At 42.4% G+C, this 110,326-nt stretch overlaps 3 protein-coding genes and 1 long non-coding RNA gene across 6 annotated transcripts; all 4 read right to left on the bottom strand.

Moving 5' to 3' along the window:
* Positions 1-7,212: 7,212 nt before the first annotated feature.
* On the bottom strand, positions 7,213-32,370 carry kiaa0513 (KIAA0513 ortholog). The gene is made up of 12 exons (XM_085358799.1): positions 32,311-32,370; positions 23,286-23,856; positions 18,734-18,833; positions 15,181-15,254; positions 14,383-14,453; positions 13,456-13,663; positions 13,328-13,368; positions 13,130-13,202; positions 12,235-12,312; positions 9,383-9,463; positions 8,018-8,112; positions 7,213-7,699 (listed from the first exon to the last, which is right to left on the bottom strand). Exons 2-12 carry the CDS (start codon positions 23,663-23,665, stop codon positions 7,650-7,652), a joined length of 1,251 nt encoding a protein of 416 aa, XP_085214925.1. The 5' UTR covers positions 23,666-23,856; positions 32,311-32,370; the 3' UTR covers positions 7,213-7,649.
* A 5,551-nt stretch (positions 32,371-37,921) lies between these two features.
* LOC146629683 (solute carrier family 13 member 1-like) lies at positions 37,922-51,538 on the bottom strand. Of its 2 annotated transcripts, none has more exons than XM_085358796.1 (15): positions 51,419-51,538; positions 49,190-49,318; positions 47,463-47,599; positions 47,190-47,356; positions 47,018-47,057; positions 46,813-46,911; positions 46,544-46,708; positions 46,257-46,376; positions 45,149-45,247; positions 43,760-43,861; positions 43,494-43,585; positions 42,907-43,001; positions 40,657-40,818; positions 38,198-38,335; positions 37,922-38,056 (listed from the first exon to the last, which is right to left on the bottom strand). In XM_085358796.1, exons 1-15 carry the CDS (start codon positions 51,536-51,538, stop codon positions 37,922-37,924), a joined length of 1,800 nt encoding a protein of 599 aa, XP_085214922.1. The 2 variants fall into 2 exon arrangements, with proteins under 2 accessions (XP_085214922.1, XP_085214923.1); XM_085358797.1 differs by having other exon boundaries at positions 46,544-46,701; positions 46,830-46,911.
* A 16,089-nt stretch (positions 51,539-67,627) lies between these two features.
* On the bottom strand, positions 67,628-92,412 carry LOC146629681 (solute carrier family 13 member 1-like). 2 transcript variants are annotated; one of them, XM_085360194.1, is made up of 15 exons: positions 92,293-92,412; positions 83,873-84,001; positions 83,306-83,442; positions 83,033-83,199; positions 82,861-82,900; positions 82,656-82,754; positions 82,393-82,566; positions 81,636-81,755; positions 76,296-76,394; positions 74,790-74,891; positions 73,809-73,900; positions 73,332-73,426; positions 72,362-72,523; positions 67,868-68,005; positions 67,628-67,762 (listed from the first exon to the last, which is right to left on the bottom strand). In XM_085360194.1, exons 1-15 carry the CDS (start codon positions 92,410-92,412, stop codon positions 67,628-67,630), a joined length of 1,809 nt encoding a protein of 602 aa, XP_085216320.1. The 2 variants fall into 2 exon arrangements, with proteins under 2 accessions (XP_085216320.1, XP_085216321.1); XM_085360195.1 differs by having other exon boundaries at positions 82,393-82,559; positions 82,673-82,754.
* LOC146629682 (uncharacterized) lies at positions 89,246-89,956 on the bottom strand. The gene is made up of 3 exons (XR_014906427.1): positions 89,915-89,956; positions 89,650-89,821; positions 89,246-89,265 (listed from the first exon to the last, which is right to left on the bottom strand). It is a non-coding gene; the product is annotated as an uncharacterized LOC146629682 (long non-coding RNA).
* Positions 92,413-110,326: the final 17,914 nt, after the last annotated feature.

Raw genomic sequence — 110,326 nt, 5'->3', positions numbered from 1 at the left:
GGCCTGAGCACCTCTGCCTACACTCCAGCTCCCGGATCTGCAGCACAGAGTGGATGCATGGATGAATTTTTATATGAATTTTTGGAGTCAGTCAGTAGTTTTTTTTTTTTTACTTCTAACATCGTTCATCCTTTTCATTAATATTTCAAAATGCTCAGTTTCATAAAATATTAATAGCACACACATACTTTCAACCTGCAAACAAAACATTCACATTTAAAGATATTATCATTGCGGTCAGCAGCACTCACAACAACAACACGTTACAGCCCAGTCTCATAGCAACACAGGAATCAGTCAGGAAAAAGCACCTTCATGGTCACATGCTGACACATTTTTTCATGTCAGCACAAATTAGTAACTAATGTAAGCCATAATAGGATTTACATATGGTGTCTACAGCATGAACATGTTGTCCAGAGCGATTATTGTAGAAGCTGTGAAAGGAAACAGTCATTGGTCCAGATATAGAACATGTCAGACATGACAACCAAGAGACAACGTTTTAAATGACATCAAGTAACAGTTTAAAAATTAAGAACATTTACATCCAGAGTCAATAAACTACAAGCTGTGACTCTTTGATGTCCTGCTGTGAGTCCTGCTCTGATTTTATCATAAAGTTTTTCAGGTCAGCAGAGCTTTCGGACCCTGAATGCGTTCATTTTATTTGCCCTTCTTTGCTGTTCAGACTATAGCTGCCTTTTTCCCCTCTGCCTGCTGGATGTTCAACCCAAACAATGAGATTATCTCTGCATATTTATTTAGTATTCGTGTAACACACAGAAACAAATATTTATTTTATGTTTAACATCAGTGTGTTGCTGTCAGATCCCTAAAAGCTGAAATACCGAAGACAAAACATTCCCCATACTGCACATCATGGCGTCACTCTCGGCTGTATGAACGAGACATAAAAACTTTTCAGCTTCTCTGCAGCTTTGCTTGCACCAACTGTAAATAAATACTCGCAGTCCCCTGAGTAGTGTGTGTGTGTGTGTGTGTGTGTGTAAAAGAGAGTGTATACGAACACTGGCAGGAAGACTTGTACACAGCAGCAGGATTACCACCCCCAGACTGGGACCACCCTGACTTTAACACTTAATCCAGGAGGAAGTGGAGCTGCATCACAGGGCTCATGGGGCCACCACCCCCTCTGCACACACACACACATGCAAAGTAGGACTTGTGTTGCAATGGAGTTTGTATCCTTCCATATTCAAACATACACACACTTCATTTGAGCAGTTCAACCAAAACAAACCAGTTAAGATTTATACTGCACAGCTGGTCTTGTACAAATCCAGCATGTTTGCAAAACGTGGTATTTCCAGAATGTCTGTGAATGCATCACGGTTGTGTTTGTAAGTGCACTGCTTTCAGTGTCAAAATTCATTAACAGATGTTACAAATAAGAAAAAAAAAAGTTCTGGAAAGTATCCTGATGTTGGACCACTGAGCGAAACGTAGGAATGATTATTGGTTATTGATTTATTGGATTAGAGGTGATTTATAATAGAAACACATTTTTGTCTCCATTAAGTCGAGCAAGATAAACAAGAGACGGAGAGGAAAACAAAGGATTACACAAAGCGACTTTAAAACAAAGCTAAATACACTCACTGAGCACTTCATTAGGAACACCGTGACCCTTTTAAGCAGTAACAGTTTGCAGATGGACAGAGATGCACATGCAGGAAACCTGACGACATATTTCCATTTTACATCTACAGCCTGTGTGAATTCAATACGCGGATCAACATTCAAAGCTATGCAGGGAGGATGCACTCAATAAACCGGGAATAGTTTTATTTATCACTGCTGCAAATAAACAATGTGCGGCACATAAACAAACAAAAGGCTCTAATCAGTATTCGTGTGACCTTTAAAACAGAACCAGCTCTCCTGGGTGCAGTTTACAGTAGACTCAGTGGGCATGGAGCGACTGTGACCGTGAAAAGTTCCACAGAAGTCATGTAGCACCTCTAAGTCTTTTGTGTTTCATCTCGTTGCAGTTGTGCCTTCACAGTTACAGTGCGTCTCTTTGTAAACGTTTACGTTTCTTTGTGAACGATTGCTTGTTTCACTGTCTTTACAGACTTTGTGTTTCTTCATACTTGTTGCATATCTTTGTAGTTGTTCTTTTACCCTGTAAAACCTGAGCCATGAAATAATTGCCAGAAGATGTAATTTCTTTGAAACTGGAATATTTATTTAACCTCAGTTTGCAGTTTATAGAAGTTTTAATTTGTATCATTTCTTGACACATCCAACATGTTTTGTGTAATTTATTGCTCACAGCAGAAGTGCGTGAGTCGGATTTCATGCGTCAGATTTTTCATGGGAAAAAGAATCACGCCGGCACACTGTTTTTTCCCATTTGTGGTGATTTATTTGTTGTTGAACTGGAGGTGTTTAGTGTCTCTTTGTAGTGATTTCGTCGCTCTTGTAGTTGTTTTATATAACGATGCATTTTCTTTTTCTTTTCCAATTCAGGGTCACAGGCAGTTCTTGGAGAGTCTGTCCCAGCCGCCATGGGGCGACGGGTACACCCTGCGGTAAGGCTAACACAGAGGGACAGACAGACAGCCATTCACACTCGTGGGCAGTTTTGAATAGTCAATTAACCTCGCCCCACTAACTGCACAGACTGTGGGAGGAAACTGGAGAGAACCCCCACAGACACATGGACAACACAGGAAGGCCTCGGCCAGATGGTGGATTCTAACCCAAGACCTTTTTGTTGTGAGGCAACGGCACTAACCACTTTTCTACCATGCTGTTTTATTTATCTTTGAGGCAATTTTGCAGTTGACTGACTTGCCAACAAGAAGTGCTTACACAAGCTCTGAATAGCCATATTGAGGCCCCGAGGCCTTTGGCTCGTAGAACCGCAATTCTTCCGTAAGGCTGTCTCTGTTTTCTGTCTCGTCATTTAATTCCAGATTGAGTCAGAGATTCAATCCACTTGCTGCGTGACTCCTCGTTCTTCTCGCAACTGAAGAAATGTCTTCACCAGCGCACGTTTGGGCTCGTTTTGCTGCTGCAGACTGAACCTGGGGCGATGGCTCGCCTGGTATTCTGACCTGAGCTAAATGTAAAGCCTTTCACTCAGTATGTGGCATGGCCATGTCACATGTGACTAGGCCTGGTATTAATTAGACAGCACAGAGTGCTCAGGGTGTGATGCTGCTGACTGGCCTTTCACAGCTCATTACATGGTATCCAATCAGAGCGCAGTCAGCATGACTGTTGTTTATTTATACGAAGAGCTGAAAATGGCCGAGTGCGGGCAGCTCGGAGCGAAGCTCAAACACTGGAACACTCAGGCACATTGTACTGTTGCAGAGGGTCGCGATCAACACCCGGCTCTCATTGACACAGACGTATAAAAGCTCAAAGAAACAGGCACCGGTCTGCGTACCTTTACTGTCATGTCAACTTTTCCAAAAGAAAAAGGTTTTTTCTTTTTTGGAAGAAAACAACAACACTTTCTGTAAAATTAGTATACAAAAATATCACTTTATGGATCCAGTATACCAACACTGCACTGACTTTAGCCTCATCACTGACCTCAACTCTATACAGTGGTTACACATACAGGAAGAAGCTAACAGCACAAACTCTGGTTTTTGATTACGCAGTTTACAATTTCTGCCACTAGGGGTCTCTCTCTCTCTTAACAGCAGGTAAAGTTTGAACCTTACATATGAATGGTCTAAAATGAGTTCTCTAAACCTTTAGCGTAATATTCTGTATTCAAAAGAAAAAGAAAGACAAAGTATTTGTGTACAGTGCTTCACTGATTTGGGGGATGGCTAGTGCAAAATGCAAAACAACATTTGTTGTTAAGTGCAACCAAATACTACTTTACAGCCTGAAATGGGTATGAACCCTTCTTCTTCTAATTTGAGCTTCTATATTGTTTAGATGTTTTTTGTCAGCTCTATAGCTCTTCTTGATTTCTTCTCATTTCATGCATCATCTGCTATTCATTCCCATTTCCAAGTCTTGTCAATCACCTTTAAAACGCTCTAAATAGAAGTGAAAGGTGAAAGTTTGGCAGCTAAAGGCTGCAGGTGAATCAAAGAGCACCAAAAACTGATCCCCAACTCCACCGACACATGGATGTTTTCCACATTCACGCCACAACAATGTAAGAATACTTTAATGATTTCACACGGTTTACACTACACAAAGTTCATCTTCAACATTTCACAGCAGACACGCAGGATGTAGAGAGGACGAGGGCACCAGCCATGCAGAGCAAATATAGGTTTATTCAGAGGGAGCTGAGAGTACAGATGAGCCTGGCAGCTAAAATGGGTGTTGAACTACAAGCATCCATTACTGCGCGGGTGGGGGTGGAGGGTATTTACAGTGAGGATGAAAGCAAAGATGTTTGGGTTAATGATGGTCAGCTGTGCCTCTGACAGATGAAGGTCGTCTGTGACTTTGGAGGTTGTTCAGTGGAAAAGCACTCCTCAGAAACCTTGTAACATATTAACAAATGTAGCTTTGATGAACATTACGTGGAATAACTTTCAACTGAGACACTGATTCCAGCTAAAATGACCCAGGCTCACTGATTTACTGCGTTGCAATCACACAAACAAACTAAAAGCGGAAGCGTCTGATTGTGTAACAGCTGAATCGGTACAGTAAAAGTTTGAGTTGCGGGAATAAAAGCGGGAAGATTGCTTTGCTTTTTCCTGATGATGGACGCTATTTGGAACATGTAGAAATTTTTAAAAATTACTTGTGTAACTTTTTATGTACATTAAACCAATTAAACTGTTCTGACTCAGTAACTTAGTTTTTTTTTTAAAATTATTTCGCTGGTTGGTTTTATTTCAAGCGAGATATTATTTTTATAATTAAAAATTTCATTTGTGTTTTATTTATTTGGCGTGATATATAGAAGCTTTAAACTCACTAGAGAAATTTGCTGTCAATTAAAAGAATTTGGGCTACTGTCTCAAAATTGTGACTTCACACAAGTTACATGTGATAGAATTTCAAATAATGTCAAAAATTCAAGTTGGGCATTTTGAAATTCTCAGTATTTCAGAATAATCAAAAATTTTCACATAAACTGAAATTTTAAGAAAACGACTGAAAGTTTTGACAAATTTTCTGGCAAATTTTTTTCAACTTACATTTTTTCCGTTGGCAGAAAGTTTCCATAGTAACCGTTCTAATTTCAATATAATACATTTCATATCAGTTTACAATTCCACTCTTTAATTTCTAATTATATTTTTATGGTGTTTAAACACAAATCTAACAACATAGCCAAAAAATAATATTATGAAATAAAGTCACCTTCATTTTTTTAAATTACATAAACATTTATTGGTTCATTTATATCACTTACACAGTTTATTCACTTTATAAGTTGTTTTAAATTCACTTACCACTGAACAGTTTGGGGCTCTGTACCTTCACTTACACCTGAATTTGTCTCTAGAGGGATATGTTAGAATAAGTGTAGTGCAAATTGCTCATGCTTGGCTAAGAAGCACAACCAAAGGGTAATATTAAAAATCAGAGCATTTAAAGCTGGAACATGGGGACAAGCACAATGGTTAAGTCAGTGTGCACACAGTCTAAGAACGTGGGGAAAAATGGGTTTGGAGGATTTGCAAAGACGTCAGTTATGCACGTTGATCAAGATTGCTATGAACGAATGATTCACATTTAACAACAACATCAGTATCTGCACACATGAACACAGCTGGGATGTCCAGGGGGGCACTTCAGGGTCACATTACAATCAGACTAAGGTCAAGGTTCACAATTACATCTATGATTTATACCTTTACAATTAAACAACAACAGTATACAGAGAAATATGCAATATATACATAATAACTTCACTATTGGACAAAAATGGAATTCATCCCGCATGAATGTGTCAGCCTGACTTTAAAACCTTCATACATTCCTGTTTAAATTCTTCCACTGAGAAGTGCAGACAATGCTGCCCCACAGTGGCAGACTAAAGTAATACAAATGTCATATGGACGCACATGCACCAGAAACAGGCAACATGCTTAAATGATATTAATGTTACATTACAGCCACATGGAAACAGACCACAACACATGTCCATCACTGAAGACACAAACAGCCACAGCAGAGGAGCGGGTACGAATGTTTGGTCAGCTGAGTGAGGGTAGAATAACAGGATAAGGAAAAGGATGCTGATATGGACAGAAGGCACTTTGGAAAGATAAGGAGTCCCACAGTTACAGTAATAATAACAGTAAAACAAAATATATAGATAAACAAAATCAGCATCTCTGAATTGCAAATGTGTGAATCTTGAAGTGAAAAACAAAAGGATTAAATAATCATTTCACATAAATTAGAGGCAAAAGATGGTTAGCTTAGCATAAAGCCACAAATCATTGTTATATCGACCTTTTCGCATCGATAAATAACTTGATATGATCTTCAGTGAGCTGAGGAGAGGAGCTGGAAGGCGGTTTGCCATGTTTGGTCAACAGCAGGCTTCTGTTTCTCGTTTCTGTAGCTAAGTTAACCCAATCATAACCCAATCACTGCTGTTGTTGCGACTTCATATTTAATTTACAGCTTTGAGAATGGATTCATTGAGTAAGGTTGTAACTGTGGTTGTTACCACCGTCTGTAACTGCTGCTCGAGCTAGCGTGACATAAAGGAAGCGGATGCCTGTGCAGCTTCTTTAGGAAGTTATATCATTTATGCTTATTTCATTGCAAAAATTGAAAACATTGTCGTTTTAAAGAAAAATATAGTTGTTGATTGATGATGTCACCTATAATCTAAGCCAGGTTAGCTCTTTAGCTCTTTAGTGTTACAATGAGAAGAACAAAAGATGTGCTAGCAGATCCAAAAGTTAGCTTTTTGGCCAAATGCTAAGTGAAGCGACCCCGTTTACTAAAACAGAGTTATTGGTTTGCAGTGTTAATTGTTGCGTGTAGCATCTTTGTGCGCACTGCCCTAAAGAGAATGCATGGGAAAATATTGCAATAAAGTTTTGCTTAAATGTAAATTTTATGAAACAGTTTTTGTGTATTTACAGAAAAAAAATGCACAATAAAGTTTCGAGGAATAAAAACTGACCTAAAGCCACCTGAACAGCAGATTAAAGCACAATGAATTCTTATTGCCATTAATGCTGATAGACAGGTTGCTTGACTTCTTCCTATAATAAATATGGTCACTGAGAAACACAGAATAAACAGCATATAGGATACGTAACATACACGTCACTGGTGTAATACATAAATCCAGTGTATCTGAGGCTGTTCGAGGCTTATACTGGATGGTTTATTCCTTTAGTTAACGTCACGGACAGATCTACCAGGTCACAGACACACGACTATTATAAATATTAAAGTAACGATGGCCTTATTATTGCTGATCCAGCACACGGTGCAGATGGAAGGGTTTTGCTACAGGTATGGCACAGCTCAGTACAGCAGGTCGTGTTGTTTTTCAGCAGCGCACCACACAAAAGCAGCAGGAAATTTAAAAAAAGAAAAAAGAGCCAGAGAGTCGGATAGAGCGACGTGGAGCTGGAAGGAAACGGCTGATGTGTTGCTGTGTGCTGTCAGATTGTCACGTGGAGGCTTTGAGATGCAGCCAGTCACTCTCAAACTCACTCTGCTGCCATTCGCTCTATGTGCTCAGTCAGCAGCTTGTACTGTTCTGCAGAGGGACAAAATACATGCGTTGTTCTTCCACACGTAAAGGAGCCACTTTTTAATTATTTACACACAGTTTATGATCACCGACAGACCAGCTGTGCATACAATGAAAACAAAAATATGAGATGGCATTTGGGTATTTTCTGATTACTGAATCACAAGTTTCTACCAGAAGACAACAGAAAAAAAATCCTTATCTTGAATTTTTAAATGATAATTTCAACTTTTAAATAACTGCCTTTTATTATCCCTATATATGAAAACACTGATCCATGAATACAAGAAAACTGGACCAATCCAAGGCTACTTCGTGCTTTACCTTCATTCAGGTTCCCAATAACTGCCTGCTTCTTCAGGAAGTCATTGCAGAGCTTCCTACTCAGACCAAACGCCAGCATGTTGTGAGTGAATGTCCTGAAAATACACACAACACCAACATCGTCTCAGTACAAGAGGAAAATATCACAAACACACAACAAATATTGTGCAGTCGTTGGCACATCCTCAGGGTTGTCACAATAACCGTGTTTTACAGTAACTATACGACTCAGTAACAGCATTACAGATATTATAGATTACACATGTAATATTATGGTATACATGATAATGGCGAAACAAAAATCTGCTATTGGGACACACCAATACGCCCAGCTGCAGAGGTTTTGTAGCCACCTCTCACCTTTTATTAATCATTTTCATGACTGTGGACTTATGCAGGACTAAAGTAATGGGCCCACCTTTTAATCTGTATTTAATCAGTATTGCATTTAATCTGCAATACTGTCTGCATTAACAGACATTGCAACACGTGCGTGGCTCTGTAACACCACTGTTACCACTGATGCAACAAGTCAGTTTGTGAAATTTCTGCCATGCACACGTTTCACGATCAGCTGTAAATGATGTTACTGCAAAGCGGAAGCATTTAGGAACCACAGCCGCTCGGCCACCAGTCGTCACGTCATGTAAAGTTACTGAGGGGGGGATCTGAGTGCCGAAGAACATAATCTGCATTAACATCAGCGCTTAAAATGTGTGACGGGGGCTTCATGGCTGAGATGTGAGCCTCACATGAGTGTTGTAAACGTGGAAAACACTTCTCAGTCTGACGGATGAGTCACAGTTTGACCAATGCCAGGAGAACGTTACAAAAAAAAGGCAAAAAAAAGGCGGCATAGCTACATTTAATGTAATTTTTTTTACATACACTACAAAAGTGTGATTTAAGCTTATTGTAGAGGTTCAGAAGTCATGACCACTTGTGTGCTGGTTCAGCATTAGTCATGTATCTACACGTGAGATGCTACTGTGCGCCCACACGAGCAACAGAAAGGTGACTGAAACCATCTTTGTAATAAAGTATTTGTTGTTTGAGACACTAAAAAGATGTTCAGATTATTTTATTAATTACCACTTATTATCTCATCACCTGTGTTTTGTTACCATTTTATTACCTCCACCTAGGAGCTCATGTTTTGGTTTGTCATTTGGTCTGCACCATCTGATTTTACTGCACTGCAAACTTCTTAAAGTATGTTTAAAAAAATGAATATACAGAAAATAAAATACTATTCCCTTCAAAGTAAATATTGCCCAGAGAGCGAGCTGCCCTGGCGGGCGTTCGCGCTCCTTGTTAGGATTTCTTTCTATTACTACGTGGAAATCACGGAGGTGTTTTGGTTACCCCAGCTGGCCAAAGGCAATGTTCTCATCGATTTTGTAGCTGTCCTTCTTCTCCTCATCAGTCATGTGACACCACTTCTCCCTGCAGCAAAAACACAGTCGCAGTCAGACTTCAGTTCCACTCGACCTTCAGCTCGTCCACAGGAACAGGTCAGGGGTGGGTGTCACACAAATATCGCATCCAGCAAGGTTTCTTTACACAGAACATTGTGATTTTTTTTAAACTACATTGTGAAAAGCCAAGAAAAAACAAACAAGCATGACATCCAACCCTGTGACTGTCACTTTCATTTCATTACACATATAAGACACGAAAGAGCACATTAACCAGCCATCAGCGAAAAGACAACAACAAATGATTCATTCACAAAGAATCATCATTGTCAACACATGAAAAGCACTGATTTGGACTTTAGTGCTGCAAAACAAATATTTATGAATCTGGAAATGTTTCCAGATTATTATTGTCTGAGGTCTAATTTACATTTGACAGTTTTGACTCATTTGTCCTGAATTTGAATTAAATCTTTTATAACGCTTGAAAAAGAAGAAAACATGCCGTCATCTGTCTTTGAAGCAACACGCCACAAACTCCCCGAATAATGAAATCTTATCTGAGTCTGTCCTGGAAAAACAAAATCAAAACTATAAGTTGAAAATGAATTCATGACTTCTGTCACACACAGACGGCTATGTGTGAATATTTTTTATGCACTTATTATTATATCCATTGCTAACATCATATATTTGTCAAGGCAGAAATGAAAGAAGATCAAACATGTTACATTTTTTACATTTTTAAATTCTTATTTTTGCACGTCTATATTTAGATGTAACCAGTCTGCAGTGTAAGTACAAAAGCAAGCACACACACTGATTTTTAAAAAAGGCAGGAGAGGGGAACATGCAGATGGAGTCAGAGGAAAAAAAATGCAAGCAGATTAATGGTTTGAACATGCAGTGAGCTGTGAAGAGGCAGAGAGCATCTCCAGACTGCAGTGGATCTGCTGCCATCTATAAATACCATCCCAGACATTATACAAGCCCTCTTTGCACATTCCGGATATTAACTGTGGGTGTGATGCTTGTCAGAGGTAGGCACAAAAATCACTTCAACTGCAGCGTGACAGAGCTGCGCCCGACAGCCCCGACATGCCAACAGACGTCGAAGAAAGAAAGAAGAAAAAAATGATCTTCACATCTCACCGTGCTCTGATTATGCAGATGTCCACATAGCACAGCCTCACATTACTCTCTGGTCATCACTAACAGAGGATCTCCTCTCACGGTTCACCGGAGCACATGTGACAAATCAGACCCGGGGCGACTGCCAGACCTCGAGACTCAAGTTCTGACATCCATCGGACATTTTTGGGGTTTTTAGCACAGATTCCTACAGATTTCCATCTTTATTCACCCATCAGAACATCTGGCGAGCACGGCTGTCGTGCAGTGAAATTGGAGGTCGTCTGTTTTGGTGACTATGGAGTCAGAGTGTCACCATAGTAATCGGTCTGGCACAAATCAGTGACGCATTTTAAAAAGCTGTAACGTTCACAATGCCGGGTGTCCACACCGCCCACTGCCCGGTGGTGTGACAACAATACTCCAGCAGCCTTTTACGGCTGGGGGTAAAGACTGTTAATGGTTGTAACACTCGTGACACAGAAGTCATTTTTGTTGCTGTGGATGTTTGAGCTGTCAGCGTTCATACTCATCCATCCAAGTCATGCATGGATTTGTGGAGTCACCGCTTCCTATGAGAAATGAAGCTACTCAGTGAGTTCACAGTTCCTTTGCATTATTAACCAGATGAGGTGGTTCTCGCAAGCTGCCCCTCAGCAGGCTTCCTGACCTTGGCCAATCAGAAGAACGTGGATTTTAAGGTCCCCATTTCAACTTAAGGGGATAGCTTAGCTTCGCTGACAGTGAATCAACCACAAATAACGTAAAGAGAGACAACACCCAAGCAGAAGGAAGCATTAATATAGAGAAAATGGGCACTGCTGTGTTTTCTGCTCTAAACTTTAAGCTACAAAAACGGGGGGGGGGGGGGTAACTTTTAATACCAAGCACAGCAAACAACAGGGGAAAAGTACTTGACTTTTAGCTAGCAAGGAAGCTATAAAGCAGGCAGACCTCAGTCCAGCAGAGCGCCTTCGGGACAGGAGATTCACATCACTGCAGCAACTCTGTGATGCTAACGTGTCAACATGCACAAAATCTCTTCCATGAAGAATTACGGCAGCTCAACAGAGGCCCGACCTGCTACTAACAAGGTATCCCTAATAAAGTGGCCCTCTGAGTGTAGTTTGGCGTCTGTCTTGTATATTAGCAGGAAGTGGTATGTACCATGCAAAGTGCAGTATGGCAGCAGCAGAGACCTATGTAAAGACCTATGTCATTCACATTGACATTCTCAAAGCTCTCTGTCCCCTTCAGGTTTAGTCCTCATGAAGATCTGCCCTTTGCCTTCTCCTCCACCTAAACTTTGATCTTTGCTTGTTTTGGTTTTTTTGGACAAACAGAGGGACAGACCTCACATGTTTCTCTTCATCCTGCGTTCCCCTGCCCGGCAGCAAGGCACAAGGAGACAAAGGGTTAAAGTCAGCATGCAGAAAAGGAGAGAACAATAGCAGCTTTTAGAGAAGGAGAGGAGAGCAGACAGGTGGAGAAAACAGAGGAAGGAAAGGAGGAGAAAGAAGAGAGGAGAGAAAAGGAGAAAACAGGTGAAGAGGGGGCTAGAGGCAACAGTAGCAAATATTTCATTTAGACAGGAAGTGACAAAGCAATAGGTGCTCCTTTAAACTCTAGAGATTCATATTTCCATCATTTAGTATTAAACAGACTCACCTCGTGGTCGGAGATCTTTTCTTCCTCTCACAATGGACAGCATCAAAAAAGGCGGCGTTCCAAAATCTCAGCGTGTGCCTGACAGACAGAACATGGACACGTTTCAGGCTTCACGCCTCCACCGCTTCACCAAACAGCCAGAAATAACCGTCACTTCTCCAGGCACAAAGAGGCTCTGGTATGATTCATACTGCAATGCCAACCATTTCTAACATGTGCAGTTCCCAACGCGCCGGTAATGACTCAGTGAAATTGGGGTGGGGGGGCAACAATGTGTAGAAGCTGCTTTTTGAAATTAAGCAGTAAACCGAACAGAGCTCCTTTTTGCGTCGTGCCACTGATTTGAAATGTTACCTTTTTGTTTCTCATCACTTTCAGTTCAATATTGTTACTTTTTAATTTGTAACAATTTATGTTATATGGTCACATTATGACATTTTGAACAATGACTGTGAATTAAGGTTGTTTTTCATCTCCTAATGTCATACAGTTTATGCCATAATACACTTAGGTTTTGTGCGTGGGATCATTGTCCTGTTTCATGACCCAGTTTGGGTCGAGCTTTAGCTGTAGCACAGACGGCCTCACATCTGACTCCAGAGGACGGCCGGTACTGTCAAGAACTTAAACATTAAACATGCTAACTATGGAGCTTTAGGCTTTTTGCATTTTCTCTGAGCGACACACGGTCATTCTTTGGGGTGAATTTCCTGACGTTCCCGACCAGCAAACCACCCAAACCTCTGCTTTTATAGAGGTGCTCACACGTGCTGATGATCAGTTCATCAGGTGCATTTGATTAGCATCACCTGGCTGCTACAGAACTCAGTGTATTCTAGTTTTCTCTTAATTGAGTCCCGTGAAAAGTTTCTTCCTCACATGATGTGATTCTTACCAGATAGGTTGCTGCTTCAGGTGAGTGTACAGGTACACCTTTTCCCCTTTCTTTTCCTCTGGAGCGCCTGACACTGAAGAGGAGGATGAAATATAACAGGCAGGGATGGACTCAGGTTTGTTTCTAGAACATTCTTTAAAAAAGTAAGAGCACTGGAGCAGCAAAGTGAAATAAAAAATGATTTCTGAGCTACGATACCTGGTGATTTAGGCTTCGTCTCCCCCGGATTTTCCCCATCACTGCAAAACAGATTGTAAGAGTGAGGAATACAGTGACAAGCGAAAGTGTTAATGAACAGACTCAAAGGAGGAGGTGCAGATGCTCACTCAGACTTGGGAGCCACTGAGCTTCTCAGCTTGCTCTCCAGGCCCCCAAAGAAGCCTTTGACGTCAGTCTTGGACGTGTGTTTAAGGAGGCGCTCGGCAGCGTCCTTCTTCCCTGACAGCCAGGTGTTAGCCTTGTTGAGATAAGAGTCCAGACCAGCTGGAGCACCACCGCGATCCAACAGCTCCGAGGGAGATGGCTGAGACTTTCCTGAGAAGAAAAGCTCAAAATGCTGAGTGCTAACGTTGCCTAACAGCATCTCCCAGCAGCTACCTGCTTTGCACCGTCTGAGGTGGGGGGTTATTTTCACAGGTGTTCACTGAAGTACTTAAAAAAAATAGGCCCGTGTGAGATTTAATGAAGTGAACGCTTCACTTTAGCCCAGCAGCAACTCAGTGAGCTGGAAACGAAAACAGTCATTAGTCTGTAAGATTGTGTTCACAACACAAAAGTGGAAACATGCTGTTACTCTGTGTAATCAGGGCTCTCTGCAGTCTGCAGCAGACCTTTGTGTGTCGCTTTGCGCCACAGTGCAAGTTGTTATAGACAGAAAAAAATATTTAACTTAGCAGACGTGCCTGCAGACTCGCTGATGCAATGCACTGTGTCACAGTGGTGTACTAATCACTCAGTGCTTCCTGCTTGCATAAGCACAAACACTACCTTTATTTGTGATGCTGCTGCAAGAGAAACCACAGAGCCAAACCCTGCTGGTAACATTCCCTGAATCAGCACTGAGGTGTCTTGTTTTTATAAAACAGACACAAACACAGATGTCTGTCTTTTGCACTTTTGCAGCTAAAAGTTGGAAAAGAAAAGCCTTTAATTTGGGCTGCAGAGGCTCAGCAGCGTTTCTCTTAAAAAGCAACACCTTACAGTCGCTCTGAGGTGGCGTACAGACTGTTTTCAAGAACTTCAGCTGATCTTACCAACGTAATAATAAGTGAAGCACATGGTCATGAGGTTTTTTGCCGGGCTGTAGTCGTCCATCTGGTAACACCTGCAACAGAAAAACAAAACAAGAAAACACAGCATTTCTTCAGATGTGATCCTATGAAATGATGACTTTGGTGGAAAATATATGAACTAAATATTATGTAAAGTATGCAGAAGTATATTTTTAGCACCCTTTGTCTGTTTCTGTGGAATTTAAGCAAAAACCACTCAATGCTGAATTTTCTGAAACTTGTTGGAGAGGTAAACAAATGAAGATGCATTTACTGCCTTGGGTGTGTGTTTGAGGTCATGTTCATGCAGAAAATCTTCAGAGATCCTGGAGAATTATTGCTCAACAACACTTTAATGATCCCAATAAGGTCGGACTCGTTGGAAGTTAACAGTAAAGAAAAGAGGAGCAGCTCTTTCTGCACATTACTGCAAAGGTTTTACTTCTTTTTGTTTTGTGGCACAGTTCAATTTTCTAATATTACCGTATTTACTTAAAGTTCCTTTTAATGTCAGAATGTAATGTTCTTGACAGATTTATCTGATCTTTCATGTAATCTGTGACTGATTATTAACAACTGAATAATCTTCAAATTACCTTGAATGCACATAGAAGAATAAAAACCTCAAGCTAACGCGAGCGCCACGTTCGGTTCAGCAGCATTTGCAAGACGCAGCTTTGATTCCAGCTCTGCTAAAAACTTATGTCACATGACCACTTATTCAAAATGATGGCTCAAGTTCACAGTAAAAAAAGTTACAGTTGGACCGTATTTACTTACTCAAATAGCACAACTGCAAAAGACTGCACGAGTCTGTAGAAGGTGGCCTCGCTCACACATTTGGAGTGGCAGCGCTGTGAACACAGTACAAGTACATGTCACTGCAAGGAAACAACATTTCAGGAGAATATAACACCTGCGCTTCTTTCTTCACATGCATCAGAGTGATGGTTTTCCCGTCACACGACAAACAAGAAAACAATCGAAAACACATCTTTTTCAGCTAATGCCGTATTCACCAGATTCCCTCCTTCCTTGATTAAACCACAGCGTGTGGCTTTGCAGGAAATGACTGAGCCTTGAGCTATGAGCCCGTGAGATGCTTTTAAAGACTGTTCTCTCTGTAACAGCCAGTGGGCTCAATGTTGCAAACAGTAAACGAGTCAGAAGGACGATGGTGGTGTTGGTCAGGGTTTGCTGGTGGAATTTGTGGAAAGAGGAAAACAAATACAAAACAACAGACTTATCTCTGCGGCCACAGCTCAGCCGTTTCCTGTTGATGTGAGAACATCGAGAAGGCCAGAAGGAGCTGAGGATGCACAGTGTAAAATCTACACATGAGTTTATCATTTGTTTGAACACTCGTTTGTTTTTGACTCGAAACAAACCCGACGGATCAGCAGCATCTGTAATTTAGGAGTCAGGCACCTGTCTGCATGTAAAGACAGGTAAGAAAGAAGAAGAAGAAGAAGTGCAAATGACTCCTTCAGTGAACTCTGATGGAAATTTGCTACAACTGGCAAACAAAGCCTTCACTGTGTCTCAGCTCTAAAGTGTTTGATGACTACCACGTCGGGCTGGAACCAATTATTTCATTTAATCTGCTGATTATTGTTTGGATTAACCATTTAGTCCATGAACCGTTTCCAATGCTTTGTTCTCGTTTGTATAATTTTGTTTGTTTAAGAAAGCAAACCCAGAGATACGCCGGCCTCTGGAACATTTATCAGGAGGGGATCAGGGGCCTTTCCAGAGACGCCGAGGCCGTTCAGCTGGATATCCAGGAGTCTTCTCAGCTGAGAAGACAGAACAAGTGGCACGTGTCTTAATATTGAGGACGTGAAGGATGAGATGCAGAAAGCTCAAGGACTTGAAGAACCACCATAACTAAAGCTCAGGAACTTTGCCAAGAACTCAAAGAGGTGAATGAGAAGCAGAGCTCAAAGTGACAAAACGGGAGGTGAGAATCTCGACAGAGAACTCCCGAGAGACAAAAAAGAAAGTGAAAATGATCAACTGAAGGCTGTGGGAGTCGCAGAGTGTCTTCAAGGAAATAAAAGAAAAACATGCAGAAGGTCTCAGAGTCAGAAGCGTGTTCAGCTGAGCTCAGTTTGGAAACAACAAATTTCATCTTGAGATCCTGGAGCTGCAGCAAAAGCTCAAGTAAGAAAAAGACTCGGAACCGGACAGAAGCCGCAAACCTCAAGACCTTCAATGTGACACACTGCGACTGACGCTCCGGGAGGGCTGAAGCGACAGGACCGAGGAGGCCCAAGGGGTCGGAGAAAAGCTACCAGCTGACAGCAGGGCAAGCTGAGGGAGACAGAAAAAAAGCAGGAAGTAGTAGTTCGAGACATCGTGGAGCTCACACAGATGCTCAGAAACACGTTTGACAGTCCAGGCAGAGAAGCATGAAGCCGAGGCTGCGGAGAAACTGCACCGCATGGCTAAAAACAAAATCAGCTGCCAGAGTGAAGACGGCTTTTACAAACTTCTCATTTGACAAATAAGTAATCAAATCTCATATGTTGATTATACCTGTGTCTCTACACCAAATGACTCCATCACAGTGCAGAAATGAAACCTTCAGGGTGTTTTGTTTGAGTTCCTTAAAGCTCATTTTTGCACAATAGAAAGCAGAAAGGTCGCTTTTTGTACAACACAGCAGCAAAAGGAAAAAACCAAAAGAATTTAAAAAGGACACAGAGGCTACTAAACTAGCTCGTAACAATGTGCAACAACATGTGACTGTGTGTACTTTCAGTCATTAAAAGGAGAATAATGTAACAAAAACCATCTAAAAACACAAGTTTGAAGTCAGCGCCACTTTAGAATAATATCACAAACCGAATGCTGTTTTTAAATCCTCTGCAGCAGCACAGTTTCCACCTCTGAGGAAAGTTGTTTTCCAAAAAGTCCGAATGACAGCAGCAGTCAAAGAGCTCCAACACTTTGGAGCCGACTACACTGCAGCTCCATAGCAGTAATTTTCTCAGTATATTCTGCCATGGTTTACTCTTAATGTCACTTAATACCACCACTAACATGGTGGGTAATTATCTTCATGCCTCTAAGATGCGTAGTTTGTGACGTCTCTAATAGTTTCCAAAATTGCTTTAGATATGAATGAGCAGCGGGCTCGACTGAGAAGAGAGGAAGACTGACTCACTGACACAGGTCGGCTTTTAAAGAAAGTCTGAAACTACTTTTTAATATCACCTTATCATAAATGCTTCCACATAAACTGGAGTTAGAAATTAAGACGTTGCCAAAGCGAATATCTGTAAAGGCAGTGCTGTCTGCTCTTCATCAATGTGACGTTAGCTTGCTCGTTGTTGGTCAGCACTGTTTTTGCTGCTGTGCTTGGTTCTTGAAATGTTCGCATAAATCACATCAGAAGAATCTTACATTTCCAAAGGTATGTTGCACAAGTACACACGTTTACTCAGCAGTTAAGTGCGCTGCACAGCTGTCTGGTTAACAGTCTTGATGGGCGAGTGTATGTTTACGTATAAGATGTTTTGAATTTCGATGCTTTGAGGAGAACAAAGCAGGAAAGAGCTGATCGTGGACTTCTCTACAAAGCAGGCGAGGAATTACAAGCCCCTCATCATCAGTGGCACGCCAGTGGAGAGAGTGGACAGTTTCCGATACCTGGGTGTCCACATCACTCAGGACCTGTCATGGTCCTGTCACATCAACACCCCGGTTAAGAAAGCCGTCAGCGTCTCTTCTTCCTCAGAAGACTTAGAGACTTCCATCTGCCACTGAAGGTGCTCAAGAACTTCTACTCCTGCACCATCGAGAGCGTCCTGACGGCAAACATCTGCACCTGGTTTGGGAACAGCACCAAGCAGGCCAGACGAGATCTGCAAAGAGTGGTGCGCTCGGCTCTTCTCACTGTTGAGGTCTGGGAAGCGCTTCCGCTCCCTTAAGGCCAAAACAGAGAGAATGAGGAGGAGCTTCTTCCCCCAGGCTATTCGGGCCCTGAACCAGGTGTAGGACTGGACTCTCCCACACATATCACATCACCACACGCACTCTGGTTTTTCTTCATGCACACTTCCTATAATTTATAATCTCTTTCTGCTATTTGCACATTTTTACTGTAAATTTCTAAGTTAAATCTGTAAATTTTGTATAACCTGTAAATTGTAAATACTGTAAAACCACTGACATTTAATGGTCGGGCATTGCATTGCACAGCACTTCACCTCATGTCATACTGTGTATGGTTGTGTGTGAGACAAATAAAATTTGAATTTGAATTTGAAATGACCTGCCATTGTATAATGGGTATAACGAGGGAGCGTTTGAGTTTCTCCGGACTTACCTGAGCGCTGACATACTTGGCAAACCACTCCCTGCCTTTTCCATTCTCTCCACTGCACAACTCTCCAAAACGAGCCTTCTCCTCTTGGTCAAAGTCCTCTCTGTGAAAACATGGGGCTGCTGTGAAAACACACTTTAAAGTCTGCTTTGATGAAAATGAAACAGAGAAATCTGAAAAATACAAAGAAGATGGTTCTGAAGTTTGGACTGACCGACAGAGAAAGGCCGAAGATGTAAAAAACAAAAAAGACTGGCAATCACTGATTTTACATCACTGAGCTAACAGCCAGCTCTTACAGGTGATTTCAGAAGATTGCTCATGTTTATTAATGTGAAAGATGTCACTGCTGTCCCAGTGAAACAGCACGGCTTTAACAACGTAGTGAAATTACCTAAAAAGTAGCAGCATTGCAGGGCAGCAAATATCCAACTGCATACTGCACAACATTCAAACTCATCTTGTGTATTTACTGTCTGCCTTCATGATGCACAGCTCGCTTAGTCATGCATTACTGCATTAGCATCTACAGGATGCGGCTCATCATATCTCGAATCCTTTCACTATTACATTAACCCTTTAAGACCTACCATAGAACCAAGTCCGCCAGAGCTTATATTATATTTTTACATGCTGTAGAGCCATTTTTGGGAGCATTTCAATTTGCTATACATCAATACAACTGTTATAGCCCATATTTTAATAATATGTATGCATTAAGTCCATAGTAATTACATTAATTGCAAAAAAGTGCAATAAACTACAAAAAAATTAAACATCGTTTTTGTTTTGTTTTTTTTACATAAATTTCTACTTGGAGAAATTTAAGAGGTTTATCCCTCAAAACTTTAAATACAAAAAATAGTTTACAACAACAGGAAATTTATTTTGAGTGTCTTCATAGTTTTATTTTTGAGACACACCAATTTTTATATACTGCAGGAAAAACGAAAAACAATCCTATGATGCAAATTTGCAAAGGAAACAGCATGTGCATCAAAATAAACTGTTTAAAGCAGTGCAATTTGAGTTCTAAGCATCCCAGAAACTATTCAGAAAAGCATAAAGTCAAACATGACTTATAAAAACACCAGTATAGGCTTTTAAGGCCTACACTGTTGATCATGCAGTCCTAAAAAACAGACTGCTCAGCCTTGGATTGTCAGAACATGCATTAGCGTGGTTCTCAAATTATCTGAAAAATAGAACCCAGTGCATTAAACTTGAAGGTCTTTGTTCTAAATTTGTTGCTGTCCACAAGGGGGTGCCACAGGGCTCAGTTTTGGGTCCCCTTCTGTTCCTTTTATATATCAATGACTTGGGTCAAAATGTCTCAGACACAAATTTGCATTTTTATGCTGACGACACAGTTATTTACTGTTATGGATCATCTCTTGCTCAGGCCATTGAAACTTTACAGAAAGCCTTTGTTGCTTTCCAGCATTCACTTATTCAGCTAAAATTAGTTCTCAATGCTGACAAGACTAAGCTAATGTTGTTTTCCAAGTCAAAGAAGGTCCCGGAGCCTATTCCAGTGGTGTCCACCCTTGAAGGAAATGTCATAGAGATAGTTCATGAATATAAATACCTTGGTGTCTGGATTGATGACTCCTTCACCTTTAAACCACATATAGAGAGACTAGTAAAGAAACTGAGACTTAAACTTCGTTTTTTCTTCCGTAATAAACAGTGCTTTTCTTTTGCAGTAAAAAAACGTCTTGTCACTGCAACCTTTTTATCTGTGTTAGATTATGGTGACATTCTGTATATGAACGCTTCTTCTTCATGTCTTCTAATGTTGGACACGATGTATCATGCTTCCTTGAGGTTTATTACCAATTGTAAATACCTGACCCATCACTGTGATTTGTACTTAAGAGTAAAATGGCCTTCTTTGGCCATTAGAAGACAGGGGCATTGGTACACTTTTATTTACAAAGCTATGCTTGGATTGCTGCCTCCTTATATTTGTACTTTGGTCACAAGGACAAATAGTGGTTCTTACTCCTTGCGCTCAAATGATCAGCTGCTGTTGTCTGTTCCCCTTGTCCGCACAGAGCTGGGTAAGAAAGCCTTTGTCCACTCTGCACCTTTTTCATGGAACATGTTACAGAAAGACTGGAAACTAACTGAATTGTTGTCTTTAAATGTTTTTAAAACTAAACTCAAAGGCCTACAGGCTGCCTCAATAATGTGTAATTGTTTTGTGTAATTTTAACTTTGTTTGTTCGTATGTATTTGTCTTGAAATGTGCTGCCTCTTGGCCAGGACTCCCTTGAAAAAGAGGTCTTTGATCTCAACGGGACATTCCTGGTTAAATAAAGGTTAAATAAAAATAAAAAAAAACAAGTAAAAAACTACATTTTCTGTGAAAATGACGTCACTTTCGGTTTCGGGCAGGTAATGGCGGACATGCGACAGTTCGCGTTGACGTCTGTTTCAATGTGGGAAGTGTTTTGAACAGCTGATCGGATCGGCAAAGCGTGTTTCTGGAATATTATGTTTTTGTTGCTGCAAGTGCTTTTTATGCAATTGTTGCAAAGCTTTATGTGGAAGGAAACCGTGACCTAGGACAAGCTGATGGCATAAGATGTAAGTACAACTCCTCTGGTTTCATATGCAAAAAATTATTGCGCTAGCTTACGCGGTTCCAGTTCTACAGGGATTTAAAAATAGTTACGCAAAACGGAGCGTGCTGCTCCGACCGGCTTTAAAGGGTTAAGGGACAATCAGAAATCCACTAAGAGGGTGATGAAGATAATGAGAGATGACTGGACCGTCCCAGACAAAGGTAAAGAGGGCAAACTGCTGAATCAGAGTTCTAATGGCAAGAAGATTTTACTTTAGGATGAGATGCGTTATGGCATTGACCCACAGAGAGGTCACCATGTGACCTCTCTGTGGTCAATGTGCAAAGAGCTCAGTGGTCAATGCTTGAGGGGTCAAAATAAACACACCTAACAAAGTTCAATGAAATACAAAGCTGTCCTGATATTTAGAAGTGTCTTTGACCAACCTCACATTTCACTCCATTAGATTTCTTACGTCAGCAGACCAGTGACCCCCGTGACCCTGCCGCAGTGTCACGAGAGGCTCAGCGTGTAAACCATGAAGCACGAGCACCAAGGCCACGTGCTAAGCACAGAGGCCACTGTTCAATTTCTTCACTTCTTAAAATATGCTCGAGTGATAACAGCAGAACCACCCATGTGTGTGATCATACAGTGCAAACACTGCTGCTTTAACATAAACGTGCCCATGGCTACATTGAGACACCCTGGTTGGAGTTTGTAACCTCCTCTGTGTTCAAATACCAACGATATCTTTTCCTTATCTGGCTTCCTGGACAGAATTGAGCACTCTGGTAAATGTCGACGCCACCTTCACCCTACAGCTCTTTCCCTGCGTTGATAATTTGGTGGCTTCCATCCAGACCCACACAATGCTCGCCAACATTGGAGAGGCGCTGTCGGACCGTCAGCTCCTCTATGACACGCTTTGAAGTTTCTGTACTGTAATTAACTTCCTGCATGTATTTTCACAACATTTCTAGTTTCATAAAGACAGGCTGTTAGAAACATCCACTAAATCTGTTGTTAAAACACAAACACGTACAGACGACATCAGATAAAACCCGTCACGCCTACGGTAGACTCGTCTCCGCGATCGACATGGAGGGCTTACAGACTTCTCCACATTCTTTCTTTCATCATCACAAAACAAGTTTCAAAAATCTAAAGGCGAAAGGCAACACCTTTTCATCATACCAACTTACATTTTAACAATGCAAGTTAATCCAACGCCCTTTTCAGTAAACACTGTCCGCAGCAACCTCACATGACTCACGCTGCTTTCAAAGCCCACACTTTTGTGTGGAGATCAAAGCATTTCAGCCCAGATCGTCTCACCCTGCCTTCCTGATTTCATGTGGTTCAGATCTGACAGTTCACTTTCAGCAAAAGACAAAAACCCCCAGAAAGTTTCAATAGTCTCAAAGAACGACTGAAACAAACAGCGGATATCAGGATGATCGTTTCTCTCATCTTTGTCCGTTTTTTCCAGGGATCCCTGTTTGTAATTTCCCACATGTATGGCACAACTCTGATCTGTTTCAAGTCAATGACATTTCAGTAAGTCAGACCTCTTCTATTTGCAAAACACGATGCAACAAGTATGCCACTGATTCATCCTAAAAAACCCACAATTTTCAAGTTGCATGTTTTCTTACGAATGCCGACGCTGTACAGACGGTGTATACTTGTGCAATTTCAAAACTTTGCATCATTTTTCTGTCATTCTGCAAAAACTTATGGGATTACTCCATCATTTACCAACACAGAGAAGCAGACAGTTATTCACAGCTATCACTATTATCCATATCACTAATTAGCCTTTAGAATGTGTGAGGAAGCCGAAGCACCTGCAGAGAACACACAACATTTTTCTGTGGCTCTAATGCTTCACAATCTCATTTATCAAACAAATGTGAGCTGTCTTTTTTTAAGACTCACTCAAACACAAAAGACCAAAAACAGTTCAAAATGTTGCTCCTTACTTTCCATGAAACACCTTCTCCACATACGTCTTCATGAACTGCCTCCTCTCCACCGTCTCGGCGTCGGCTTCCTCCCCGCTGTGAGCCGACGAAGACGACGACCTTCTTAGTTCCCATTCATGAGAGGGCGGGTCCATGTCATTTTCACTGTCTGCCGACTCTGTAGCATCACTGTCGTTGTTTCCCTCCTCTGACTGGTGGTGGGAGTTGGGCTTGGTTGGAGCCATGGGCTCTGGCAGCTGGTGGACTCCTGTGGAAGAAGCTGGCTCTGGGGAGAAAATGTCTGTGTGTCCTTGGTGTTGCCCTCCATCTATGTTGAGAGTCTTGGTCTCTGACGGTAGGTCGAAGTCTATTAGGTTGTCCACTGCCACACCCTCCATGGTGGAAAGCCTCTTCGTTGTGACTGTGCAACAGTGGTGTTAAACAGAGCTATTTACTGCTGTGCAGGAACATGAGAGTGCTGGTCCCAGTTTAGGTTTCCACTGAAGCTGCCGGCCTTGCTAGGTTAGGATTCTGCAGATCATTCCACCCCTGAGGGTGCTGACCCTCACAGAGTGAACTCACAAAGCATCTGTGGACCAATGAAAGAGAGAAATCAGCAATATTACACCATGTTAAAATTGACAGTGTGAACATAATAATTTTAAAAACACACTTGACCTGCAATTCAAACAAAGATCATGTGGTTTGATAATGTTAAATACCATTAACAAAGGAATATATTTGGCCAAAAGCTGCAGTTCCTGTTACGTCCACTTGAGGCTATCTATGAAAGTGAGCCAGTCCCCACAGATTCCCATTTTAAAGCGCTCACATGAATAATTTTGCTTGCAGTGAATGTGTCCAGTATGTGCATCTGTGTGTTACATTCAATATACGGATGCAGTATGTTCGCCAAGCTAAGTAGCATTAGCTGTTAGCTTAGCAATCCACACTCATGCCCAAATATGGTCACTTCTAGCTCCAAGAAATGACACATAGTAGCTAAAACATTGAAGGCTCAGCAGGCAGACTGCAAAACCAACAGCCACGTCCATCTTTTACATACAGTCTATGCACAAATGTCCTCCTAATACATGGGTTTTATGCTTTATAAAAAATCATGCCATGTGTTACAAAAAAAACACATGTTGCTGATGTGGTGAAGTTTTTTGTTTTTTTTACAAATGTTCTCAGTAATATAATTTCAGACCAGATACAAATTCAGAGCATTTACGTGAAATTGATCCATATACAGACATCAGCATTACTCATTCTGAAGCTTTACTAATAACCTTTCAGTTACTGATTTAGGAATTTCCAGCCACTCCTGTTGCAGATCACTTCAAGTTCAGTTCATTTAATGTGATTATCGAGTCCACTACATTGTCTCCTAATGGAGATTTGTCTCTGGCCAGAAAGTCTTTTCCTTGTTGATGAATCTAAAAGATTCAGTTCAATATTTATTAAAAAGCAACATCATGATGATTTGAAACATTTAGAAAAAGTGAACAAGCAAATCAGAGTCCTGAATTCATTTAGATCACCTTAAATATATTTAAACCTGGTTTAGCTATAAAGCCTTGAACTAACATTTCCCCTCCGAGTTTGTCCTTAAAGCAGCATTTCTGCAGGACTTGGTGCAGTTTTGCAAGAGTGGTTGGGTGGAGGTGCTGCCTTAAAGGCCAAAGTCAGAGAGTAAACAAACACCTCAAATTACAAGAACGACTGCAACCCTTACTTTGCTCCAAACTGAGACAGTGCTTTGCGACGGTCAGTCTAAGAATCCTTTTCTGCTATGAAAAAGTGAAAACATTCGTAATGAAAAGAAAAGAGGGTATTACAGGCTGTGTAGCTGTAAGTGTAAATTTAACCGCCAATAACAAAATGTTACGTGAATAAATCTATACAAGTTTACTTCTTTCTAAATTTGAGATGATAAAACAAAACCAGTGTGACATCTGACTCAACACCAGGCCTACCAAACGTGCCTACGGTGACACGGCACTTCTTATTTAAATGCTTAAGGTGTGAAAGTGAATATAATTTCCTGTTGTTTCTGATCGCACACATTCTGCAGGCAGAGTTAGCTGAGCAGAGCAAAGTATGCTTTGTGGTCTGACATAAAAAACCCCACAAACCTCCTGATAGGACACGCTTGTCCTCCCTGACTCTGATGCTTAAAGAAGGAGAAGAAGATCTTTGTATCTCAGAAAGCTGATCCTTACCTGGATGCATCAAAACAGATCTACTGATCACTTCTCAGAGGGAAAAAAAGAGCACGAAAGAAAACGAGCAGCATGTTGTAGCTCCACACTGTCATTTAGATCCTGTTCAGTTGTCCTTGCTTTGAAATCTCACACCCCGTTCATCTCTAAAGTAAACCTCAGTGTTGTATTTTTAGAATCTATTCTTTCATCATGTTACAGTGCAAATAATAGGAAGTTGGAATGATTGATTAAAAACCACAAAGAAAAAGGCAAACAAATCTTAAACTGCACTGCTATACATCTCCTGTCACACACACCTTTCATCTGGTTTGAAATAAATGCCCAGTCATGGGACAGCATCACACTGCTGACTCCTCAAACGGCCTTCCCAGGAACACACACACACACACAGCCCCTGGGCCAATGCTTGTCATGCAGCTCTGAAGATGAGGTTATATAATGCAGCGTTTAGTGAGTAAGACCGAGGGTGAAACACTCGAGATGCACAAACACACTCATGTGTACCTAAACACCCACATCACCAAAGACAAAGCAAACATTTGGCCTGCAGACGCTGCTTAACGTGTGCCATTTACTTACATTGTTTCCTCCGAGCAGGACACTGGCTGGACCTGCCGTCCCCGGTGACACGGCTTCCTCGCCTAATAAAACTAAACACCGGGGGGCGCTCTTTGATGTGTCCGCAGTCTGGCTGTCACTCTAACAGCCATGGTTTGGTGTGAAAGTCTGAGTTTAGGTCAGGGTTCAGCATCATTTTTGACAGAGTTAAAATCCCATCGAGTAACTTAACTGGATAAGTGGTAAAGAAAATGGATGGATGGGTCGTCATTTACCTTTGCAAACAAATCTCAGTATTATTGTTTCTGGGTGGGAAGAATTTTACCCAAGAATCTGTGACCAACCGTTATATTTTCACTCGGGATTGTAAACTGAGTTTTGTTCATTTGATTTAATTTTCATCAGGCTTGATTAGGTTTAAGAGTGGTTGCTAAGTGATGGAGTCTGTAATAAGACCCGCCCACCTAAGGAGTAAGAGCAGGAAAGAAATAAATCAAAGATATGTTGATGACAAATGTACTTGCGTTACAGCAAAACAAATCAAATCTAAGTCTCCATTCGAGTCGTACTTTTATTTACTCAAACCCTCTGAAGGTTAAACGTGGAAAATACTGGAAAAAGTGAGCATCTTATGTGAAGTTTAAACCTTGTTTTGTTCCTTCCTGTGATTAATCTGACACACTGGACTTCTGGTTATAACTCAGTGTAAGACTTGACCTTTCATTGTCATTGTGTTACCTTTATTCGAGTTACGGCTTACAAAGATCTCTTAGACCTAAAGGCCAATTATAGGCTTGACAGTAAGCCATTGTGTTTCATACTATTTCAAAGCCTTGTGCCAACAAAAGGCTTATCAGTGGTTGGTTTTGTCGTTTAAAAAAAAAGGTGTTGCGTTTCCTTTCCCATTGATTTCCATATGAGCCCTTCAGATATATTTTGCAAGGCTTGGCATGGGGCCACATCCTTGGTTGGCAAAGACTTCCTGTGGACAGGGCGCTCTTATGAATCACTACGCATTTCCTGTTAAGGTGAAGTCACAAGATCTTTGACACTCTATCCTTTATTTCTGCAGTGGAAGTGTAGATGTAGAGGTTTCCACAGACACGTCACTGGATCAAAGGTGATCTCTGCTTGGCTTTTTGAGCCTTCAACAGTCTGCACTGATGTTGGGTCAGGCGATTGTGGAGAATGGTCACTCCTTGGGTTTTCTTTGGTTCTCAAGCAGTAGTAGATGGAGCAGATGAAGAACGGCCTGCTGGTTGAACTGGTGCCAGTGTTCAACTACAGACTTCAGCTATTTCTGCCTCCATGTCTTGTTATAGCTTTGAATAGAGAGAGTGGTGTAATTCTCTCTCGTGCTGGTCTTCCTCCACATAGCACCAAACTCCAACTTGGATCGCTTATTGGACTTTTTCCATTACCCACAGTGAAATCATTTCTTAGCTAAACCTCAAGAGTTTGGCTTCATTTTGGATCTTTAGCAGTGGTTTAGAAAGGCTGCTCATCAGAACCTTTGCTAAGTGGAGTCTTTTGTTCTTCACTTAACAAATTCTCCATCTTTAAACATGTTGCCAGTGAACCAAACTCGATGTATTAATCTTCTGACAGTGAGCTCACTTTTCGCTGCCCTGATTATTTCAGTATTTCAAATATTTCAGGAGGTTGTGCACGACCGCTTTAGAATCTGTCAACATGGGGTGGCTGATAGCTTTGTAATTAGAGCCCACACTATATGGGCATTAACACCCAGAGCAGCAAGTCTCCGGCTTACATCCCAACAGGTCAGAACATTAGGTGCATTTTTATGCCCATGCAGTTTCTATCTTTCTTTCTACACTATCCTCGTCACTACAGGCATAAAAAACTTTCTTTTTCTGAAACAGAAACCTTCAGTTGAACCGTGACTTGTCTCGGAGAAAGCAACTTAAACCACAATAAATAGATTTACAGGTCATCCAGGCCTTTATGTTTTTGGCTGTAATTTAATCATCTGATCATGTTTAAGTGGTAAACATCTTGCATGGGTTACTGAGCATATGTCCTACAGCTAAACAGTCGTGCCTGTGATGCTCAGAGTGTGAAATGTTGCTTGTCACATCTCTCCCCTGCAGCACTTCTTTTAGATGCCCGAAAAAACAGCAAAGCCCCTCAGTCAGCAGTCGTGATTCCCTGTTGAGGATGGATGGCAGCGGTACAATCACCTGCTGGCCAGTGACGCCATTTGGCCTGATTAATGTGCCCCGTCCTGCCACAACAAATGCACACACACACACACACAGTCAGGGACTCTATAAATCACACTCCTCTCTGACTGCAAAGGATGCAGGATTTTTGCTTCCCTGAACCAGAAAGGGCGCTCCCAGCCCCCCCTCCTTCTCCCTGAAAATACACAAACACACAGTGACATGCAATCCCTGAACCCAAGTGCACACAAACACACACACAGCCCCTCCAGGTAGCATGCACAGAGGAGGGTGGTTCAATCGTGATGAAAGATACTATGAAGCTCGGGGGCTCCACACCAGCATCACAAGACCTTCTCCCATCTCATTTTCAGTGTGTGCTACACGACTCACACAGGGAAGCCAGAGCCGTTACGCAACCTTCCCCCCGAACCACTCCACCCGAGGAAATATTATTCAACACACAAAATCTGCTGAGCAAAAACGAACAAGGCACCCCCGACACAGTTCATCCATCTCTGTCGCCCCGGCTTTCTGAGCCTAAAACACCAAACGCAATCCAATAACTCAGCTTTCTCCACTATGTCAAGCACGGCATTACAGAGCATCAGCTCAGCGCATAAGCAAGGTGACTTTAAGGTCTCCGGCTCAGGCCACTCATCCATTTCTGTTCTCAGAGGCATTCCTGAACAATGCTCGTCTTTAATTCAGGTGAGAACCAATACCCGACTTGGGACTTCCCTGACCCGCAATCCTTTGCGATTTGAGAGGGTACATATTCAGTGTCCCCATTAATGTGCCTACTGGGATATCTCAGTTACCAAAACAAAAGCAGTGAATGCATTTTCTGGATCTTCCTTTAGAACACACACAAAGTCTGAAAAGACTTGGGAAGGAGGCTACTTCTCCTTCCTCCTTTTCTTTACATGATGACATCCACCCTGTTACAGTAACACCCTTCCTTGTATCTCAGGTATTGTGAAATAATTTAATTTTACAACTTTCACAATGTTCCAAAGCAGTGAAAACCGTGTTTTGTACTGTAACTGTATTCCAAGCAGTCTGCAGTGGAAACTGGAATATCCACAACCTGCACCGGGTCTACTGGCAGCAGCCTGCTAGTGACCAAAGCAATCACAAGAAGGATTGTGGTGCAGCACTGTACACCTCTTTGTGACTGATTTCAGCATGCAACAGCCAGCAAAAACCTGCAACCGGTCAGAGATCAAGATGATAAAAAAGATGGATGTAGCTTTGTGGAGGGAAAACTATAGCTCATCAGATGCCACCAGATGGCGATGGTTGTGATTGGAAAAGTGCCTTAATGTCTGTTTACAGAGGTCAAGGCCTTTCCTGACCTCTGTAAACACTTTGCTGCAGAGTGGACTGTCACTCATGTTGGGTCATATGAGTGCCTGTATAACACCCTGGTATTTGGCTGCAGTATAGATCACATGCTACTCATTACAGTTAAATAGTTACCATGCTGTATATGGAATGTATCCAAACCTGTCAAACAGGTCAGCCAGCATGATGACAGAGCAGACAGCTAGTACAAGTATTTAAAACTATGTTATTAACATCTCCAGAGCTAAGAGAGTACACGGGAAAGCTCACAGTTTTAGAGACCAGAAAGACTAAAGTCTCTTCCCGATGCCCATCTTATGAGGAAGTAATAAAGTTGTTTCTAACAGAGGTGTTTTAGCTGTTGGCTGGGCAATGAACCTTCATAAAATCAGATAATGCTATTGTGGATGGTGAACTTCCTAGTGCAGATCCATGCTGTGATAGCATTTTACGCATTGCACCTTTAAGAGGCAGCAGGGAGTGGGTGCTGTGGGAGCAGTGGGATCAGAAACTCGAATCTTCAGAGGTGCAAATAAGATTAGACGATCTCAGAAAGAGCTGTTTGTCTAATTACAGGGTGTTAAAACAAGGGGGAAGTGAAGCTGTGTGGGACAGTTTGGAATAACTGACAACACTAATAAATGCATCTTTATAAAATCCTGCTACCCAGCCAATATATCAGAGTTTAACATCAGTATAAAACTGAGTTTTATGGTGCAATATAAACATGATCTAACAGCAGAACTACAGCGGCAGAGAGCGACGGCTGAAGCTCACAGGCTTCTGTCACGTGTTCAGTGGATGTATGACAAGCAGAAGTGTGTGATGGCAGATTGGTGAAGGTGTAGAATCTCAGCTGAGGGGCCTGCACTCCAGATAGGATCTCCTCACCACACATTAACGCTAAATAATGTTCTCAAACCTCATCCACAACATCCACCATGGATTTTTTATAGTGGTAAGAAAAATCCAATGCAGAGGTCACAGAGAACAGGACTGTGTACAACACTAATACCAGCACGTCAGATCTCTTCCTTCATTTCATTTCAGTCATCCAAACATGACTCCCTTGTGTAACATTCCCGTTTCCTCGTAATGAATTGTAAATTAGAAAGAACATCAGTCGCAATCTCTGAGAAATAGCATAAACCCTTTCCTCGTGCTTCACGACAGAAGGCAGAGGCTGGAGGGCAGCACGGCGATGCAAGCTTCATTTACAAAGGCAGCTAAACACTTCTGCCCCACGGATGAGGAGAACTGAGCAGCAAATGCTGTAAAAACTGACAGGAAGTTCATCTCCGTGCAGACTTCCAGATACCACCAAGCACAGTCCCCATCTTTGTCACACACACACACTGTGGTGGTTCCACACAGAAGATGGAAATAGGCACATGTGAGAAGTCTCAGTGTGAAGGAGACCGTTTTTGCTGACTGCATGATAAAACTAACATCATGTTGTATTGAACATGGGCTCCCCCCCCTCGTGGACTTCAGAAGAGACCCCCTAGTGGTTATTAAAAAGAATGCAGGTGTGAACACAGTCATCGCGGTGTGGAGCAAAACAACCGCACAGAGAGCCTCGGAGAAGGTGATCTCGGTGTGGCTCCAAACGAACTGCAGAGGAGTTTGTTTCCAATCCAACTAGTATGTATGCTGATAATATGCTTTTTTTTTCCTTTTGTGTTTGTTATTTATTAAATTTTTCTTCCACAACACATTCATAATAAATTTTAAAAAAATACAGGTAAGTATATTTTGCATGTGTGGTCATCATTTTTTCTATAAAATCGCAAAGGACATCTTTCACAGTTTACTGCACACGCTCGTCTTTTCAGCCCACATTTACTTGACACTATTACATGTCAATAACTTCTGTCTGATCTCTTTGCCTTTGCTTATATAAAAGGAGTTCTTCCTCCCTGCTCTTGCCAAGTGAATGCTCATAAGGGAACTGCCATATTGTTTGGGGCTCTTCATCTAATCTTGAAGGGTCTTTGTAATATAGATTTTCTTCTTGGCAAAGAAAAGCAAAGTATCTGAACTGAAAAAGCAAAAATCAGTAAAATGATATTAAAAGCTGGTAAACCTGACAGTAAAGTAAAGGTGAGCTACTCTCCCATATTCATTATTACAGTAAAAAATGACAAATTCCTATATTTGGATGACACATCTGACGAATATAAATGTGTCTCTACATCCTTAAAAACGATGCTCCCTGTTTTGGTTTAAATCCACCGCCTTCACTCAAAGCGTAACAGCTCTCAGCGAGGTTTGGCTTACGAATACTCTCCAATCACAATCTGTCACGAGTTCATTAACATATGAAAAGTTAAAGGCACGAAGGAAGCAGGAGCTCGCACCGCCAGCTCCTCATCATCGGTGACCCGGGCGGACTGACAGCTCCGAGGAAGCGGCGCTGAACAAACAGACACGTTTCCTGGAAGGCTGGGAGCTCCGTGGAAGACTAGAAGCTGACCGTCAAGCCATTTTAAGGCAAACAGGGAAACCCCACGTCAGTCACAGAGAGGTTCGTCTGCAAGTGCAGCCGAACACATCCAAACGAGAGCGGCTGCGGCGTCCAGCAGCCCTATACGCTTTGACCCCAGAGCCATTCAAGCGACCACAAACCCCGCTGCACAATAACGTTTAAGACCCGTAAATTACGCAGTCCGGAACATGTAAAGTGACATCTGATGAGCTGACAAGGTAAATAAAAGCTGTACGTACATGAAACATCCGGTGCTGGACGGAGAAGAAGCAACTCACTGCTGCTCGTACGCGTCGCTCATCTCTTGCTCCTGCGTCTTCTTCTTTTTCTGTAGTGGCGTTTTCGAAAAGACCTTTAGTTGCATTACCGCCACCCTCTGGATCAGAGAGTAGCTCAAACCAGCTAAACCACGGATTTCTCCTCAGGTCTGTATTCTCTAACAGTCTCATCGCCAAAAAACACAAACAGATTAAAAAAACAACAAAAAACTGTGCGCATATTTGGTGTGGGGTATTTTTTTTTTTTATCACCCCGTGATCGTCGGCCAAAAAATGATTGCCCGTATTTAAAGTGTTGTAAACGGCTTGTTGGCGTATTATTTGTCAGACAAATGTCAAACCTGCCTCTCATGAATGATGTAAAGTCATTTTGAGCCACAAACAACATACCTGATACAAAGAAGAAGCAGCATTCAGTTTTGGGCAGTTTTGCATATTCTTTATTTATTTAGCTAAAAAGTCTTAGCGACATCAAAATGTCTTTCCTGACAGAGATGTGGCCAACAAGGCAGCAGAATTTATAAGAAATATGACATCACTGCTTTGTGAAGGTATAATAAGTGTCCAGCAGAGACTGGATTGATTCTAATGGAGGTACAATAAAGAAGAATCATATACTTGCAAAACAAGTTCACGTTATCTCCACGGACGCAATGACCGTGCAGAAGAGCAGCGGTGTTTTAGTTGTAGGGGCGCAGTTTTCGTTTTGCTGTTAAAAGCCGCAAAAATGCGCGCACGGAAGTGTAAATGTCTGTAGGTGGGCTGCAAACAACCTGTTCATCTATTGTTTTGTTTATAAAAACACGCAGGCAGAACTGACTGGCAGCACAAACGAGTTTAAATTTGAGCAGCAGCAGTGAGGGAGTGTGGTCGTTTAAGAACACATTGTTCGTGCAGGTTTCCCGCGTGTTTGTTTCAGAGAACATGGAGTTAACTTAGATAAATGAAGGAGAAGCCAAGGTTTATGTCACGGAGGAGCAGGGAGGACTCGGCGCAGACTGAAATCTCAGAAAAACAGGTTTATTTACACACTCCAGGTGCACTATATACAGGTGAAGGAGAAGGGGGCCAGGGGTGCAGAGCGGGGTCGGGAAAAGCGTCCAGAGTCTCCAAACCAAACACGAGAAATCTGCATACAGAGAACAAGGGTTAGCACGGAACTTTCACGGACAGAGCTCAAAACTGGCTGAGGCTAAAGTAGCACTGACGAGCGTTATTCAATAGTCCAGCGGCGAGGTGCTCTCAGTCACTGCCTTAAGTAGCGGGAGCAAACAAGGTGAGGAGCCACAGGTGATTGCCTACAGGTGGTGGAGGCCGGGAGCTCACAATGAGCTCCGCCCAGGCAGCGAGCAGAGAGAGAGGAGAGAGAGAAAAGACAAAACATAACATGTAGCCACACAGGGCCAGCCGAGCAGGCACGGGGACCATGACAGTTTAAGATGAGGGCGGACTGTATGAGGTCCTTTCCATAAACGCGAAATCTTTGCGTATCATTTTTGGCGCGTGCCACAGACGAACACGTCGCATCAGATGTTAATGAATTTACTTTGCCATGTGCGTAATTACGCGCATCCTTCTTGTTTTTGGGTTGCAGACTCATGCTCCTTGAACAAAGACAGCTGTCTGTTTTTAACAACTTCAGATGTCACAGAAGATAAAAAAACAAACAGATTTTTTTTTGTTTCCATCTTCAGTCAGGAATCGTCTGCCAGTCTCACCCTCCACTCTGAGCTCACTTGTGAACAAGACCCTAAGATACTTCAAATCCACCTCCTGGGGTAATAAGTTGTCGCTGTGCCAAAAAGTGATTTCTGATGTTTATATGTGTTTTCTTTTATGTGGAATTGGTAAATAGACTGTAGTCAACAGGATTTACAAAGGGGTTAAATAAAGACATGTCTCTCTAATATTTTTAATATTTTACCTAAATTATAACCAATCCAAACCCTTTTGGTCACGTAAACATTTTATAGAACTATTATGTTATTTTTGTTCCATTTCTCCTGCCCTCTTGGCTAAATCTCTCTTAAAAACAATTTTAATGCCAATAATCTTTTTAAGTGGATAAAAATGGGATATATGAAAGTCACTACCAAAAAACTGATTGCAGCTTCTACCTTGTGACAGGAATGTTGTTTGTGGCTGAAGAAGATGACTTGATATCATTCATGAGAGACACGTTTGACAGATGTTTCACATTTTAAAGGCCAACTAGTCATTTATCTAATCTTAATCTTATTTCATCTTTAAAATTCAAATAAAATCTTTCACTTTTTGGCAAATACCCAAAACCACTTATCAGTTTCTGGCACAATACCGGCTTCCAAACCGGCAGAATATCTTTCAAAAAAGGCGAAAAATAACAAAAGCAAAATAAACAAAACAACCTGAAATGAATCATCTTGTAATGCTGTCGCGTTCAAATGATACAATGATGCCAGAATGTCCAACACGTCACTCAGCTGTCTTCTTCACCACCTGTGACCAGTCATTTGGAAATGAGCTCTCAGTGTAAGTACCTGGGTTTGGCCACTTGGGGGGAGCAGAACAAGACAAAAAACAACAGATATGAAGGTTGTAGAAGTTGCTGCGTGGACACACTTGAAAAGTGGGCACATGCCTCTGAGGCCAGAGGCGTTCTTGGGCTTAAGAGGGTTTAATATATACAGAACTATTATTTTTCAATTACTTGAATTAAATTATTTTGGAAATGATTATAAAATTATTCCAATCTTTTGTTATTGCCTGAGTAAATCATATGCCATGTAGTGGCATAGCCTCTAAATCTAATGTGTATTTGGCAGCCATTAAGTAAAAAGCATTGACACACTGGGAGAAAGCTGCACTTTGAGTTCCTGGTTGTTAATGCTGACCCACATTTACAGCAGGTCTGCAGCTTCCAGACTAATGATAGTGGTGGATCCACAGTGTTAGCACTACTGGATCAGATGGACGCTGTCTGACATTTCTTGAGGAAAAAGGTCCCTGACTGTGGATTAGATTTAACATTTTCAAGTGTTCAGAATGTAACTGAGCAGCCCGTCTCCTTAGGGTCATTTTTGAATGCACTGCTTATGTGTGGATTTCCAGTGTGAGGAAGAACAAAACCCTACAAAAGTCTTGATGGGAAGCTTTATCAAAATGGAAAGTTAAGTTAAGTTAAGCGTAATCCTGAAAGTGGAGAGGGTCTCTGCCTCCTGAATGCAAACTGAAAGCTGAAGCAGTCAGCAAAGTGCTCTGAGGTGATACTGCACTGTGAGGTCTTTCAGATAAGATGGGGCCTGATTAATCAAAAGTTTGGATGTGAGCAGAAGGTTGTTTGAGTTTGATCATAGTTTATGTTAAAATACACATTTCATAATGTTAAATGCATTAAAAGGCAAACAAAACCTAAACAGGAAACTAGAACACTGGTAAACACAGCGCTGGGGGTCAGTGAGTTACAGGCCATCGTTAACACCTGTTAACATGTGTTAAATATGTAGCAAGCTTCATTGACATTACCTGGATTACCAGTGTTAGGAGACAGCATCACCACGTCCATCTCCGACACTGAGAAACTCTTAATGGGGAAACTGTTTACCCCCTAATGGATAAACAGCGGATTAAAGTATGAAGCTATCATTATAGGGTCTTTACCTTATAATGTAAAGCACCCTGAGACTGTTGTTGTGATTTGGTACAGTACCTGAAGTGAACTGAATTCAGTGGGTCCTGCTCAAGCATCAGCTGGAACCACCAACACAGCTGCTCTCTTTGGTAGTCATTTTTTTATGTGTGTGCAACCTTCGTTATCTGAGATTACAGACGTCTCTTTAAGCTGAAGTGATGTGTTGATGGTAAAAATAAGAACATTACTGTTATTTCAAAGCTTTAATGAACTTTGAATTATTTCATAATTCCTTTATGTGTCACGCTACTGAGTCTGTGACTCAGTGTTTTGTGTTCATTGGTTAATTATTGTTATTTGGTTCTCTTTGTTTTCTGCTTGTGTTATATTCTTAGTTCCTAGGTTTCTGTCACTTTGCCTTCCCCGTGTTCCACGTCTAGTCACTCTTGTCTCCATGTTCCCTCTGTCTCCCCAGTCAGTCATGTCTCCATGTCTAGGTGTAAAGTCTGTCTTTGTGAATGTCTCATGTCTCCTGTTTTATTTTGATAGTCCTTGTGCTGTGTTCCAGTGTATCTAATTTCGCTTCCCCTTGTCTCATTATGTCTGATTAGCCCCCAGCTGTGTTTCCCTCCTGTTTCCCTTTCCCTCGTTACTCCCTTGTGTATTTAAGCCCTGCGTTCTCCTTTGACCTTAGTTATGTTGTACCACTCCATGTGCTGTGTGCGATGGCCTGTAACTCACTGACCCCCAGCGCTGTGTTTACCAGTGTTCTAGTTTCCTGTTTAGGTTTTGTTTGTCTCTTGTTTTTGCTACAGCACAATAAAAGCTGCGTCTTTGAGTTCATCCTTCTGTGTCCATGAGTTTGGGTCCTCATCCTGCCCACCACAGCGCCAAACCTTGACGTTATTAAGCTCTATCTTGGAGAAACACACATTTGATTAACCTTTCATATGTGTTGGTGGAGGAGATATTGTGTTATCCCAGAGTAGCTGACTTTTACAAGCAGAGGAAGGGCACGAGACTTTTCCCTAGCTGTGCGTTTCCATATGAAGGTCAACCAAAACCAGTTCACTCAGAATCTCACAGGAAAATCAAACTAGAAGTCAGAGAAACACAGTTTATTGAAAACTTTAAAAAACAAAACACACACATATCCAAACTTCTCCTGTTGGGTTTACACAAATCCCTGAGCCAGTCAAAAATGTGCTACTTCCATTGTGGTATCCCAGCTTTTGCCAGAGACAGGATTTAAGAAGGACGCATAGAATTGAACCCTGATTAGAAATCTATAGAAAAGGGAAGAACAACAGAGCCCCAGTTAACAGCTAAAAGTGAAAACATATGAACTAATCAGCGTATTGCATAGATGCATGCCGAGTGGCAGCAACCTTTTCTCCCTTCTTATGGGTTATGGCATTAGTGAAACAGGGTCACTACACAAATTTTCCAGTGTGCAGGTTTACTGTTGTGGAGTGGCGTATTTAAACCCTAACAAAATCCTTATCAGAGTCTAACAATAAGTGTAAGTGAAATAAAAAAAAACACAAGAAAGCACAGAAAATGAAGGTCTTGAAGGAAACGAACGATGATGTGCTTTTTAACAAACTGACTGATTCTGACAGCAACCCTCCAACTTCCTGCACGTTTCATACTAATGCAAAATGACACCTGATGAATAACTGTGAGAATCTGGTGGCATCTTACAAAACTGCATTAATTACACTCCAGGATGACGTTTACCTTCCAGAAAAACCCAACTTCACTTTGCAGCTCCTGGCCCATGAACTCAAACTAAAGAGATAGATCTTTTAAACTAAACAAACATAAATATTAATATTTTATTTTATTTTTAACAGCTTTTAACTTTAGTTTATAGCCTGTCTAACATCACTCTAGCAAGAATCTCCTTGGAGTCTCTATAAGGATTCTGACCACTGAAAACTAAGTTCCAGGGTCCGCTCATCAAGGTGTCGTGGAGTTGAAGGTCGGTGCCCACTCAGGGTATGTATCCAGCGAAAACAGAGGAATTCCCCAAGTTGCCATGGCCAGCAGGAGGGAGAGGACTCCGATCGTGTTGACACCAAGCCCCGCCTTCACCTGCAGCAGACATGATCAGACACGAGGCTTGCAGTCAAGGATGAATGTTATACAGATGTTTCTTGTGAATTATGGCCAGCATACATTTAGTGAAAGAGTTATTTCTAGTGTCTGCTTCTCTTTTCTTATCAAAGAACTCACCATATCCATGATAGTGATGTGTCCATAGGCATACACCACAGCATTGGGCGGGTTGGACACTGGCAGGAGGAAGGAGAAGGATGTGCACAGGGTGGCAGGGATCAGGATGTACAACGGGTTGACGTGTATGGCCTCGGCCTGAAGCGAGAACAATCTTCATAAAGCGCTTTGAGTGCTCAGAGTAGAAAAGCACTATATAAGAACCAGTCCATTTGATAATAATTTCACTAATTTCATAAATTAGTGAAATAACAGTCTCTAGTGTTCCATACACAGTAGTGTCATTGATGCTGACTAGCTGGAAATAAACCACTTGTTTTGTGGCAGGTCAGACAAAAAAGACTGTATGTTAAAGATGGAAATAGCCAACCTGACATCACCCTTTTATTTGGGAATTCAGTGTTGGCTACAGTGGCTTGCAAAAGTATTTGGCCCCCTTGAACTTTCCCACATTTTGTCACATTACAGCCACAAACATGAATCAATGTTATTGGAATTCCACGTGAAAGACCAACACAAAGTGGTGCACACGTGAGAAGTGGAACGAAAATCATACATGATTCCAAACATTTTTTACAAATAAATAACTGCAAAGTGGGGTGTGCGTAATTATTCAGCCCCCAGAGTCAATACTTTGTAGAACCACCTTTTGCTGCAATTCCAACTGCGGCGCTCGAAAATCTGTCAAATGTTTCAGTACGACTTTGCTAAGCTACGAAGCCGCACCGCTTGATGGATTGTCGGAGCATTGCGGCTATCGTAGGCGGAGCCTCGCGGAGTGATACGTACTGTGCTTCAACATAATATTACCATATTGTGTGTGTATAACCTCTTTTTAAGTTTAGTGGATATTATACATGGTTATGCTGAGGATATGTCGGCCAGTTTCCACTGGAAACGCCTTTTGGTTAAACTGTCAGCGAGGAATTTGCATGCACATAAAAACAGCTGCTTGTTTAAGTGAAAATGCATTGATGTTTGTTTGTTTGTTTGTTTGTTTGTTTGTTTGTTTTTTGCACTAATAAAGTTGTGGAGTTGCGAAATATTTTTTTTAGTTTGAATTATATCGTTATCGCAAATTTTCAAATGTATATCATGATAAATATTTTTGGTCATATCAACCTGCTCTAGTCCCGTTTGCAGTTTTCCACAAGCCATGTGGGGGACACAGCAAACATGTGGAAGAAGGTGCTCTGGTCAGATGAGACCAACATGGAACTTTTTGGCTAAAATGCAAAACGCTATGTGTGGAAAACTAACACTGCACATGACTCTGAACACACCATCCCCACTGTCAAATATGGTGGTGGCAGCATCATGCTCTGGGGGTGCTTCTCTTCAGCAGGGACAGGGAAGCTGGTCAGAGTTGATGGGAAGATGGATGGAGCCAAATACAGGGCAATCTTGGAAGAAAACCTCTTGGAGTCTGCAAAAAACTTGAGACTGGGGTGGAGGTTCACCTTCCAGCAGGACAACGACCCTAAACATAAAGCCAGGGCAACGATGGAGTGGTTTAAAACAAAACATATCCATGTGTTAGAATGGCCCAGTCAAAGTCCAGATCTAAATCCAATCGAGAATATGTGGCAAGATCTGAAAACTGCTGTTCACAAACGCTGTCCATCTAATCTGACTGAGCTGGAGCTGTTTTGCAAAGAAGAATGGGCAAAGATTTCAGTCTGTAGATGTGCAAAGCTGGTAGAGACAGACCCTAAAAGACTGGCAGCTGTAACTGCAGCAAAAGCTGGTTCTACAAAGTATCGACTCAGGGGCTGAATAATTACGCACACCCCACTTTGCAGTTATTTATTTGTAAAAAATGTTTGGAATCATGTATGATTTTCGTTCCACTTCTCACGTGTGCACCACTTTGTGTTGGTCTTTCACCTGGAATTCCAATAAAATTGATTCATGTTTGTGGCTGTAATGTGACAAAATGTGGGAAAGTTCAAGGGGGCCGAAAACTTTTGCAAGCCACTGTATGTTGGCTTTTTGGAACCAGAGGCTGGCATTTACAGACGAGAGAGAGCGGGCAGCTCATTGTGTCAAACGTGGTTAGCAGAGTATGTCCACAGTCGCACATATCAGGTAATTAACACTTAGAAATTTGCAAGAAACTACGCAAAAAATTGTGTGAAAAGTTTGTCCTTGAAGAAATTGATTTAGAAAAAAATGAAGTTGGTGTCAAGCGATGAGCTGGTTTAGTGGACGCTCATATTCAAGACAAGCAAAGCTTCGGTCAACGGGTCTGTAGGATGGCAACTGCTTATCCCTTAGTGGTTTGTTGGTTAGCTACAGTCAAAGAAATTAGGGTTAAAGGGAGGGACCGTAAACTGAGGGACTCCTCAGTGTAAGATAAACGAAGATTATTTTCAACTGTGAATCATGCAAAGCTACTCTAGTAGACTGAGAGAATCAAATTTTCCGCAGATCTGTACAATATAAAACACTGAACTAACCAGAGGAGAGAGAATGGGGAGGAAGATGGTGATGGTGGCGGCGTTGCTGGTCACTTCTGTTAGCGTGGTGACAATGAGACAGGCAATTGTGACTGTTGCTAAGACCGGGAGGTCGCCCAGAGGTGTCATCAGCCTGGCCACCCACAAAGAGAGACCTGACTCCTGCACACACAAACAAACACACACGTTAAGCAGATTTTATACCAGCTTTAATGTATCTAACAGTTCTTTTTGTTAAACTAAGGGACAGGTCAGTTCTTTCAACTTCTGAAGAGACTAGTTTCTTTGGCTCACCTTTTCTATACATCATGTTGGTGTAGACACTATAAAAGATGGACATAGGTACCTGTGGTGTGATTGAGACACGGCGGGTCCAGAGGTTGCTCTTTAGAGTCAACTTTATTATAAACGGCTGCAGCTCTCGGCTGTCAGACGCTCATTCATCACACTACACTTACAACAATTTACACCTCTGCTTCCCCATGTTTTAACACTGGGGGTGCCCCGGTACCATTACATCAACCACTGGTTTCTGAAGGCCCATTTTGAAGATTTGACATGACGTTTGTGGACACTTGACCAGATGCGATGAGGACGTGCTGGTCTGACAGTGAAACCATTTGTTCATTAGTTAATGATTTCAATTTTAGACAAATCATAGCCAATAAATTTCAGAAGGTTGATTCTGTTCACCTGGACGTGGTGTTTTCAGTGGGAGAAACATTTCGTCACTCAGGGAGGAACGCTGGTTTAAGTGGGGAGTCAAGGAGACCATTTAGGTGAAAGGGAAAAGACCATCTCTGAATTGAGGAGGGGGCCTAAGGGCACATCTTTGTGATTGCAGCCGTTCCCTAACTCTCTGTGAATGGTACTCATGGGCAACGATCAGTGATCTTTGATCAATGGTTGTTGATCGATGGTCATGACAATTTGCATATTAATGGTCAAGGAACTGACCTCCCAGCTTATTGTTCATTCAGTGGTGCTAGTTTCAGTTATCGTACAAATGTACTGGTCATAAGGTTGGAAACCTGCAGTCAGCTGAGACTGAGTAATGAATAGGGATGGGTACCGGTGTTCTGACATAAACGGTAGTAACCAGACCGAAGAGCAGCACACATTTCTGTGCTTTTCTTTTTTTTACTGAGATGTCATACACTTTGGATTCTAGCCAATCATTTTACCTTTCCGAGGATAGTAGGCGGGCCCAGGTACGTACGTTCTTTTAGAGCAGAGCTACAGATTAAAAATGCCCAAAGTGAAGTGGTCAAAGTCTGGCTGTACTTCACAGCAAAAGATGCAAACTCAGCAGCAACAAGTGCTTTAAGCTGATACTGTGATACTGTCAAAGGAGGTAACACCTTGAATCCGATGAAACACCTGGTGACGCATAGCGTTTTTTTTAAAAGCCGAGAAATGCACCGTATTTGATAGCTTGCTGCGAGACCTCACAACGAGCGCATCTACTGCGGGTGTGGTGCCTGTTATCTGACCCGGAGTTAGCAACATCCCCCAAAAACCCGAAGAGGAGAGTCCTGGCCCCTAGCCCTGCCAGTGTAGCAGAAATGATGAGGATGATGATGCAGCAGCAGCCGTTCTTCTCTGCGTGAGTAGCTTAATGTTGTTCATGTGTAATTTACGTTGAGTAGGCTAACCACGTGATTACATTAATGCATGTAAGGTGAACTAGCAAACACCGTCGTAGCTACATGCGGCTGTCCTCTTGTTTGATGGCAGATACTCCCTTCACCCTGGCCAAAAAGGCTAAAATGACCAAAGAAAAAGAGGGAAACAGCTGAACATGAGAGGTTTTTGGACAAAGTTTGTGTTTTTTCCATTGTTTAAGCACTGCTTCCAGCCAAGAGTGATACCATATATCCCTATAGCTGCAGAAAAGGCTAACATTGTTATCTTTTTACAAAAAACAGCTAAACATGACAGATTTTAGGACAAAGTTTGTGTTCTTGATTCTTTAAGAACCGATTCGAGCACCGTTTAAGCACTGGCACCGTTTCAAAAGTACTGGTTTGGTACTGGTATTGGATAAAACCTAAATGATACCCATCCCTAGTAACGAAGTAGTGAAAATTCCTGTCATTCCCAATGATCTACACCAGAGTGCTGATTTTTGTCTGGACCTGAGATTTTTCTGTGTTAGCTGTGAAAACTTTACAATGTTTGCATCAAATTTCTTCTTGGTCTGTACGAGGAAACTGTTCTGGATGTATTGTGATTTGTATTTCAGCATACCTCTGCACCTTTAGCGAGGGCAAAGCCTCCACCAACCAGCAGGGCAACTTGCCACGGCATGGAGGCCTGAAACTCTTTCCAAGAGATCATCGCCTCTGAATTGAGAGAAAAAAACATATTTACTGGGACTGATGCTGAAAAACAGACGTGTTAAATGATTGTTAAAACTTTACTGATTGTTGGTATTCACACATTTCTTTGCAGCCTCAAGTTTTTATATCTCTTTTATGTAAAAGCTTGATATGCATAGGGCGCAATAACCAAATAAGTGAGATTAATGTGGTGTAGGAAAACTGCATTAAGAAGAATTAAGAAAAACCAACCTGAGTAAATCTACAGTATTTAATCCTGACCCATTATGCTAATTCCTGCTCCTTATTCTTGGAGCAGTTTTGCATGACTCAGTTAATAATTCTTATTTATCTCACAGTGGTCTGTGGTGTAGCCCCTTGGTTTAAAGTTTGCCTGAAACAAGGTTTCAACTGTAACTGATTGGTTGCCCTTCATAAACAAAAATGTTGAGAGTACTTGTGTTAGCCTTCAACATCCGACTAAACAACAAGCCACATTTCATACATATTTCACACCATATTTTCTGGAGGGTCCGTGAGCAGGTACAAAGAAGAGGAGGACGCCCAGCACCAGAGCCACAGTGGCATCTGTGATGTAGTTGGATTTACTGAAAAACAGAAAAAGGGATCAGCTGGGTCATGGTTCATTGCTGCTGTGAAAAATCATAAAAATGCATGTTTCCCAAAGAATCTCGTCTTTGTCATTGTATCATTTGTATCGTATTGTTTGTGGGAATAATTTTGAATAATTTCCAAGGCAATAAAAGAAGGTTGTGACTCACTGAGGGAAGAGGGAACCCCAGCCGGGTACAAAACCTGGAGATCTGGTCAACCACAACAAAACCATCACCACAAAAACCACCCCGGTGAAGATCTCCTGAGAACTGGAGAGAGGGAACGAATGAATGTGTGAATGCATAAATTATCATAGGAATGTCTTTCTGTCAATAACTGATCAACAAGTAAAATGAATGACAGCATTGGCATGACAACTAACCATCTAAGGTACTGTAAAACGCTGTGGATAGTTAAATAAATACATGAATAAAAATATGGCTCTTTAAATGTGATATATATATATATATATCACATTTATATATACATATATATATATATATCACATTTATATATAAAAAAAAAAAAAACACCCAGCACGCCCCTGCGGGCGGTTTATCCTTCAAGCTCGGGTCCTCTACCAGAGGCCTGGGAGCTTGAGGGTCCTGCGCAGTATCTTAGCTGTTCCCAGGACTGCGCTCTTCTGGACAGAGATCTCCGATGTTATTCCCGGGATCTGCTGGAGCCACTCGCCTAGCTTGGGAGTCACCGCACCTAGTGCTCCGATTACCATGGGGACCACCGTTACCTTCACCCTCCACATCCTCTCGAGCTCTTCTCTGAGCCCTTGGTATTTCTCCAGCTTCTCGTGTTCCTTCTTCCTGATATTGCTGTCATTCGGAACCGCTACATCGATCACTACGGCCATCTTCTTCTGTTTGTCTACCACCACTATGTCCGGTTGGTTAGCCACCACCATTTTGTCCGTCTGTATCTGGAAGTCCCACAGGATCTTAGCTCGGTCATTCTCCACCACCCTTGGGGGCATCTCCCATTTTGACCTCGGGACTTCCAGGTTATACTCGGCACAGATGTTCCTGTACACTATGCCGGCCACTAGCTCATTCATATATATATATATATATATATATATATATATATATATATATATATATATATATATATATATATATATATATATATATATATATATATATATATATATATATATATATATATGAATGAGCTCCTCAGTCCTTGTGGCCATTGATCAATGGTCAAACAATTTGCATATTAATGGTCATGAAGCTGACATCACAGTCCACTGTCAGGCCGTGGTGCCAGTTTTGATCATTATGCAGAACTATTTATAAGGTTGGGGAAACCTGCAGTCAACTGAAACTGAAGAAGTCCCTTGGATGACACTGAAAACGCTACGTCCAGATTCTGGGATTTCTTAGCTGGATGATTGAGCATGCATTAAGACCCAGTGTAAATCCCTAACCAACATCCTGTATCACCAACACCGCATAAATGACCACGCATGAATGAATAAATGATCAAACTGATTACTTTGATGAATAAACGAGTGCGTAAATAAACGAATGAGAGATCACCTAATGGCTCCCAGCTTCTTGTACTCATCTTCCAGCACCTTTTTCACCGCCCTCTCTCTGTCAGACTGCTCTCCCCGACACTGCCACAGGAACTTGAAGCTGCATGAGACAGTGTGTGTGTGTGTGTGTGTGTGTGTGTGTGTGTGTGTGTGTGTGTGTGTGTGTGAGTGTGTGAGCGAGAGAGAGAAATTTCATTTTAATCTTGCAAATTTTACTATTTAAGTCAAACTGATGATAAAATTCCATCTTTGCACTAAAATAATCTGGAGTAAGAGAAACACTTTGTATGCAGGAGTGATTTGTTTTCCTGGATCTTCTTGGATTCTGGAGACAGAGACTGTGTCTACTTAAAGAGAGGCTTAAAAATGTCATTTTTGTTAAATCTCTAGTTAGATCTAGATCAGGTGACCATGAACCAATCTTTAGTTATGCTGCCAACTATGCCCATACTTCCCATCATGCACTGAGGACTGTAGTTGTCTATGTTCTCCAGTTTAGCCTTCTCCTCTCTTTTATCCTCACTTCCTAACCAGTCACAGTTGATGGCTGCCCCTCCCTGAGTTCTTCCTGTTGTTAGTGATGCCTGCTCTGTTATGTCCTGAAGTCATACTACCAAATATAAATGGAGATGCATATAAGACACTTTTTCTGGGAATACTGCAGATTTTTGGAAGATGCTTTGGCATTCTTCTATTTGGTGAGGATTGGACTTTAAAAATAAAAATCGTACCTTTAACCTATTGTAAATGCGGTAGCAAAACATAATACAAACTCTCAAATAGCATGTATATGTTCTTTAGTTTTCTCTGAAAAGCTGCCGGAAACTTCTGCTTAAGTTTAAGTTTAAAGTTAGTCAGACATTTCTGTTAAAGATGCCAACAACTGATTCATCATCAGAGCTTTGAACTATAATAAATCTTCACAATAATAAAACACATATATAACACATGTGATGATGCTTCCACTAATTGATTAATGCAAAGAAATCAGAATAGGATGATGAAACTGATAAAACAGAATAACAAATGGAGTGTGCATAAAGAGTAGTCAGAGTAGAATAGCACTGATAGCAGGTGATTGGCTCTGCAGATGGTATGCTGACACTCACTCTGAGCCAATGAAGAGCCAGTACAGCCAGAACCATGTCAGCAGCAGCATGATAACACTGATGGGCAGGCACAACAGGAGCCAGTTGGCAAAGTTGATGCTGTTGCAGTCTGGGTAAACGCTGAATGTAAAGACAGTGGATTCAAAAACATTATTTTTAAAGGAGTCTTTCAATCATTATTTCATTCTAGCTGTGCAGCAGACTGAATTAACCGAACACTGAAGGCAACATTAATCCCACCACTGCCAATATGTCTCATTAACATACACCTGATGTGAGACACTCACTGGTTGAGGTACTCAGAGAATATGAGGTTAGCAGAGGTTCCCGGCAGCGTGGTGATGCCACCAATGCTGGAGGAGTAGGCGATGCCGATGCACATGGCTTTGCATAGCATCCGGCCCTGCCGACGCCTGCAGGAGGCCGTGGGTACGTTCTCTGCAGCCTGTAAGACAAAATGCGGAGAAATCAAGACAGAGAAGCAGAAATAGCGGAAGTAGCAGAACATGTATGAGCACTGGAAAAATATCAAAGAATAATTTTATTCTGTGTTTGTTTGGTGCTTTTTTGCACCTCGTCTGCTGCAGGCTGCGACTCTGCTGGTATTTGAACAGAAGTGAAGGTTTCTGTGGGGACATCTGGCTCTGTGCTGTCACTGAGAGAGGAATAAGGGATTCAACTGCTCTTCAAGCACATCAGAAACAAAAACTTAGAACACCCTGAACCCAGAGGGCAGCAGTGAATCCCCATGCTTTACATACCTCAGAGCTTCTTTATTTTTTGCAGTACAGTTGTTGATTTCTGGAAAAATGACAGATTATAGTCAGGGCCACAAGTTCCATCCTACTGTAAGCTCAAAAACACACAGCTATCTCACACTTTTAATTATATTTTGTGCTTTTATAAAGTAAAGTATACTGTCTGTGCAGGTACCGTCCAGCTCCAGGGTAGGGTTGTCTTCACCAGAGTATCCCTCTTCATTCGCCTTTAGAATCTGTTGGAGAACAGCATCTACGATGGGCATCACCATGGTAACAGCTGATGTGTTTTGGACCCACATTGAGAGGAAGGCACAGCCGGACATGAAGCCAAGCAACAACCTGAAGGAGACAGTGGTGTGTTCAAAAAGCAACAATGGAGCCTTCACACTTAAATCTCGAAGAAATACAAAATTTGAATCCAACAGCAGAGAACGAAGATGCTCACCAAGCAGGGTTGACCCCCACCAAGGTGACGAGCCTCAGGGCGACTCTGCGGTGGAGGCCCCACTTCTCGATGGACGTGGCAAGGCAGACAACACCCACAAGCAGGAAGTGGAAGTTATTAAAATACTCCTTTGCCACCTAGAGGAGAAAAGGGATTTTAGAACAGAGAGCTGCTATAGAGTAATTGAGGAAGAGGAGTAAAAATTTAAGCCCATTTTCAAATTTGAGTTTGTGGCCAATGAATATGTTATACAGGGAGTTAACAAGTAACAGATAAACCAATTAAAAATACAACTTTAAAAAGATAATAATTGGATGAGCATAAAGAAGAGTCCAAGTGTCCAAGAATAAAAACATTTATTTGCAAATAAGAACAAGGCCTGCTCTGCTGTAGGCCCATAAGACGCAGGAGGTGCCATGCTGGTCACTTGCAATGTGTGTCAGGCATCAGTAAGGGGTGGAGACCCTTGCAGTCTGATCGTTGGCTTTCGAGGTTGGGTATGGGGACATGGAACATGACCTCTCTGGTGATGAAGGAGCCTGACATAGTGCATGAGGCTGAGACACACTGGCTTGTTTTAGAGGCTTCTGGGGTGGATGAGATTCACTCTGTGTTCCTAAAAGCTTCAGATGTTGTAGAGCTCTCTTGGTTGACATACCTTGGAACACTGGATGGAGAACTGGGATTGGCAGACCGAAGATGACGTGGCTCTGCTGGCTTCATCAGTTGGTGGCCTCCAGCTCACACTGGAGCACTGGACCAGTTTGCAGCCAAGTGGCAGAAATGAGAATCCAGAAAGGGTGGCGTGCTCACTCTGGATTAGGGGTGACTTGCTGCCCCAGGTGGAAGAGTTTAACTATCACAGGGTCTTGTTAATGAGTGGGGCGAGAGGGGAGTGAGAGATTGAGGGACTGTCTGTAGTGATGCAGATGCTGTACTGGTCATTCGTATTAAGGAGAGAGGTGAGTACACAAGCTACCTATGGTCACAAGTTCTGGATAGTGACCAAACAAAGAAGACTGTGGATACAAACGGCAAAATTAACTTTCTCCAAAGAGTGGTTGGCATCTCCCTTAGAGATAGGGTGAGGAGTTCAGTCATTTGAGAGGGGTTCAGAGTAAAACTCCTAGTCCTCCATCTCAAAAGGAGCTACTTGAGGTGGCTCGGGCCTCTGATTAGAATGCATCCTGGGCCCCTACTGGGTGAGGTGTTCTGGGCGTGTAGCACCGGAAGGAGGCCCTAGGGCAGGCCCAGGCCACGCTGGAGAGATGATGTTGCTCAGCTTGCCTGGGAACATCCATCCATCTATCGCATATGGATGGATGGATGGAAGAAGAGGGCCGTTTTAGGATTTTTAAGATCACACGAGGGACAAGCAAATTGGAAAAGAAGCAGGAATATGCTGAAAACTTCAGGTGGGCATGGGCGCTCCCCAGAATGGCATGGCGGAGTACCTGTTTGACAAACACACTCTTGGCAAAGAGAGCAGCTAAATCTCTCACACCACATTTACTACAGCTTATGTGTATTTGTATCTTGCTTCAAAATGAAAAGCCATCTGCATGTTGCTGGTTAGACCTTTAAAGTTATTACTCATGTTATTATTATTGTAGGCAGAACCAGAACCAGAGCAACACACCTGCTGCTGTGCATTCATAAAGAATAACAACTCTCAACGCATCAACACTTTGTCCTGTGTAACTGTGATTACTAACAGAAGGACTCACATTGGAGGACGACATGATGCCAAAGAGGGGGAAGAGAATGGCGGGGAGCATGGCCGTCATGGACAGTGGAATCACCTCCGTCACCCAGTATATCGCCATCAGCATCATCACAAAGCCACATTCTGCCTCCTACAGGGAAAACACATTAAGATGATTACACACACACACACACACACACACACACACACACACACACGTGCAGAAGTTAGAGACGGTAAACTAGAGTCACTCAGCAACCACTTCAAAACACCTTCAGGTAATTATTTGGGTTGTTGAAGCATTGTCTAAATGTAGCTTAATTCTTATTGTTATACTTCTGCATGTATGTATCTTTGCTTTTGCAGATCATTTCAATGCTGCGCCTTTTTTAAAACAAATAATACAAATTCCAAAAAACCCCCCAAGAAAACTGGATCTGTACTGAAATTATCCAGAAAGAACCAGTTTTGTTTATTCAGTTTTTTTAAATTTAATATTTTTATGGATAAATTTCACAGTATTTTATACTCGTTGCATTTTCAAAAACAGGATCGTTACTTTTTGTAAAACACATTTGAGGGAAGTTTTCATTTTCCATTACTGCATGCCCTCACACATCAAAATGATTTAGCCTAAGCAGTAACTGAGGAAAGGCAATGCTAATGGTGTATCAATCTTTCCTCAGGCACCGCTTCTTCTACACGTCCTGGGGGAGGGAAGCTCATCTCCAATTATCCTTTCAGCACACCGCACCACTCTTTGGTGAGCTTTGTGGTTGTAAGCGGTGCTGTTGCCATACCACGTGGTGATGCGTCCAGTGAGGATGCTCTCAAAGGCACAGCGGTAGAAGGCCCCGAGGATGCAGGAGCTCTTGCCGAATATCTTCAGTCTCCTGAAAAAGAAGAAGCGCTGCTGCGCCTTCTTCACTGTTTAGTTTGTGTGTACTGACTATTGAATGCTGAGCTGTAATCTGCAAACAGCATTCTCTCTGACGTGTCTCTCTTCTCCGGGTGCGAGAGGGCAGTATGTAGTGTCAGGGCTGTGGCATCATCAGTGGGCCTGTTGTGGCGGTATGTAGCGGTTCCAGTGAGTCGGGCAGTACAGAGCAGATGAAGTCCCCGACCAGCCTTTCAAAGCGTTTGCTCATGATGGGGGTCAGAGATACCGGTCGCCAGCCGTTTAAGGAAGAGGAAGGAAGAGATGGTGGAGGGTTTGGGTACAGAGACGATGGTGGCCGTTTTGAAGCAGGCTGGGACTACAGACAGAGAGAGGGAAAGGTTGAAGATGTGTGTAAACACTCCAGCCAGCTGAGCCGCGGTTGATTTGAGGACACAGCCGGGAATCCCGTCTAGACCAGTAGCTTTGCCTGCGTTCACTCGTCCTCAGACACAGTGTGCACGCTGACATCATCCATGACGCGCACACTTTCCGGTCTCATGGTGTTCGCTGAGTTTAAGCTTTTGTTTGAGGCCTGTGTTTGGGTCGTCATCCTGCCTGCCACACAGCGCTACACGACAGAAGCTCTACTTGGAACTTTGTTAAGATCCGCCAATGCAGAATATGATATTTTGCCATTTTTAAAGGGGTCTTAAACATTTGATCAGTACTGTAGTCTAAATTCAAATTTAGACTGAAATAAAGTTTAGATTCCCATGTACTAATATAATTAGCTCAAGGTTGCCTTTCACAAGAAAAGCTGGTAGAAACAAACACCTTTTACTTGCTTTCTACTTTCTTCTAATTTGCAATCCTGTTATTTTTTAAACCTAAATTGTAAAAAATGACCTTGAAGTATCATTTTATGTGTTTTCATTTTATGAAAGTATATAAACTTTTATTTATGGCCATTATTAGAAAAGGATCAAGGGTCAGCTGGCACTATGCACAAAGGTCTGTTAGCCGTATTTATAGTGACGGGAAAAAGTGTAAAAGATCTCGTAGTGCTTAGAGTTGAAAAAAGTGTATAAGTACAAATCCATGACTGGCTGATAGGAAAGCAAATAAAGAGCCAACGTAAACTTAATAAAGCACAGAGACTGTTCAGATCATCACAAAAACTCTACAATAGCTACAACCTACTGAGATCATATCATAAAGTTTATGTGCTATACAATTAAAACTAGCAGTGGCAACATATTTCACAATATGCAATTAATGATAGGAGCTGCTTAAAAACACTGATCAGTGCAATTTCAGTTAAATTAAACCGTTATGGAGCGGATACAGTTCCCGTCATATTTGTGCACGCACCTTTGTTCTGATGACCAGAGGAAGAGGGAGCAGCAGCAGCGGCGTGAGGATGATCAGGAGAAGACTGTGATAGTTCCACAGTGCTTCGCTCAGCTTCGTCAGCATCCTCCTGTCTCCCATCGATTTCGTCTCTCCTGCAGGATCCTGCTGTGACCCCGCAGTTATTTGGCTGTGATATGTTAGAGAGGGTAATGATTGACTGAGAATGACAAGCTGGAAACCGGTTTGGGGAAGTCATCAAACTACTGGAAGCTTCATTTTACATTTCCATATCAGTTTTCTTGAGCAAGATACAAAAGCTCATTAGTAACTGTTGGTTATCTCTCCACTAAGACAAAGGTCAGATGTTAATGTGACAAGGCTTTTCATTTATTTCAAGTGTGGTGCTTGAAAGGGTCAATGTCAGTAGTTTCTCTGACATAAAAAACAAAATATAAAGCATGTAAAGATACTTACTGAGAATAATTTTTACTAAAATGCGCATAGCAAATATACATACACAGACCTAAAAAGTTGCTTCCAGCGTGCGATATGATATTGTATGTGTACATGGTTTGGTGAGCTCTAAGGTTTTCCTCCTTCAGTTCATAGGGAAAACTCTTTCATTTACCCTGATTTTTAAGGATTTATCTATTTGATCCTGGTGTGAAATATTTAGACACAATATTTATTTGCTAGAATGTCGACTTGCATCATTTCCAGTCCTCATTATATTTTAAGAAAGAATAAAGACTGTTATATAATTAATGTTGAATATTCAGCAACAATTTAAAAGCAGGCACCAAAAGTATGCATGATATGTGAGTATATGCCTAAGTCACGAAACTTACTAGCTCATTGTGTAAAGTTGAGTCTTAATCTATACTCCAAAGAACATGCATCAGCATGACATGGCCCCCTGCTGACGGTAGTATATTTGTCTTGTGTCTGGCTATAAGTGTGAGAATTCCAACAACTTCTGCTATCTTTTAACTTGTTATCTTGAAAACCTCAGAGATCCATTAAAGTTTAGCTGAGTTTATGTCTGTTTCTTTTGACCCACAACTAATAACTAAACAAAATTCAGGAAAATATAAAAAAAACCCAACTTTCCAGATGGAATGTGCTGACAGCACACAAACCACTTCACTTTATAAGTTAGACTTTAATGTCATTAAGAGATTTTTGTGTAAAACTCTTGAGTCACCCTCATTTCTTTCTATTTTGCTTTCAATGAGCCAGAGCTGAGATACAGTTCCCCACCTTTACATTTCAAAGCTTTTCTTTGGACAGTGGCTGCTGTTTCACTCAGTCCAGTCCTTGTACCTCACTATTTTCAGAGGAATGTTTGCTTTGCTTATTAAGCCACACTGACCTATGACAGACTAAACACTGACCTATGAATCATTCAACCATTAAAAAAGCCACCTAACTCAAAGAATGAACCTTGAGTTAAGTTGTTTGGCCTGCTGTTCACTGAAGCCTCATCAGAACAGGAGGAATACGGGTAAAATAAAAATCTGAGGTGTGGTATATTATAAAAGCACTGGACTCTACTCCAAATATAACAATTCTGGTTGAAATTGCTGTTAGTATACATGTAGGAGGTCAGGAAAGAGATACAGCACTGAGTGTCTGCTGTCATCCATAAAACACGGCTTTATCATAGTTTGTGTTGCATTTCAGCCAGTGGTGTTGGAGATCTTGTCCAAATAATTGGAATAATGAAAACATACTGTAAGACGTGCACTGTGGTCATATGCAGCCAGCTTGCTTTAACTATTCATTAATTTATTTAGAAATTGAATGAAGTCATCTTTGAGTACCAAGCACATGAACCTGTGTGATAAATCTGTCCAGGAAACAGAATTCTCCAAATCAGTGGAGCTGTTAAACATATACAGCAGTTCACCTGTAGCAGGAAGGGTTATCTTTGTTTCCTTAATGAGTTTGCGTATTTATTTTTAACCTCTTTAGAGGACAAGATGTTGTCGAGTCTGTTGGAGCACAGAATGAAGTCCGCGGAGCTCGTGTAACCACAATGACGTCACTGTAGATGCATACTTCAAATATATGAAGCAAGATATATGGAATCATATAGCAAAGAAAAAAATTATAAATAACTGTAAGTATGTTTTATACTTTAGATTCCACCCTTTGCTTTGTTGACAGTGCTGCAAACCCTTGGACTTCTCTCAATGAGCTTCATGATGTCGTCACCTGAAGTGGTTTCACTTCACAGGTGGGCCAGTCAGGGTTCATCTGTGGAATTTCTTGCCTTCTTAATGTGGTTGGGACCATCAGTTGTGTTGTGCAGAAGTCAGGTTGGTACACAGCTGACAGCTCTATTTGACAACTGTTAGAATTCATGGCATAAACCATCAAGCGTTACGATGAGACTGGCTCCCATGAGGACCGCCCCAGTAAAGGAAGACCAAGAGTCACCTCTGCTGCTGAGAATAAATTCATCCAAGTTCCCAGTCTCAAGTTAACAACACCTCAGATTAGAGCCCAGATAAACGCCACACAGAGTTCCAGTAGCAGACACATCTCTACATCAACAGGACAATGAGCCCAAACACACCTCCATGCTGTGTCAGGGCTATTTGACCAAGAAGGAGAGTGATGGAGTGCTACGCCAGATGGCCTGGCCTCCACAGTCACCTGACCTAAACTCAATTGAGAGGCTTGGGATGAGATGGACCGTAGAGTGAAAGGTCCAACAAGTGCGCAGCATCTCTTGGAACTTCTTCGAGACTGTTGGAAAACTATTTCAGGCGACCACCTCATGAAGCTCATCGAAAAAATGCCAAGAGGGCGCAAAGCAGTAATCAAAGCAAAGGGCGGCTATTTGGAAGAATCTAAAATATTAAACATGTTTTGAGTTATTTCACATATTTTGTTTACTACACAATTCCATATGTGCTCATTCATAGTTTTGATGCCTTCATTGAGAATCTACAATGTAAATAGTCATGAAAATAAAGAAAAACCATTAAATGAGAAGGTGTGTCCCAACTTTTAACTGGTAGTGTGTGAGTTTAAGAGTGCTGTTTTCTCACCTCTAGCAGCTTGGCCACCTCAGGATTGAAAGGTGCTGTTTTGATGTAGTGAAGGAAATGGGGAAGTGAAGCCTCTGCTCCTGGCTGACCGTAATCTTGATGGTCTTGATGGTCTCACTCAAATAAAATCCCGAGCACCACTTTAAATCACTCCACAGTCACCTGAACCTGTTGAACATTAACACTGAAACCACAGACTGTTTATGAAAGATGGACATCATGACATCACCCATTGTTTTTTATGAACCAGTACTGGGGTTCACATTGGCCGCCTACTGTAGTCCGTGTGGGTCTGTCTACAGAGATGCTACACGAGTTCCCTCTCAAAAAGCCTCAAATCAGAGCGCATACTCGAGTTCACCACCCTAAACATGTTGCAGCTGTTTAGCTCACAACATCTGAATATTTGTGGGGAAGAAACTGCTTATTAAAACTATTGTATTAAAATTACTGTGACCAGATTTCACGACTGAAATGTCCAACAGTGCAGTCCGGAAATTATATAATGGAGGTCATAAGTCAAAGACCTTGCTTTAAAAAATGTTTCATAATAGGTTATGCAACATTATACTTGAATTAGTTGTAACCTCACTATGGTTTAGTGAGGTTTTCCAAAAACAATACTTTGTTGGGAAGATACCTCTCCAGGAGCTCTGCGTGTTTTTTACATAACGCTGAACACTTGAGAGAGGATTTGATTTTTGGCAAGAATTCTTGGTTTGAGTAACGATCTCCATTCCTGGCATTCAGAAAAGTTTCTGATGGAGTTGCACGTTTTAAAATAGAAGTTCATAGAGGTCTATGTTCCTGGAAGTGGGTTTACTCAGTTATTTGGTAAACTTTCCCAAGAACAAGTTGCGTATTCCTGAAATTATACACACAGTCTTCCAAGATCTTCTTCAGGTTTGTCTCAGAGTTACTGGATAACTTGCTTGCTTGTGTCTCTGCTGGCAAAGTATTTAAAGAAGTTGTGAAATGTGTATTTGAACCTTGACTGTCCTATTTCCTGGAAAGCTGCGGATATTCATTGGAAAAAATTAGACTGAATATTCCACAGTCCTAATTTATTCATTTTTGAAGAGCTGAAGAAATTTTAAATGTGGGCAAAAGTGCAGACGTTTGGAACCAGGCAGAGGCATTTCTCTTTGTCTCCATGTCATTAGTGGGGTTAAACAGTAGGAGCTGACATTCCAAACTCTACTTCTAAATATTTAGGATTGTTTAGGATTTATGAGATCGCGTGTATGAGTGAAAACACTTGTTCAAGAAAATCCCCAGTGCCACGTAAAATATGCTAAAACCTAACAAAATGTATTTACTTACATTCTATTCAAATTTAGATTTTAAATTAAATACATGTACAAGCAATGTGGACACACAAATTGAAACGTACAAATTTCAAACCCTAAAATTATTGTATGATTCTTGAAAACACCGATCAGGGAGTTGTGCTACAGTGTTGCTACAACATCCCTGGTAGAGGGATGGGAGTCGACTCATTTTAGATTTTTAATGGCGATACGAAGATCAGCTGGTGAAAACCCCAGTATTCTGATCCTGATAGTTTTTTTCTTCCAGGGACACAACCTATAAACACTTTTCCCCAACATATGTTATACATTATTTATTCCTTTTATTTAATTTAATGTATTTATTATTATTAATAATTATTCATTTATTTACTTTGCTCAGATCAATGCAACAATGCTCTCTGCCTTCTTGCTTGTTTCAGCCATCATAACTCCTGATACTGATTATCAAATAGCCAATATCAGCTGATAACACCGATGACTCAGCACAGCACTAATTCCCTGGTAGTGCCCTGTTTTTGGATCTGATATTAGGCTCATAAGACAATAAAAATGTTTGTAAATCACCTGCAGACAACAGGGGGAAACAGATTGAATTTGAATCTGTATTTCTTACTGATGCTCATCAGGTAAAGACAGAATCATTACATGCTTTGTAAACTTTAGACCCTCCTACCAGCCATCCACTGAGGTCCAGGGGATATTCCAGGAAACATGAAAATATTTTCCAAAGAGCTGGTCAGCAAATGCTGCTTTTGCACCTGCTGTTCTCTTATCTGGAGCATAACTTGTTCCAGAAAAGGACACGTCAGCAGCAAATGTTTCCATGACGATGCATTTTGGTAAGAAGTACAAACACTTCTAACAGTGAAAACCCACTTACATTAACCCTGAACTTGCTAAGCCCCAAATTCTGCTTCACTGTGCAAGTTTTCTTTCTTCTTTCTTTAGTTTTGATTATAAAAAGGCGTTTTTGTTGTTGAGAAAATCCAAAAAAACTCTTTTGTGCAAGGACTTTTAATTGACAGTCAACTTCTGAACAACTACAGCTCTTCTACTGTGTAATATTATTAAAATTTGATTTGGTTTTGACTGGAACAGCAACTTGAACTGTTCAATTCAAACGGAAAGATGTAAGAAATGAAAGCAGAGTAAAGATCAGCTGAAAGGAAAGTAAATGAGATGGAGAAGATCTGCATGTCACGATATGCTGGGAGAAAGTAGCTAAAAGCAGACGCCACGGGCACAATGATGCAAACAGAAGAGCAAACCTCTACTTTTGGTCAAAGACAAATTCCACAAACACAGAAATCCATGAGAATGAAACGGCACATCTTTAACTTACAGAGAAAACAACATGAAGAAACCAACACACTGTGGACTGAAGGAATAAATACACAAAGGCTGATTAGGGGAATGGGGAACAGGTGGGTAAATAAAAAAACACAAGACAAAGGAAGTAAAACTAAATCCAACACACGAAAGACAGAAAATACTAGCAAATTAAAATGGGAAGTAACATAACAAAGAGACAGAGGGTGCGTTCCAAATGTTTCTCCTATCCCTAACCTCTTTCCTCGCAATGACCTCGATGAAAATGTCATCGAGGTCATTGCAAATGAAGAAGAAGAGTAGTGCGCTGAGAACTGGAACAGCCTTACACTAGCCTCTCCTTCTACAGCCTGACATCTGTTATTATGTAACAACAATGTGCAGAAGATGGACCACAAAACTCTTATCGTACTTCACCACAGCACTTTCTTACCCCGTTGTTTTATAGAGGTCATATAAATGAGAACAGCCTGTGGAAAAATATCGCTTCAGTGCAAAGGTTAGAATTGTAAACAAGAAGAAACATGCAGGTCCAGAAACCTGCAGCAGCTGAATTCCTTCTCCTGACCTTAAAAAGCTGCTGGATTTATTAAAGAGGCTCCGTGTTGTGACTGAAAGCTATAAACAGGAATATTTTGGCAGCTGGCCTTGTAGCATATGTATTTGTAAAAATTTCACTTTTAGGTGGAGAATATTTAAATGAGTCACAGAAATGAGAATTAAAAAGTCTGTGACACAGAATTTACTGTAAATTGCATAAGGAAAAAAAAGTGGTGTTAAAACTTGGAGAGTTTATTTTCAGGAGGAGGAGATGTTATCAGAGTGCACAACTGGTACTTTGCATGGATGAACTTTGGCTCTGTCCTAAAATTCTTGGCTCCTCACTGACACAGTATTCATGAAACGAAGCAGATATGTAGGGGAGACCGGGGATAGTTGTAACACTTCCAATTTCTCCAATCAGGGCTAAGTTTCAAATGATGTGACTCATCCTGTGCACGCCCAATTCAGTTCTGCTATCACATGTGAAAAATCAGCACATTTTGTCAAACACAGACAATTTAACACGAAAAAAAGTAATTTGTATGCCAAAAAGTAAGTTTTTCTACTTTATTTCAATTTCTAGTAGCATTATCTGCTTTGCAGTTAAACTCATCAAACTTAAATTATGTTATTTGTTTGTCTATGGGGATATATTCTGTGTAAGTCTTTAGTGCTAATGTTTTAGCCGTTGGCTGTAATGTTAGCTAGTTCATGGCTATAGGAGTCTGGGTCAGTTGTAACAGCAACAGTCTGGGTTAGTTGTAACAATAATGCAGATGTTACAACTTACCACACTATTACTTTAACTTATATTAAACAAGTTGGGGCAACGACATCAGCAGAGAGAGGTTCACTGGTCACATTTGTATATGCGGTTAATGCCATTGGCAACACAATTCCTCCACTGTTTGTGTTCCCACACATACATTATGCAGACCTCTGTGTCAGAGATGGACCAGTAGGAAGTACTGGTAGTGGAAATAAATCAGGATGGGTGCACGAAACAGATTTCCTCATCTTTCTGAAGCTCTTTGCAAACCACACCAAGGTAAGCCATGATAAAAAGTAATGGAATTGCGATGCAACTACATTTTTTCAGCTTCATTGTTATGTTCAAAATTGGTGCAAGAGTTGTAGGTTATAATGCCCACTGAGCCAATGAGGCCAAACTCAAGGAAGACCAACCAAAATTAATGAAATATTCAGTTTCAGAAAATTTTATAATTTGTCTTTTTTGGGGGGTTGGAATATGTTCAAAAGCTAGATTTCTGCATTCTGTCACACACACACACACACACACACACACACACACACACACACACACACACACACACACACACACACACACACACACACACACAGCTACATAAATGGATGTAAGTGCATTCATGTGTTGAATAAACAAAGATTACATGTTAATGTTTTGTTAGTACCCTTATTTCATTGTGTTACATTTTACCCCAGGATATGTTACAACTAACCCAGACTATGGGGTTAATTGTAACATTTCACTCTTCGTGTTTGAGACCATACCATGCAATGGGTAATTGTGCTGCAGAGAAAATAGCTGCACTATTTAATAGCAGAGACATGTAAATACTTTGCATTACATTTTGAATCCACTACCTTAAAAGAGCTCCAATTTACAGACAGAAATGTCAAAAATGTTACAACTATCCCCGGTCTCCCCTACTGAAATGAGCTTCTTTTTCTCAGCAGTGTGCACGCAGTGACTTCTGCTGAGTCTGTAACAAATAAGGGCGTCATTGTGTTAGATTAATGCTTGAATGTTGCAATGTGGTATTAATGGGCGATCGTAGCTCAAGAACTGGCAGTTCGTCTTGTAATCGGAAGGTTGCCGGTTCGAGCCCCGGCTCCGACAGTCTCGGTCGTCGTGTCCTTGGGTAAGACACTTCACCCGTTGCCTACTGGTGGTAGTCAGAGTGCAGGGTGGCCCTAGTGTCTGGTGGATGACTGAATGTAGTGTAAAGCGCTTTGGGGTCCATAAGGACTAAGTAAAGCGCTATACACATACAGCCCATTTACCATTAAAACTAAAAATGCATGTGCGCATACAGGCACCTAGCATAGTAAAGGGGACGGTTCGCAATTTGATAGTAAACAGTGTTTTGTGTTGTTCTGCACGTTGCACAGGTCAGCTCTCTCACACAGATTTCAGGTTTAGGGTGGAGCAGTTTATAATGATGCAGCCCTCGAGTAAGACAACACCTCTGGTCCAACCTAACATCAGCGCCTGTGCTGATTGGTCCGACAAACTCAACAAGGTTCAGCAGTTGGCACCTGTCTCAGATACAAACTCAGGTTGGTGAATCACAGGCTGTCAGTGCTTCCAAAGTGTTTGCTGTTACAGACACTTCTTACATGCTGTCACACATCCATTTCCCCCTGTAGCTAGAATGACAACATTTCTTTAACCTTGGTAAGTCCTAGAAAAAGTACCCCTTATAAGGTCCTAGAGCCAAAAATCGACCACGCCATAAAAAGTGCTATAAAAAGATTATACATTAATATTTTTTTCCACTTTAAATTAGCCAATCTTTTACACCTACTTCTCCTTGAAATATACATCTAAAGTTTTAATTATATTTCGCGGATTTTAACCCTCTATATCCCGGTTTTGTCACATGAGCGCACGGCTTTTTCTGGCGAAAAAAATGAAAAAATGAAATATTTTCCATAAAATAAATTTGAAAGTTATATTTTATTGTACTTTTAATTAGGCCTTTAGATGGTTCAAAGATTGGCACCAACATACATTTTGACCTGCCATTATTTTTTTTGCAGGAGCACATTTAAAAAAATGCATCCACCTTTATGAATATGGACAATTCCCCAAAAGGTGCTATAAAAAATTATATATTCATATTTTTTTTTCACTTTAAATTGGTCAGTCTTTTAAAACTACTTCTCCCTGAAATATTCATATAAAGTTTTAATTATATTTCGCGGATTTTAACCCTTTATATCCCGATTTTGTCACATGAGCGCACGGCTTTTTTGGCGAAAAAAACGAAAAAATGAAATATTTTCCATAAAATACATTTGAAAGTTATATTTTATTGTACTTTTAATTAGGCCTTTAGATGGTCTAAAGAATGGCACTAACATTAATTTCGATCGACTTGTTGTTTTTTTCGCAAGAGCAGAAAATAGTCTCCAGGCGGCCAGCGCTGCTCGTTTAAGCCGAAAGCAGTGCCTTATTCCGGGTTAACTCTCTACCATCACCGGGGGCATGTTGCGTCGGAGTCCTTTCTTCAGCACACACGCTGATACCACGTGACAACAAATATGTCATTTTCTGTTGATTGAAAAAAAAAAGCACCCTCTCGCCGACCTGGGGACCAAAAAATGGTCCCGCCCGATCAGCGGGCGAAGCCGCTGCTGCAAGCCGGGAATGAGGCTTCCTTTTCCGCAGGTCTGTCTAAGCAGCCCGCTGTTTTCCAGCAGGGGTCAAATGTGAAGCAAGGGCGCCACCCGGTGGCCAAATAAAAAAATTACAATTCTAAGGTCCTGACTACAGAACAAAAACTAAACTTAAGCCATCACCACTACGTTAATGGTAATAATTGTGCAGTGAAAAATAGCGTTTATAATGGGTTTCAATGGGGCGATTTTTGGCTCTAGGACCTCATGTGGATGGCGGTTTGTAGCTTAGCCACTTTAAGCTAATCTAATAAACGGAGACGGCAATTCTAAAGAAAAAAGGGAAAAAAAAGGGTTGGAAGGTTTGGCTATATTCTATTCAACACAGTGAAAATGGCCTAATATTAAAAAACGCTGTGGATGATAAATGGCCGTAGGTACTACCAAGGGCTAAGTTATTGGGAAGATCAGGGCAAACATGAAATCATGCAGCTGCTCAGCGTGACGTCAGGCTGCAGAATGGTTGCTCTCTTTTTTCCCTCTCAAATGGCGTATGTGTGGCGGTGAGTAACCATGGTTACAGGGGGATGCTCTAAAACTCTCATGATCCCCAGTAAAAGATCTCAGATTATTATCCATGCAAAACCAAGACTGCACTCTGATACTAAGACCTTCTTTAAAAAATGTAGACAGTATGTATTACCGTTCCAACCTTAATAATTAGTGAATCCATGGAAGATAATGTCTGCTTGCGTCACTAATGTTATGAATCTTTCATTTGAGTGCATACTGTGTCATTTCCCCTGTTTACATGTTGTTGTGCTGTTTAAAAATATGCATGTCTGTGTATTCAGTGCATGCCATAAGAAGAAGATGATGAGAGAGGTTCCATGTTCACTCAGATTCAATAAAGTCCAGTGGACGTTTGAAGACACTACACAGAATGTGTATGTGAATACAATGCAATCACAAAAACAGTGTAAAATGACAGCTATAATTAAAATGCTCAAAAAACAAGGTACTGCAAAATAAAACATAAATTAACAATAATCTAAATAAAAAAAATAAAATCTATCTATCTGTGTGTGTATATATATATATATATACATATACACATACGTATATATATACTGTATATATATATATATATACGTATATATATATATATATATATATATATATATATATATATATATATATACGTATATACGTATATATGTATATATATATATATATATATATATATATATATATATATATATATATATACACATATATATATATATATATATATATATATATATATATATATATATATATATATATATATACATATACATATACATACATAAGTGGGCCGGGTCCTCCGAAGGCCGGGTAGGCTGGAAGTGAGAAATTAGACGGTCTAGCCTTCATACCTGCGTCACCAGCTGTCTGGATGGACTTTAATAAACTCAGCTGTCTGCTCCTTGCTATTGTTAAGGGTTCAGTATTGAGGAGGAGAGTAAAAACAACCATGGTCCAGAAGAGCTTGGTCAAACAATTGATTTTAATGACCACGCGCAGCGTGGGGAGATGCACACTGCAAAACATCAGCTGTAGATGTCCGCCCAAAAAGACACTTCAGATTGCTTTTGATTCATCAGGGTTAACGCCCCCTCATGCATCATCAGATACAATACATGCATACGTCAAATCAAAACCACAGTGACTTTTAACACAGTTTGAAAATAACATTGTCTCCGTCTCCACGGCAGGTGCTTCCTGTCCATCTTCTGACTCTCGCTTCTCCAAAACCTCGGGCCATGTTCTGCAACAAACTAGCAATTCTGCACGCACAAAAATGCAGTTGCAAGAAAATATATCTGAACTCTCACCTAGAACATAAGCCTACCTACAGTGTGTGCAGGTGTGTGTGTGTATGTGTGTGTCTCGACTAGGGATGGGTATCGTTTAGGTTTTATCCGATACCGGTGCCAAATCGGTACTTTTGAAACGGTGCCGGTGCTCAAACGGTGCTCAAACCGGTGCTTAAAGAATGGAGAACACAAAATTGGTCCAAAAACCTCTCATGTTCAGCTGTTTTTTGTAAAAAGATAACAGCCTTTTCTGCAGCTATGGGGCATATATGGTATCACTCTTGGCTGGAAGCAGTGCTTAAACAATGGAAAAAACACAAACTTTGTCCTAAACCTCTCATGTTCAGCTGTTTTCCTCTTTTTCTTTGGTCATTTTAGCTTTTTTGGCCAGGGTGAAGGGAGTATCTGCCATCAAACAAGAAGACAGCTGCATGTAGCTATGATGATGTTTGCTAGTTCACCTTACGTGCATTAATGTAATAACGTGGTTAGCCTACTCAACGTAAATTACACACGAACAACATTAAGCTACTCACGCAGAGAAGAACGGCTGCTGCTGCCATCATCATCCTCATCATTTCTGCTACACTGACAGGGCTAGGGGCCAGGACTCTCCTCTTCGGGTTTTTGGGGATGTTGCTAACTCCGGGTCTGATAACAGGCAACCCACCCGCAGTAGATGCGCTCGGTGTGAGGTCTCGCAGCAAGCTATCAAATATGGCGCATTTTTCGGCTTTTAAAAAAACGCTTTGCGTCGCCAGGTGTTTCATCGGATTTGAGGTGTTACCTCCTTTGACAGTATCACAATATCAGCTTAAAGCACTTGTTGCTGCTGAGTTTGCATCTTTTGCTGTGAAGTACAGCCAGACTTTTGACCGCTTCACCTTGGGCATTTTTAATCTGTAGCTCTGCTCTAAAAGAACGTACGTACCTGGACCCGCCTACTATCCTCGGAAACGTAAAATGATTGGCTAGAAGTGTATCACAGCTCAGGAAAAAAAAGCACCTAAATAAAGCACCGAAGTGTGCGCTGCTTTTCGGTCTGGTTACTACCGTTTATGTCAGAACCGGTGCCACCGGTACCCATCCCTAGTCTCGACCTCACACGAACTTTGTCTTATGAGAAGAAAGGCCAATTCTCATGTGCATAATAACCTAACTGAAACTATATCTGTAATATGTTGAATAAATGTTTTAATCAAGAACATCTACTAAAAGCTTAATCAAAGAATATAAAAGTATAAAAGATAATAATGAATAACCTGGTTATTCAAATAGCATCATTCAAACAGCTCCTCAAAATGACAACCAAAATGCACACTTTACAGAGGGAACAAAGACATTTTAGAAGTATACTTCCTGGATGCAAAACATGCTCTGCAAAAGCCTGCGCTTCCTGTCTACTTTGGCACAGAGTGTACTCAGAGTTAAGCCTTTCTTTTATAATGCAATGTAATCTACATATAAACATTTAAGATTATGAAAAGCATTCAAAAGCATTTAAGATTATAGATTTAACTCAACAGTTTAAAGTGGTTATAACTGCACCTGTAATAAAGGCTAATTGGGTACCAATATGTTTAAACATCTGAATGCAATATCAATATTAATTATCAATGCAATGGTAATGATGATGGTTATTAACAATAGCAGCAAAATATCTCTCCAATCTCAATACTATCTAAAATATAACAGGACACTGGCGTAAATTCTCGATCATCTCACACTTCTGTTTAATCAGTTTTCCGTTTGATGTTTCTTCAGTTCTAATCTCAGCCAAACTGATTTACTCGGGGGTTTGAAAACGATGTACTCCCCGTACATCGTTCGCTGTTCTCACGGCTCTAGTGAGCCTTGAACCCCGGCTCGCTATGGAGCTGGTGGGTAACAGACGTCTCTGAAAACGTTGGAGCACTTTTGCAAATATGTGATGTCTTGATAAACCGAGCAGATATTTGAGGTTTACACAGCTACATTCTCGCCTAAAAATATCTTAAAAGTTTATTTTGTGACCCAGAAAGAATAATAAGAGTAATATTAAAACTAAGTAGCTCCCGCCATTGATGGAAACGGAAATTGGCTGGGCTGCGCTATGAATCCTGGGATATGGTGGGCCACGAAGGATACACCTGACCCGTCCTTCGAATCTGGGGAAAAGGAGAACGCATTTGTCAGAATCAGAATCAGAAACTTTATTGTCATTGTCATGAGAACAACGAAATTAAGAATGGTCCCCGATCATTGCATCATCCCTAGCAATATCAAAATATAAATAAAACAATAAAATTCAATAAATAAAATAGATAGAATACTTAAAATACTAATAAGATATAACAGTAAAACATTCACATACATTCCCACACACATGCTTCAGACCGTGCATAGATTAACACAAGAGTGGCGTGATGGACATTTTTTTGTAGTATTCAGATGTGTTATTGCAGTTGGATAACAGCTGTGTTTGAGTCTATTAGTCCTTGCTCTGATTGCCCTGTACCGTCTGCCTGAGGGCAACAGTTCGAACAGGGAGTGGCCAGGATGTGAGGTGTCTTTTATGATGTTTTGGGCCTTTTTAAAACAGTGGGCGTTGTGTAGAACTTCCAGTGTGGGGAGAGGGCAGCCAGTGATCTTTTGGGCGGTGTTAATGATCCCTTGGAGTGCTTTCCTCTGAGCCCCTGTGCAGCTAGTGTACCAGATGCATATGCAGTAAGTTAGAACACTCTCAATGGTGGCTCTGTAGAAGGACACCAGCAGTCTCTGTGTGATGTTATTCCTCCTGAGAATTCTCAGGAAGTACAGTCTCTGTTGGGCCTTTTTCAGCAGCTCGGAGGTGTTCACACTCCAGGAAAGGTTCTCCTCTATATTGACTCCCAGGAAGCGGAAGCTTGCCACCCTTTCTACACAGTCCCCATTTATGAATAGTGGTTGGATCTCTGCCTTTTTCCTTCTGAAGTCTATTATGAGTTCTTTGGTTTTTGAAGTGTTGAGGAGGAGGTTATTGGCCTTACACCATGACGTCAGCTGCTCCACCTCGTCTCTGTACGTAGACTCGTCTCCCTTGGAAATGAGCCCCACCACTGTGGTGTCATCTGCAAATTTCACAAAGATGTTGCTGTGGTGGCGAGGAGTGCAGTCGTGTGTGTAGAGAGAGTAAAGCAGTGGACTGAGCACACAGCCCTGGGGTGAGCCAGTGCTGAGACTCAGGGCTGAGGATGTGTGATGGCCAACTCTGACTCTCTGTCTACGGCCCGAGAGGAAGCTATTGATCCACATGCAGGTGCTGTATGGAAGCCCCAGGTCTTGTAGCTTGGCCACCAGTTTGTGTGGAAGGATGGTGTTAAAAGCTGAGCAGTAATCCACGAAGAGCATCCGCACATAGCTACCATGCTCTTCCAGGTGAGTTAATGCAGCATGGAGTGCTGTGGCTACAGCGTCTTCCGTGGATCGGTTTGCTCTGTAGGCAAACTGGTGTGGATCCAGGCTGCGGGGCAGGGCTGCTGTGATGTGTCTGCGGACCAGCTTCTCAAAGCATTTCATTACCACTGGGGTGAGTGCCACCGGTCTGTAGTCATTCAGGCCGGTGATGTGGGGCTTCTTAGGCAAGGGGACTATGGTGGAGGACTTCAGGCAGAGTGGGACAGTCGCCTGTGCGAGGGATTTGTTGACCGCATTCGGCCGCATTCGGAGGAGTCTACGAATTTGGACAGCCTTCGTTGCGTCGCTGTGACGTAATTGGCCTACAAATGCGGCCTCGGGAGGATGCAGCCCATGAATTTGGGCGCCCCCAGTGTGTAACCCGCGTCTCATGTTTCCTGTTTAATTTGATAGTTCCTTGTCCTGCGTTTAGGGTATTCAGTTTTGCTTATTCCCTGTCTCGTCATGTTTGATCTCTCCCAGCTGTGTTCCCCGTGTTCTTCCACTTGTTTCTGGTTTACCCTTGTTCCTAGCTCCCTGTTTTCTTTTAGGTCCCCGTCCAGGTTTTCTTTTCTGTGTTTGTAAAGGTTTTGCTACAGTGCAATAAGCTGCTTCCTTCAGTTTACCTTATTGTTTCGAGTCCTGCGTTTAGGTCCTCATCCTGCCTGCAGCAGCACTCAGCATGATGGTAACAAATAGAAAAACTCAAATTGCTCTGATTGTTTATTCCAGTAACATTCCGTGACATCAAACTTCAGTTGGCAAATTTTTTTATATTAATTTACCTATAAAGTATAGTAAATAACTTTAAAAAGGTGCAATGAAGAAGTGCAAATCCAAAGGTTTTCAGGGCTGGGCGTCTATTGTTGAATGCAAAATGACTCAGGACGGCAGCAAAGACGTCATTCTCTTCTCTGCTAAACTGCAGTTTGGGAGTATTTGGGGGGATTTTTAGGAGGATATCTCATCCTGACTTTTGAAAAACAGTGGAGTGTTATGATAGAGAAAAAGAAGATGTAGTAAGATAAACTGATTATTAGCCTGGGTCTGCACATTAGATTTGCTGACAACATGACTTCTTTAAATGTTTTTTGTTGGCAACCAGGTTTACCGCGACTGCAGCACCGAAACAGGGGCTTCTAAATGTTTACCTGTTGGTGGAGAGGAAGCAGTAACACCACTACAGAAACATGAATACACCCATTCAGCTTTGGGTTAGTTAAAGCACATTAATCTATTTCTTAAGCGTCGAACTCGGGAGCCTTTTTTGAGTCTCTTTCAGGATTCAGAGTCTGACCACTGAAAACTACGCCCGGAGTCCGCTCATCAAGGCGTCGTGGAGTTGAAGGTCGGTGCCCAGTCGGGGTACGTATCCAGCGAGAACAAAGGAATTCCCCAAGTTGCCATGGCCAGCAGGACGGCGAGGACTCCAATCGTGTTGACGCCAAGTCCCGCCTTAACCTGCAGCAGACAGGATCAGATTTTTCTTGTGAATTATGGCCAGCATACATTTAGTGAAAGAGTTATTTCTAGTTGCAACCTCTATTTTCTTGTGACAGAACTCACCATATCTAGGGTGGTAAAGTGTCCATAGCCATACACCACAGCACCTGGTGGGTTGGACACTGGCAGGAGGAAGGAGAAGGATGTGCACAGGGTGGCGGGGATCAGGATGTACAAAGGGTTGACGTGTATGGCCTTGGCCTGAAGCGAGAACAATCTCTCATAAATATTTCCCACATTTGTGAGATTAAATAACAATAATTAGTTTTTATTATAAAAACTTTTATTAACATTCATTCAAAGGATTAAGGGGGGGGGGGGGGGGGGGCAATATGTATTTACATGTAAATGTGTTAGTAACGTCTGTTTAAACGCGTTCCTGTGATTATGTTCGTGTTGGCCTGAAGTGAAGGTGCTTCAGGAAGGTGAACGCACGCAAAGCTACTGGTCCGGACAGGATTCCCGGCCGCGTCCTCAGGTCATGCGCGGCTCAGCTGGCTGGAGTGTTCACACACATCTTCAACCTTTCCCTCTCTCTGTCTGTAGTCCCAGCCTGCTTCAAAATGGCCACCATCGTCCCTGTACCCAAATCCTCCACCATCTCCTCATTGAACGACTGGCGACCTGTAGCCCTGACCCCCATCGTAAGCAAATGCTTCGAGAAGCTGGTCAGGGACTTCATCTGCTCTGCACTACCCGACTCACTGGACCCTCTACAGTTTGCATACCGCCACAACAGGTCCACTGATGATGCCATAGCCCTGACACTACACACTGCCCTGTCACACCTGGAGAAGAGAGACACGTATGTGAGGATGCTGTTTGTAGATTACAGCTCAGCATTCAATACCATCGTTCCCTCGAAGCTGGACAGGAAACTGCAGGATCTGGGACTGAGCAGCTCCCTCTGCAGCTGGATCCTTAGCTTCCTGTCTGACAGACGCCAGGTGGTCAGACTGGGCAGCATCACCTCATCCCCCATCACACTGAACACTGGTGCTCCACAGGGGTGTGTACTGAGCCCTCTCCTATACTCACTCTACACCTACGACTGCACAGCCACTAACAACTCCAACATCATTGTGAAGTTTGCGGACGACACTACAGTGGTGGGTCTTATCACCAACAGTGATGAGACGGCTTACAGGGAGGAGGTCAGCGCCCTGACCCACTGGTGTCAAGACAACCATCTCACCCTCAACGTCGCAAAGACAAAGGAGTTGATAGTGGACTTCCGGAGGTGCAGAGAAGTACACACCCCCATCACCATCAACGGCGCTGCTGTGGAGAGAGTGAGCAGCTTCCGGTTCCTTGGAGTACATCTGGCTGAGGATCTTACGTGGTCAGTACACACAAACAAAACAGTGAAGAAGGCGCAGCAGCGCCTCTTCTTTCTCAGGAGACTGAAAAGATTCGGCATGAGCCCCCGCATCCTCAGGACCTTCTATCACTGTGCCATTGAGAGCATCCTCACTGGATGCATCACCACCTGGTATGGCAACAGCACCGCCTACAACTGCAAAGCTCTCCAGCGAGTAGTGCGGTGCTCTGAACGGATAATTGGAGGTGAGCTTCCCTCCCTCCAAGACATCTACAGGAAGCGGTGCCTGAGGAAAGCGGGGAGGATCATCAAGGACTCCAGTCACCCCAGCCATAAACTGTTCAGACTGCTTCCATCAGGAAGGAGGTTCTGCAGCATCCGGTCCCGAACCAGCAGACTGAGAGACAGCTTCTTCCATCAGGCCATCAGACTGCTGAACACGTCATAGACACCTCAGCTTCACTACTGGAACTTTAACATTATGCACTCCATACTGTACAGTAACGCCACTGTTTTGCACATGTCTCAACTCTGTATATTTTATATTATATATTTTATTTATTGTTTACTCTATTTAATTTGTAAAATATGTGTACACACACACACACACACACACACACACACACACACACACACGTAGAAAAATATTTAGTATACACATCCAGAAATGCATATACTATTATATATTGTACATATATTTATTAGTTTCAGATGTAGCCATTCTTGTATTTTGCTTGTTTACATTATTGTATTTTGCACAACTCTGTTGCTTGTGAAGCTCGCACACAAGAATTTCACTCACATGTGCTGTACCAATGTACCTGCACATGTGATGTGACAATAAAAGTGATTTGATTTGATTTGATTTGAAATATCGCCCTCTGCTGGTACTGCAGCTTACTGTACCTTTTGCATGCATGTCCATTTCACGCTTTGAAGATGCAAAGCTTGGGATGGACATGGTCGACGGGTGTGTCTATTGCATGCTTTGCAGTGATACTGGTTGAAAAGATAGACATTGCCAACTTGACATCCCCCCCTCTAACTTGGTCAGGATGCTATGTTCACAAACTGCCTCCGTTTGGACCTGTTCTTTTTGTATTTTTTTAAACCAGAGTCATTGTGGCAATTCAGGGAAATATTACGTGTGTCTGTAGCATATAGGTTTATATGGTTAAATGGTAATTGCGAAAAGTAAAACACAAGAGGAACAATGCATTTAAAGAAAAAAAGAAATTAATGAAAAACGATGTGTTTCAGGTCATTTTTACGGAGTAACGAGAAAGTAACGTGTAATGAATTACTTCCTCCTGTTAGTAATTAATTAATGTACTACATTACTTTTACGAAAAGTGTTCTAATATGTGCATTTTTTTTAGTAATGACCCCAACACTGATCACAACAAAGAGGGGAAATATCTCCAACATGCGCCAACATGCAATTACTTTGCACAAATGTAATGTCTTTGATTTACTGCCCGGGTGTGAAACTCTGTGATGGACCACCTGTGAACATCCAGACTACTCTTATTTCAAGAATTGTGCTCCACCAAAAAAAACACAAGTATACAAATGAGTGGTTTGAATTGACCAGAGGAACGTGCTCAAGGCCAGCAGACAGAGGCACCATCTTCTTTTGGAGGTCAACGATGAGGGTTGAATCTCTCAGCCAACCCAGAGATCAGAGAACTAAATGTCCCTTAGAAAAGCTAAATGAGTAAGTTCTGCACACTTCCTGGAGAAACCCCTCCCTACTTATGGGGGGTCCGAAGGACTTGAGACAGAACTGTAAAAAGAGTTGTTAGCCTTGATGTGGTCGTCTCTTTTGTTGTAAGTTCCATATGCTCTGTTTTATGTTGAAACAAAATCTTAAAGCTCATAAACAGTACAAACTGCAGCTAAAGCAAAACACTGAAACAGCAGAACAACTCAGATGTCACAGCAGTTTCCCTCAAAAAAGCTGAATTTATCAGACTGAAAACACTGATGATGTCACGGTATGGCATGGCACACCGTGGAAGGAGTGGGGAAGGAGGACCCAGGCGCGGAGCTCTATGTACAAACAGTGTTTATTTACAGAGTGAAAACAACGTAACAATAAATCCCCGTGTTCTCCCAGACTCCCGTGTCGTGTCTCCCGTGAATAGTCCGTGTGCTCTCTGCTCCCGTGTCAGCACCCCCCGGTGCTCGCTGCTCTCCGTGCCTTCCACGCTCTTCCTGCGGGAAACAATAGCGCAGCTGTCAGGACACTCAGAAATGGCAGGCATACACTTTCTGACTAAACTTAGACAGGGTGACTAACGTGGAGTCTCATGCAATGATCCCGCGTCGGTGGGAGCTCCAAGACTCTCTTAAGTAGCTCCCCCGACGAGGCCTGATCAGCAGCAGGTGTGTGGCTTCGGGTGTGGCCAGTCCCCTTGCAGGGCCACACCCTCCAGGCCTGACGCCGCCTATAAACAAGTGCTCAGCCACCCACACACACATATACACAAGCACAGGGAAGGGGGAGCAACACCAAAATACACAACAATAATAATAATAATAATAATATAATACATAACTGCTCAGGGATCCTGGGTCGCCCAGTCCCAGGACCCTGACAGATGAGGTCAGGACTGAGGAGACATGAGAGGAATCTTGAAGACGTGTCTCTGCATAGTCTTAGCACTCGAGCACTTAAATTAATGCTTGAACTGGAGGCCGACCTCATGCTAAGTTGATGTTATGGAAGTTAAAGAATTTACAGGCATCAAATAGCATTTAGGCTCAACAAATGAAAAAGCAGATTCTGAAGAAAATGAATCATCTGGAAGCTGAAACCACACAGTTTTACTTATTTTTTCAGAGTTATTTTTCACTAATTTGGCTCTAGTGCTGGATTTGACGGTGAAACGGGGAACAACGCGCAGGAAAGGCCCAGACCAGCACCCGTGGTGCACAGCTGATTTCTAAAGAGCTCATTAATTCAACATGAGTATAAAATTGCTGCTCATCCCTTGCGTGTTGTATTTGTCGGGAGAAGCTAATCAGAAGAAAGTAGGGTTAAAGGGAGTGGATTTAAACGGTTTGTTTCAAGCAGACCATGAACGGAGGGATTCCTCCACAGCCCAGTGTAAGATAAATAATGATTATTTTAAGTACTCTAGTAAAGTCCAAGAATAAAATACTGAGCTCAAAATTGAACAGTAATTCTTAGCATTTCGGCGGATCTGTAAAGTATAACACACTGAACTAACCAGAGGAGAGAGAATGGGGAGGAAGATGGTGATGGTGGCAGCGTTGCTGGCCACCTCTGTCAGTGTGGTGGTAAGGAGGCAGGCCACTGTGACTGTGGCTAAGACCGGGAGGTCGCCCAGAGGTGTCATCAGCCTGGCCAGCCATAAAGACAGACCTGACTCCTGCACACACAAACAAACACACATGTTAAGTGTACAGCAGATTTTATACCAGCTTTAGGTGCCATTATATCAACCACTGGTTTCTGAAGGCCCATTTTGAAGATTTGACATGACATTTGTGGACATATGACCAGATGCAATGAGGACAGGCTGGTCTGACTGTGAAGCCATTTGTTCGTTAATTAATGATTTCAATTGTAGAGAAATTGTCAGTGGACAATGCACAGTTAGCCATACCATGGCAAAATTCACAAAAAAGACTTTTTTGTTCAGCTTGAGTCTAAATGAGTGACTGAGCCCATAAACTGAGCAGCAAAGTGCGTACAGAGGGCAATTCAAAGAGAAGGTGTTTGCACTGACCTCTGTAGGTCCTGAAGTCTTTTTACAACCACAGTCGGTTGGCCTATATCTTTATCTATCTCTATATCTGTCGCTGTTTATCTCTAGAGACAGAGATAGACAGAGATATAATTGAAGTGCACTCAAAACTATGTTATTTGAGTGTACTTATGGTTTAACTTTAAGCTAAACAATCTTGATCCTTTTTTTATTTCATGCTTTTCAGTAAGTTTTACTATAATCTTTCTGATCGTGAGCACTGACTGAAAACAATGTTGACACAATCAGGGGAGTAGTCCGGTTAAAGTTGTTGTAATCCCCAATGATCTGCACCAGAGAGCTGTTTTTTATCTGGACCTGAGGTTTTTCTGTGTTAGCTGTGAAAACTTTACAATGTTTGCATCAAATTTCTTCTTGTTCGGTATGAGGAAACTGTTCTGAATGAAGTGTAATTTGTATGTCAGCATACCTCTGCACCTTTAGCGAGGGCAAAGCCTCCACTGACCATCAGGGCAACTTGCCACGGCATGGAGGCCTGAAACTCTTTCCAGGAAATCATTGACTCTGAATGGAGAGAGAAAAACATTTACTGGGACTGATGGCACAGATGCTGAAAAACAGACAAGATGTTCAGAACCTCTGAGATTTAAATGAGTGTTAATACTTTACTGATTTTAGGTATTCACACATTTCTGTGCAGCTTAAAGTTTATTTTTTTATGTAAAAGCTTGATATACATAGGACACAATAACCAAAGAAGTGAGAATAATGTATTGTAGGAAAACTGTATTAAGAAGAATTAAGAAAAACAAAAGTTATCTACAGTAGTAAATCTACACTACTTAAACTCAACCAATTATGCTAATTTCCTGCTCTGGGGCTCTTTGAGTACTTGTGTTAGCCTTCAACGTCTGAGTAAACAACAAGCCACGTTCCATACATTTACCATATTTTCTGGAGGGTCCGTGAGCAGGTACGATGAAGAGGAGGACGCCCAGCACCAGAGCCACAGTGGCATCTGTGATGTAGTTGGATTTACTGAAAAACAGAAAAAGTGATCAGCTGGGTCATGGTTCATTGCTGCTGTGAAAAATCATAAATATATGTGTTTCCCAAAGAATCTGGTCTGATATTTGTCATTCTATCAAGAAACTGCCTGGAAAGGTCAAAACCAACAATAAGTCTGTTGGTTTCTACTGAAAGTGACTCCCAGATGAACTTCTCTGTATTAGAAAAGTTCTTTCGTGAAACAGCTGGTAACTCTGGTTCTTTGCATTACAAAGAGGAAACAATACATATTTTTAACAGTGTACGACTTCTCATGTTGCTCTTGGAAGAGGTGGAATTTTTCAAAATGATACTACATTTAAGAGTATTTGCTTCAAGGTTGTCTCCACATGCCTCTCTGGATGCTTCAGCACTACTGTTTATTTCTTCCCGAGAAATCTGTTCTGGCTGTTGAACAGACAGCAGTTTTAGGAGAGAGCCTGCAGCACATTCAGATACACGAATGTGCATGTGAACCACGATTTTTTTTCTTGATATTCATGGGGTTGTGCACTAATTTTCAAGCATCAGACTCCTGGAGGGGAGCTCGACTCTCCAGAAACACCTGAAGAGAACATTCAGCGGAAACTTTCAGGGTGCATATTATTGCCTGCAGGCATTATAGTTTCCATATCTCCATTTCAAGATCAAGTTTGAGTTGACACAGTGGCAGAGATCCAGAACAAATAGTAAGATTGTGACCTCTACAGAACGATCTATAGCAGGAGCGCTGTAGAAGGACACTGGACAAAATTAAACTATGGGTTTGTTGTTGTTGTTGCTTTAATGGGGAAAAAAATCGAGGGCTTTAAGATCACACCTTGTACTTGGGAATAAGTTTGAATAATTTCCAAGAAAATAAAAGAAGGTTGTGACTCACTGAGGGAAGAGGGAAGCCCAGCCGGGTATAAAACCTGGAGATCTGGTCAACCACAACAAAACCATGACCACAAAAACCACCCCGGTGAAGATCTCCTGAGAACTGGAGAGAGGGAACGAATGAATGTGTGAATGCATAAATTATCATAGGAATGTCTTTCTGTCAATAACTGATCAACAAGTAAATGAATGATGGCAATCTAAGGTAATTTAAAACCCTCTGTATTATTAAATAAATTCCTGAATGAAAATATAGCTCTTTAAAAGAGTTATATTGTAAGTTATATATGTGCTGACAGAGAGAGAGTTCACCAAACCTCCAGGCTATAGATGTCACGGCTGGCGGAGGGAGCCGTGTGGTGTGGAGGAAAAGGAGGACCCAAGATGCAGCAAACTGATGATACGAGTGATGTTTTATTTACAAAGGTGGCGGTGACAAAAACAGGCAACGAGGTATGAGTACTTTACAAACGGAAACCTAAACTGGGAGAAACTAAATAGCAAACCTGAGACCGTACAAAGGGGGTGCGGGGCAGAGGGACGCAGAGACAGGACACCATGGAACGCAGATGAATGCAGAGATACGCAGAAATACACGGATGAACGCAGACGAGCCGACGAGGAGCACAGGCAGACACCAACTATAAATACACACACCAGGTAATGAGGAAATGGCACACAGGAGGGGACACAGCTGGAACTTAATGGGCATAACGAGACACAGACCTACAAAGTAAAACAGGAAATCTAGAACCCGAACCGGACACAAGGGGGGAGGACACAGAATAACTAGAACAGAGGGAAATAGTCACAAAACACAAAACGCTGGGTCAACGACCCAGGACCATGACAATAGATGTCTTTATCCATCTCATTTGGCCTGAGTTGGTCAGTTTGTGAGATAAATGTCTCCCTCTCATGAATATAAAACCAGGTGGCCCTTGCCTTGTTATGTTCAAAGTGCACCCAAAAAACAAGTAAATAAATAAATACATTTATTCTGAATGAATCCCAAAAACGAAAAGAAAAAGACTGAAAAATGCAGAAGCAATGTCTCTTTGTAGAAATCATGACCTGTCTGCACAACAAAGCAAACAAAAACTGTGAAGGTTTTTCTACAGAAGAACGCTTCAGGCAACCTTCTGGAGACCCTTAGTCATTCTGGATTAGGCAGGTTGTCCCAATAAAATTCCAAATAAGGGGTTAAAAAATGGGGTAAACATTTATATTCTGATTATTTTTACCATGTGTATTAATATAGGTGTTTTAGACGATACATATATAGTTCAATTTTTATGTTTGTTTGTTTTTTATTCAAAACACCGAATACAAAAATGAATGACCATTCATTTGCCTGTTTCTAATATTTGAGGTCAGTGAATGGATGAATAGATAAATGGACATATTAATGCCTGACAGCAGTAATGATCACGCATGAATGAATAAATGATCAAGCTGATTACTTTGAAGAATAAACAAGTGTGTAAATGAACGAATGAGAGATCACCGAATGGCTCCCAGCTTCTTGTACTCGTCTTCCAGCACCTTTTTCACCGCCCTCTCTCTCTCAGACTGCTCTCCCCGACACTGCCACAGGAACTTGAAGCTGCGTAAGAGAGAGAGAGAGAGAGAGAGAGAGAGAAAGAGGAAGTGCCCACACTGAATTTAATGACTGACTGTGTTTGGTTAAAAGCACAGATAGACAATGAAAAAATAATTATATATTTACATAGTTGTGAAACTATATAGTCAGCACAGTGGCGCGTGGTTAGCGCTATTGCCGCACAGCAAGAAGGTCCTGAGTTTAATTCCACCATCAGGCCGGGGTCTTTCTGTGTGGGCGTTTGCGTGGGCAGTTTGTGGGGATAGGCAAAAACTGCCCATAGGTATGAATGCGGGAGTGAATGTGAGTGCGAATGGTTGTCTGTCTCTGTGTGTTAGCCCTGCGACAGACTGGCGACCTGTCCAGGGTGTGCCCCGCCTCTCGCCCTATGACAGTTGGGATAGGCTCCAGCACCCCCCGCGACCCTGAAAAGGATAAGCGGAAGCGGATGGATGGATGGATGAAAATATATAAATTATAACCAAGTTATTCAAATACTTAGTGGGTCTGAATTTTACTTTCACTAGCTGGGACCACATCTTCAGTTACGATGAATGATGATGGATGAGAGACCGTGGACTGATGCTGCGATTTGGGGAAGGCCTCGGAGGGGACTGGCAGCAGCTCCTGGGTGGGGCAGATCCCCAAAGAAGGCATCCCCTAGCAGAAGCGAAGATTGGACATTGTGAAGGTCTTGGAGATTGTTGCGAATGTATAACTGGTAGTCTTGTGATGACCATCGGACCGTGAGCTTGATTAAGTGGTCCGTAATTCCTTTGCGGGAGGCATAAGTTGCTGTACCAATGTGGAAGGAATGGCCAAAGAAGAGATTAGGAGAAATCCTGGACACCATAAAACTTGCCAAAAATGTGAAAGAAACTATGATCTGGTTGGGATGTGGCTGGATTCGATGATGAGCTGAAGGTCTGAATGTAAGTTATGCTGGGATTTTCTGAGGTAGAGGTAATGGGTCAGCAATTCAAAGGGGCTTAAAGGTGAGTTTATTTTAAAGTAAAATATCAAAAAGCGGCTGCGCAATTGGTTGGTTTTGCTTTGTCTGAAGAAGAAGATGAAGCAGTTTTTGGAGACTGGGCGGCGGTTGCTTAAGCAGGGATAAAGATCCGGATGGAATTTTGTCGATAAGGAGGTCAATTCTGAACAGCGTAGAAACCCGAAGAAGGCAAGCAGCAACATAGTGTGCAGGCCAGTAAGTAGTCACTGTACTTCAGCCGGAGCATGGAAATGCAGTGATAAAGAAGTTAGGGGCAAACGGCATGGGGTTGCAATGGGAGCCTGACGTTGGAGACCTTTGATGAGTAGCAAGCTGAGATGGGTTTAGAGGTCAAGCAACGCCCCCTGTGAGCACATGACGATGGGGCCGTCGCGGCTGTTGATCAACCTGGGTGGAGTAGGCTGGTTGAGTAGTGGAAAAATCAGCTCTGTCAGATCTATATATTTACAAGCAATGATTTGTTGGCAAAGGTAAGCGGATACTGGGAAAGAGGTGACCCTAAAATGACGTTGCTCTATGCTCAGGCTGCTGGGGAACATCCCACAATGCACTGAGTACTGCAGTTTGTATTTGAGTTTGTCTGTCCATATTCTCCATTTTTGTCTTCTCCTCTCTTACTCCCTCCTAACCAGTCACAATAAAAGCCCCCTCGCCGGGCCTGGTTTTATTGGAGGTTCCTCCCCACCATCTCCAAATGTTTACTGAAGAAGGACGACCTGCACATTGGGACCCTCTGATGTTTACATTATATTACAATCTCATCTCACTGGCAGCAAACATCAGCTGATGGTTCAACCTTTGACCACATCTAATATAGTGAACTATTAAAGATACTTCCCCCCCCCCCCCCCCCCCCCACACCCACAGTTGCTACAGAACTGCAGAGTGCTTTAAAATTCACCTCCATCCCTGCTCTTCCTTTTTCTGTTCTTCCTGCTGTCATCTGCTCTGTTATTTCCTGAAGTCCGACTACTGCCTTATTTCTTAAATATCAATGACTGCAAATGCAAATAACACCATCCATCCATCCATCTTCATCCGCTTTATCCGGGGCCGGGTCGCGGGGGCAGCAGCCTAAGCAAAGAGGCCCAGACCTCCCTCTCCCCAGCCACCTCCTCCAGCTTATCCGGGGGAATACCAAGGTGTTCCCAGGCCAGCCGAGAGATATAATCTCTCCAGCGTGTCCTGGGTCTGCCCCGGGGCCTCCTCCCGGTGGGACATGCCTGGAACACCTCACCCAGGAGGCGCCCAGGGGGCATCCTTGTCAGATGCCCGAACCACCTCAGCTGGCTCCTTTCGATGTGGAGCAGCAGCTGCTCTACTCTGAGCCCCTCCCGGATGGCCGAACTTCTCACCCTATCTGTAAGGGAGAGGCCAGCCACCCTTCGGAGGAAGCTCATTTCTGCTGCTTGTATCCGCGATCTCGTTCTTTCAGTCACTACCCACAGCTCGTGGCCATATGTGAGGGTAGGGACGTAGATCGACCGGTAAATTGAGAGCTTCACTTTTACACTCAGCTCCCTCTTCACCACGACGGACCGGTGCAGCGTCCGCATTACTGCAGCTGCAGCCCCAATCCGTCTGTCGATCTCTGGCTCCCTTCTCCCATCACTCGCGAACAAGACCCCGAGATACTTGAACTCCTCCACTTGGGGCAGGAACTCATCCCCGACCCGGAGTGGGCACTCCACCCTTTTCCGGCTGAGAACCATGGCCTCAGATTTGGAGGTGCTGATCCTCATTCCCGCTGCTTCACACTCGGCTGCGAACCGTTCCAGTGCGAGCTGGAGGCCCTCACCCGATGAAGCCAACAGAACCACATCATCTGCAAAAATCAGAGATGAGATTCTGAGGCCACCAAAGCGAAAGCCCTCCGCCACCTGGCTGCGCCTAGAAATCCTGTCGGTTGTATAGGGATCGAATGGCCCGTAGCAATGGGCCAGACACCCCATATTCCCGCAACACCTCCCACAGGACACCCCGAGGGACACGGTCGAATGCCTTCTCCAAGTCCACAAAACACATGTAGACTGGTTGGGCAAACTCCCATGCACCCTCAAGTATCCTGGAGAGGATAAAGAGCTGGTCCAGTGTTCCGCGACCAGGACGAAAACCACATTGTTCCTCCTGTATCCGAGGTTCGACTAACGGACGAACTCTCCTTTCCAGCACCCTGGCATAGACTTTCCCAGGGAGGCTGAGGAGTGTGATCCCCCTGTAGTTGGAACACACCCTCCGGTCCCCCTTCTTAAAGATGGGGACCACCACCCCGGTCTGCCAGTCCACAGTCCACATGCAAATAACACATTTTGGGAAAATATTGCAGACTTTTGGAGGATAGTTTGGAGTGTCCCCTCTGCAAATCGATACCTTTTCCCCTGGTAGGGTCTCCCATGGTGTGCATGCTGCGGTGGGTATCCTAGGATCCCCTCGGCTTGCTGCCTGTACTTTGGGGTTTCTCCCAGCAGACGAGCGGGTTTCTTCCCTGCGCCTTCGGGTGAGTGAACAGGTCCTGACTGTTGTCTGCTCTTATGTGCCGACTGACGGTTCAGACTACCCAGCCTTCTTGGAGTCCCTGGGTGGGGTGCTTGAAGGTGCTCCACCTGGGAACTCCGTTGTCCTACTGGGAGACTTCAACGCTCATATGGGCAACGTTAATGAGACCTGTTTGAACATAAGAGTGTCCATACATGCATGGACACCCTAGTCTGCAAGTCAGTGATCGATTTTACAATCGTATCACCAGAACCATTTGTTCTGGACACTTGGGTAAAGAGAGGGGCTGAGCTGTCAACTGATCACCACCGGGTGGTGAGTTGGATCAGGTGGCGGGGGAGGACGCTGGACAGACCTGGCGCACCCAAACGTATAGTGAATTTGTGCTGGGAACACCTGGCAGAGGCCATAGGTTTGTGAGATCGTCTACGCATACCTCCGGCAGAGCTTCAAGGGCATTCCGAGGGAGAATGGTGACATTGAGGCTGACTGGACCATGTTCAGCACCTCCATTGCCAAACCAAATGTTGGGCACCAGAGGTGAAGGGATCCACAAAGCTGAAGAAGGAGGCCAATCTGGCTTGTTTAGCTTGTGGGACTTTGGAGGCAGTTGATATGTACCAACAGACCAAGCGGAACATGGCTTGGGCAGGGGCTGAAGCAAAAAGTCAGGTGTGGTAGGAGTTTGGAGAGGCCATGGAAAAAGACTAAAAAGAGATTCTAGCACACCGTCAGGTGACTCAGGAGGGGAAAGCGGTGGCCTACCTGCACTGTGTATATTGCGGATTGAACGCTACTGACTTCGACTGAAAACATCTCTGGATCTCGTTTACAAGAGACAAGAGAAGGAAGCGGAAGATCGACAGATGGATTGGTGCTGCGGTTGCAGTGATGTGGACGCTGTACCGGTCTGTCGTGGTGAAGAGAGCTGAGTTTAAAAGCGAAGCTCTCATTTTACCAGTCGATCGACGTCTCTACCCTCACCTATGGTCACGAGCTGTTGATTGTGACCGAAAGGACGAGATTGCTGATACGAGTGATGGATGGGCTGGTGGCCAGGCAGAGGGAATTCTGGGCTTCTCTGCTTAGGTTGCTGCCCCCACAACCCCGCCCCGGATTACTGGAAGAAGATGGGTGGATGCATGGATGGATGCATGGATTGATGGTTTCGAGTGTTTTTATGGGGGTGGTTTTTGGCTCTGTTTAAAGGGTACTACAGTATATGCACTGTATTTTAAAAGTTCAGTTAACAGCTTAGCTGATCTTCCAGCCGCTTCAATGGCTACCTGTAGGTGTGCGGTGGACTGGCCAACAGTAAACCTTCAGAATAAAAAACTTGCACATTTAAGTTGCTTTAAATAGGCCCACAAAACTGTCAAACAGCATTTATGTTCTTTAGTTCCTTTTTAAAGAACTTAAAGTTCGAGAGCAAACCAGCCGTGTTGAATGACACTGTTTTATGTAGTCTCTGTTGATGGCATTATTAACAAAGCACAAAAGCATAAATATGAAAACAAATGGTTCATCATCGTCAAAACTCTAATAAATATTCACAACAATAAAGACATAAATGTGATGTGATGATACTTTCACTAATTAATCAATGCAAAGAAATCAGAATAGGATGATGAAACTGATAAAAGAGAAAAAATAATGGAGTGTGCACAAAGAGTAGTCAGAATAGAATAGCACTGATAGCAGGTGATTGGCTCTGCAGATGGTATGCTGACACTCACTCTGAGCCAATGAAGATCCAATACAGCCACAACCATGTCATCAGCAGCATGATAACACTGATGGGCAGGCACAACAGGAGCCAGTTCGCAAAGTTGATGCTGTTGCAGTCTGGGTAAACGCTGAATGTAAAGACAGTGTTTGGAGAACATTGGTTTTTTTTTTTTTACAGCAGTCTTTCAATCATTTAGTTCATTCTAGCTGTGCAGCAGACTGAATTAACCAAACATGAACGGCAAGCCTTCATTTGTGCCTGTTCATGTTTCTAAAGTAGAATCACTTTAAAGTCTCTTTGTGCTGGTTTTTATCGACTTTATGTTCCTGAAGACTAAAAGAAAGATCGTATGTGTGTTTTCATTAGGTAGGGTTTGTGTTGGTGTGTAGGGCTGTAATTGGAGGTTTCTGATGTTAAATGGTAATTATGAGACAATATGTTCAGAGTAATTTTACAGAGAAACTTGAAAGTAATGAGTAGAGAAAACAAGTTACTTTCTCTGTGGAGTAATTAAGTAACATACTGGATTAATTTTAGCTGTGTTCTGTGTAATAAGAGTAAAACATTACTTTTTTGGAATAATGATCCTGAGTAAAACTTCATTACAACAGAGAGGGGATATACCTCCAGCATAAGCAAACATTTGACCACACAGCTTGCAATTCATTTGCATGAATGTAATGTCTTTGATGTCCTGACTTGCCATGGTGACTCTCAAAGTGCAGCCAATGAGAATTGATAGATTCTACTTACAAGACACTCACCGGTTGAGGTGCTCAGCGAATATGAGGTTAGGAGAGGTTCCGGGCAGCGTGGTGATGCCGCCGATGTTGGAGGAGTAGGCAATGCCGATGCACATGGCTTTGCATAGCATCCGACCCTGTTGACATCCTGTGTCCCTGTGGGAGGCCGTGGGTACGTTTTCTGCAGCCTGTAAGACAAAATGCAGAGAGAAGCAGATTTAGCGGAAGTAGCAGAACATGCAGAACTGGAAAAATATCAAAGAATAATTTTATTCTGTGTTTATTTGGTGCTTTTTTGCACCTCGTCTGCTGCAGGCTGCGACTCTGCTGGTATTTGAACAGAAGTGAAGGTTTCTGTGGGGACATCTGGCTCTGTGCTGTCACTGAGAGAGGAATAAGGGATTCAACTGCTCTTCAAGCACATCAGAAACAAAAACTTAGAACACCCTGAACCCAGAGGGCAGCAGTGAATCCCCATGCTTTACATACCTCAGAGCTTCTTTATTTTTTGCAGTACAGTTGTTGATTTCTGAAAAAATGACAGATTATAGTCAGGGCCACAAGTTCCATCCTACTGTAAGCTCAAAAACACACAGCTATCTCACACTTTTAATTATATTTTGTGCTTTTATAAAGTAAAGTATACTGTCTGTGCAGGTACCGTCCAGCTCCAGGGTAGGGTTGTCTTCACCAGAGTATCCCTCTTCATTCGCCTTTAGAATCTGTTTGAGAACAGCATCTACGATGGGCATCACCATGGTAACAGCTGATGTGTTTTGGACCCACATTGAGAGGAAGGCACAGCCGGACATGAAGCCAAGCAACAACCTGAAGGAGACAGTGGTGTGTTCAAAAAGCAACAATGGAGCCTTCACACTTAAATCTCGAAGAAATACAAAATTTGAATCCAACAGCAGAGAACGAAGATGCTCACCAAGCAGGGTTGACCCCCACCAAGGTGACGAGCCTCAGGGCGACTCTGCGGTGGAGGCCCCACTTCTCGATGGACGTGGCAAGGCAGACAACACCCACAAGCAGGAAGTGGAAGTTATTAAAATACTCCTTTGCCACCTAGAGGAGAAAGGTGATTTTAGAACAGAGAGTGCATCTACAGGGTAATTGAGGAAGAGGAGTTAAAATTTAAGCCCATTTTCAAATTTGAGTTTGTGGCCAAAGAAAATGTTATACAGGGAGTTAACAAGTAACAGATAAACCAATTAAAAATACAGCTTTAAAAAACACACAGATGCACTGGAAAATATTAAATAATTGGATCAGTACCAACAATTGTTCTGAGCTGTAAATCATACAGAGCAAGAAATTAGGAAAACAGGGCTCTTTATTATTTGTCAAGAAAAAAAAGAAAAATTTCATGTTGAAGTCAGTGCTTCTTTTTCCACATGCAGGGACACAAGTAGCACATCTGCTGCTGTGCATTCATAAAGAATAACAATCCTTAAGACGAAGAACATTTTGTCCTCTGTAACTCTGATTGACTCACATTGGAGGACGACATGATACCACACAGGGGGAAGAGGATGGCGGGGAGCATGGCGGTCATGGACAGTGGAATCACCTCTGTTATCCAGTATATTGCCATCAGCAGCAACACAAAGCCACATTCTGCCTCCTACAGGGAAAACACGATTACACACACACAAACACATCGATGACTGTAATTATAGCTAAAGGTCATTTTTATATAAATGTAATGCAAAGATTAGACGCAGCAGCTTGTCCACTAAGCCAGAGTCTCTCTCGTCACTCAGCAGCTACCTTCAAACACCTTTAGCTAGTTATTTGGACTGAAGCATTGTCTAATTTAACCTTCATTCCAGCGGTTATCTTTCTATTATCTTTACTTTTTTCTTTTCTTTTTTTGAACCATCCAGTTGTGGATCTGCATGAACATTTCCACCACCAGGCTTCACAATCAGGGCCCAGCATTTTGGGTGTCACACTATCAAGTTCTGCTTGATAGTGCAATAATGTTTCCCGTTTTTATTATTATTAGCTTGTCTGTTGATCTTGTCAGTCTTGAATTCTTGCAGTTACTTTGCATATCGGAAGTTATTAGTTCCCTTCACTTCACATTCTTTTCCTTTGAGTCCTTTCCTTATGCAGAGTTTACGTTTCTGTTGGAGTTTCCTTGTTTGGTTTTTAGTGGTTGTTTGTGTCTAATATTTATTGTTACTTCCTCACCCATAATTGCATCGATCTCATGCAGACATGTCTCTTTTCCTCACTGATGTGTCGACCTGAATGCTCCCCATTTTAAAAAAAATAGTGCCGTCTCCCCCTTGTGCTTTGTCTCAGCTATTCTCTCATGTGCTCTGTGTCAGTTTATGCTGTGCACTTGATTTGCTGCTTCATGGACTTTCATGGAATTCTAGGTTCTCCTGAAACAATCTTGTTCTGATCTGTACTAAATATTAGACTTGTAGTCAAGACCGCCTAAACCAAGACAATACCAAGACCAGAGGGTATCGAGACCAATACAAGACGAAGACCAAGACAAAGTCGAGACGAGACCGAGACAAAAAAGTCTTTAAACTGCAGCCAGATGCTGCTTTGTTTACGGGTCTCAGGCATATTTATGTGTTTTTGCGATGCACTCGCACAGCCCTCCTCACCGCTGTCTACTGTCTCACTCACTTACTGAGAGGACAGACGCACGCTCCACTTGACTGTCACGTCTCTCACCCTCTCTGTTTTTCACATAATGATATTATCCTATATCCTCGCACATGATTGGCCACAATATGGAGGGATTGGAGCATAGCTGAGCCACTGTGTGAGAGCTGAGCAGCGAAAGGACATTGAGGAGCGGCTCTCGCTCAATGGGAGTCGACTCTTCTGATTCACCACAAAGCACTCTCTAAGCACGGCTCTTAGAGCTGATGCTTTTGCGCATGACACATTATCGAATGTTACGTTGTGTGTCATGGATACTGTTGACTCCAAATCTCCTGACCACTATGTCGATCTGAGACAGCAAGACCGAGACAGCGAGACCAAGACAAGACTGAGGGATTCGAGACCAAGACCACGTAAAAGTGGTCTCGAGACCACTAACTAAATCCAACTAAATATATCAAATCTTATTATAGCCTGAAAAACAAAATCCCACTGGCAAGCTTTGTTTTTGCACTGCAAAGGCTTTCCTTTGACCTATTTTCAATGTACACAGCAAAATCGCCAGTGTTAAATTGACACTGTGAGTGTTAAATTTAACACTAGAAAAGTGTCTATATGTGTCCACTCTTTTGAGTGTTAAATTAACACTTTTCAAAGTGTTATATTTTTAACAACGAGCTAGTGTTATTTTAACACTGCACAGAGTTAAAAATTAACACTGAGTAACACTGACCAGTGTCAAAAATATTCTACACTGGTGTTAAGTGTTAAAAATTAACACCGAATAGTGTTGGTGGTACTTTACACTAGCCCTGGTGTTAAAAAATTCAACTCTGAATAGTGTTAATTTTCTAACACTAACACTAGTGTCAGTCAAATCATTAATACCACCAGATTACAATAAACTCCCATTAATCTCTGATATCTCTACTGCTACAATTAACCCCCAACATCCACCCATTACAAAGAAATACAAGACATTAACGTTCCAAAATACTTTGTATTCAGATACACCACAAGTAAACAAGTCATACAAAATTACAGTATGGGACAATGTACATTTTGTCATCAGTGCCATTTGAAAATTGCCTATCATAAGGTCTATAGTACACCAGATCATCTACAGAGATCAGTGCAAAGACATCTAATCCATCCTCAATAACAAATGCATTTAAGTGATCATTGAAATATACTGTTGAGACCTTACAAGTTAGAAGATAAGTATTGAAATCGCTAACAATTATACTGACAATCTTACTGAACAAAGGCATCTCATTTTCAACACCAGAACAAACATACATCCCAACTTGATATTGTGTACCATAACTTTTGACCCAGGAAGTTGTAGAAACAATAGAAGAAACATCAAACATTTTATTCAGTGCTTCACTGCCTTTTAAGCTGCTGGCCAAGACTTCATTAATGGGGCCGAACTGTAATCTTTTAAAATAAAAATTTTCAAAATGAAAGGCTAATTGATTCTGATGTTTTTTTACTAGTGTTTTTGTGATATTTTTAAAGTTCTTTACAGATCTTTTGAAGAACTTGTGCTTTGCTTCAAATCTCATGCACCACATATGTATGAGTGGCCCAATTTTTCTAATGCAGCGTGGGTAATGGATCATTAGGTGGTGCTTTGGAATCAAATTCCGTTCTGGAAAGAGAGATTTGAAAGCCTTGTGATGATCGGCAATCAGATGTTTCAAATAGCAAGTCATGCCATGAGTTATAATGGGTGAAAAAACAATGTTCACAATTTGAACTAACAAAAGTAGCAAGTTCCAATGTCCATCATTTCTGCAAATGATATCTCCAAAAATCAATGGGCTATTCCGCAAAAGACACCATGACTGCACAGCATTAAGCCCAAGATCTTTGCTGTTGTCATCCAGTTTTAGCCCACCTGGCCTGTTCCTTCTCTGTGCATATCCGTAGTTAAAGCTTATAATTCTCTGTGACAATGAATTCAAGGATATCAAAGAGGTCTTAATCAAGTACTGAAACACAAGCTTTAACTCATACTGCACCACTCCCTCTAGTAGATCATGCATTATGTCTACAGCATAGTTGTCTGAAATATGGAACAGCCGAAGTGAATTGAGTAAACAATTTCTTTTTACACCAAATGTTGAGGCCAAAGCAGGATTTTGTTGAATGGCACTACAGTGTTTGTAATGAAGTTCTTTGGAACGCAGTGTTAAGCCTACATGATCTTCACTAAAAACTGACTGCAACTCTGTCTTATCAGTTAAACAAAATCTACAACAATAGTTTGCACTAAATGATTCAACAAAACCAAAAATGCTATGTAAAGCCAAGTTGTCACCTGTAATCTGAAAAAGCGAACCTCTCACAGGTGTGGCTGAAAAGGGCACTTGCATTCCTTCAGTCTCTAAAATCTTTAGATCATCAACAAGTGGCTTTAGGATAGGATCAAACCCATATTTTTTTAAGTCTTCTGAATGAAAAAGGGCTACAAGATGAATGTTCATCAACACAGAATTTAACTCTGGTGGCAAATTTCTCAAAACAAAATAAATACAACCAAGTTTGTGCACCCCCTTTTTTGAGCCTAAAGGATTAGCAGTTTCAAAATCGTCATAGTAGAGCTGGATCTGGAGAGCATGTTCTTGTTGTGAGAATAAACTGTGATTTTTGAAGTAGGAGCCGTCATTTAAATCTCTGTACAATCCCTCCATGTTTAGTTTTTTTTTCTGGAAACTGCTACAAAGTTCACTGTTTCGAAACATAGATGAAAGGGATCCCATGATAGGAACGTACATGAATTTATCATTGACAGGAACTTGCCTGTATGTCCCTGTTGTTCTATCTTTGCGTACATCAAAACGCACACCAAGAACATGCTCTATGGGTTCAACTATTTTCCATTTTTGCTCAAAATATCTTATCCTTTTAGATTCTGTGTTAAGACATGAAAATGGATTTTCAAGCTGATCAAAGCAATCCTCAACTTTTTCTAAGGTTTCTCTTGATGTATCAGTTGACAAACAGTCGACAACAGATTGTTTTGCATGTGCATGGATGTCATTAACCAGTTCCTCCAATGAACCAACTAAACACTGTACAGTACTTTCAGGAACTCCTGATGATTGTACTTGAGCAATAACAGAGCTGCACATGTTCAGTATTTGCCTTTTTTCAACTGGAACCGGTGTAGTTATTGTCATGGGATGAGCCACATTTACAGGCTGTGAAACAGAGGTTCCATCGTTAGGTACAGGCTCAAAATTGTTGATGACCTCAGAGTGAACGCAGTCTCCATGTGCTCGGAATAAGTGCCGCTTGTAACCAGAGTACGTGTGAAAGATAAATGAACATCCAGGCTCTCCACAGGTCAAACGTAAAAACTTTCCTGGGTACAAACCATGCTGGAACTTCAAATGTCTAAATAACACTGAGCAACTTGTGTGGTGTATCTTGCAAATGTAACAGATGAACATTTCCAGTCAAAGTGCTGAATAGTGGATATCTTTAAACCGTACAGTGAAGACTTCCTCTTGTTTCATTGACCCGAGGACTGTCCTTCACGCTGCCAACATCAATGCCATACACTTGATGGTCTGGATGAATGTGTAGAAGTTGTCCAATGCCTTATCAAAGGACACGGCAAATTAAAAAATGTGCCTTGAAAAGTTTTGCCTTGTCAAAACCTGCATCTCCCATCTGTGTCACACAGGGAATGACCTTTTGATCTAGGACAATGTAGAAACTTTGGGTAGAAACTTTGGATGATGTTCTTTCTTTCTCCAACCCACAGGACGAATGGCTGAGTGGGGCCAGCCTTAAGAAAAGCCTCTGTGCTACCTCCCACCTGAGGGAGAGAAAGAAACCAAGTGATTCACATTAAACAAAATTGATAATCTGATGTTGAGGCATTGCTGTTTGAAATTATGACAATATTAAAATGTTTCACTCCGCGCGCACAATTATTTTTGTTTCAATGTGTACATTTAGTTTTAATAGAAACAATGACATGTCAGTCCTGCAACACCAAGCTTGTCTGGGATAGATACATCTGCTGCAGGTTGGATCACCTTGCCATCTTAAAATATCAGCCGTTGATAATTTGCATCTGTTCTCATCAAAAGAGAAATATACAATTCTAAAAAGCATACCTTGATGAATTTCATTAGGTGGTGAGCAGCATCTGATGTGCTAATCTTTGAAGACGTCCTTCCCTTAGATGTTGGAGTGAAGTGAAGCAGCAAAAGATGGCAGCCGCCTCGCAGTCCCAAACTACAGAATAGAAATTAAGATCATCACAATTACTGTCATTTAAAGGACCACAGCAGTCATTTTTCCACGTTATGTAATACCATGATGACATTTTAGACACCTGATAATTTTTCTAATAAGGCAGTTTTCCAGCGCCTTGGTATAAAAATTCATTTCTAGAGACTTAAAATCTTCTGGCCACCAAGTGAAGTAGATATCGAGTCATAACAATAGTAAGATTATGTAACTTTTTTTGTGTTCAAACTACATTAAATGTCATTTCAGGTTTAACGTGTTTGTAAGCTTGTTTTCATACCATACAGAAATGAGTGATATATTGTGTTGTGGGAATTAAGCAAATGCTGTAAAGGCATGCAAAATCTACCATTTCCAACTTACACTTACCAGCCTCGTTAGAGTAACGCTGTGCAGAAATGAGCAGCTCATCCAATTCTGTACTCTGGGACAGATTTTTGCAATCTTTGATGATCCTTGGCTTGAAGAATGTTGGCCACTTTGCAAGGAACTTACCAGACACTTCCTCCCCAAAAAACAGCATTGTGAAGTCTTGGTCAATCTTAAACACAAAGTGTAACAACAGAAACAACACATTAACAAGAAAACAAACAAAGGAACCACAAAGCAGTCATTAAATTATTTTATGCCTTACCAAGCCAGGTGTATCCAGAAATCTTGGGAAAAGGTCCAGGACGGTAGAAGCTATGGCAGGTTCTTGAACCACTTTTTGCCTATGTTGAAATGTCACCTTCATGTTGTCTTTGACATGTTTCATGTCAGTTGAGTGCCTCTTCCTTGCATTTATCACCTGACAACGGCCTCACATTTGAACACAAGTTGCGAAGAGTCTTGGGGCTGTCTTGAAAAGCTGACTTTGATTAGTTCATCTCTTCTCGGGAACCAGCATATCACCACCTGCCAAGAGTAAAATAAGGTCCAGCATATAACACCATTTCTTTGCAAAATATCTAGCATGTCTAGTCCCTTTAGACTGAGTTAAAATTAATTTTGTTAAGAAAAACATCCTTGATCCATTTTTTAAGTAGTACAAGCTGTGTAACATGACTGCAATACAGTATTCTCTCAACTATCACAGGGGTTAGTAGGAACCATATTTCTATTTTATTATTTTTTATATATTTTAAGCGATAAAAACCCTCCCCACAAATATTCCTGACAATGTAGCGTTTGGTTTGTTCGTTTTTAAATTTCAAATATTGTATAACAAGACAAAACTGCAAATATGAACGCATCCCCCCCTCTCCCTCTTAACTAACCGATGCCTTTAATTGAACTACCAAATTAACACAATGGTCCTCTCTTTCTGGTCAGACACTTTGCAGCACTTCTGCTGTAATTTTATTCATATTTAACAAAATAAAAATGCAGAAATAAGTGTACACATTAGTTTTTGACTCTCACTGAACTAACAAAGCCAATCCCTCCACATGTTTGTACTCTCTTGTTACCTCGGCCAGGTCCGCGGCTCTGAACCGTGGTAATGACACCTCTGGCCAATACGCTGGGTTGTCGGGCTTGTAGCTTTACTGTCAGCGAACACAGTGTACAGTCGAATCTTAACAGCTTTCTTACAACCAGGCACTCATTTTGGCGGCAGTGGTTATTATTATATTTACATGCTCTCTTCTTCCATTTCTCATCGGTAACAGCTCTTACTTTCTCCCTCTCTCGCGCTCAAACACACAACGGGAGGGGCAGTTCCACACGTTCTCCCCGCAGCACGGACTACACTACCCATGAGGGCCGGTAACACTCTGCCCTCATTGCCTTTATATTAAATCATTTTTGGCTAATGACAAAAAAAAGTCACTTTAAGGGCCAAATTGCATTATACTTCTTCACCTCACCTGACGTGGGCCGCAAGTGGCCTTTGGGCCACGAGTGGCCTCTGGGCCGCGAGTTTGAGACCACTGACCCTAAGGCTTTGGCAGTTTAATTCGAAAATAAATAAAAGGCATTTAATAAAAACTGAAATATATTAACATGTAATATTCATTACAGTCTGCCAATAGCCAGATTATGCTAAATGAATATTAGGAAAGAAACTGGTACTTTGCAGAGTTCTAGCTAGCAGTAGCCCAGCTTAACAAAAACAGTTAAAATTCAAATATGACACTTAAAGATGATGTATTTTGATATAAATACTATTTCTTTTACTAGTTATCATGTTACTTGTTCTAACATCAATCTAAAACTTAATATTTAACCGAATAAAACTTACCGCATCAGCAAGAAAAAATGGCGACCGAAGATTCTGGATTGCGAAGCTCCACAGGAAATGAAGGTGTGGTCTAATTTAACACCCACAGTGTTAAAATGCAGTAACGACTAAAATCTACACTTACACTTTTCAGGAATCAACTCCCGATGTGTTATTTTAACTCGATTAAGTGTTGAACTAACTCGGAACTCTGTTGAAATCTACTAACACTGAAAAATCAACACTGGCATTTTTGCTGTGTAGGTCAAACTTTCTGTAATCGGATATTGAGCTTTATTTGCAATCCCAGACAAGTCATTTGTTAACTGAAATTGTAAAAACTAACCATGAGGTTTCATTTTATGTGTTTTCATTTTATGAGTATATAAAGTTTTATATGCAGAAAGTTTTTGAAAAGGATCAAGGGTCAGATGGCACTAAGTACAAGGGTCTGTTAGCCGTATTTATAGTGACGGGAAAAAGTGTAAAAGATCTCGTAGTGCTTAGAGTTGAAAAAAGTGTGTAAGTACAAATCCATGACTGGCTGATAGGAAAGCAAATAAAGAGCCAACGTAAACTTAATAAAGCACAGAGACTGTTCAGATCATCACAAAAACTCTACAATAGCTACAACCTACTGAGATCATATCATAAAGTTTATGTGCTATACAATTAAAACTAGCAGTGGCAACATATTTCACAATATGCAAATAATGATAGGAGCTGCTTAAAAACACTGATCAGTGCAATTTCAGTTAAATTAAACCGTTATGGAGGGGATACAGTTCCCGTCATATTTGTGCACGCACCTTTGTTCCGATGACCAGAGGAAGAGGGAGCAGCAGCAGCGGCGTGAGGATGATCAGGAGAAGGCTGTGATAGTTCCACAGTGCTTCGCTCAGCTTCGTCAGCATCCTTCGGTCGTACATTGTTTTCTTCTCTCCTGCTGGTTCCTACTGTGACCCCGCAGTTATTTGGCTGTGATATGTTAGAGAGGGTAATAATTGACCAAGACTGAGAGGCTGGAAACCAGTTTGGGGAAGTCCTCCAACTACTGGAAGCTTCATTTTACATTTCCTTATCAGTTTTCTTGAGCAAGATACAAAAGCTCATTAGTAACTGTTGGTTATCTCTCCACTAAGACAAAGGTCAGATGTTAATGTGACAAGGCTTTTCATTTATTTCAAGCGTGGTGCTTGAAAGGGTCAATGTCAGTAGTTTCGCTGGAACTACAAATGCTTTTTTCACACCTAATGGAAGTATACCGATTCACAAAACATTTATATGTATCGGTGGTGTGTACTCCATTGTGTGTTATTAATGCTAAAATTTCTTAATCTTCCTTTTGACTTTGTCACAGACTCTGACATAAGAACCAAAACATAAAGGATGCAAAGTTTCTTATCAAGAATCATTTTTATTAAAGTATGTATAGCAAGTATACATATACAGACTTAATAAGTTGCTTCTAGTGGGCAATATGATACTGTTTCTGTACTTGTTTCGGATCCTGATTTTTAAGGGTTTATTTTTTGTTTGATCTTGTTGTAAAATATTTTAAACACAATATTTATTTGCTAGAATGCCGGCCTGCATCATTTAAAATCATCACTAGATTAAAAAACATGATAAGGACTGTTATGTGATTACATGTTGAATAGTCAGAAGTAATAAGACACATGTTGAAAACCCCAGAGCTCCATTAAAGTTTAGCTGAGTTTATAGCCTGTTGCCTTTGACCCACAACTAATGACTAAACCAAATTCATGAAAATACTTTCACAAACAAACTTTCCAGATGGAATGTGCACCGAGCTGACAGCATCCAAACCTCTTAAATTTATGAGTTAGACTTTAATCAAGAAAATGTTATTAAGGGATTAACAGATAAGAGTTTTACAGTACTGTGTAATCTCTTTGAGTCACTCCTGATTTCTTTATATTTTGCTTCCAAGGAGCCAGACTTTATTTTTTTAAAGAGCTCTTTCAGTCCAGTCCTTGTAGCTTACAATTTTCAGAGAAATGTTTGCTTTTGTTTGTTAAGTCAATCAACACTGACCTATGAATCATTCAACCATAGAAAAGACACCAAACTCAAGGAACGAATCAGTGTTGTGTCTACACATAACAGATAACTTAGCAAAACAACAAATTTAAATTCTATATTTAAGTACTTTCTTACACATACCCTGTCACAAATAAAACAAACAAAAAAAAAACCATTTGTTCCTGTTTCTCCCCTCTGCAAATTGCTACCTTATCGTGGTGGAGGCGTTTGTGCGCTTTGGGGTCCTTAGGACCAAGTAAAGCGCAATACAAAAATACAGACCATTTACCATTTACTAGGGATCCCAGGGGCTATGTTGTCTGGGGGCTTCTGCCCGTTGGTAGTGTCTCCCGTGGAAAATTTGTCCTGGGTGAGGGACCAGACAAGAGCAATTCAGAAGGACACTATAAGTAGAACACCAAGGGAACAGTTCACCCTGCCCAGGATAGGGTTACTGGGGCCCCACCCTGGAGTCAGGCCAACCTGTGCCCAGCAAGGGCCTGTGCTGTTGTCTGCGGGATCAGTGGCGGTTTATAGTTCCCAGCCTTCTTGGAGTCCCTGGGTGGGATGCTGGAGGGTGCTCCATCTGGGGACTCTGTTGTCCTACTGGGAGACTTCAACGCTCATGTGGGCAATGATAGTGAGACCTGGAGGGGGTATGATTGGGAGGAACGGCCTCTGGGATCTGAACCCGAGCAGTGTTTCGTTGTTGAACTTCTGTGCAAACCACATTTTGGCCATAACGAACACCATGTTCGAATATAAGTGTAACCAAGGTAACATCTGACCCCACTTCCGCGAATCCCTTTATCCGGTCGTTAAGTGATGACGTGACGAATCCTACTTCCGGGCCTAAAGTAGTCTGCGTTTAATATGGCTTTTGTGTTGTTAACATGTTTAATGTTTTGTATTTTCTTCTATTTAATCTCAAAAAGCTCCTAAAACAGTCAGTGATCACTGTTGACCTCCCTCGGCTTTTATTACCGCTAATCATTTATTTAAGCTCAGTTTTTAAAACCTTAGGATGTAACTACAGCCCAGCCCATGCAGCAGTATATGAATGACTAACCTCGTATTGTGGATGGATTATCTCAGTTGTTCTCCTGACTGAAGTTTGGTCCGTTTACAGCATCCTGCCATGCGATTACATTTGTTTCTGACCACCGAGAACACTCACGTTAACTTTTATTGAGTGGAAAAAAAAGTTAGCTTGTTTATATTATGCTAACATAGCTGTGTCGCTAGCGGTCACGTAGCACATCATTATATACCAGCTAGCCAAACTTCAGTAACCCTACAAACGTCACTGCTGTTTAGTTTTCTGTCTTCATTTATGTTGGAAGTGATAACAGAGTTGTACGTTTTAATTTGTTTCCAAAACCCCGCAGTCAGGACATGCTATATTGTATTTAGATAGAAGCTAGCGAGCTAACTTCCTGCTAACTTCTAACTCTGTTAAATGTCATAAATTCCGTTTTCATGGATGCCTGGATGTTAAACTCAATTGTTACACCTGGTAGAGCAGAACGCTGATCATTTTATTAAAGATGAAAGGCTTTAGACAGTTTTTCAACTCTCAGTAATGCCATAGTGATCGTTTGATATATGGACCTGCAGCGCAGTTTAGGCCCAGACACGGCTAGTGATGTCAGACTTAACGACCTGTATAAATTCTGGGTCAATCAGCTGCATGTCCCCTGCTCCCATGGCTGCTGTTGTCCCTGTGGTTGGCGTGCTTGTCAGATATTGACAAATTACGGACTCCATATCAATTGACAGCGTGCAATAATTCTGTCAGGTTTGGTGGCTCTTCATCACCACATCCACCCCCCTTACATGTGGGGTCCCTCAAGGATCTAACCTGGGCCTAGTACCCTTTTCCCTTTACATGCTCCCATTAGGCTCTATTTTCAGGAAACATGGAATCTCATTTCACTGTTATGCCAATGATTCTCAAATCTACTTTCCTCTTAAAATGAATTCTACAGACTCTCTAAAAGTGTGGGAGGAGTTCATGGATGCCATGGAAGAAGACTTTCAGACTGCCTCGAAGAGATTCTGGCAAACCGTCGGGCGACTCCGGAGGGGAAAGCAGTGCTCTACCTGCACTGTGTATAGTGCAGGTAGAGTGGGTGGAGTGCTGCCAACTTCGACTGAGAAAATTGTCGGGCGGTGGAAGGAATATTTCGAGGACCTCCTTAATCCCACTAGCATGTCTTCTGTGGAGGAAGCAGAGTCTGGGACCAAGGGGATGACCCACCAATCTTTGGGGGCTCCAAGTGGCGGAAGCCTTTTACGTGGGTGGTATCAGAATCTCATCTCTGCTTTCGTGGATGATGCGGTTCTGTTGGCTTCATCGGGTGATTGCCTCCAGTTTACCTTGGAATGGTTCGCAGCAGAGTGTGAAGTGGTGGGAATGAGAATCAGCACCTCCAAAACTTTGGCCATGGTCCTCAGCCAGAAAACGGTGGAGTGCCTATGAGTTCTTGCCCCAAGTGGAAGATTTTAAGTATCTCTGCGTCTTGTTCACGGTTAACAAGAGAAGGGAGCGGGAGCTCGACAGACGGATTGGTGCTGCGGCTGCAGTGAGGTGGACGCTGTACCGGTCTCAGAGAGAGCTGAGTGTAAAAGCGAAGATCTCAATTTACCGGTCGATCTACATTCCTACCCTCAACTATGGTCATGAGCTGTTGGTAGTGACCGTAAGGACGAGATCGCGCATACAAGTGGCGGAAATTGGCTCCCTCTGAAGGGTGGCTGGCCTCTCCCTTAGAGATAGGGTGAGAAGTTTGGCCATCCAGGATGGGCTCAGAGTAGAGTCGGTGCTCCTTCACATCGAAGCCAGTCGAGCTGGTTCGGACATCTCACAAGGATGCCGGGGCAGACCTAGGACACGCAGCAGAAATTATATCTCTCGGTTTGCCTGGGAACGCCTTGGTGTTCCCCCGGACAAGCTGGAGGATGGCTGGGGAGAGGGAGGTCTGGGTTTCTTTGCTTGGGCTGCTGCCCCCGCGACCCGGCCCCGGATTACTGGAAGAAGATGGATGGATGGATGTTCTTTGATAGCAGTTTTCATTTGAGAAACAAATAAATTTTGTTGTAAAAGACAGCTTCTTCTTGCTCAGGGCTCTTACAAATATTAAGAACATAACTGTAAACTGGCAGTCTTATATTATTATTAAGTATTTATTGTCATTGTCAAAGAGCAATGAAATTGCGTTTGGGGCTTCCGTACAACCCGTAAATAAAATAATGAAGAAAATAATAAATACTTAAAACCCAAGTGTAAATATTTAACCCAGTGTGACTCCAGTGCAATAAGACAATCCTTAGCAACAACATGAGAACATGACAAGTAATGTTCATAAGAAATTCAGACAAAGACCTGAGAAACATGACAAAGTACAACAATGCAACCCATTCAACATTATTGTACTGTGAGATATGATGTCAGATATGATAGTTATCTATTTAAGAAAGAGGGGGGGGGGGGGGGGGGGGCAGGAGGGGGAAAGAGAATAAAGATATGATGCACCAATGCAGACCAGTTCATTGCTATTAAGAAGTTGGATATGGTTATTGTCCGTGAGAGGGGGGCAGAGAGTTCAGGAGCCTCACAGCCTGTGGATACAGGCTGTTGGCCAGTCTGGATGTTCTGGCCTGTATAGACCTGTACCTTCTCCCTGAGGGCAGCAGGTGGAAAAGGTGGCGCGCAGGGTGATGTTGGTCCCGCAGGATACTGTGCACCCTCCTCAGACAGCGAGTGGGGAAGATATTACTAATCTCTGGCAGACTTGTTCCAATAATTCTGCCAGCTTCTTTCACCACCCGCTGGAGTGCTTGCTGATCGGCCTTGGTGCAGCTGGGGAACCGCACTAGAAATCCATACGTCAGAACGCTGCTGATGGCACAGTTGTAGAAGTATACAAGTATACTCAGTATTTCCTTGCTGTGTCTTGGCAACATAGGCAGAACTTACTTCATTACAGGCCCCGGAACCAGTTGCAGTGTCTTGGTTCACGTATACAGCAGAACACACCTGTGGGTCTCCAGCCAGCTTGTGGGCCGGACAGATAAGACTCTCCCTCAGAGGACGCAGGAATAACGGCAGGCTCAAACCTGTTAGAACAGGATTTCGAGACTCAGAATTATCCTTAATAGTCTCAGAGTCCCCAGAGAGTGTGTTAATGGTTAAAGCAGTACTGGTTTCAAAACTCCCTGGCCTCTGGATACAGTTGGTTTCTTCTGTCACAGGTAGGTAACACACTGTCTCTTCAGTCTCGGCCTGTGACGAGGTTTCAGATTCACAAGCAGCCCACTCGGCCACATGAGCTACATTAATGACAAGATTGTCTATGGAAGCATGATTTACATGTCCAGGACTAGTTTCCGGGACGTTTATAACCCCACCAGAGCTGGCTATAGCTGACTCACACACATTTTCCTTGCAGTCACAAATTGGATAAATAAACTCATTGTTGTCTGAGCACTCACCTACAGCCAATCTCTGGTGGAAAGGGAGCCTCCTGGTTGAAACTCTGTCTCTGTATTGCCTCGTTCTGGAGAGGCTGTGGCGGCTGCATGGAGCGACGACGCCGCAGACGCCGCTTCTTCCTAGGAGCGGCCATGAGTGCGACGGTATTAACGGCGGGGACCGACTCTTCCTCCTCCGCCCACCTCCTCGCCAGGCAAGCGGCCGGAGAAGAGAAGTCCTCACGAGGGGGGTGAAGGTGAGCGGCTGGTCCGAGGCGGGGCGATGGGTGGGAGCTCCTCGTCGAGAAGGAGCCAGGGCTTCCATCAGAGCTCTTCCTCCCGATAAGCCCGTAACACCTGCTGCCGCTCCTCCTCACCGAAGTCTATGGCTTCCGTCATCTCTGTGCGCCGCGCTGTGCGGCTAGACTGTGGCAAAGACGCGGAAGCTGGTGAAACGTGAGCCGATGGCGGGTCGGTGGTGAGACTCAGCATTCCGACTCTGACCGCCTCCGGTTCACGAGGCAGGAATGACGACTCCCGCTCATTGGGTGGGGTCATGGGTGCTGAGTCTGCATTCAATACCCTCTGGGCCAGCGCACGAGCCCGAAGCTCCTCCTTAAGGGGGCCCAGAGAGTCAAACATCTCAATAAGCTGAGGAAACTGGTGGAGCTGCGGCTCTTTCCGGAGGATGGCGTCTATGGTCGCCAATCCAGTGGACACCACTTTAGGGTCCGCGCACCCGCAGATGCGTGTCATGATCCGGCTGATCCGCTGCAGCTCCTCCCCAATCCCATCCGTACTGTCCGCTGGGTCCATACTGGTCACGTCGTACTGTCACAGCCAGCGGGGGCAGACCGTGTGGAGAGTGTGTGTGGTTGACCCAGGCGCGAACACAGGCGAGGAGACAGGAGTGAACTTAAACTGAAAGCGAGCCTTTATTTGGGCTGATGCAGAAGGGAGTAGACAAAACATAACAGGGACAGAGACTGCAACTAACCAAAAACCTAAACTGGAAAAACACTAACCTGACTGAAAGGAATAACTATGATTACCGTGAACAGAATGCTGTGCAGATGCATGGAAACTGTGAACCAAATGGCGTGACGAAAACAGACATGAACATGACCTGCACGGAACCTCATCGTGCGGCTGCATGAAAAACAACATAAACCAAATGACAAACATGAACTGCACAGAATCCTGAAAAACACTTAACTTGACTAGAGGGGAAGTACACAGACGACGCGACAACGAACAAAGGAAGACTGAGGACTTAAACATACACATGAGGTGATCAGGTGAAGTGGAGACACATAAGAACACAGCTGACTAGAATGAAACATAATGACAATACAGAGGAGAGTAACACTAGCTACAATGAACAAAGAACACCAGACTCTTCCAAAATAAAACAGGAAACACGGAGACATAGACATGGAGATAAAACATGACATGAACTTAACCGCATAGACAAGAAACATGACACATAGGAACCAGGGAGACTGAGTACAGGGGGAGATGACAGAAACAACTAAAAAATAAGGACTAAACATCCATCCATCTTCATCCGCTTTGTCCGGGGCCGGGTCGCGGGGGCAGCAGCTTAAGCAAAGAGGCCCAGACCTCCCTCTCCCCAGCCACCTCCTCCAGCTTATCCGGGGGAATACCAAGGTGTTCCCAGGCCAGCCGAGAGATATAATCTCTCCAGCGTGTCCTGGGTCTGCCCCGGGGCCTCCTCCCGGTGGGACATGCCTGGAACACCTCACCCAGGAGGCGCCCAGGGGGCATCCTTGTCAGATGCCCGAACCACCTCAGCTGGCTCCTTTCGATGTGGAGCAGCAGCTGCTCTACTCTGAGCCCCTCCCGGATGGCCGAACTTCTCACCCTATCTCTAAGGGAGAGGCCAGCCACCCTTCGGAGGAAGCTCATTTCTGCCGCTTGTATCCGCGATCTCGTTCTTTCGGTCACTACCCACAGCTCGTGGCCATAGGTGAGGGTAGGGACGTAGATCGACCGGTAAATTGAGAGCTTCGCTTTTACACTCAGCTCCCTCTTCACCACGACGGACCGGTGCAGCGTCCGCATTACTGCAGCTGCAGCCCCAATCCGTCTGTCGATCTCCGGCTCCCTTCTCCCATCACTCGCGAACAAGACCCCGAGATACTTGAACTCCTCCACTTGGGGCAGGAACTCATCCCCGACCCGGAGTGGGCACTGCACCCTTTTCCGGCTGAGAACCATGGCCTCAGATTTGGAGGTGCTGATCCTCATTCCCGCTGCTTCACACTCGGCTGCGAACCGTTCCAGTGCGAGCTGGAGGCCCTCACCCGATGAAGCCAACAGAACCACATCATCTGCAAAAATCAGAGATGAGATTCTGAGGCCACCAAAGCGAAAGCCCTCCGCCACTTGGCTGCGCCTAGAAATCCTGTCCATAAAAATTATGAACAGAACCGGAGACAAAGGGCAGCCCTGGCGGAGCCCATCACCCACCAGGAACGAGTCCGACTTATTGCCGGCAATGCGAACCAAGCTCTTGCAACGGTTGTATAGGGATCGAATGGCCCGTAGCAATGGGCCAGACACCCCATATTCCCGCAACACCTCCCACAGGACACCCCGAGGGACACGGTCGAATGCCTTCTCCACAAAACACATGTAGACTGGTTGGGCAAACTCCCATGCACCCTCAAGTATCCTGGAGAGGATAAAGAGCTGGTCCAGTGTTCCGCGACCAGGACGAAAACCGCATTGTTCCTCCTGTATCCGAGGTTCGACTAACAGACGAACTCTCCTTTCCAGCATCCTGGCATAGACTTTCCCAGGGAGGCTGAGGAGTGTGATCCCCCTGTAGTTGGAACACACCCTCCGGTCCCCTTTCTTAAAGATGGGGACCACCACCCCGGTCTGCCAGTCCACAGGTACTGCCCCTGATCTCCACGCAACATTGCAGAGGCGTGTCAACCAGGACAGCCCTACAACGTCCAGAGCCTTCAGGAACTCGGGGCGGACCTCATCAACACCAGGGGCTCTAACCAAGGAGTTGTTTAACTGCCTCAGTGACCTCGCCCCCGGAAATTGGCGGGTCATTCCCCTCATCCCCAGACTCTGCTTCCTCCTCGGAAGACGTGTCAGTGGGATTAAGGAGGTCCTCGAAGTATTCCTTCCACCGCCTGACAATTTTCTCAGTCGACGTCAGCAGCGCTCCGCCAGCACTATACACAGTGCAGGTAGAGCACCGCTTTCCCCTCCTGAGACGTCTGACGGTTTGCCAGAATCTCTTCGAGGCAGTCTGAAAGTCTTTTTCATGGCCTCTCCGAACTCCTCCCACACCCGAGTTTTTGCTTCAGCCACTGCCCGAGCCGCATTCCGCTTGGCCTGTCGATACCTGTCAGCTGACTAAACAGCAACCTAGAAATTAACTAGATCGAAAATGAATACAAAAATACCTAAAACTCAAACACTGGGTCACATGACCCAGTACCGTGACAGTTACAGGAAATATGAACAATAGAAGAAATAAAATTACACGGGCTGTTCATTAATGATTCGAGGTCCGTGTGGTGTCAATGGCAAACCTGTCACTGTGGTGTTGGGGTTTGAGACAAGTTGGTTGCTCCCTGCAGCAACTGGGTGAGAATCCAGGTACTTGATCGCAGTGGCAATCTGGGTCAAGTGGCATCAAATGTTCGGGTTATAATAGTGGAGAAAATTAGCAGAAGTTATGAATAAATTAATTATCATAGCTTGAAATTTTCAGATACCCTGGAAATATTTCAGGAAATCATTACATGATAATAAAAAAAAGTCCCAGCAAACTGTCCAGGAAACAGAATTCTTCTGTTAAACACATCCAGTGAAAGCAGTTCATCTGCAGGGTAAAGGATCAAGGGGGATCTTGATTTGCTTAATGAGACTGCTCATCGACTCTCAACCTCATCAGAACTTCAGAAGATGAGATCTTGCTCTGTTGTTGAGTTGCAGTCTGGAATAAAATCCATGGAGTTCATGCAACCACAATCAGGTCATTTTTCAATTTGGAGGGATTCTGGGGAACCTGAAACAGAATTTCAATTATGCATAGAGATTTATATTTAAGTTTTATTTAGAAGTCAAGTATGATGGCTGTAATTTTTTATTGAATGTTTGTTTCTCTCTAAAACTTTAAATATTTTGGCCAAGAAGTGGAACTCTTAAGATTAAGAATATCTTCTGTGAAGTGCCAAGATGGATATGATTAACTTTTCTGTTTTTTTCTCAATGAGGGGAGAATCTGAAGCTCTCATAGAATGATTGAACACAGTAACCTCTGTAAAAGTAGCAGTGTTAATCTTAGTTTAAACATTGATTTATGCCACCAACTGTTTATGATTCATCTCCAGCTGTTGTTGTTGTTGTTGTTTTTTAAAAAAAAAAAAAAAAGCAGTGTGTGTGTGTGTGTTTATTTTACTGTGTGTTCATTGTAATCAGGAAGTGGAGCCTCTCCTCCTCACTATAAATTTCACGATAAATCTGTCTATAGTCACCTGAACCTGTTGAACATTAACACTGAAACCAGAGACTGTTTGTGAAAGATGGACATCATGACATCACTCACTGTTTTTTGTGAAGCAGTACAGAGCACTGTGGTCCATGTGGGTCTGTCTACAATGCTGCTACGAGGGTGCATGTTTGCCATAAAGGTCCATAATGTCTCTTTTGACATTACTGCAATAACACATCTGAATACTACAAAAAAATGTCCATCACGCCACTCTTGTGTTAATCTATGCACGGTCTGAAGCATGTGTGTGGGAATGTATGTGAATGTTTTACTGTTATATCTTATTAGTATTTTAAGTATTCTATCTATTTTATTTATTGAATTTTATTGTTTTATTTATATTTTGATATTGCTAGGGATGATGCAATGATCGGGGACCATTCTTAATTTCGTTGTTCTCATGACAATGACAATAAAGTTTCTGATTCTTTTCATTGCTGTGCTGATGATATTCAAATCTACCTCCACTTGACTGGGGATGTTTCATCTTCACTACATCCTCTGTTTAATTGTTGGAGGGATTTCAAAGACTCGTTATCGTATAACTCTCTTACTCTAAATGAAAAGAAGACGGAAATTATTGTTTTTGATAGAAATATTTTCTGGGACAACTGACTGGCACACTCGGGCCTGTTTCTGTTCACCTCACTGATGCTGTTAGGAATCTTGGAGTTTTTATGGATAGTTCCTTCAAACTGGATAAACAGGTGTCTACTGTGGTAAAAACTAGCTTCCATCAACTACGCCAAATTTCTAAGGCTAAACCTTATATACCACGCAAAGATCTGGAGAAACTTATTCATGCATTCATCACTTCAAGACTAGATTAATGTAACTCTCTTTATTTGGGCCTCCAATCTTCCCTCCTTCAGCGATTCCAGTTGGTCCAAGATGCTGCAGCACATTTCTTAACCGGCACTAGAAGGTATGATTCCATCACTCCTGTTTTAGCCAACTTACATTGGCTTCCTATCAAATATCAAATCGATTTTAAATCTCATTGTCTACTTATAAAATCCTAAATAATATGGCACCTGATTTCTTAGCAGATTTCATCTGTCTGTATAGGAGAGCACTAAGATCATCGGGTCAACTTCTCTTAGTGCAACCTAGGTCTCGGCTGAAGATCAGAGGAGACCGTGCCTTTGCCATTGCCGCACCCAAATTAAGGAATAATCTTCCTCTTGACATTTGTGCATAAGATTCTATTCAACCTATTAAATCACGTCTAAAAACATCTTGTTTAGCCTGGCATTTGAGGCTAATTAGTGTGATTTTTATCTGGCTCTGCATTTATATTATGTAATTATTTTATATCTCTAATTTATATTTTATATTGTGATTTTGTCTGTATCACGGTTTTACTGGAAAGCACTTTGGTATACTTTGGTCTTGAAATGTGTATACAAACACAGTGGGGCAAAAAAGTATTTAGTCAGCCACCGATTGTGCAAGTTCCCCCACCTAAAATGATGACAGAGGTCAGTAATTTGCACCAGAGGTACACTTCAACTGTGAGAGACAGAATGTGAAAAAAAAATCCATGAATTCACATGGTAGGATTTGTAAAGAATTTATTCGTAAATCAGGGTGGAAAATAAGTATTTGGTCACCTCAAACAAGGAAAATCTCTGGCTCTCACAGACCTGTAACGTCTTCTGTAAGAAGCGTTTCTGTCCCCCACTCGTTACCTGTATGAATGGCACCTGTTTGAACTCATCATCTGTATAAAAGACACCTGTCCACAGCCTCAAACAGTCAGACTCCAAACTTCGCCATGGCCAAGACCAAAGAGCTTTCGAAGGACACCAGGAAAAGTATTGTAGACCTGCACCAGACTGGGAAGAGTGAATCTACAATAGGCAAGCAGCTTGGTGTGAAAAAATCAACTGTGGGAGCAATCATCAGAAAATGGAAGACATACAAGACCACTGATAATCTCCCTCGATCTGGGGCTCCACGCAAGATCTCATCCCGTGGGGTCAAAATGATCATGAGAACGGTGAGCAAAGATCCCAGAACCACACGGGGGGACCTGGTGAATGACCTGCAGAGAGCTGGGACCAAAGTAACAAAGGTCACCATCAGTAACACACTACAACGGCAGGGAATCAAATCCCGCAGTGCCAGACGTGTTCCGCTGCTGAAGCCAGTGCATGTCCAGGCCCGTCTGAAGTTTGCCAGAGAGCACATGGATGATACAGCAGAGGATTGGGAGAATGTCATGTGGTCAGATGAAACCAAAGTAGAACTTTTTGGTATAAACTCAACTCGTCGTGTTTGGAGGAAGAAGAATACTGAGTTGCATCCCAAGAACACCATACCTACTGTGAAGCATGGGGGTGGAAACATCATGCTATGGGGCTGTTTTTCTGCCAAGGGGACAGGACGACTGATCCGTGTTAAGGACAGAATGAATGGGGCCATGTATCGTGAGATTTTGAGCCAAAACCTCCTTCCATCAGTGAGAACTTTGAAGATGAAACGAGGCTGGGTCTTCCAACATGACAATGATCCAAAACACACCGCCCGGGCAACAAAGGAGTGGCTCCGTAAGAAGCATTTGAAAGTCCTGGAGTGGCCTAGCCAGTCTCCAGACCTCAACCCCATAGAAAATCTGTGGCGGGAGTTGAAAGTCCGTGTTGCTCGGCGACAGCCCCAAAACATCACTGCTCTCGAGAAGATCTGCATGGAGGAATGGGCCAAAATACCAGCTACTGTGTGTGCAAACCTGGTAAAGACCTATAGTAAACGTTTGACCTCTGTTATTGCCAACAAAGGTTATGTTACAAAGTATTGAGTTGTATTTTTGTTATTGACCAAATACTTATTTTCCACCCTGATTTACGAATAAATTCTTTACAAATCCTACCATGTGGATTCATGGATTTTTTTTTTTTTCACGTTCTGTCTCTCACAGTTGAAGTGTACCTCTGGTGCAAATTACTGACCTCTGTCATCATTTTAGGTGGGGGAACTTGCACAATCGGTGGCTGACTAAATACTTTTTGCCCCACTGTACATTTGATATGATATGCTATGACATCTTATTGGCTGAAATCTTCGGCTTCTATAAGCTGTAAAAGTTCATTTTTATTCATGCAATGTATGATTCATGCCAAACATTATGATATCATTGTGATATCTGAGTGCTTTGTTTCTAAAAATAGTTAATAGTGGATTGCATTTATATAGCGCTTTTCTAGGCGCCCAAAGCGCTTTACAATTCCACTATTCATTCACATTCACACACTGGTGGAGGCTACAGTTGTAGCCACGGCTGTCCTGGGGCAGACTGACAGAAGCGAGGCTGCCATATCGCGCCATCGGCAAGTGTGTTGTGCAGCTCTCTCCATGCCCTTTTATAATCTGGTTTCATGAAAAAATAAATTTCTAAAGTCAACTTTGACCAAACAATTAAGGTCAAAGTCCTCCAAGGCCTAGTTTGTTGTTGCGAAGTTTGAAGAAAATCCATGAAGAAGTTTTCACAGATTTAAACAAAATGAAATCAGCTTGAGCTGTTATTGGTATATACCATCACTCTAAATTTCAACACACTGTCTTGAAAGCTGTGAGTGCTATATTTCAAACACACAAACAAGCAAACAGAACAATTACAAAGTCCTCACCTCAGTGGAAAGATAATCAAATATTAATTCAAAACCTAATCAGCTGTTGTTATCAAAGCAGACTGGCGTCAGCATACTGTGATAAAAACATCATAAAACATCAACGTTTTAGTATAGCCCTTTCACTTTGGGACAAGCTGTGCTCTTTGAGTTCTTTAGTTAAAGTTTGGTTCATTTGTACTCTAACAACGACTTGACCAAGGCCCTAATCCAGGAAGCAATTTCAGCATACCCATATGCTGAATTTACCCTAAACGGTTATCATGAAGTCATTTCAGGGTTTTCTCAGCACGTTCACATGAAAGGGAAGGAACTGCCAGCATCTGACCAATTACAAAGGGGCGTTTCATAGATCGCTGATATGACTCTTCTTCCAAAGAAAATTATCCCCTTGAGTGTCACCTACTCCAGAGATTGTCATGGTACTGGGTTGTGTGACCTAGTATGTGGGTTTTTAATGTATCATTTTGTATTCATTGATGTTCTAGTTTCGGTTTGGCTCGTCTAGTTAATTTCCAGGTTGCTGTTTAGTCCTTTGTTTTTTAAATTCCTTTTGTCATCTCCCCCTGTACTCAGTCTCCCTGGTTCGTGCGCCTACCTCAAAGTCAAAGTCAAAGTCAACTTTATTGTCAATTCTGCCACATGTACAGGACATACAGAGAATAGAAACTTCGTTACTCTCAATCCCTAGATAAAATAGAAAATGAACATTTAAATATAAGAGTGATTAAAAATGCAAGTAAAATATTTTAAAGTAAAAAAAATTAAATAATATAATACAATTTTACATATAACAAGAAAGCTATACAATATACAATATAAGGGTAAATGACATTGAGTGCAAACCAGGCAGAGTAGTGCAAATAGGCAAATAGTGCAAATGGAGATTTGGTAATGTACGGTATGAGATAGTGTAACACAAAGTCTTATGAGGTAATGGCAGTCCAATGCTCCACAAAGTGACTGGTAACTGGTGCAGGCCAGTGAGTGAGTCAGAGAGTGTGTGTGTGTGAGTGTGTGTGACAGAGTTCAGTGAGACCGTGGAGGAGAGAGGGGAGAGGGGGCAGAATCGGGAGGGAGTTAAGCTTCCTGACAGCCTGATGGATGAAGCTGTCCTTCAGCCTGCTGGTCCTGGCCTGGAGACTCCGCAGTCTCCTCCCCGACGGCAGCAGCTTGAAGAAGCTTTGCATTGGGTGCGTGGGATCAGCCGCTATGCAAAGGGCTTTTTTAGTGAGACGGGTGCTGTAAATGTCCTGGAGGGAGGGGAGAGAGACACCAATGATCCTCTCTGCAGCTCTCACTATGCGTTGGAGGGTTCTGTGACAGGACGCATTGCAGGCTCCAAACCACACAGTGATGCAGCTCGACAGGATGCTCTCGATGGTGCCTCTGTAGAAAGTGTGCAAGATGGGGGCTGGTGCTCCTGCTCTTCTTAGTTTGCGGAGAAAGAAGAGACGCTGCTGTGATTTCTTGGCCAGTGCTGTGGTGTTGTACGTCCAGGAGAGATCCTCTGTGATGTGCACACCCAAGAACTTGGTGCTGCTCACTCTCTCCACAGACGCTCCGTCAATGGTCAGAGGAGCATGTTGGGTGTGCATTCTCCTGAAGTCCACAACAATCTCCTTCGTCTTCTCCACATTCAGAGAGAGATTGTTGTCAGCACACCACGTGGCCAGGCGTCTCACCTCACTTCTGTAGTCGGTCTCATCCCTGTTGCTAATGAGACCCACCACCGTTGTGTCGTCCGCAAACTTGATGAAGAGGTTGGAGCTGTATGATGGAGTGCAGTCATGGGTCAGCAGAGTGAAGAGGAGGGGGCTCAGCACACATCCCTGCGGGGCCCCCGTGTTTAAAATGATGGTGCTGGATGTGTTACTGCCGACCCGTACTGTTTGAGGTCTTCCGGTGAGGAAATCCAACAGCCAGTTGCACAGTGAGGTGTTGAGCCCCAGCTGGACCAGTTTTTGAGTGAGCTGTTGGGGGATTATAGTGTTGAATGCTGAACTGAAATCTATGAACAGCATTCGAACATATGAGTCTTTTTTGTCCAGGTGTGTGAGTGCTGAGTGGAGTGCAGTGGAGATGGCATCATCGGTTGAGCGGTTGGGCCGATACGCAAACTGGAAGGGATCCAGGGAGGGGGGCAGGACAGTCTTGATGTGTTGCATGACTAGTCGTTCGAAGCACTTCATCAGGATGGGAGTAAGTGCAACAGGACGGTAGTCATTAAAGCAGGAGGGAGATGACTTTTTTGGAACCGGAATGATTGTGGTGGCTTTAAAACATGTGGGGACGACAGCCTGGATGAGTGATATGTTGAAGATGTCTGTGAAGACATCAGTGAGTTCCACTGCACAGTCTCTCAGTACACGACCAGGAATGTTGTCAGGACCCGGAGCTTTACGTGCATTGATCCTGCTGAGGGATCTCCTCACGCTGTCCGGGGACAGAGTCATCACCTGGTCACCAGGAGGGGGTGGGGTCTTCTGTGCAGTGGTGCTGTTTTGGACTTCAAAGCGAGCAAAGAAAGTGTTCAGCTCGTTCAGCAGGGGGATAGTGCTATCACAGGTCTGTGGTGGGGGCTTGTAATCTGTGATGGTCTGAATGCCCCGCCACAGGCTCCGTGAGTCTCTGCTGTCTTTGAAGTGATGCGATATTTTCCTGGAGTACTGTCTCTTAGCCTCTCTGATGCCACGGGAAAGGTTGGCCCTAGCTGTCCTCAGGCTTGCCTCGTCTCCATCTCTGAAGGCAACATTCCGAGCTTTCAGCAGCCTGTAGACCTCTCCTGTCATCCATGGTTTTTGATTGGCCCGGACAGTTATGGTTTTCGTGACTGTTACATCCTCAATACACTTGTTGATGTAGGCAGTAACAGTCTCTGCGTACTCCTGGAGGTCAGTGGTGTTGTTATAGGTGGCAGCCTGCTTAAACATGTTCCAGTCTGTGGTGTTGAAGCAGTCCTGTAAAGCCTCTGAAGACCCTTCTGGCCACACTTTTATCTGCTTACGAACCGATTTGGTGACTTTAACGAGCGGTCTGTAGGCAGGCATTAGCATGACAGTGATATGGTCTGAGGCGCCGAGGTGGGGGAGGGGAAAAGCTTTGTAAGCTCCTCTCTCGGTGGTGTAAACAAAGTCCAGTGTGTTATTTCCCCTTGTTGGAAAGTCAATGTGTTGTTGTATTTTTGGAAACACGCACTTTAAGTCTGCATGATTGAAATCCCCAGCCAGGATGAGAAAAGCATCAGGATGGGCTGTCTGCTGCTACCTGTCATGTGTCATGTCTGTGTGGCTCTTGTTGTCAAGTTTGTTTCATGTCTATGTCACTGTGTTTCCTGTTTTATTTTGAAAGAGTCTGGTGTTCTTTTTTCACTGCATTTAGTTTTACTCTCTCCTGTGTTGTCATTATGTTTCATTCTAGTCAGCTGTGTCCTCACGTGTCTCCACTTCCTCTGATCACCTCATGTGTGTATGTAGTCCTCAGTCTTGCTGTGTTCAGTGTCATGTCGTCTGTGTTATCTCCCCTACTCCTTGTCACGGTTTCCCAGTCAAGTCCTAGTAAGTCATAGTTTATGTTGTTTAGTTATAGTATAAAATCACAGTAAGAGTCATAGTTACCCGGTCTATGTTCAGGTTTTCCCTCAGATTCTTTGTTTTTTTCTGTGACTTTTCAGCCCTAAATAAAGGCTCGCCTTTTCTTAAGTCCAGTTTTGTCCCCTTGCCTCTGTCTGCTCTTGGGTCCTCTACTCACTCCACGCGGTCTGCCCTGGCAGTCTGTGACAGAGATATTATCAAATGGTTATAAAAAAAACAAAGATCATGAAAATATATCAGTAAAATGCAACACAGCGCTAAAAAACATGAGAAAATAGGTCATTTGGTGACTGAGTCAATATTTGACCTTTAAAAGCACCAAACATGTACAAAAGAAAAGAGAAAAGCAGTTTTATATCATTTAAACATAAAAACACAGATTTCAATGAGTTTACGTAAGCATGCTGCATAAAAGCACATAAATGCATATACACTGTTGTTTTTAATATTAATTATTAATTGGTAATATCCTTTGCAGCTCCATTTCTCTGCCTAGCCTAGTCCTTATCACCTCCCAGCACTCCTGTACTTTCTTCTTCTCCCCGACTATCCTGCGTTT

The sequence above is a fragment of the Diplotaxodon limnothrissa genome, linkage group LG7 (assembly GCF_057381915.1).
Source record: "Diplotaxodon limnothrissa isolate DT_005_m linkage group LG7, D_limnothrissa_male_GT1.1, whole genome shotgun sequence".
NCBI classification, from domain to species: Eukaryota; Metazoa; Chordata; class Actinopteri; order Cichliformes; family Cichlidae; genus Diplotaxodon; species Diplotaxodon limnothrissa.
The sequence above is the reverse complement of the archived record's forward strand: the minus strand, read 5'-3'. Positions and strand labels throughout refer to the sequence as shown.

Bases quoted from the DNA above. Each gene is read 5' to 3' on its own strand.
- kiaa0513 (XM_085358799.1), bottom strand. From the start codon at position 23,665: ATGGAGGGTGTGGCAGTGGACAACCTAATAGACTTCGACCTACCGTCA. The intron at 12,313-13,129 runs GTAAGAATCACA...TCTGTCTGTCAG, and splicing joins CTGAAGCAGCAACCTATCTG to GCACACGCTGAGATTTTGGA. The intron at 8,113-9,382 runs GTAACCAAAACA...GTGTATTTTCAG, and splicing joins ATTGCCTTTGGCCAGCTGGG to GACATTCACTCACAACATGC.
- LOC146629683 (XM_085358796.1), bottom strand. From the start codon at position 51,538: ATGGGAGACAGGAGGATGCTGACGAAGCTGAGCGAAGCACTGTGGAAC. The intron at 47,600-49,189 runs GTGAGTCCTTCT...TTTCTCCTCTAG, and splicing joins GCATCATGTCGTCCTCCAAT to GTGGCAAAGGAGTATTTTAA. The intron at 45,248-46,256 runs GTGAGTGTCAGC...TGTCTCATGCAG, and splicing joins TGGCTCTTCATTGGCTCAGA to CTTCAAGTTCCTGTGGCAGT.
- LOC146629681 (XM_085360194.1), bottom strand. From the start codon at position 92,412: ATGTACGACCGAAGGATGCTGACGAAGCTGAGCGAAGCACTGTGGAAC. The intron at 83,443-83,872 runs GTGAGTCAATCA...TTTCTCCTCTAG, and splicing joins GTATCATGTCGTCCTCCAAT to GTGGCAAAGGAGTATTTTAA. The intron at 83,200-83,305 runs GTGAGCATCTTC...TGTCTCCTTCAG, and splicing joins GTGGGGGTCAACCCTGCTTG to GTTGTTGCTTGGCTTCATGT.